The sequence below is a fragment of the Procambarus clarkii genome, chromosome 38, assembly GCF_040958095.1.
Source record: "Procambarus clarkii isolate CNS0578487 chromosome 38, FALCON_Pclarkii_2.0, whole genome shotgun sequence".
Classification (NCBI taxonomy): domain Eukaryota; kingdom Metazoa; phylum Arthropoda; class Malacostraca; order Decapoda; family Cambaridae; genus Procambarus; species Procambarus clarkii.
In genome coordinates, this window is record NC_091187.1 from 32,869,011 (window position 1) to 33,013,189 (window position 144,179).

At 43.2% G+C, this 144,179-nt stretch overlaps 1 protein-coding gene and 1 pseudogene across 1 annotated transcript; both read left to right on the top strand.

The window, feature by feature from the left end:
* The first annotated feature begins 19,938 nt into the window (after window positions 1–19,938).
* On the top strand, window positions 19,939–92,013 carry LOC138372319 (pleckstrin homology domain-containing family A member 3-like; annotated as a pseudogene).
* A 36,763-nt stretch (window positions 92,014–128,776) lies between these two features.
* Window positions 128,777–129,379, top strand: LOC138372320 (putative protein FAM47C). The gene has a single exon (XM_069337602.1). It carries the CDS (start codon window positions 128,777–128,779, stop codon window positions 129,377–129,379), a length of 603 nt encoding a protein of 200 aa, XP_069193703.1.
* Window positions 129,380–144,179: the final 14,800 nt, after the last annotated feature.

A 144,179-nucleotide genomic window follows, 5' to 3' on the forward strand; every position in this document is an offset into this window, starting at 1 on the left:
AACTCCTCCATGGAGGAGGCTATTGATCGGGACCAAACCTTCCAGCACAATGCCATAGCGATCCACGGTTCCTCAGGTTCCAAAGGATACGACTCCCATCACCGAGTGCCCCAAGGTCCAGCAGTGCGAGTGAATGCAGTAGGAAGGTACTCCCAGTATGAGCGGCCACCCAGGAGTAATGACGCTCCTCGGCGCTCGACACTCGCCCTTCCCAGCTCCCCAGGCACGTCACCGGCTACCAGCTCTTCAGGTTTTGGAATCAACACTTGCCGACCATCGAGTGCGGGCTCGCATCCTTTATCATCCATGGGCGTGGAGGCGAAGTTGGACACCTTGGTAGCAGGTATCTCAGAGACCAACGGGAGATTGGACCAGGTGTGTGAGAGATTGAGGCACCTTACAGTTGCTCTTATGTCACCACAGCATCGCCGTAGCCCATCCCCTAGGCGACCTGTTCAGTGCTACAGGTGTGGGAAAGAGGGTCATTTTGCTCGGGACTGTGAGGAATCCGAAAGGGATGAGGAAGCAGTCTGCCAGCACGGGGACACCTCGGGCAACAGGCCACGTGTTTCATTTAAGGACCAGAATTCGTCTTTAAACGCTGCCGGGTCGGCTCATTCGGCCTAAATCCGACCCAGTGCATAACAGGCCAAGGAGGGGCATCGGAGCAAGATGCTGACCAGATATTGTCTAGAGGCGTGGAAGACATCTCGGCTCACACTGACAGGGGGGACATGGACATTACCACATCAGACACTGACAACCAGCAGAGTTTGGTTATGCTAAGTGAGAATTCGTCAAGTGAGGCCCCTCCCAGAATCCAATGCAGGACAAAAGTGGCAATTCGGGACCATGCCACTACTGAACAGACAGGTCTGGATCAGGAAGCGAAGCAAAATTCTCACAGGAAATGGGGCCCGTTAAGACACAATGTGGAAAGGAGGGCTCAGAAGAAAATAAAAAATGAACTAGCATTTGGTCAGTTCTTGGAAGGCATAGATCCAATTGCTTTCCCTTGGGATCCTGGGGTGAGATGTGGGAAGAGGGTTGCTCTGTCAAAGGACTCACATTCAAGGAGCAGCGCTTCGGTGCGTGGAATATTGTTAGGACAGAGTAAATTCCTAAGAGTGATGCTGAAAAAAAAAGGAAAAAAAAAAAGAAAAAGGAAAGGGAATAGTGTAGTGTATGCAATGTTGAAACAGTTCGTGTATAGTGCAAAGATAATACGGGTAATAATTGTAATGTTCGTGTACAGTGCAAAGATAATACGGGTAATAATTGTAATAGGACCCATTCATGAAACCAGAAATGTTCTCCTCTGCGGCTTTGCTTGCAACTCCATCCCATGGTGTGGAGCTGGCGAAGACTTTTTACAAAAAGACATGTTATATATAGTGAAACATTTCCCCTCTAGTATACCCATTGTTCTATAGGGACGGGAGGAGTGTGGAGGGAACCACATTCAAAGTGCCCGCCAAAGGAGACATTTCATAGTGTAAGCAGGACTGTGCCCTGATTGGTGGACGGCGACCGCGCACAGCCTACCCGCGCAGGCCGAGTGGGCCAGATTTGAACTACATGTGACCCAGCGCGGACGACGCCTACCCGGCACCACTGGCACTTAGGATATGTGCCCATAGCACCCCTAAAATGGCATTGACTCCCTCTGTCCTATCCTTCCTGAGGAGCCTAGACTTGCTCCACCTGCCCTACCAGCCCTACCTCTCCCTACAACGACAGTTCAAGGTGAAATATTACTGTACTATTGTAACGCGTGGGGTCACCTCCACAGACTGAACGACAGAGCAACTCTCTCTCAGATCAATGTTTATTTCACGTAAATTCGTTAATAAACACAAATGTTTTATATGTCTTAAGCAAGATAGAAATATGAGCTTCATTTTAAATCCATTACAATAGACATATTTATAGTTCAAGTGAAGATACATATGTTTTGATAGTGGCGTTCAGTAGCTTTTCGGTCATGGAGTGCAGACGCCTACGCACTTGCCGATATATTGTATAATTAACAAAGATACGCTAATAAAACCTAAAATCTTATATGCCTCCAGAAAGACCCAGATATGAACATTATTATGATTGCACCAAATGAAATATATCATGTTGGAGGACAAAGATATATCAATTTTAAATTAAGTTTCGACTCCCGCCCGGGCGAGAGAGATGAGGCGACTCTCGTCCCATCTATTGGAGATTCTGTCCACTTCGTTGGACAAGACCCAAAGCTACTCAAACCCTCCTAGTATTATTTAAGTAATGAAGTAATATGGTATGTTTACTCACTATAATGTGGGTGCTGAATGCAGAACATGAGAAAACATATATTTACTCCAAACTAATATAATTTCATTATGAAATAAGTAAATAAGTGGCATCAAAGGAAGTCGACGGTCCAAGCGTCAATGTTGTGGAGCGACTTATCCAAGATATATCGTTGTTTGGAAAGTGTTTGTTGGCATATCCAGTTGTCGCACTTCTCTGCACAAATTATCACAAATTTAAATAATAATGTTAACAAGTATAATACGTATTTTTAATAAAATCTAACATAACTAGCCAGAAAACATTTTACATTTATTAAAAAATATATGTTTGGAAGTTAAATCGACTTCATAGGACAATAGTTTTGTTATATATACTTGTTATTCGTTGACATGCGTTCGCTACTTAAGCTACCATGTACTGTACTTATGTAAAATCTCCCATGTCTCTTCGCTCGGCTTAGACTTGGTTACAAATATCTCTGGAAATTCTCATTATCTGCTGATGTAGACTTGACCAAATGTAAATTGTGTCAACCAAATTTTTCGCACACCCTCCGTCACTATGTGATGGAGTGCGAAAAGATACATGAATTTAGAGACAATTCTATAACCAATGTTCCAGCGATGTGTAAATATTTCATTCAAAATGATATTCTACCAGAAATTTTAGCCAAATATCCCCAGTTTGCTAACTGTAGGTAGTAACTGAGTAATTGTAACCTATCCACCGCTGCCCACTGGATGGGGGGCGGTGTGCAGGACAACATATAAATTGTGACACTAGCTCTCCACATATGTCAGTTACTTAATTTAGAACCTGTACTTGAGGTCGATCTCGAACCCATTGTTGATGTGACGACTTATATTGAATTTTGTAACTAGCTCATCAAGATTGTAACTTGCTTAGCTAAATGAATTGTGGGGTTCAGTCCCTGAGCCCATTATGTGCTTCTGTAACCCTTTCCACTACCGCCCACAAGATGGGTATGGGGTGCATAATAAATGAACTAAACTAACTCTCTTCGCTCATCTCACCGAACCCTACAGGCTCTGTGATATATTGTTTAATTAATTGAGATTCACAAATAAAGCTTATAATTGTATATGTTATAAAAAGGCAGAGTTTAGTTTAGTTCATTTATTATGCACCCCATACCCATCTTGTGGGCGATAGTGGAGTGTTAGAGAGACATATAATGGAGACATATATATATAGAGACCATATAATGGAGACATATGTAGAGAGACCACAATTCATATAGCCAAGCAAGTTATAATCTTGATGAGCTAGTTACAAAAGTCAATGCACATCGTCACATCAACAGTGGGCTCGAGACCGACCACAAGTACAGTTTATAATTTAAGCAACTGACATGTATGGAGGGCTAGTGTCACAATTGATATGTTTATCCTACACATAACTCCCAACCCTCCATCCAATGGGCAGCGGTGGATAGATTACAATCAAGTCGTTTTTTGCGTTTTATTCAGAGATTAGATCTTATTGGGTGAGGAAAGATATTCATATTTTAAAGAAGGCTTCTTGGCTGATGCTCTCCATTGATGGAAAATATACAACCTTTTGAAAATCAATGTTAGTTTGATCTAGATATTATAATTAACAAAAGTATTTGTCATCAGAAAGGTAGAAATATAGGCTACATTTAAAATCCCTTGTCATAAATATAACTGAAGTGAAAACGAAGATATATGTGTTTTGATAGTTACTTGATGGCTAGCTCTGAGAGTGTGAAGCCCTGCACACCTGCCAATAAATTGTATAATTAGTTTCCATATATTTTAATTAACCTTAAAAATCTATATATCAGAAGAAAGGAAGATGTAGCCGTTAATGTGACAACATTTAAAAATATATATCTCTTAAGTTAAATAAATAATACCACCTTATCGCCGGTGTCCGGACACATGAAAACTACCTAGGTATCAGTATCCAGCCAGGCGGGGATCACAGGCTGCACAATACTGATAAATTATGTAATGCACTACTTGTGGTCGATCTCGAACCCATTTATGATGTGACGACTTATAGTGAATTTTGTAACTTGCTTAGCTAAATGAATTGTGGGGTTCGGTCCATTTATTTTCTTTCTTTATTATGCACCCCATACCCATCCCGTGGGTGGTGTTGTAAAGGATTACAGAGGCACATAATCGGTTCAGGAACTGAACTCTCTAGTTCGTTTAGCTAAGCAAATAACAATCTTTTGACGCTAGTTACAAAATTATTAATGTTATATATACATGTACACATAGATATGCATACATGTTCATATACATACGTATACATATATACATACACATACATATTTAATCACCCACACAAATACACACATCAGTAATCGTTTGTCACAAGTGATTCAACAAGAGGCTCACAACAGTCACTATACAAGGCACTTTACATCTATGGTGAGTCGCACAGTTACTAGTCTTGCTGCACACCCACCCAACTGGGCGGCAGCTTTACAGTCATGTGCTCCACACCCACCCAACTGGGCGGCAGCTTTACAGTCATGTGCTCCACACCCACCCAACTGGGCAGCAGCTTTACAGTCATGTGCTGCACACCCACCCAACTGGGCGGCAGCTTTACAGTCATGTGCTCCACACCCACCCAACTGGGTGGCAGCTTTACAGTCATGTGCTCCACACCCACCCAACTGGGCGGCAGCTTTACAGTCATGTGCATGCATTACCTACAGTAAGCAAATTTTGGATACTTCGCTAAGATTTCGGGCAGCACATCATTATGAATGAAGTACTTACACATTTCTGGGACACTATTGATAGTGTTATCTCTAAATTCCGCGATTTTTTTCACATTCCATTATATAATGACGCAAAGTATGCGAATAGTTCTGCTGACAGAGTTTACAGTTAGTCAAATCTACATCAGCAGATGTTACAAACTGCCAGAGGTACTTGTAGCCGAGCCTAAGCCTAGCAGTGGTAACATCTAGAAGTCTGCTAACCTTATTGGATGACACATAGACGCGCGGTACTTCCTGCATAATAGAATGATGATAAAGGGAGTAACTGGTGTGAATTTTACTTTGCCTCAAGTCTCCGAAATTTAGTTGATGTTCCTGGGATATTGCTGCCCTTATGCTGCTCAAAGGCAGTCCAAGTTGGTAATCAATTCCCTCTTTACGAGCAAAAGTCTTGGCCAACGCATCAGTTCTATCATGCATTCGGAAACCAATATGGGAAGGAATCCACAGGAGACAAACTCTGACTCCATCATTGATTATTTCATTATATCTGTGTCTAGCTTCAGAGATAAGCACGTCAGTACCTCAGCCCATTATGTGCCTCTGTAACCCTTTCCACTACCGCCCACAAGATGGGTATGGGGTGCATAATAAATGAGCTAAACTAACTAACAGAGATGAGTTGATAAACATTAATGTTTTTTTATATTTTATTAAAAATACAGATATAAACTTTGTTTTCAAACGTTGAATGTAACAATATTTCAAATATAAGAACCAAGATATATTTATGATTTAACGATTTCCTATAAAGTTGAAATATTACCGTAATTGCACTCTATCATCATATGACGCAGGATCGATGTCTAGGTGAATTATGGCAGACACAGTCAGATTATATGTCAGCCACAAGCAAGTAATTTTCAAAAGAAGGTGCCAAGCCGGGGAATGTCATCTACAAGTACAGCTCTTAACTTAAGTATAAGCCTTATATCACACACAAAAGCCTTAAATATTATATATCATGAGAAATTCAGAAACATAAAATATACTTTAAAATTTTTGTCATATATTGTATATATATATTTTGTATATATTTTGAACCACATACTCATCCTGTGAGTCTTAGTTTACTCTGTCCCCCATATTCATCACGTCACACAAGGGGTCCGTGTAATTACCCAAAGCTAATTACCCCCGAGGACCAGGCCTCCTCCGGTTTGTAGTTTGGTCCACCAGGCTGTTTGACGCAGCTGTCATTTACACATATTACATTTATATGTGGATAACTAATCAATCATTGACTTTAACATTAGTAGCCCAACGTCTATAAGGATGATGAGTTGATTTATGAGAGCAGTCAAAACTAACTAGCCAAATTTGCTTCTTTTTTATTTACTTATTTTATTTATATATACAAGAGTTCTTACATTCTTGTAAAGTCATTACCACGCATAGAGCTTCGGGCATGTCCTTAAACCTAATTTTGACCCTGGAATACGACCCTCCAAACCGTGTACCCATTCACTGCTGGGTGAACAGAGCTAGGCTACTGTTAAGGATTGGTACCTGGTCAATTCTCCCCGGTAGATACAAACGAGTGCTTTACCACGATGTTACGGGGACTGCTTTTTTAACCCAATCTGGCAGCAGGACTCGAGAGAGAGAGACCATCCAGATGTGCTGCTTCTAAACAGCACATACATAATCACTAAAAAGCTTCTCTAAATATCTTTCCGACAGAACAATTCAAATAAAAATCGTTCAACAACTTGAATTTTTTTATTAAGCTCTTGGTGGTAAAGCGTTTGAACCTAAGAATTGTCTCAGCCATTCTCTGTTTTATTGTTATTAAACATATATTAAACTCAAGCCAAACAAATCACCGGACGAAGTATTTGCCAGTTGTGCTTAAGAATGTTAGTAATAAAACACCTGGTGTTATTCTTCACCTATATCTTTTTCTGGTTAGTCCCCTATTTACATTATGCAGTTCAGGTTTCGTCGCCATACTATATGTTTAGTTTAGTTAATTTATCACATAATGGGTTCAGGGACTGAACACACAATTTATTTATCTAAGCAAGTTACCATCTTGAGGAGCTAGCCACAAAATTCATAACACATCGTCACATCAAACACATGGGTTCGAGATCGACCACAAGTACAGTTTCTAAATTAAGCAAATGACATATGTGGAGAGCTATTGTCACAATTGATATGTTTGTCCTGCACATTTCCACAGTGGTTTGCTTGGGTTCTAATTATCTTAGATATCATTGAAGAGAACCTCCTAGGTGCTATATTGTATATATGCTTGTAAGAAGTATAATAATCCTGAGAAATCGTGTAAATTATGTTTTACGAGTGCTTCCAGTTAAGTAACATAGTTCATTTGTGTGCGGGCTTGAAGAGGAAATGTTATCCACCCCCCCCCCCCCTCCCCTTCATTGTAAATATTTGTGGCTTTCAGACCATACGGCAGCGGCTTACCCTCGCCGCGGTCGAGGGTAAGAACACCGGATGTATACCCAGTATTACAAGTAAACATTAGCAATAACATTTATGGAAAGTTCCTTGACCTATACATAGACAAGAGACTGAACTTCAGCACCCACATACAACACATAAGGGGATGCTGAGAGAGAGGGGGAGAGAGAGAGAGAGAGAGAGAGAGAGAGAGAGAGAGAGAGAGAGAGAGAGAGAGAGAGAGAGAGAGAGAGAGAGAGAGAGAGAGAGAGAGAGAGAGAGAGAGAGAGAGAGTGAGAGAGTGAGTGAGTGAGTAAAAATATCCACTGATGTCTGATTAAGTCCTTTTGGGGACCTTAATCATTAGGACGTCCAATGATGAACGCAAAGTGAGGCGTATTCAGATGGTATATTGACAACATTCAGCATATCTCATAATGACCTAGTAGTACTTGGTGCACAAATACCTTTTCCAAAGGAATCGCAAAACATAATTAAACACAACTGTACCGTACAGTGTTATATATTTATTTCATTTTGAACACTTTTTAACATTAAATTATACATCCTTTAATTGATTGAAATTTGTTTTAACATTCGAAATATAATTTGTTGATGTTAAATAATATAAGGTTCAAATTTATTAAGATAGTTACTTTAAAAACTATTTCTATTTGAAATTTAAATAACATAAAAGGAGTACAGAATATAACAAATACCGACTATATAAAAGACCTGACACTTGCAGCACTTAATTATGCTATTGTAACACATTGAAAGTAATAACATTATTTGATTCAGCAAAGCATTTGGTAAGGTTATAATAATAGTAATAATAATAATAATGTATTAATTAAATATTTTAAATTATAATTCATAGCTTGCTAGCGCACAAGAAACAAATCCACGAATCGTCATTACATTCTGTAACACCTACATATGATCCATGGTGCCAAATATTGCAACGGTCACAGCATACCATCAGCTTCAAATCATTTGGCTTTCTGCAAATGCAGTACACTTCCATCGAGCATGACCGGATGATTCGTTTTCTTCTCAGTGTCAGAGCTGCAGGGAATGAGATGAGATACTTTCCTTTGAAGTTCTCTTGTAGATGTTGTCTCATATTCTGCACATCATATACAAGGTTCACCTGATCTTCACCATTTGCAAGTGATGCAGCAAACGCCACAGCATACACCCCGCTCATACTTGAGTCCCATCCTGACAATTAGCAAGAGCACACAAGAAAACATCAGTAGATTTGGATGGTAATTTATGCCTGGTGTCGTATATGTTAATTTGTACAGTTTCTCCAGTGTTGGAAACGGTGACCCAGTGACAACCATCAACTTGAATTATTTGAATAAATTCACCTAATACAGCTGGCCAGGAGAGGTCCCGCTGCAACATTGGGTCATGAAGGCCTTCTACGCTTATTATTATTATTAACATCTTTATTGACAAAATTAATTACAATTTTGCCTAATCTGAGGATTTGGCATATTTTGTTTGATGAGGTCACATGCAGCCTTTATATGAAGGTCAGAGAGCTGTTCATTTATTCCAATGTTTATGATCTCGTCATCTGTTAAATAATTTAACATTGTCGAATGTGAAGCACTGCTATCAATCTCCGTATTATTGCATTGGTGTGAGGAGTGGCAGTGATTGGTGCAGTTTATTCATCACCACCTGCCTCTAGCACATCATCACTAGCGACCTCTAGCACATCATCACTAGCGACCTCTAGCACATCATCACCAGCGACCTCTAGCACATCATCACCAGCGACCTCTAGCACATCATCACCAGCTGCCTCTAGCACATCATCACCAGCTGCCTCTAGCACATCATCACCAGCTGCCTCTAGCACATCATCACCACCTGCCTCTAGCACATCATCACTAGCGACCTCTAGCACATCATCACTAGCGACCTCTAGCACATCATCACTAGCGACCTCTAGCACATCATCACTAGCGACCTCTAGCACATCATCACCAGCTGCCTCTAGCACATCATCACCAGCGACCTCTAGCACATCATCACCAGCTGCCTATAGCACATCATCACTAGCGACCTCTAGCACATCATCACTAGCGACCTCTAGCATATCATCACTAGCGACCTCTAGCACATCATCACCAGCTGCCTCTAGCACATCATCACTAGCGACCTCTAGCACATCATCACCAGCTGCCTCTAGCACATCATCACCAGCTGCCTCTAGCACATCATCACCAGCGACCTCTAGCACATCATCACTAGCGACCTCTAGCACATCATCACTAGCGACCTCTAGCACATCATCACCAGCGACCTCTAGCACATCATCACTAGCGACCTCTAGCACATCATCACTAGCGACCTCTAGCACATCATCACCAGCGACCTCTAGCACATCATCACTAGCGACCTCTAGCACATCATCACTAGCGACCTCTAGCACATCATCACCAGCTGCCTCTAGCACATCATCACTAGCGACCTCTAGCACATCATCACCAGCTGCCTCTAGCACATCATCACCAGCTGCCTCTAGCACATCATCACTAGCGACCTCTAGCACATCATCACTAGCGACCTCTAGCACATCATCACTAGCGACCTCTAGCACATCATCACCAGCTGCCTCTAGCACATCATCACTAGCGACCTCTAGCACATCATCACCAGCTGCCTCTAGCACATCATCACCAGCTGCCTCTAGCACATCATCACCAGCGACCTCTAGCACATCATCACCAGCGACCTCTAGCACATCATCACTAGCGACCTATAGCACATCATCACTATCGACCTCTAGCACATGATCACCACCTGCCTCTAGCACATCATCACCAGCGACCTCTAGCACATCATCACCAGCTGCCTCTAGCACATCATCACTAGCGACCTCTAGCACATCATCACTAGCGACCTCTAACACATCATCACCAGCGACCTCTAGCACATCATCACCAGCGACCTCTAGCACATCATCACCAGCGACCTCTAGCACATCATCACCAGCTGCCTCTAGCACATCATCACTAGCTGCCTCTAGCACATCATCACCAGCTGCCTCTAGCACATCATCACCAGCGACCTCTAGCACATCATCACCAGCTGCCTCTAGCACATCATCACTAGCGACCTCTAGCACATCATCACCAGCGACCTCTAGCACATCATCACCAGCTGCCTCTAGCACATCATCACTAGCGACCTCTAGCACATCATCACCAGCGACCTCTAGCACATCATCACCAGCGACCTCTAGCACATCATCACCAGCGACCTCTAGCACATCATCACCAGCTGCCTCGAGCACATCATCACCAGCTGCGTCTAACACATCATCACCAGCGACCTTTAGCACATCATCACTAGCGACCTCTAGCACATCATCACCAGCTGCCTCTAGCACATCATCACCAGCTGCCTCTAGCACATCATCACCAGCTGCCTCTAACACATCATCACCAGCGACCTCTAGCACATCATCACCAGCTGCCTCTAGCACATCATCACCACCTGCCTCTAGCACATCATCACTAGCGACCTTTAGCACATCATCACCAGCGACCTCTAGCAGATCATCACCAGCTCTAGCACATCATCACCAGCGACCTCTGGCACATCATCACCAGCGACCTCTAGCACATCATCACCAGCTGCCTCTAGCACATCATCACTAGCGACCTCTAGCACATCATCACCAGTGACCTCTAGCACATCATCACTAGCGACCTCTAGCACATCATCACTAGCGACCTCTAGCACATCATCACTAGCGACCTCTAGCACATCATCACCAGCTGCCTCTAGCACATCATCACCAGCGACCTCTAGCACATCATCACTAGCGACCTCTAGCACATCATCACTAGCGACCTCTAGCACATCATCACTAGCGACCTCTAGCACATCATCACCAGCTGCCTCTAGCACATCATCACCAGCTGCCTCTAGCACATCATCACTAGCGACCTCTAGCACATCATCACCAGCGACCTCTAGCACATCATCACCAGCTCTAGCACATCATCACCAGCGACCTCTAGCACATCATCACCAGCGACCTCTAGCACATCATCACCAGCTGCCTCTAGCACATCATCACTAGCGACCTCTAGCCCACCATCACTAGCTGCCTCTAGCACATCATCACCAGCGACCTCTAGCACATAATCACTAGCGACCTCTAGCACATCATCACCAGCTGCCTCTAGCACATCATCATTAGCGACCTCTAGCACATCATCACTAGCGACCTCTAGCACGTCATCACCAGCGACCTCTAGCACATCATCACCAGCGACCTCTAGCACATCATCACCAGCGACCTCTAGCACGTCATCACCAGCTGCCTCTAGCACATCATCACAATCTGGATTGGAAGTGACAGCGTCTTCCAGTCAAATAAAAATGTATCCCCCCCCCACTGATCAAAAAGACATTTTTGACACTGATCAAAAACTGTTGGCATTCTTTCTAAGATCAGATATTATGTACCCCGCCCTGCCCTGGTGACTCTCTATTACTCCCTCATCTATCCATATCTCAACTATGGTATTTGTGCTTGGGGTTCTACTACCCAAAATCATTTACGTCCTCTAATTACTTAACACAAAGCTGCTATTAGGACAATATCCAACTTTAGCCCCAGACATCACTCGGTACCCCTACTCAAATCTCTGAATATGTTAGATATTAAGTCACAGCACATTCTCTCATGTGTATTATACATATATAAAACGCTGAACTGTAATGCCTATCCTGACCTCAAAAGATTCATTGAAGGTTGTAACAGAACCCATGAGCACCACACCAGAAATAAATACAGTTTTGATATTCCTAGAGTACGACTTAATCAAACTAGAAATGCTCTTCAAATCAAGGGACCCAGAATGTGGAATGACCTTCCCAACCATGTTAAAGACTGTACCTCTCTCAACCAGTTTAAGATAAAAACGAAGCACTACCTAATAAATTCCCTGTAACCTACCTTACCCCTCTGTTGTCAACCCATGTCTGTTTTTTTTTCAAAACAAATCTGTTTGAATGTAATTGTCTGTAATAATTTGTAATTGTATTTGTGCTGCTTTTTCAGCCATGTTCTCCCCTCTTTTACCTCTATTTTTATTTGTTCTCAACACATTTTATTCTTTATACCCATTAGTATTAAGCTTTAGTCATTATTGTTTTTCCTGCCCGAAACGCTTTGCGTAATAGTGGCTTTAGGCATTGTATGTACTAGCTCTATCTATTAATCCAAGAAACTTTGTAAAATCTCTTGTATGTATGTACCTTATCTAAATAAACATTTATTTATTTATTTATTTATTTATTTATTTATTTATTTATTATTATTTATATATTTATTTCAGCATTAGGTTTACAAACTCTTTGCCATTGTCTGAATGGAAAATTCTCGAGAGTCCTAAATATGCTAAAACGCGCTCCTCCAGCATTAAAGCAACTTGGCAGTTTTAGATTTTAAATGAAACACAATATGATATTTGCTGAAATGATCTACCACATGGCAAATATAGTTATAGACACCGACTGGAGAATTTATCATGTCTATCAGCTAGGTCTACTTGTATGCGATGCATAAACTCCGTTTCGACGATCGGTTTCAGAAAGGGGGGGGGCAGCATGTCTGGGGCTGTGTCTTTTCACAAGTTGGGCAAGATTTGCAAATTTCTTGCACAAATTGCCTAGGAATACCATAAAATTACCATTTCAAAATTGTTACCCAAAGGGTAACGAAGGACACTACAGCCGAATTAAAAGCAAAGGTCAACAAACTGATCGAAACTGTGAACGCCAAGAAATCCGGACTCCACCTGCCAAAGATCATTGGGGAATATAAACCTGGATATGCGTATGGAAATGTCAAGACGCACAAGCCTGGAAACCCACTTCGGCCAATCATTAGCCAGATACCCACACCCACGTACAGACTGGCGAAGCGACTCAACGGCCTGCTGACTCCTTATGTTCCTTGCGCCTTCAGCCTGAAGTCTCCAAAGGAATTTGTGGACTTACTGCGGGGCACACGGGCCACAGGGATAAGAGCCTCGTTGGACGTAGAATCGCTGTTTACCAACGTACCTGTGGACGAGACAATCGGAATGATAGCCGACAGAGTGTATCGTGATCCAGCCTGTACTCCTCTTGACATGCCAGAAAGTATTCTGAGGAAACTACTCCAAGCTTGTACTAAAGAGGCACCCTTCTTGAGCCCGGATGGGCACATGTATAAGCAAGTAGATGGGGTCGCCATGGGTTCTCCCCTAGGTGTCCTGTTTGCAAACTTCTACATGGGTACCATCGAGCAAAAAGTCTTAGTCGACATGAACTTGAAACCGGCCATATACTGCAGGTATGTTGACGACATTTTTACACAGGTACCTGATGTCAGACATCTGCAGGAGCTGAAGGAGGCATTTGAGCAGAGTTCCGTGCTGCGTTTCACTTACGAGACGGAAAAGGATGGGAAGCTGCCTTTTCTAGATGTAACAGTCATGGAAAAGGGCGGAGGTTTCCACACTGCAGTCTACACTAAGGAAACAAACATAGGAATGTGCCTAAATGCCAACAGCGACTGCCCCGACAGGTACAAGAGGAGTGTTGTTAACGCATACGTCGACCGTGCTCTCAGCCACAGCTCAGAATGGAAGCAAGTCGACGAAGAACTCTGTAGGGTAAGGCAGGTTCTAGTCAATAACGGCTTCTCCAATGGTTTCATCGAAGACATCATAAGAAGGAAAGTGAAAAGCCATGCAACCTCTGAAGAGACAACTAACACAACACCTATACCCCCTATTAGACTATTTTACAGGAACTTCTTTTCCACAGCTCATAAAACGGAGGAAAGGGTCCTGAAAGATATTGTTAATAGAAACGTTATCCCTACAGACAAAAATCAGAGGATACAACTGACGATTTACTATAAAACCAGAAAAACGGCCAGCCTACTCATGAGAAACTCTCCAGCCACAAAACAGAACGCTTTAAAAGAGACTAACGTCGTCTATGCCTTCAAATGCCCGCTTGGGGACTGTAAGCTCCAAAAAACCCAGTATATAGGCAAGACAACAACATCTCTTTCTAGGCGTTTAACGATGCATAAGCAACAGGGCTCCATTAAGGAACATATAATCTCTTCCCATAACCAAACCATCGCCAGAGAAATCCTAGTAAACAACACAGAAATCATCGATAGATACAGCGATAGCAGGCGGCTTGACGTTTGCGAGGCACTACACATCAAGAAGTCAACACCAGCAATCAACAGCCAATTATTGCACAACTATATTCTACCCACCTCAAGACTCCGCTCCAATATAGAAGCATCAAGAAATATGGACCAATAGGCTTTCTACAAACACTTCTATTCAATACCCATTGTTTTCTGTTCTGTCTTGTGTTGATACTTTTAATACCCTATTAATATCCCCTGTTCTGTCTTGTGTTAATGCCACATCATCCTTCCCACCTCACTCAAATGTAGATATAATATCAGAGAGACGTAAGTTCTAATCAGTTGTGTATTTGTGAAGTCTTTGAAAATGTAATAAGTTTTACGAAACGCGCCCGTGTCGCGTCAGACTAGAAATAAAAATGAATTTTGGAGAAGTGATTTTTGATTTACCTCCAACAGTGAAGCGTAATGTACGAAAGATTGAGAAAATTCGTGTTAGAATTATTAATCTTACTTTTTCGGTCATATTTAATAATATATATATATATATATATATATATATATATATATATATATATATATATATATATATATATATATATATATATATATATATATATATATATATAATATTATATAATATATATATATATATATATATCCACATATAATGTAATGTGTGTAAACGACAGCCGCGTCAAACAGCCTGGCAGACCAAACAACCAACCGGAAGAGGCCTGTGGTCCTCGGGGGTAATTAGCTTTGGGAAATTACACGGACCCCTTGGGAGACATGATGACTAAGGGGTGTACAGTAACCTAAGCCTCAGGATGAGTATAGGGTGCACAATAAACTAAGACTCACAGTATGAGTATGAGTATGTGGTTCAAAACACACTGAGACTCACAGGATAAGTATGGAGTGCAGAACAAACTTCAACTCGCACGATGAGTCTGTGGTATTCATGCTCTATATTAGGTAAACTAGAATACATCTCTGTTTTCAAAATATATAATTTAATAAAACATAATTGGAAACATATTGTATGTTTTCGAATTTATGATGATATAGAATATATATTAAAGTTTATAATAAAGATAAAAGTGGCTGTACATCAAGCTGAGGATGACAATCCTCAGCTTTGCGCCTTCTTTTGATAATTACTTGCTTGTGGTTGACATATATCATCTGACTGTTTCCACCATAATTCAACTAGACATCGATCATGCGTCATAATTAATATACAAACAGTATATATCTTTACTTCTATTTTGTGTAATAAGGTGACTTAAATTTTATAAGTTAAGCAGACGAGGAGTCACAATAACGTGGCTGAAATATGTTAACCAAACCACACTAGAAAGTGAAGGGATGACAATGTTTCGGTCCGTCCTGGACCAATCTTAAGTCGATTGTGTCGATTAAGTTCACAATCGACTTTAGAATGGCCCAGGACGGACCGAAACGTCGTCGTCCCTTCACTTTCTAGTGTATGGTTTGGTCAACTTTATAATTAATTTCTTTCTGTATATGATGATAGTGTGCAATTAGGGTATCATTGCAACTTTATGGGAAATCGTTAAATCATAAATATATCTTGGGTCTTATACTTATATTGTTAAATATACAATATTTTATTATATATTTTGTGTGTAAATAACGAAAATTAAAACACGTAATGAAAAATGTGACAGTGTCAGACCACGGAGGAAGAATTGAAACAGGAATTTCCTTAAGTACTTTCGTATATTAATACATCTTCAGAAGGAATGGTTCGTTCTGAAGATGTATTAGTATAAGAAAGTACTAAAGGAAATTCCTGTTTCAATTCTTCCTCTGTGGTCTGACACTGTCTTATTATATATTGTATATACTGAATTATATATACTATGCTTATATAATATATACTGAAATATTGTTACATTTAACGTATGAAACAAAGTTTATATCTGTATTTTTAATAAAATATAAAACAATAATATTTATCAACGTATCTCTGTGAATTACATAATTTATCAGTATTGTACAGCCTGTGATCTCCACCTGGCTGGCCACTGATACCTAAGTAGCTTTCATTATTTAACTTTAGAGAGAGAGATTTTTCTTGAAATGTTGTCACATTAACGTCTACATCTTCCTTCCTTCTGACATATAGATTTTAAGGTTAATTAGCATATATGGAAATAAATTACCTAATTTATAGGCTGGTGTGAAGGGCTTCACACTCTTAGAGCAAGCCATCAAGAAACTGTACAGTATCAAGTAGCTATACAAATGTATATATCTTCGCTTTCACTTCAGTTATATTTATGACAAGTATTTAAAGTGTAGCTTATATTTCTGCCTTTCTGTTGACATAGAAAACTTTCGTTTATTACATTATCTAGATAAAATTAGCATTGATCTTCAAAAGGTTGTACAGTAGTTGTAACATCCATTATAAACAACATTATTATTGCAAACAGTAGGAGTTTCAAAGTCTCATTTGTATGGATACCTTCTCATATAGGTGTAGTCCAGCATGATGACACAAACAAGGCAGCTAAAACTGAATGTGATAAGCCTGAATTTGAGTGGGATATGGGCATTCCAATCTCTTCTGTCAAACCCGCAATATTTTAGGAAATTAGGGAAGACAGAAGAGCAGTCACTGACACACAAAAACCAGAAAGCAAGAGTATAAAGAGCAATGACATGTTTATGTGCCTCTGTAACCTTTTCCACTACCGCCCACAAGATGATATATGGGGTGCATAATTAATGAACTAAACTTAGTAAACATGTTTAGAATCGAGAATTATATGAACGGACAGCATAAAACTTCCACTAGTGTCACAATGACAGTGTGACATTGTAATTGCCAGAATTAGTCTAGGATATCGATATGTATCGCAGGTGGCTGCAGGTAATGAATAGCCCCCAATGGTGAATATTCCAATTGTAAACTATGTGAACAAGAGCTGGGACATACTCACCAACACTATATCTGTGATTGCCCTGTTATAAGTGACTTCAGACCAAATGGTATAAGGTTCTTTGAACTCTGTAATTACTTCATACACTTAGGAATATTGGAAGATATTCTTATGCTGTACCCGGATTTTGCTAACGGAGGCTAATAGATCAGCCTTATGTTCTCACCTGATTGTTAGTCACAGTTGATTTTTTTTTATTGAGGCTGGTATTTTATCCCCTGATTCCATGTATAACTAACCATCCTGTGAGATGGGAATATTTGATGAACTTATAGCTAGTTTTTGATATACACTGTGTAATCTTTCATATAGAATAGGGTAGCAGCACATTGCTGTGTATACCTAAGCTTGTTAATAATAACAAAAAAAAAGTTAGTTTCTATCGATAGGGAGAGCGATGGTTCAAAACTCCTTCTTTAAAATATGAATATCTTTCCTATCTCACTAAGATCTAATCTCTGTGATTAAAACGCAAAAATGACTTTGTCACTGCCTTTTTGATAACGTATACAATCATAAACTTTATTTGTGAATCTCTATTAAACAGTAAATCAGAGAGCGTGTAAGGTTCCATGTTCCATGTGCGAAGAAACAGGGAGATTTTACATAAATACAGTACATATTTGCTCTGGTAGCGAACGCATACCAACAAATAACGATTAGTATCTATAACAAAAATATAGTTCTATGGAGTTGATTTAACTTCCAGCCATGTATTTTTAAATAATCTTTAACGTTTTCTGGGTAGTTATGTTAGATTTGATTAAAAATACGCATTCTACTTGTTAATATCGTTAGATTTGATTAAAAATACGCATGCTACGTGTTAACATCATAAATTAAATTTGCGATAATTAGAGCAGAGAAGTTCGACGACTGGATCACTGTGTACACAAGGTTGATATGCCAGCAAACACTTTCCAGAGAGCAATATATCTTGGATAAGTCGCTCCACGATATTGTTGCATGGACCATCGACTTCCTTTGATATTACATATTTACATCATATTTTGTTATGAAATGATATTTTTTCAGAGTAAAATTATGTTTTCTCATGTTCTGCATCCAGCATCCACATTATAGTGAGTAAATATACCATATTACTTCATTGCTTACGTAATGCTAGGAGGGTTTGAGTAGCTTTGGGTCTTTAGTGGACAGAATCTCCAATAGATGGGGCGAGAGTCGCCTCATCTCTCTCGCCCGGGCGGGAGTCGAAACTTAAATTAAAATGAATATATCATTGGTCTCCAACATGGTATATTTCCTTTGATACACTCACAATAACGATTATAGCTCAGTCTTTCTGGAGGCATGTAATATTTTAGGCTTTATTAGCGTATCTTTGTTAATTACACAACATATTGGCAAGTGCGTAGGCGTCTGCACTCCATGACCGAAAAGCTACTGAACGAAACTATAAAAATATATATATCTTCACTTGAGCTTTAAATATGTCTACTGTAATGTATTTAAAATAAAGCTTATATTTCTATCTTTCCTTAGACGTATAAAGCATTTGTGTTTATTTACGAATTTACGTAAAATAAACATTGTTCTGAGAGAGTTGCTCTGTCGCTCAGTCTATGCGGGGGTCGGAGCTCGGCGATTATTAAAATACATGAATCTTCATTAGAACTTTAATTATGTCTATAATAAAGTGCTTAAAATGAGCCTTATATTCCTATCTTTCTTGAGGCATATAAAAAATTTACGATTATTTACAAATTTACGTGAAATAAGCATTGTTCTGAGAGAGAGTTGCTCCGTCGATCGATCTGTCCGGAGTCGGAGCTCGGCTATTATAAAAGTACACGTATCTTCGCTTTAAATTTAAATATGCCCATAGTAAGGTATTTAGAAGGAAGCTTTTATATCTGTCTTTCTTGTGACATATAAAACTCTTACGTTTATTAAGGAATCTGCGTGAAATAGGCATGGTTCTGAGATGAATGCTGCGGTTTTCGAGCTCGACGAGCGATGAAAACTGCCACTTTTATACAACTACAAATACCTTCGGTTTTACTTAAAATATTTGTCTGGTAGAGGTTTTACAGATAGATCGCGTTTGTCTTTCTTCTGACTAATAAATAATTTTGGTTTAATCAGTTATCAAGATGTTTTCAACAATATTCTTTCAGCGTTCGTCTTTTCCAACTTGGGCGACCCTTTTGGAAGCGCGATACTTGGGCTAACCCATCCTATACTTGGGTCTGTTTCCAACTGGGGTTCGAATATAAACAGTGGCGTCCAGGTGGCAGAGAGGGCCGCCGCTGTCCACCATGGAGGGCATACTGTATAAATGGACCAATTACTGGAATGGTATGTGTTAATGGTTGAGGACTGTGGTGGTGTGGTGCAGCAACCTTGTGGGAGTGTCTTCGGGGGCGTGTAGTACATCTTAACACAGCATTTATGTGTCAGGAGTTTTTGTTACTTGACAGACGAGGTGATGTGACAAGTCGTCTTAGTTATGTTCTCATATTAAGCGGATCTGAAGTAACGTATTTGGGGTATATATATCCATAATTATATATTTTTTCTAAGTGCAAAAGCAAAATGAATTTTCTAAGTAGCATCATTTAACACGCAAACGGGTTTACTGAGGTATCATTAAACTTGTGTTCTCCTAGATGTGTAGACATGTTGTACAAAGTGACCTTCTCCAGTCTATTACACTTCGTTAACAATTTTTAAAACCAAACTCAGCCCAACCCAGCCCAGCCCAGCCCAGCCCAGCCCAGCCCAGCCCAGCCCAGCCCAGCCCAGGCCCAAAACCCAAAATCAACCCAATCAAATCTAATTGATTGGGTTGAACCAACCCAACCAAACATTGTTTGGCCAATTTCAACTTGAGATATATATCAGTCTTAATATAGAATATAATTAATATATACAGGGGCCTATATACATATATACATATATGTATATATATGTATATGCGGAAAATCCACAGAGAAATATGAAATGAGGTGAACGTTTCGACTTTGTTAAAGCCTTTGTCAACACCAGACAGCAGTCTGGTGTTGATTTTCCGCATAAAATGATCAGTGTTTTGTGATCGTCAATTGCATATATGTATATATATTTGTAATCCTAAGGTTCCAGGTTCGATTCCTGGTGGAGGCAGAAACAAATGGCCAGTTTCTTTCACCCTGAAAGAAACCTAGCAGTAAATAGGTACCTGGGAGTTAGCTACTACGGGCTGCTTCCTGGGGGTGTGTAACAAAAAAGGAGGTCCGGTCGAGGACTGGGTCACTGGAACGCTTAGCCCTGAAATCATCTCAAGATAACCTCAAAATGAGAAGATAGAAAGTGAGCCAAATGCAAAATACCTGTGCATGATTACTATACCTGAATTTACCTGAGGGCCACTAATACTAGTGACCTTGATGATGACAAGAAGCTGGCAGCTTGTCAAAGGTCCCCCCCATTAGATCTCTTTAGACCAGATTAGACTGTATCCTGCTAGGTATATTGGATTATTATAAGGCTTGGTTAGGTTTAGATAGTAAACGCTTGCCCGAAACGCTATGCGTACTAGTAGCTTTGGGTATTGTATGTACTACCTCTATCTTTAAATCTAACAGAATGTTTGTACTGTAACGCTGCAACTATGTATGTACTGTTCCTAAATAAATTATTATTATTATTATAGTATATGGTTATATGGGGTTAAAAGTGAGTTGGAAAATGTACAACTCGACTAGAAACCTTTTATCCTGCTGTCTTGTTGCTCAGTTTTCAGTGTGTCAAAACAACATTAATTCACATGCCTAAGTAGCTACAATAGTTTGTTAAGGTTTTTACAGTATTCTTTGCTGGCTGTTAAGCAATAAAGGTGTATACTTATATAATTTACATTTATAATTTTATGTACTGCATATATTCAGTCTATTGCTAGAAAAAGTCTTGTAGGAATTGCAGAACTCCTTAGTTTTTTGCTGAGATAGTCATTAGCACTTGTCTGTTGAAAATGAAGATTAAATTCAAAATAGTCTCCATGGCGCAATGGTAAAACACTTGCCCGGCGCTTCGCGAGCACTTTGGCCTGGGTTCGTATCCTATCCGTGGAGGATTGGCTAGGTTCCAATTCTTAACTGTTGTCTCTGTTCACCCAGCAATGAATGGGTACCTGGTTGTTAGACGATTTGGCGCGTCGTATTCCGTGGAAAAATTAGGACCGAAATGCTATGCATGCTAGTGGCTTTACAAGAATGTAACAATTCTTGTATACATAAATAAATAAATAGTGTTACACCATAATGAAGCTGCAAGTGTTAAGTGATACACATTCAAGAAACAAATACTGCCATCAACGATATGAATAAAATAAGACACTGAAATAATTCAGAGCAGTTGGGCAAAACTTGCCAGGAACGCTATGCATGTTAGTGGCTTTGCAAGAATGTGAAAACATCAATGCCATGTACTCTTATAAACCCAATGTACCTTCTTTCATATAAATAAATAAAAGATGTCAGTTACTTAGGTATAGTATTGGAGATGATGGAGGCCTGGTCTGAGACCGGGCCATGAGGACGTTGATTTCTGAAATCAACGCAAGGTAACTGCAAGCTATTCTGTAACATCAAACAATAATCACAAATACTGTCATAAATAGTATCTTAATCATAGATTAATAGATTAATCTGGAAGCACAAAAATTCAACAACTACAGCATCTAACTAAGATACAAGGCATCAAGTAGTTAATGACATTAAACAATATAAGTTATTATATCCAGACAATTATTGTTTAGCAACCTTCTAGACCTCATTTCCTATTGAGTAATTAATCCCAGTTTCCTTGAATGGAAATGCTCTTTCTAACATCTGTAGGCTGAGAGATTATTTTATTTATATGCAGTATGATTTTGTGGATAAAGCATTTCAGTGAATAATTACAATGAAGAAAATATGAATTCTTGAAATTTAATACACAATCATCTGATTAAAAGCAAACAGTATAATGTAAGAATGATGGAAGGCACTTGAGAGATACGTTTACTAAATTGTGTGTAGCTTATGAATGCAGTATTCAGTTGTAATGAGTGCATGCTTGCCAATAGAGAACTGCTTGCCATCTACGTAGTCATCCAACATTTCCGGCACTTCCTCAAAGGGGTGAGAATTCTACATCCTCACAGACCACAAACCCCTCACGTATGCACTGACGGCCAAGGATGATTCTCACTTCTCGAGTAGCCTGCCACCTGGGATTTGTCTCCCAATTTACCTCGGATATCCGCCATGTCAAAGGAACTAACAACATCATAGCCGATGCACTGTCTTGAAAAACCATAAACCAGGTCGTGCAAAACCTAGCCCAGGTGGACTATTTGCAATCAGCAAGGCCCTACGGGAAGACTGATCTGCAGCGATTACGAACTTCTGACGCAGTTCTCCGGTTAATAGAGATTCTCATGGAAGGTGGTGGTAGAGAAAGGCCTGTGACACCTCCAGGGCAGGAACTCTTAGGCTCTAAATTCCTGCCCAATTTCTCTGGAAAATATTTTCAGCATTTCACTGCCTAGCACACCCAGGAATACATGCTTCCCAGAAACTACTAACTGAGCATGTCGTATGGCCAGGAATCAATGCCGATGTTCGACGATGAACTCGCTCATGTCTCCAGTGCCAGCTAGTGAAAACACATCGACACAAAGAGCCCTCTTCAACAGTTCCCGTTACCTTCTGACCGTTTTGAGGTGGTGCATATAGACATCGTTGGACTGTTACCGTTGGCAAGGGGGATACTCTTATCTACTCGGCTGCATCTATCAATTCTCCAGATGGCTGGAAGCAATCCCATTGGTCAACATCTAAGCTGAGTCCATGGTCCAGGCTTTTCTCTCTGGATGGGTCACCCATTTTTGCCATCCCCTCTGCCAAAAGGACGCCCCTATGAAAAAGCCCGTCTGCATCACTGACCATGGATGGCAATTCAAATCATATCTATGGAAGGAACTTGTGGAATTCCTCAGCACCACACACAACCAAACCACAGCATACCACCCCGAGTCGAACGGAATGGTAGAACGCTCTTGGTGAATTTGACACTTTTTGACATCATTTCTTATTTTTGTTCTTGTATTGTCATCCTGAATGATGTCTAGAAATTTTGGACTGGTCTGTTCTGCAGATGGTGATAGTGTTCCAGGCTTTGTGACTTCTCTTGATGACTACGTACCTTGACATTGATCAACTGATGTCGTTTTGCTTCTGTATTGGCATCCTGTGATATCTATGAAGTCTGGATTTTGATGCAACATTTATAGTACCATATTGCTATACTGGTTTAGCACTTACTAAGTACTGTGATTATGAACAGTATCATATGATACTGAAGAAAACTTAATCAACCTTGGCTGTACTGACTAGGTACCTATTATATATATGTATATTGATATAAACTGATGAAACAGTCATTTTGGGTGTTCCCCTTATGCTTTAAGACCATTCCTTTAATGGACTTCTATTCAATAGTGAAATCAAAATTTTTAAATGCTGGAGAGCAAAATGGGTATCTCACTCCAATAGTAATCTGGGCCACCACACATGATGTTTCCTCCTAGTTGCTTTTTCCATGTCATTAGAGCAAGAAATTAAAACCTTCCTTAGTCTGCTTGCATGTTGCCTACATTGTACTAGGTTGATAATTCTTTATTGAAAGAAAACTTGCCCATAATGCCTATATTAGGGTTTTCCACACTGTTACAGACCTCATTGAATGACCTCATTGAAATTAGCAGTAAAATAGGTACCTGGGTGTTAGTCAGCTGTCATGGGCTGCTTCCTGGGGGTGGAGGCCTGGTCCAGGACCGGGCCGCGGGGTTACTAAAAAGCCCCGAAATCATCTCAAGATAACCTCAAGATAGACAACTAAAGGGTGTCCTAATAGCTCAAGCATGCCCCGATGATTGGACTGACAATCTTCCATAAGTCCCTCTTGGCATCCGTTTGGCCACGAAGGAGGGCGTGGATCAGCAAGTCTCGGCAGCAGACTTGGCATACGGATCTATCCTTTGGCTTCCGGGCGAATTCATAACTCTGACACCACTCATAATGCCCCCAGACCCCACTTTAGTCCAGAAATTATCAGCGGCCATGACAAGCATTTGCCCAACACCACCACGCCAACCAAAAAACACGTGCTACATGTGTCTCGTGAGGTCCACACAGCTGAACATGTGTTTGTAAGAATCGATGCTGTCCGACGCCCTCTACAGTCACCTTACGAGGGGCCATTTAAAGTGGTTTCTTGAACACCAAAGTTCTTCACCATTGAACGCCGAGGCAATCGGGAAAAATATTTCCATCGATCGCCTAAAACCAGCACACTGTAACGCTCCCCCAGACATTCCTCCAGACATTCCTCCAGAAGCACTTCGCACTTTTCGACCGCAGTTACCAGCAGCACCACCACCTGATCCTACGATGACCGACGATCCTGTGCAACCTCCCACCCTAAAACCCCAGTTAGATGACATTAGCAAAGAGGAGGAAGTTAACTTCAAAGGTTATACTATGTGTACAATTCACTAACCAACCAGGTTCCAGGATCAAGTATTTTTCCCTTCATCCCCTGGGAGGGAAAGTTATGTAGTGAGTATATTATGTCACTGATATACATGCTCCAAAACTCTCATTAGCTTAATGAGATGGGTTTGTTAAGTCTACGTAATCCATTAATTACAATTAATACTTCTTCCTGAAAAGTACAGTTACTACTTTTTCCCTAACCTGACAAAAAAAAAATAACTTTTTAGGGACCTGACAGCTGAGGGGACAGCACTTCGGATTTGTAGTCTTGAGGTTCCGGGTTCGATCCCCAGTGGAGTCAGAAACAAATGGGCAGAGTTAATTTCACCCTGAGGTACCTGTTCACCAATCTTGAGATCTTGAGTTATCTTGAGATAATTTCGGGGCTTTTTAGTGTCCCCGCGGCCCGGTCCTCGACCAGGCCTCCACCCCCAGGAAGCAGCCCGTGACAGCTGACTAACACCCAGGTACCTATTTTACTGCTAGGTAACAGGGGCATAGGGTGAAAGAAACTCTGCCCATTGTTTCTCGCCGGCCCCTGGGATCGAACCCAGGACCACAGGATCACGAGTCCAACGTGCTGTCCGCTCGGTCGACCGGCTCCTAAATAGGAGCCGGTCCTATTAATAATACCAAATAAATTCTAAAAAAAAATACCAAGTCCTAAAAAATAATACCAAGCAGTAAATAGGTACCTGGGACTTAGACAGCTGCTACAGGCTGCTTCCTGGGGATGTGTAACAAAAAGTAGGCCTGGTCGAGGACCGGGACGCAGGGACGCTACGCCCCGAAATCATCTCAAGATAACCTCACGAAGATAAGATAACCTGCTAGAGAATGGTGAGGTGAGGTGTGGACCGATTATACAAGCTGCCGATGGCAAATAATCAACCACCCCTTATGGGCTATTCATGCCCATGCCACCTTTTGGGGGCGCTTAATCTTTATCAATCAATTAATCGGTAATCAGCAGTCTACTTTCAAGGCCGGGCTTGGGGAGTAGTAGAACTCCCAGAACCCCATCAAGCAGCTATCAAGCAGGAGTGGTTTAGTACAGGCTGCACACCTTTAACACTAACTCGCCGTACACTCGACTCGCCGTCACACCATTGTTCACCAAATTTCACCTGCAAACTTCTGTATACTACATTTATCCAAATATATATACTGTATATATACAGTATTCTCTTAATGTTTGTGTTTGTCACCATAATTGATGTAACAGAAACGTTACACAGTGGTCAACAAAACACCACTTTGTCTGCATTCAAAAATAGTGCTTAAAATAAGAGTGGGTAAATTTTTGTTAAATGTAAATCACTAAGTTTTCTTTTGCTTTTTTTTTTTGTACTTGCAGGATGGCAGCCAAGATGGTTTATTTTAGATCAAGGCGTTTTGGCATATTACAAATCACAGGAGGAAGTAAACCAGGGATGTAAGGATCAGTGAAACTCTCAGCATGTGAGATTTTAGGTAAGAGGATGCTGCATTTTATCTGGGTGCTACTGACAGTTATGATGTATTGTACTCCTGCACTATGACAAAAGTGGCGTACTAGAGCATACCGACATATGTTTTTCAGACTAGGTTTGTTATTATACAGCACAGTATGGTCTTGGAGAAGCATCATGCCCATTAGCTTAAAATTCATTATCCTGTTCAGTGTATCTGCAGAACAACTCCTAGGGTCCCATGGGTTGTCTTTGGCTTAAAACCTATAGGATAACACTGCATGATACCAGTGTTTAGGTAATATTTGTTAGACTAAATAAAGCAAGAGTAAAGTTATTGGTAGTTGCTATCATGTAGTTCAATGTCACGTAATTCTGTATTAAGTGTAACTACAACAAGTATAACTACACAAGTGTCATGACATGTTTGATGTCATATCAGGTCTAGAGCTAATTAATTTTTTTTCAGTACACGCAACTGACACAATGAGGATAGATATTGTGATTCCTTACGAGCAGCACTTTTATCTCAAGGCCCCTTCCCCACATGAACGTCATGCTTGGCTAGTAGCCCTTGGCAGTGTCAAAGCTGGCATTCCTCCATCGATACCCCAACCAAAAATTGAGAAAGGTATTATAATTCTGTTCTGGCATCAAAAGTGCTTATAAATCGAGTACATATAAAGATTGTATTTATACCACCTGATGCAATATATTATATATTTTCTTTTACAATAAGCCAATATTCATTTAGCATTTTCATTAAGTACAGTGAACTGTCCAAATCTGGATTTTATAACTAATTTTTATATGTCCCAATCCATATTCATGAATACTCTGATATTTATTACCCTTATTTGAACTATTTATAAAAAAAAAATTGAGGGATTTTTTTGGTTCGATTCAAAATGAACTATTGAATTTGTTTTAACTTTGCTTAATAGGTTTTCGATGGTTCCAGGTACTGTACTGTTTTGTTTTCGTCTATGGCAATTTTTAACGCTTAAAGCTAAAGCATCTGATAAGGTACTACATGAAAGACTAGCAAGGAAATTACAAGCACCTGGAATAAATGGCATAATGTTAGAATGGATAATATAATGGTTAAAACAAAGAAAGCAATGGGTTGTCCTAAATGGAAATAAATCTCACAGGAGCAATGTGGTGAGTGGGGTACTGCACGATTCCATTTTGGGGCAATCCTTTTTGTCGCATACATTAATGACGTAGATGAGAATATTCCAAACCACATCATCAAATTTACAGATGACACTAAGATTAATGGTAAAGTAGGAAGTGAAAATTATACCGAGGCCTTACAAAGAAATCTGCATGAATGCCACAAATGGTCGGGAGACTGGCAAATGCTTTTAAATATAAAAAATGCAAGACCTTGCATTTGGGGCTTACCAATGCACATCACAACTACCAAATCAACAACATTACTTTCCAGCAGATTGATGAAGAAAAGGATCTTGGATCTTCATGGATCAGAATCCAACAATCGCTGAAAGTTGGACAATAAGTGGGAGTTGCAGCGAAAAAAGCCGACCAAACCCTAGGAATAATCAAATGAACCTTTGACTTCAAGGAAAAGAAGGTAGTTATTTAATTGTATAAATATTTGGACTTGATTCAATGTGTCTTTGGGCCAATCGGATTGGTTCTTCTGGAAGTTTCTCTCCTGTCGGGTTCTCTTTGTGTAAGCTTAGGATGCCCTTTTTGGGTACCTCCTGCGTGACCGGGTTTATGCCTCATTGATGGACCCGGCCTCTTTTGAGTTTGAATCTTCTTTTCCATTTTGGATGTAAGTATAACGAGAATCCGGAGTTATCCTGGCTAGCGGACAATCTTTTATTTTCGCCTGGGGCTTGGCCTTGAGCTGCATTCTGAGAAATTCAAGGATGATGATGTGGTGCTCGGTGGTGTTCCTCTTGTGGGCCTCATGGCCTCAGATGGTGCAGTGTTTTCTGTGCTCTCTAAACTGTGCGTAAACTCAGGGAGGCAGTGGCCACTTTCTATGCCACCTGTTTCACATGTTAATGCTGGGCCCCCATCTTTAGACGGGGCCCAACATTGACATTGTGGCCCTTTGCTCTACTTTCCACTTTTTTTTCTCTGCTCACGTTCCTGGAGGAAGTTTTGCCATTTTTCACCAGCAGCTACTGCTTGTAGAGCTGTCTCGGGCCTACTGGTTGTTCATGGAGGGGGGGGGGGGGGGCGTAATTCTTGGACTTCTAGGCAGTTTGGAAGTGCCTATTGTTGGTTTTGGTAGGTCATCTGTGGAACCAGAAGTTGGGTCACTAAGCACCCCCCCCCCCTCTGCTGGTCCTACTTCATCTGGTTGGTGCTGTGCTCGCTCTGTTCAGAAGGACAGCTCAATGGGTTTGCTCTGGCCCTTTCACAGTTCATCCCTTTGATGGGGGCAGTGAGGGGGAGGCTAGATTAGTTTGCCAACACCTGATCCCACAAGTCATGGGCTTTTCAAGTATGGTAGTTTTGTTTGGCCTGCAGTAGCATTGGTCAGTCCCTCCGCCTCTGGTGGGTTTGCGCTTTTCAGGGCAAGTATCTTCTCGCCTACATTGGGTCATCTTGGAGTGAGTGACTTCAGGCGTGGTTGAAATGACTGTCATTTCTGTGGGTTTCCCACATTTTTCCAATCCTGAAATGAGGTTTGCCTGATCTACAGTTCATTCTCACTCTTTCAAGGCTGAACCGGTTCATTCCTTGCCCTTCCTCTAGGATGATAACCCAGGTCAGGCTTGTATTCAAGGCAGGTGCTTGAATGATGCCTTCGGACCTCGGAATGCATATTGCATGTCTTTATACATATGAGGTTCAGGGATTGGTCAGTCATTTTCCTGGGGTGGCAGGCTTGTCACTTTTGGGTTGTCCCGTTCGGCTCAATCTGTGTTCCTCGCATGTTTACACATTTGGCTCGGATTATGTTGGTCTGCCTTCATTTGCTTGGTGTTCAGGTTCTGGCCTACCTTTACAACTGGCTGGTGTGGGCTCCCAGCTGACCCGCATGTCTGCTAGCCAGGGATCTGGCTAGCAGCTCGCTTTCCCAGCTCGCCCAGTTCGGATTCCTGGTGAACTCGCTGAAGTTCAAGTTGGTTTCGTCCCAAGTTCGGACTGGTTGATCCTTCTTTTGGGACTTTCAGTTGGCATTGCTTTACCTGCCTTTTGCTGCCGTGCCCTGTCTACAGTGCCACCATCTGTTAGTGTTGAGCTGGCCCTGGGTGATTTAGCAGTTACTCGAGCACTTGGGCAGGAGCTTCAGTTTTGCCATTCTGGTGTATTCTCTGGGCAAGGTTGTTGGTCCCTTCAGAGGTTGTTCTGGTTTCTCCCTGGCAGCCTCTTTCACCACTTGCAATCGCTGAGTGTGGACTCTGTTGGCCCTTGAGCAGTTGATCTACCCTCGTCTGCTTTGCTCAACATCTTCACAGATGTCTCGGCTCTTGGTTGAGGCTATGTGACCAGCTGTCACGAAGCTGGTCAGGGTCATTGGTCTTCACTCCTTTGTTGGGCGCACAGTATGGTTCGGGAGCTTGCAGCTGTGTGGCATGTACTACTGAGAATTTGAATTCCTCAGGGCTCCATAGTTAGATCCATTCATACTGCTCCTCCCATGCCCCCCTCCCCCATTCCCCCCCATTCCCCCTCCCCCATGGATTATTGTCTCAAATGGAGGGGGAGGGGCATTCGATCTGTCCCATTTCCTTCCTGTCGCCACAGAGTGGACCGTTGATGCTTCCTCCTTCATTTGGCTTTGTAGGACATTCGGGCACCCAGACGTGTACCTTTTCGTGTCGGCATCGTCTTGGTCAGCATTCGTCTATATGCTTTTTCCCGATAGTGAGGCCCTTGTTGTAGGTGCCTTTCAACTGGACTGGTTGAGGTAGGGGTTCATATACCTCTTCCCCCAGGTCTGGCAGTTGCTCCGGGTTGTGACATGATTGGAGTCTTACAGGGGAAGAGTGATACTTCTGGCTCCTTGGTGACCTTTTTAATCATGGCTTCGGGCAAAGCTTGCTCGTGTGAATCTGGGCACGTTTCTGCAGCTCTGCCTCTAGTACAAGGTGGACCTAGTGACATTATTTGCCGGTAAGCCCTTCTCATCCAATCTTCGTGTCTGAAGATTTTGACATGTATTTATTGCCATCTCTGTGGTGATCAGTTGGTTGAGTTGGTGTCCCACCTGTGATCCTCTTTGAGGCAATAGTATGAGGTGTTGTGGCGTTCATTTCGCCACTTTATCCATTTGTTGTTGTTCTTCGGTTTCTGGGTAGGTGGTTATCTTTTCTGTACAGACTTTTTCTTAACCTTCATTTTATGCTGAATACTTTGAACGTGCCTGGAGCGGGTTCTTGGAGTTCTTTTACACCCCGAGCCCAGCTGGGGCCAGGCCCACATATTTACTACAACCTGGATGGTCCGGCACTTCTTGCAAGAACGTATCTAAGTGCATCTTGAAGACATCCAACTTTGTTCCGGCAATATTTCTAATGCTTGCTAGGAGTACTGTCGCCTTACACCATGTGGCAATGGTGGAGCCACTGGGGGTCAATACTACCTCGGTTAGATTTTGCAAGCTGTCTTGTGCACGTTTTTACCTCCAGCCTGCACATGCGCTTCCTGAGCTTGCTTGGTCTCTTGACCATGATCTTTCTTTCTTTTGTCTGCTCATTTTAGTGTCCCATTCAGTTCAATCGTCCATACGAACATTCTTCTAGGTCCCCGTGTACCCCCTTCATGCATAAAATCATTGTACTAACTCGGTGGAGCATCCCTTTGAATTTTGCAGCAGCACGAACATGCGTGCAGCAGCTACAGTACAGTATTGGATGGGCAAGGGGTGGGGGACGTGCATGGGGGTAGGTGGCTGGGTGTGTGTGATACCCAATGACCGCAAGTCCTCAGTGACCCCACATTATTGCTTTTAATTATATGGATGGTGGAATACTAAAGAAACTGTTCATGACTTTTATGAGACCAAAATTGGAATATGCAGCTGTTGTATGGTGCCCATATCTCAAGAAGCACATCAATAAACTGAAAAAGGTGCAATGGCATGCTACAAAATTGCTTCTGGTATTGAAAAACGAGTTACAAGGAGAGACTAGAGGCGTTAAACATGCCAAAACTAGAAGATAGAAGAAAAGAGGTGACATGACCACCACTTACAAAATACTAATAGAAATTGACTCCAAATTGACAAAGATAAATTCCTGAAACCAGCAACTTCAAGAACAAGAGGACACAGATTCTAGCTAAGGAAACAAAGGTGCCAAAAAATATTAGAAACTTTTCTTTTGTTAACAGTGATAAACAGTTGGAACAAGTTAAATGAGAATGTGGTAGAGACAAAATCTTTCAGTAGTTTCAAAGTGTTATATGACAGAGTACTGGGGTTGGGGACTGTGGCAAGTCAGCCTGGGAAGTGACTTGGGTAAGGCACGTCAAGGAGTTAGTGAGGTTTTCTAGCATCAGTTCAAATGTTTTGTATACAGCAAGGGTAGATATGGAGGGAAGATATCACTCAAAGGCGATGCAGGGGGAGGGATACGGTGGGTCAGCCTCAGGAATGGGCTGGCTGGATTGCAAAAAGAATGTTAAGAGTCAGTCCAGCTTCTTTTCGTGTGCATCTGCAATGCAAGTGACTAGTGTTTCAACAAGATCGGGACTCAAGTGAACAGTTTGTAGGAGAGGATCAGACACCGGGGTTACAGGAATGTCAGTGACAGAAATATCAGGCACAAGTAGAGATGGCAATGGAGTGGGAGGTAGTGGTTGAAGGCGGACCGAGTTAGGTTGTTTCATGACTGTATTGCAGGGTGATGGTGAGCGCTATGTATGAAGGACATTGTTTGAAGGTAGTGTCATGATTGCCACTACAATTTGAGCAGCAGAGTATACCGGACGCACAGTTTCGTGTGTAATGGGAACCAGAGCATTTACCATATTTGATGTTGTGTGTGTAGCTTTTTGAAGTACAGTACAGTATGGTGAAAATCTTTACAACGAAAGCACTGAGTGGGACGTGAAACATACACCTCTAGTTTATGGAAGAAGCCGTTAATCCAAACCCGATCAGGGGAAAAGTAGTCCAGAAAAGTAAGTATGCCAGCGCCGGTCTCACTCGATTCTCCATTTGTTCTACTCAGAAATTTCTCGCAATTGACTGTATTTACAGAGTAGAACATTCATATTGTTCCAAGGAACTATGATATACACAATGCTAATGTGTCCACTACAAATGATTGTCATAATATTACTTGTTCAATATTTAAGTTATAAACACTGTTTACACTAGCATACTATTTAGTCACATACTCTATTATAGAGTATGACAATCACTGAAGCAGTCCATATAGCACAAGGCAACTTTACATTTCAGTGTACTAGGTACACACAGATTTATATTTTAATTGTATGTTTGAATGTGTTGAAATATATATTACTGTATACCATTTGTTAAAAGAAAAATCCAGAAAATTAGGTGATAGCTGAAACTGAAACACTTACAGTACAGTACTGTACAGTATTTGTAAATCTGTATTTATTTATACTGTATTTATTCAGAAATCGGGATTGTACCTAGAATGATATGATCTTGATTTTTTGGAGACTGCAGTGTGTAGTTGGAGCCTTGTATTATATCTTTAATAAACTTCATTTATTTTACAGAGCAGGAACCAGATAATGTAAAAGCAAAAAAAGTCAGAATTACGATTGACTTGTGACCTTCTGATGAAGCAGGTCTACAGTGTCAAAACAGCAGCCAATAACCCTGATGGACCCGATCTTGAGGTTTGATATATTTATCACTTACTTATTCTGTTCCTATTCAGCATGTGATTGAATTTCTTTTTAAATTTAGAGTACAGTATTTATGTACAATGTTTTTGTATAAACACGGCTTTATTAACACTTGGGCATCATGACGACTTAAGCGCAGTCATTAATTAATACAATACATGCAGTTCAGGCACGATGTCAAAGCAAACAATTAATTTTTGCTTATTCTTGTTAGCAAGTATAAACATTGAGTGAGAGAGTTTAACATTGGGTTGTGAGCTCACGGGCAATGCCCGACCTACCTTGCAGTGTGCTGTGGGTGGCCCTCCGAGCCAGGCAAAGTGTTAAGAGCTAACCTTATAATATTTGTAAATAGTTACATCACTGTCACCCACTTTGTCACTCAAACCACTCGCACACTCGCCTGCTAAAAAATTAACAAAACCCTATGTATTTTTTTGTTGTCCTCATCACCCCCACACACAGCACTCCCCGACACCCCCTCCCTCCCCCCCACACACACAGCACTCCCTAACACCCTCCCCCCACACACATCACTCCCTAACACCCCCTCCCCCCACACACATCACTCCCTAACACCCCCTCCCCCCACACACATCACTCCCTAACACCCCCTCCCCCCCCCCCACACACAGCACTCCCTGACACCCCCTCCCTCCCCCCCCCACACACACAGCACTCCCTAACACCCTCCCCCCACACACATCACTCCCTCCCCCCCCCTCCCCCCACACACATCACTCCCTAACACCCCCCTCCCCCCCCACACACAGCACTCCCTGACACCCCCTCCCCCCACACACAGCACTCCCTGACACCCCCTCCCCCCCCACACACACACACATCACTCCCTAACACCCCCTCCCCCCACACACATCACTCCCTAACACCCCCTCCCCCACACACATCACTCCCTAACACCCCCTCCCCCCACACACGGCACTCCCTAACACACCCTCCCCCCCACACACAGCACTCCCTAACACCCCCACCCTACAGCACTCCCTAACACCCCCCCCCACAGCACTCCCTAACACCCCCCCCCCACAGCACAGCACTCCCTAACACCCCTCCCCCTACAGCACTCCCTAACACCCCCTCCCCCCACACACATCACTCCCTAACACCCCCTCCCCCACACACATCACTCCCTAATACCCCCTCCCCCCACACACGGCACTCCCTAACACACCCTCCCCCCCACACACAGCACTCCCTAACACCCCCCCCCCCCACAGCACTCCCTAACACCCCCCCCCACAGCACTCCCTAGCACCCCCCCCCCACAGCACTCCCTAACACCCCCCCCCCCACAGCACAGCACTCCCTAACACCCCTCCCCCTACAGCACTCCCTAACACCCCCTCCCCCACACACACACTCAGCACTCCCTAACACCCCCCCCCCCACACACACTCAGCACTCCCTAACACCCCCTCCCCCCACTCCCCCCACACACAGCACCAGTATCACTTCCAAAACTGGACAAACCATTGCCACAACAACACACCCTGGGTCAGGGTAGAGAGGAGGGAGAACTACCAAAACCGTCCAGAAGTGACACACAATATGGACAATCATTCATATTTGCAAACATTCAAGGTTTAAAGCCAAAGTCAAGGAATAAAGTTAAGTTCATAAATGGCCTCCTATTAGAGTCAAACTCAATATTTGGGGCATTCACGGAAACTCATACAAAAGATTACATGGATGGTGAAATCTGGATTCCAAATTATAATTTATATGGATGCGATAGAAAAACTAGGTCAAATAGAGGAGTAGGTCTGTATATTAAAGAGGACCTGGTATGCACAGAACTACTAAACTCAACTAATGAGGTGGTAGAGGTACAGTACTTGGAATTAAGGTAGAGAAACTAAACCTAATTATTATTCTAATATATAAACCGCCAGATACGATACAACAGTTGAGGAATTCACAGAGCAGGTGCACAAAATAGAGAACATACTTGATAACCTAGCAAACCCAGCTCCAAATATTATCTTCCTTGTAGATTTCAATTTACGGAGTCTAAGATGGAGAATGGCAAACACAAATATCATAGCAGGGAATGACCTGGGAAATAACCAACCACAGGTCAGAGAACTTTTGAGATTCTGTGACAAATTCTCGCTCAATCAACAGATTACAGAACCAGCTAGGAACGAAAACACACTAGACTTGTTATTCACAAACAATGATGAACTAATCAGAGACATAACAATCTCAGATACTTCATACTCAGACCATAAGCTCATTGAAATGCGAACTAGCATAAATAACGGTAGTAGGTCTAAGAGACCCAACAAGCGAGAAGAAATATTCAATCAATTCAATTTCAACAATAAGAGGATTGACTGGGAAAAAATAAATGTAGACCTTGCAACCATTCAATGGGAGACGGTCTTAAGCGACAAAACTCCCACACAGGGAATAGCTCAACTGACAGCTGAAGCTTACAAGGTCTGCTTGAAGCACGTGCTTGTGAGGAGGGGCAGAAAGAGGACCACTCTAGAAAGAGAACGCAAACGACTGTACAGGAGAAGGAAAAAAATAACGGAAATGCTTCGGCAGACACAACTATCACAAGCAAGGAAAATAAGCCTAAGCAGGGAGATCGAAGAAATAGAACAAACGTTGAAGCGATCATATGAGTCTGAGGAAATGGAATTGGAACAGAGAGCTATACAAGAGATAAGGAAAAATCCGAAATATTTTTTCACATACGCAAAATCAAAATCCAAAACCTCGTCCAGTATTGGACCGTTAATTACAAATGAAGGTACGTACACAGAGGACAACAAAGAGATTAGTGAAATTCTAAGAAGCCAGTATGAGGCTATGTTTAGCACACCAATAAACAACATGAAAGTTGATGACCCAGACAGCTTATTTATGAATGGCATTCAAGCTTCAGATAATATAACGGATATTACCACAAACTCGGAATACTTTGAAAGAGAAAGTGACAATATGCCTATGCACTCAGCTCCTGGGCCTGACTCATGAAATTCAATATTCATAAAGAAATGTAAAGTACCAGTAGCGAGAGCACTCGGCGTAATATGGAGAAAGAGCCTGGATACAGGGGAGATACCAGCAGCACTTAAATCTGCAGATATAGCTCCGTTGCACAAGGGGGGGAGTAAAGCCTTAGCAAAAAATTATAGGCCAGTTGCACTAACATCACACATAATAAAAGTGTTTGAAAGAGTGATTAGGAATCAAATTTCTAGTTTTATGGAAAACAATGAATTGCACAATCCAGGACAACATGGATTTAGAGCGGGAAGATCCTGTCTGTCACAGTTACTCAACCATTATGACAAAATCACAGAAGCCCTAGAAGAAAAGCAAAATGCAGATGTTTTATACACAGACTTTGCAAAGGCGTTCGACAAATGTAACCATGGGGTGATAGCTCACCAAATGAGGTCAATGGGAATAACTGGAAAAGTAGAACGCTGGATACTCAATTTCCTGTCGAACACAACACAGAGTAACAGTCAATCAGATAAAATCGAGTCCAAGCGATGTTAAAAGCTCTGTACCTCAAGGTACAGTCCTTGCACCGCTACTGTTCCTTATTCTCATATCTGATATAGACAAAAATACACGTCACAGCTTTGTGTCGTCCTTTGCAGATGACACAAAAATCAGCATGAAAATTACCTCTGCTGAAGACATTGAAAAACTACAAGCAGATGTCAACAAAGTTTTCGATTGGGCAGCAGAAAATAACAGTATGTTTAACAGTGATAAATTTCAGGTACTCAGGTACGGCAAAAATGAGGATCTGAAACATAATACAGGGTACAAAACACAATCGAATCTTCCCATAGTAGAAAAACAGCATGTCAAGGATTTGGGAATAATGATGGCCGACGATCTAACGTTTAGGGAGCATAACCAAGCAAATATCGCGTCAGCCAGAGAAATGATCGGATGAATTACGAGAACTTTCAAATCCAGGGATCCCATCACAATGGTTGTACTCTTCAAGTCACTTGTGTTGTCCCGTCTCGAGTACTGCTCAGTACTCACTTTCCCCTTCAGAGCAGGAGAGATTGCTGAAATAGAGGGAATACAAAGAACATATACGGCACGCATAGACGAGATAAAACGTCTAAATTATTGGGATCGTCTCAGAGCTCTCCAAATGTACTCTCTAGAAAGGAGACGAGAGTGATACCAAATAATATGCACATGGAAAATACTGGAGGGCCAGGTCCCAAATCTACACAGTAAAATAACAACGTACTGGAGTGAACGATATGGAAGAAAATGCAAGATTGAACCAGTGAAGAGCAGAGGAGCCATAGGCACAATCAGAGAGCACTGTATAAATATCAGAGGTCCACGGTTGTTCAACGTCTTCCCAGCGACTAAAAGAAATATTGCCGGAACAACCGTGGACATCTTCAAAAGAAAACTGGACTGTTTTCTAAGAGAAGTCCCGGATCAGCCGGGCTGTGGTGGGTATGTGGCCCTGGGGCCGCTCCAAGCAACAGCCTGGTGGACCAAACTCTCACAAGTCGAGCCTGGCCTCAGGCCGAGCTTGGGGAGTAGAAGAACTCCCAGAACCCCATCAAGCAGGTATCAAGCAGGTAACCTCCCCGGCCCACAGCACTCCATAACACCCCCCCCCCCCACACACACACAGTTCTCTCTAACAACCCCCCTACACAGCACGCCCTAACACCACTCTTACACAGCACTCCCTAACAACCTCCCCCTTAACAGCATTCCCAAACACTCCCCCCTTACACAGCACTCCCTAACACCCCCCCTACACAGCACTCCCTAACACCCCCCCCTACCCAGCACTCCCTAACACCCCCCTACCCAGCACTTCCTAACACCCCCCTACCCAGCACTCCCTAACACCCCCCTACCCAGCACTCCCTAACACCCCCCTAGCCAGCACTCCCTAACACCCCCCCCCTACCCAGCACTCCCTAACACCCCCCTACCCAGCACTCCCTAACACCCCCCTACACAGCACTCCCTAACAACCCCCCTACACAGCACTCCCTAACACCCCCCTACACAGCACTCCCTAACACCCTCCCCCCTTACATAGCACTCCCTAACACCCCCCTACACAGCACTCCCTAACAACCCCCCTACACAGCACTCCCTAAAACCCCCCTACACAGCACTCCCTAACAACCCCCCTACACAGCACTCCCTAACACCCCCCTACACAGCACTCCCTAACACCCCCCCTACACAGCACTCCCTAACACCCCCTACACAGCACTCCCTAACACCCCCCTACACAGCACTCCCAAACACCCCCCTACACAGCACTCCCTAACACCCATCCCCCCCCTACACAGCACTCCCTAACACCCTCCCTACACAGCACTCTCTAACAACCCCCCTACACAGCACTCCCTTACACCCCCCTACACAGCACTCCCTAACAACCCCCCTACACAGCACTCCCTAACACCCCCCCTACACAGCACTCCCTAACACCCCCCCCTACACAACACTCCCTAACAACCCCCCTACACAGCACTCCCTAACACCCCCCTACACAGCACTCCCTAACAACCCCCCTACACAGCACTCCCTAACACCCCCCCTACACAGCACTCCCTAACACCCCCCTACACAGCACTCCCTAACAACCCCCCTACACAGCACTCCCTAACATCCCCCTACACAGCACTCCCTAACACCCCCCTACACAGCACTCCCTAACACCCCCCCTACACAGCACTCCCTAACACCCCCCCCCCCTACAGAGCACTCCCTAACACCCCCCCTACACAACACTCCGTAACACCCCCCCTACACAGCACTCCCTAACACCCATCCCACCCCTACACAGCACTCCCTAACACCCCCCCCCCTACACAGCACTCCCTAACACCCCCCCTACACAGCACTCCCTAACACCCCCCTACACAGCACTCCCTAACACCCCCCCCCTACACAGCACTCCCTAACACCCCCACTACACAGCACTCCCTAACACCCCCCCCCCTACACAGCACTCCCTAACACCCCCTACACAGCACTCCCTAACACCCCCCCCTACACAGCACTCCCTAACACCCCCCCTACACAGCACTCCCTAACACCCCCCTGCACAGCACTCCCTAACACCCCCCCTACACAGCACTCCCTAACACCCCCCCCTACACAGCACTCCCTAACACCCCCCTTCACAGCACTCCCTAACACCCATCCCCCCCTACACAGCATTCCCTAACACCCCCCCCTACAAAGCACTCCCTAACACCCCCCTACACAGCACTCCCTAACACCCCCCTACACAGCACTCCCTAACACCCATCCCCCCCTACACAGCACTCCCTAACACCCCCCCCTAAACAGCACTCCCTAATACCCCCCCTACACAGCACTCCCTAACACCCCCCCTACACAGCACTCCCTGACACCCCCCCTACACAGCACTCCCTAACACCCCCCCTACACAGCACTCCCTAACACCCCCCTACACAGCACTCCCTAACACCCCCCCTACACAGCACTCCCTAACACCCCCCCTACACAGCACTCCCTAAAACCCCCCCTACACAGCACTCCCTAACACCCATCCCCCCCTTACACAGCACTCCCTAACACCCCCCCCTACACAGCACTCCCTAACACCCCCCTACACAGCACTCCCTAACACCCCCCCCTACACAGCACTCCCTAACACCCCCCTACACAGCACTCCCTAACACCCATCCCCCCCCTAAAACAGCACTCCCTAACACCCCCCCTACACAGCACTCCCTAACAACCCCCCTACACAGCACTCCCTAACACCCCCTACACAGCACTCCCTAACACCCCCCTACACAGCACTCCCTAACAACCCCCCCCCCCTTACACAGCACTCCCTAACACCCTCCCTACACAGCACTCCCTAACACCCCCCCTACACAGCACTCCCTAACACCCCCCTACACATCACTCCCTAACACCCCCCCCTACACAGCACTCCCTAACACCCCCCCTACACAGCACTCCCTAACACCCCCCCCCACACAGCACTCCCTAACACCCCCCAGTACACAGCACTCCCTAACACTCATCCCCCCCTAACACCCCCCCCTACACAACACACCCTAACACCCCCCTACACAGCACTCCCTAACACCCCCCCTACACAGCACTCCCTAACACCCCCCTACACAGCACTCCCTAACACCCATCCCCCCCTACACAGCACTCCCTAACACCCCCCCCCCCTACACAGCACTCCCTAACACCAGTAGTAGGGATGACATCTCACAGACGATATTTTTTTTTTGGCCAGAGAACCCGGGTGAGTCGTATGACTCACAGACGATATTTTGTTTCTGGGAAATATCGTCTGTGAGTCTTGGGGGTTTTCAGGCAAATTTGGGGAGTCACAGATTTGGAAGTAAGGAATTCTTTGAGAAAAATAATTTCCGAGATCTTAGAAGTTTGTTAAGCATTCTTATGATGAAAATAAGTAGGAAAATCTTAAGAAAAGTTTTAGAAAAAATCGTGTTTGTGTCACAGCATTTCCAGGTAAACTCTATGGACAACCTTTGCCCGTTTTCAATCACACATTTGTAAAAGGACCATTTTCAGAGAATATTGTCTTAGATGTTTTGTTAAGGAAAACAGACAACTTAGCCATAACATTTAGTTTTATATCCATTTACGGCTATTTCACCTGTAAAGACCAAATTGAACAGAGCCCAGTTATAGCCAGAATTTCGTCAGAGACTATTTTATACCTAAAAATGAACAGAGTCAACTTTGTGAGCAAAATTAGTCAGAGACAGTTTTAAGCTCATATTTCATCAGAGTCCAATTATCAACAGAAATTCGCTAGAGTCTACTTTGAGAGCAAAATTCGTCAGAGACAGTTTTAAGCTCATATTTCATCAGAGTCCAATTATCAACAGAAATTCGCTAGAGTCTACTTTGAGAGCAAAATTCGTCAGAGACAGTTTTAAGCTCATATTTCATCAGAGTCCAATTATCAACAGAAATTTGCCAGAGTCTACTTTGAGAGCAAAATTAGTCAGAGACAGTTTTAAGCTCATATTTCATCAGAGTCCAATTATCAACAGAAATTCGCCAGAGTCTACTTTGAGAGCAAAATTCGTCAGAGACAGTTTTAAGCTCACATTTCATCAGAGTCCAATTATCAACAGAAATTCGCCAGAGTCTACTTTGAGAGCAAAATTAGTCAGAGACAGTATTTAGCTCATATTTCATCAGAGTCCAATTATCAACAGAAATTCGCCAGAGTCTACTTTGAGAGCAAAATTAGCCAGAGACAGTTTTAAGCTCATATTTCATCAGAGTCCAATTATCAACAGAATTTTGCGAGAGTCTACTTTGAGAGCAAAATTAGTCAGAGACAGTTTTAAGCTCATATTTCATCAGAGTCCAATTATCAACAGAAATTCGCCAGAGTCTACTTTGAGAGCAAAATTAGTCAGAGACAGTTTTAAGCTCATATTTCATCAGAGTCCAATTATCAACAGAAATTCGCCAGAGTCTACTTTGAGAGCAAATTTCATCAGTGTCCTGTAATCTGTGAAAATTTGACAGAGTCCATTTTATACCCAATTTTCGTCAGAGTCCAGTTTATGCTCAAATTCGCCAGAGTCTACTTTAATAGCAAAATTCATCGGAGTCCAGTTCTTGATCAATATTAATCAGAGTCCAATTAAAGACCCAAATTTGACAGAGACCACATTTTCGCTACTAGCAGTCCAATCCCCCTGAAATTTTAAACAGTCATATTTCAGACGTAGTAAATAAGATCAAGTCAGTTACTGAGCTCCAGCTCTTGTCCCCCTGTATTTGCATATTTTCTCTATATTCAGCTGTGTTCTTCACATTTTTTCCATGTTTTCTGTGTTCATTCCATGTTCTACAAATGTTCACAGCATGCTCAGTTCAAATTTTTTCTGCCGTTTTCCCCGTATGTTCACTATGTTCTTTGTCATATTTTCATGTGCATCATATGTTCTCTGTATAACTTTTATACTCAATATTCATGTTCTCAATGTTCTTAGCTTGTTCTTCACATGTTCAGTGTTCATTCTTTGTATTCCCTATGTTCCTTATCATGTCTTCATATTCTCTATAAGTTCATATTCCCTGCATGTTCACTCTATTCATCAACTTTTTCTTACATGTTTTCTGTGTTCACCGTATGTTCACTTTGTTCATTCCCTTACTTAACCTCAATTTTTTTTTATGTTCTTTGTTTCTTCCATTCACTAACTAGTTCTTTGTCAATTAATATTATACTGCATTACAGTTCCCTCAACAATTTTAGTCACCAAGTTTTATTTTCAAAACTATGTCAAAGTAATTCTCGTTGTCAACTGAATAGTTCTACCAACCCCGTTCTTAAACAAATCTACACTTTATTCAGTTCCAAATTTACAAAAGACAAACCTTTCTTGTAACTTCTTAACTAAAAATCTTTCGCCAATCAACTGAAACATAGTCACTTTCCTCATTTCTCAACTAACTTATTATCCAATCAACCAAAAATTGTCAAAGGAATCTTTCCAACACTGTTCATAACTAAACTTATTCCCTAGTCATCAGAAAATAACCGTGTTCTTCATGTTTCATTGTCATTTCATAACTAAAATTATCCGCCAATCATCAGAAAAGTCATGTTCATCATGTTTTGTCTTTTGCTCAACTAAAAGTATTCATCGGTCAACTAAAAATAGTTACTTCATCATGTTTCCTTGTCATTTCTTAACTGAAATATCACTTCTCTCATCTGAAAATATTCAGGATTAATCTCATTCAACACCGTTCTTAACTAAAACAATTTTTCGCTTAGCTAAAAATTGTCAAAGGAATCTTTTCAGCACTGTTCATAACTAACTTTATCCATCGTCAAGTAAGAAAATATAGTCAAAGATATCTATCATCGTCGTTCTTAACTGACATTTATACTTTGTAGAGCACTAAAAATAGTCAAATGTAACTTTTTCAACACTTTCGTAACTAAAATTATATGTCGCTAAGTAAGAAAAAATAGTCAAATGTAACTTTTTCAGCACTTTCGTAAAATTATATGTCGTTAAGTAAGGAAAATAGTCAAAGGTGCTCTCCGTAACACCAAAGTTACTCTTCGAGAAATCAAAGACACTCTTCAATACATCAAGGACTTACTCAAAGACACCAAAGTTACACTCTAAGACATCCTTCGAGACATCAAAGACATCCTTTAAGACTTCAAAGGCACTCTTCGAGATATCAAAAGACACTCTCAAACATTCAAAAATTTACTCGCATCCTCAAAGTTATTCTCAGAGTCATCAAAAAGTTAATCTCAGTCATCAAAATGCTATTCTCTAAGTAGCCTTTCATTCATCAGAGAAACTTTCTAAGACATCTTCGTTCATCAAAGTTAATCTCAGAGTTAACAAAGGTAATCTCTAACTCACTTTCGTTCAACATATTAATTCGCTAAGTCTTCAAAGTTATTCTCTAAGACAACAAAGTCTTTCTCAGAGCTATCAAACTTGTTCTCAAAGTCATCAAAGTTATTCACAGAGTCATCAAAGTTAATCTAAGACATCATTTTTCATCAAAGATATTCTCTCTATTGATGGTTATCAATGTTCTTCTCTAAGACATAAAAGTTATTCTCAGAGTCACCTTCGTTCTTCAGAGAAACTTTCCAAAACATCTTTGTTCATCAAGTTATTCTCGGAGTCATCAAAAGGTATTCTCTAACTCACTTTTGGTCATTAAAGTTAATTTCTATGTTATAAAAGTTTGTCTCAGAGACATCTAAAGTTAATCTTAGAGTTATCAAATGTAATCTCTAACTCACTTTTGTTCATCAAAGTTGATCTCAGAGTTAACAAAGGTAATCTCTAACTCACTCTCGTTCATCAAAGTTGTTTCAAAGACATCAAAGTTAATCTCAGAGTTATCCAAAGATATTCTCATGTCCACAAAAGTTATTCCAAGAGACGTCAAAGTTAATCTCAGACATCTTCGTTCATAAAAGTTATTCTCAGAGACATCTAAAGTTATTCTCTAAGACATCAAAGTTATTCTAAGAGCTATCAAAAGTTATTCTCAGTCATGATATGTTATTCTCTAAGTAACCTTCCATTCATCAAAGACATTCTCTAAGTCCTGAAAGTTATTCTCTAAGACAGCAAAGTTATTCTCAGAGTCATCAAAGTTATTCTCTATGTCATCAAAAGTTATTCTCTGAGCTAACAAAATACTACTCATGTTCTCAGAAGTCATTCTCAAACTCATCAAAGTTATTCTCAGAGTCATCAAAAGTTGTTCTCTAAGACATCAATGTTGTTATCTACGACATCAAAGATGTTCTGTAAATCATAAAAGTTAAACTTTAAGTCACCTTCGTTTATTAGAGAAACTTTCCAATCCATATTCGTTGACCAGAGTTATTCTCAGAGTCATCAAAGCGATCTCTAATTCATCTTCGTTCTCCAAAATGTTGTTCTCTAAGACACCTTCATTCATCAAAGAAACTCTCCTTCTTCCATCATGTTATTCTTTAAGACATCTCCAGTCATAAAATTTTCTCCAAAATGTAACTAGCTCAGCTTTTCATACCAAACCTGCACATCTGTTAAAACATATTTTCTTAGTCACTTTACCCTAAAACTGTTCTCAGAACTACACTGCCCAAATCCTACGTAACCTATCCTCTCCACCCAATGTTACTTAGTAAACTTAACCTGCATAACCTAACTTTACCTATCTTATCTTACCTAACCTAACCTAACTTTACCTATCTTACCTAACCTAACCTAACTTATCCTGCTTAACCTAACTTACCTATCTTACCTATCGTACCTAACTTTTCCTATCTTACCTAACTTAACCTGCATAACCTAACTTTACCTATCCTAACATAACTTACCTTACCTTACCTATCTTACCTAACTTTACCTATTTTACCTAACTTACCTACATTACCTAACTTAACCTGCTTAACCTAACTTACCTACATTACCTAACTTAACCTGCTTAACTTAACTTACCTTACCTTACCTATCTTACCTAACTTACCTACATTACCTAACTTAACTTAACCTGCTTAACCTAACTTACATACATTACCTAACTTAACCTGCATAACCTAACCTGCTTAACTTAACTTACCTTACTTTACCTTACCTATCTTACCTAACTTACCTGACTTAACCTAACTTATCCTGCTTAACCTAACTTACCTACATTTACCTAACTTAACCTGCCTAACCTAACTTTACCTACCCTAACTTAACTTACCTACATTACCTAACTTAACCTGCATAACCTAACCTGCTTAACTTAACTTACCTTACCTATCTTACCTAACTTACCTTACCTTACCTAACTAAACCTAACTTATTTAACTTATCTTACCTATCCTAACGTAACCTAACTTGCTTTACCTAACTTAATCTTACATTCCCAAACTGATGTATCCTAACTTATCTAGTCAAACCAGACATGATTTAACTTACATAATTATTCCTTCTTGTCTTTTGTGTTTCGTCAATCATTGTCTCATATTCATTTACTCATTTCATTAGTTAATTTCTCAAATGGTCACTTTTGCATTTCAAGTGCTATTTGTTAGAGATTGGATATTTAAGCATTTCAAAGAATTTTTGTTATATATGGGCATTTACTCATTTCATTAGTTAATTTCTCAAATGGTCACTTATGCATTTCAAGTGCTATTTGTTAGAGATTGGATATTTAAGCATTTCAAAGAATTTTTGTTATATATGGGCATTTACTCATTTCAAGGGATAATTTCTCAAATGGACGTTTTTGCATTTCAAGGGTTATTTGTTAAAGTTCATCAAGTTGCCCATAAGTTGTATTTATTATGTTTGTTATCATTTATTCTTATTCCGGTCGGTCGGAGGGAGCCGGTCGGCCGAGCGGACAGCACGCTGGACTTGTGATCCTGTGGTCCTGGGTTCGATCCCAGGCGCCGGCGAGAAACAATGTGCAGAGTTTCTTTCACCCTATGCCCCTGTTACCTAGCAGTAAAATAGGTACCTGGGTGTTAGTCAGCTGTCACGGGCTGCTTCCTGGGGGTGGAGGCCTGGTCGAGGACCGGGCCGCAGGGACACTAAAGCCCCGAAATCATCTCAAGATAACCTTCCCCAACCCCTTAACCTAACCTCTTGTAATCGTAGTGTATTTAGTAGGTTCTATCATATGTTCTTATTCCCCAACCCTTTAACCTAACCTTGCAGATGTAGTTTTGTTTCTCCTTTTTGTATATTTTTACCCAAACCCACCATCCCACTTAACCTTCTTTCCTTCTTTTACTTTAATTCTCCTACTCCTTCTAACCCTCCTTTTCTATCTCTCTCCCTTATTCTCTCTCTTCCTCCCCCTCTCTCTCCCTCATTTGCTCAAATGCTCTCTTGTTTCTCAAATTCAAGTCTTAATGCTCCCATTCTCACACCCTCACTCTCATTCACTTAGTTTTTCTTTTTCTCAAATTCAAGTCTTAGTGCTCCCATGCCCACACTCTCTCTCATTCTCTCTTCTTTGGTCCCATTTTCTTCCGCCCCCTCTCTCTTACTCCTTGCTCTTCTTTCATGCTCTCACTCCCTTGAGCTCTTGTTTCTCAATTTCAAGTCTTAATAGATCTGATTCTTTACTATTGTAATTTTTATTATTACTATGATAAAGAATGAACTTATATGTGAAAACAAAGTAAAAGAAGGAAAGAAGGTTTGGGCAAAAATATACAAAAAGGAGAAACAAAACTACATCTGAAAGGTTAGGTTAAAGGGTTGGGGAATAAGAACATATGATAGAACCTACTAAATACACTACGATTACAAGAGGTTAGGTTAAGGGGTTGGGGAATAAGAATAAATGATAACAAACATAATAAATACAACTTATGGGCAACTTGATGAACTTTAACAAATAACCCTTGAAATGCAAAAACGTCCATTTGAGAAATTATCCCTTGAAATGAGTAAATGCCCATATATAACAAAAATTCTTTGAAATGCTTAAATATCCAATCTCTAACAAATAGCACTTGAAATGCATAAGTGACCATTTGAGAAATTAACTAATGAAATGAGTAAATGCCCATATATAACAAAAATTCTTTGAAATGCTTAAATATCCAATCTCTAACAAATAGCACTTGAAATGCAAAAGTGACCATTTGAGAAATTAACTAATGAAATGAGTAAATGAATATGAGACAATGATTGACGAAACACAAAAGACAAGAAGGAATAATTATGTAAGTTAAATCATGTCTGGTTTGACTAGATAAGTTAGGATACATCAGTTTGGGAATGTAAGATTAAGTTAGGTAAAGCAAGTTAGGTTACGTTAGGATAGGTAAGATAAGTTAAATAAGTTAGGTAAGGTAAGGTAAGTTAGGTAAGATAGGTAAGGTAAGTTAAGTTAAGCAGGTTAGGTTATGCAGGTTAAGTTAGGTAATGTAGGTAAGTTAAGTTAGGGTAGGTAAAGTTAGGTTAGGCAGGTTAAGTTAGGTAAATGTAGGTAAGTTAGGTTAAGCAGGATAAGTTAGGTTAAGTCAGGTAAGTTAGGTAAGATAGGTAAGGTAAAGTAAGGTAAGTTAAGTTAAGCAGGTTAGGTTATGCAGGTTAAGTTAGGTAATGTAGGTAAGTTAGGTTAAGCAGGTTAAGTTAAGTTAGGTAATGTATGTAAGTTAGGTTAAGCAGGTTAAGTTAAGTTAGGTAATGTAGGTAAGATAGGTAAGGTAAGTTAAGTTAAGCAGGTTAGGTTATGCAGGTTAAGTTAGGTAATGTAGGTAAGTTAGGTTAAGCAGGTTAAGTTAAGTTAGGTAATGTAGGTAAGTTAGGTAAAATAGGTAAAGTTAGGTAAAATAGGTAAGGTAAGGTAAGTTATGTTAGGATAGGTAAAGTTAGGTTATGCAGGTTAAGTTAGGTAAGATAGGTAAAGTTAGGTACGATAGGTAAGTTAGGTTAAGCAGGATAAGTTAGGTTAGGTTAAGTAAGATAGGTAAAGTTAGGTTAGGTTAGGTAAGATAGGTAAGGTAAGGTAAGATAGGTAAAGTTAGGTTATGCAGGTTAAGTTTACTAAGTAACATTGGGTGGAGAGGATAGGTTACGTAGGATTTGGGCAGTGTAGTTCTGAGAACAGTTTTAGGGTAAAGTGACTAAGAAAATATGTTTTAACAGATGTGCAGGTTTGGTATGAAAAGCTGAGCTAGTTACATTTTGGAGAAAATTTTATGACTGGAGATGTCTTAAAGAATAACATGATGGAAGAAGGAGAGTTTCTTTGATGAATGAAGGTGTCTTAGAGAACAACTTTTTGGAGAACGAAGATGAATTAGAGATCGCTTTGATGACTCTGAGAATAACTCTGGTCAACGAATATGGATTGGAAAGTTTCTCTAATGAACGAAGGTGACTTAAAGATTAACTTTTATGATTTACAGAACATCTTTGATGTCGTAGATAACAACATTGATGTCTTAGAGAACAACTTTTGATGACTCTGAGAATAACTTTGATGAGTTTGAGAATGACTTCTGAGAACATAAGTAGTATTTTGTTAGCTCAGAGAATAACTTTTGATGACATAGAGAATAACTTTGATGACTCTGAGAATAACTTTGCTGTCTTAGAGAATAACTTTCAGGACTTAGAGAATGTCTTTGATGAATGGAAGGTTACTTAGAGAATAACATATCATGACTGAGAATAACTTTTGATAGCTCTTAGAATAACTTTGATGTCTTAGAGAATAACTTTAGATGTCTCTGAGAATAACTTTTATGAACGAAGATGTCTGAGATTAACTTTGACGTCTCTTGGAATAACTTTTGTGGACATGAGAATATCTTTGGATAACTCTGAGATTAACTTTGATGTCTTTGAAACAACTTTGATGAACGAGAGTGAGTTAGAGATTACCTTTGTTAACTCTGAGATCAACTTTGATGAACAAAAGTGAGTTAGAGATTACATTTGATAACTCTAAGATTAACTTTAGATGTCTCTGAGACAAACTTTTATAACATAGAAATTAACTTTAATGACCAAAAGTGAGTTAGAGAATACCTTTTGATGACTCCGAGAATAACTTGATGAACAAAGATGTTTTGGAAAGTTTCTCTGAAGAACGAAGGTGACTCTGAGAATAACTTTTATGTCTTAGAGAAGAACATTGATAGTTTAGAGAGAATATCTTTGATGAAAAATGATGTCTTAGATTAACTTTGATGACTCTGTGAATAACTTTGATGACTTTGAGAACAAGTTTGATAGCTCTGAGAAAGACTTTGTTGTCTTAGATATTAACTTTGATGTCTCGAAGGATGTCTTAGAGTGTAACTTTGGTGTCTTTGAGTAAGTCCTTGATGTATTGAAGAGTGTCTTTGACTTCTCGAAGAGTAACTTTGGTGTTACGGAGAGCACCTTTGACTATTTTCCTTACTTAACGACATATAATTTTACGAAAGTGCTGAAAAAGTTACATTTGACTATTTTTTCTTACTTAGCGACATATAATTTTAGTTACGAAAGTGTTGAAAAAGTTACATTTGACTATTTTTAGTGCTCCACAAAGTATAAATGTCAGTTAAGAACGATGATGATAGATATCTTTGACTATATTTTCTTACTTGACGATGGATAAAGTTAGTTATGAACAGTGCTGAAAAGATTCCTTTGACAATTTTTAGCTAAGCGAAAGGTTGTTTTAGTTAAGAACGGTGTTGAATGAGATTAATCCTGACTATTTTCAGATGAGAGAAGTGATATTTCAGTTAAGAAATGACAAGGAAACATGATGAAGTAACTATTTTTAGTTGACCGATGAATACTTTTAGTTGAGCAAAAGACAAAACATGATGAACATGACTTTTCTGATGATTGGCGGATAATTTTAGTTATGAAATGACAATGAAACATGAAGAACACGGTTATTTTCTGATGACTAGGGAATAAGTTTAGTTATGAACAGTGTTGGAAAGATTCCTTTGACAATTTTTGGTTGATTGGATAATAAGTTAGTTGAGAAATGAGGAAAGTGACTATGTTTCAGTTGATTGGCGAAAGATTTTTAGTTAAGAAGTTACAAGAAAGGTTTGTCTTTTGTAAATTTGGAACTGAATAAAGTGTAGATTTGTTTTAGAACGGGGTTGGTAGAACTATTAAGTTGACAACGAGAATTACTTTGACATAGTTTTGAAAATAAAACTTGGTGACTAAAATTGTTGAGGGAACTGTAATGCAGTATAATATTATTTGACAAAGAACTAGTTAGTGAATGGAAGAAACAAAGAACATAAAAAAAAATTGAGGTTAAGTAAGAGAATGAACACAGTGAACATACGGTGAACACAGAAAACATGTAAGAAAAAGTTGATGAATAGAGTGAACATGCAGGGAATATGAACTTATAGAGAATATGAAGACATGATAAGGAACATAGGGAATACAAAGAATGAACACTGAACATGTGAAGAACAAGCTAAGAACATTGAGAACATGAATATTGAGTATAAAAGTTATACAGAGAACATATGATGCACATGAAAATATGACAAAGAACATAGTGAACATACGGGGAAAACGGCAGAAAAAATTTGAACTGAGCATGCTGTGAACATTTGTAGAACATGGAATGAACACAGAAAACATGGAAAAAATGTGAAGAACACAGCTGAATATAGAGAAAATATGCAAATACAGGGGGACAAGAGCTGGAGCTCAGTAACTGACTTGATCTTATGTAGTACGTCTGAAATATGACTGTTTAAAATTTCAGGGGGATTGGACTGCTAGTAGCGAAAATGTGGTCTCTGTCAAATTTGGGTCTTTAATTGGACTCTGATTAATTTCGATCATGAACTGGACTCTGATGAATTTCGATCAAGAACTGGACTCTGATGAATTTTGCTATTAAAGTAGACTCTGGCGAATTTGAGCATAAACTGGACTCTGACGAAAATTGGGTATAAAATGGACTCTGTCAAATTTTCACAGATTACAGGACACTGATGAAATTTGCTCTCAAAGTAGACTCTGGCGAATTTCTGTTGATAATTAAACTCTGATGAAATATGAGCTTAAAACTGTCTCTGACTAATTTTGCTCTCAAAGTAGACTCTGGCGAATTTCTGTTGATAATTGGACTCTGATGAAATATGAGCTTAAAACTGTCTCTGGCTAATTTTGCTCTCAAAGTAGACTCTGGCGAATTTCTGTTGATAATTGGACTCTGATGAAATATGAGCTTAAAACTGTCTCTGACGAATTTTGCTCTCAAAGTAGACTCTGGCGAATTTCTGTTGATAATTGGACTCTGATGAAATATGAGCTTAAAACTGTCTCTGACTAATTTTGCTCACAAAGTGGACTCTGTTCATTTTTAGGTAAAAATAGTCTCTGACGAAATTCTGGCTATAACTGGGCTCTGTTCAATTTGGTCTTTACAGGTGAAATAGCCGTAAATGGATATAAAACTAAATGTTATGGCTAAGTTGTCTGTTTTCCTTAACAAAACATCTAAGACAATATTCTCTGAAAATGGTCCTTTTACAAATGTGTGATTGAAAACGGGCAAAGGTTGTCCATAGAGTTTACCTGGAAATGCTCTGACACAAACACGATTTTTTCTAAAACTTTTCTTTAAGATTTTCCTACTTATTTTCATCATAAGAATGCTTAACAAACTTCTAAGATCTCGGAAATTATTTTTCTCATAAGAATTCCTTACTTCCAAATCTGTGACTCCCCAAATTTGCCTGAAAACCCCCAAGACTCACAGACGATATTTCCCAGAAACAAAATATCGTCTGTGAGTCGTACGACTCACAGGGGTCCTCTGGCCAAAAAAAAATATCGTCTGTGAGATGTCATCCCTACTACTAACACCCCCCCTACACAGCACTCCCTAACACCCCCCTACACAGCACTCCCTAACACCCCCCCCCTACACAGCACTCCCTAACACCCCCCCCTACACAGCACTCCCTAACACCCCCCCTACACAGCACTCCCTAACACCCCCTACACAGCACTCCCTAACACCCCCCCTACACAGCACTCCCTAACACCCCCCCTACACAGCACTCCCTAACACCCCCCTACGCAGCACTCCCTAACACCCCCCCCCTACACAGCACTCCCTAACACCCCCCCTACACAGCACTCCCTAACACCCCCCTACACAGCACTCCCTAACACCCATCCCCCCCTACACAGCACTCCCTAACACCCCCCTACACAGCACTCCCTAACACCCCCCCCTACACAGCACTCCCTAACACCCCCCCTACACAGCACTCCCTAACACCCCCCCTACACAGCACTCCCTAACACCCATCCCCCCCTACACAGCTCTCCCTAACACCCCCCCTACACAGCACTCCCTAACACCCCCCTACACAGCACTCCCTAACACCCCCTACACGGCACTCCCTAACACCCATCCCCCCCTACACAGCACTCCCTAACACCCCCCCTACACAGCACTCCCTAACACCCCCCCTACACAGCACTCCCTAACACCCCCCCTACACAGCACTCCCTAACACCCCCCCTACACAGCACTCCCTAACACCCATCCCCCCCTACACAGCACTCCCTAACACCCCCCCCTATACAGCACTCCCTAACACCCCCCTACACAGCACTCCCTAACACCCCCCTACACAGCACTCCCTAACACCCCCCCCTACACAGCACTCCCTAACACCCCCCCTACACAGCACTCCCTAACACCCCCCCTACACAGCACTCCCTAACACCCATCCCCCCCTACACAGCACTCCCTAACACCCCCCCCCTACACAGCACTCCCTAACACCCCCCCCCTACACAGCACTCCCTAACACCCCCCCCCTACACAGCACTCCCTAACACCCCCCCCCTACACAGCACTCCCTAACACCCATCCCCCCCTACACAGCACTCCCTAACATCCCCCCCTTACACAGCACTCCCTAACACCCCCCCTACACAGCACTCCCTAACACCTCCGCTACACAGCACTCCCTGACACCCCCCCCCCCTACACAGCACTCCCTAACACCCCCCCTGTCATGTTCACAGAAAATGGTACCATCCGTTTTCTATGTGCGGCGGCTGGGACGCCAGAGAGAGAGAAGGTAAACAATAGAGCGTACAGGACGCCCGCCAAGCTTGGTAGCTACTAGTCATGTAATCATATTAAGTATTAAAGTCAGTAACCAAGTCATGACTTTACATCAACCCTACAACCAAGACTTCCTCAGTAACACACAAACACCACATTGGCGACGAGGATGAACTGTGAACGCAGGTATTTGTTCAGTTTCAAACACAAGGGAGAAGCATGCTGCCTGGAGGAGGAAGAGAAGCTGTGAGCGCCATACCCGATGCTGTATGCTAACCGATGCTGTGTGCTAACCAATGCTGTGTGCTAAACGATGCTGTGTGCTAACCAATGCTGTGTGCTACCCAAGCTGTGTGCTACCCAAGCTGTGCTGAAGAAACTGTGTACTGAGGAATCTGCCGACGTTGTGTTCGAAACGACGCATTGATGTGTACAAAACCTGATGTTTTGGTTACGAAACGACGCTTCGTGCTACAAAATTCATCACACTGAACTGACTGCTGTACCAACTGCTGTACCAACTGCTGCACCAACTGCTGTACCAACTGCTGCTGTACCAACTGCTGCTGTACCAACTGCTGCTGTACCAACTGCTGTGCTGCTGCTGTGAGTAGGAACAACACATGTACACAAGGGCTAGGTAAGAAGTCAGTTGCTGCTATATTGTGCACTGTTGTGAACTTTTGCATTAAAATGCTTGTGTGCTTTGCAAAATTAAAGTAATTACAGTGAATTCTTGACTAACATATACAGTGCAGTAAGTGTTTAATATTCTGAGGAACATTTAAGTGATAAGTTACATTTATTCAGTAAAAATGGCAAATATACCTCAGTTTCCTGCATTTGATCCTGACTGTGACCAGACAAACCTGTCACAGAGGTGGGTCAAATGGCTTAAAAAGTTTGAAAATTTGTTGATAGTTTCTGACATCAAAAGTGCTGAAAGAAAGCGTGCCTTTCTACTTCATTATGCAGGTGATAGAGTTTGTGACATCTTTGACACACTGAAAGACACTGGTGGTGCCAAAGATTATGACACTGCCAAAGCCAAACTAACAGAGCATTTCAAACCAAGGCAAAATACTGCTATGGAAATTATGCATTTCAGGAGAGCAAAACAACTCTCTAATGAAACTGTGGATCAATACCACACACGTCTGCAGGGTTTAGCAGCCCATTGTGAGTTTGCTGATGTTGACAAAGAAATCAAACAGCAAATAATTGAAACATGCACATCTACACGTCTTCGTCGAAGAGCTCTAGAACTTGTTGATGATGACAGTTCTCTTACCAAGATACTGGATATTGCTCGTCGAATGGAAGATGCTGCACGTGATGCTCGTGTCATGGAGTGCAGTGCCAACAACGGTTCTGCCACTGTTACTAACAGTGATGAGGTATGTAAGGTTCAGGGAGGACATCGTAATCAAAGAAGATATCATGCCAAACCTAACAGTAAATTGAGCCGAGAACCACGTCACAACTGGGGTCAAGGAACAAGACTCAAGCAGTCACAACGACCCACATCAGAGGGTGTCAACAATAAATGTTACAATTGTGGAGGAGACTACCCACACCAAGATAATGTTTGTTACTCAATACTCAGTTACAAGACTTCAACCAAATTGGGGCTACTTCAGCTTTCTAATGCTGTAGCAGTGGAATCTGCAAACAATGTTGATGGTATTGTTGCTGAATTTTCGGATCGATTTAAATCCATAGGTTGTTATACTGATAGCAAAGTACATCTGCATATCAACCCAGATGTAATTCCAGTTGCCCAACCACATCGCCGACAACCATTCCATACTCGCAAGAAAGTCGATGCTGAACTGGATAGGCTGATAGAACTAGATATCATTGAACCAGTAACAGGCCCAACACCATGGGTAAGCCCAATTGTCACTCCACCAAAGCCGAAGAATCCAGATGAGATACGCATTTGTGTGGACATGCGTGTTCCCAACAAGGCAATAATGCGTGAACGCCATCCTACACCCACTGTAGATGATATGATCTACCGCTTGAATGGTGCAACTGTATTCAGCAAGTTAGATTTAAACAAGGGCTATCATCAGCTTGAACTTGATGATGAGAGTCGCTTCATCACAACGTTTACGACACATCGAGGTCTGTATAGGTACAAGCGCCTGAGTTTTGGTATTAACAGTGCTGCCGAGGTATTCCAGCACATCATCAGCCAGGTATTGCAAGATATACCTAATGCTGACAACATGTCTGATGACATCATTGTTTATGGCCGTACCCAAGCTGAACACGACAAAGCTCTTCGTGCAACATTGCAACGCTTACGAGAAAAGAATTTGACGCTAAGCCGAGCAAAGTGTGAGTTCAATCAACATAAAATTGAATTCTTTGGACATGTACTTAGTGACAAAGGTCTGTCTCCAGATCCTAAGAAAGTTGCAGATATCAAGAATGCTGCACCTCCTTCAACGTCCACTGAAGTACATAGTTTTCTGGGAATGGCAAACTACTGTTCTCGCTTCATTCCAGATTTTGCTACCATTACAAAGCCTCTACGTGAGCTCCTGAAGAAAAATGCATCATGGTACTGGAGCGATATCGAGCAAAATGCATTTGATGCTGTGAAAGATGCACTAGTAGAGAATGCGACTGCTGCATACTTTGATCCATCAATGGACACTGAGTTAACGGTGGATGCTAGTCCTGTTGGATTAGGTGCTGTTTTAGCCCAACACAAACCTGGTCAACCAGATTCCAGAGTAGTAATTGCCTACGCCAGCCGTTCTCTCACAGATGTTGAGCAACGATACAGTCAGACAGAGAAGGAAGCTCTTGCTCTTGTATGGGGCTGTGAACACTTCAATGTGTATCTGCTTGGTGCGCCCTTCACCACGATGGTCACTGACCACAAACCGTTGGAGACCATCTTCAATAATCCAAAGTCCAAACCACCAGCTCGCATTGAGAGATGGGCTCTTCGTCTGCAACCATACAACTTTACGGTGAAATACAAGCCGGGTGCAGGCAATCCCGCTGATTACATCAGTCGACATCCTGCAAACAGTTTCACCATCACCAAGCATCAGCAAGTTGCCGAGGAATATGTACACTCTGTAACCTGTGATGCAGTCCCTAAGGCTCTCACTCTTGATGAAATCCGTACTGCAACCCTGGAGGACCCAACTCTGCAAGCAACAGTGGATGCATTGACTAAGAAAAAGTTTCCACGCATCCCACCCTCAGGAGTTGACCAAGATGCATTCATAGCACTTGAACGCATCCAGACAGAATTAAGTGTTACGCAACAACGCGACACTGTGCTGCGAGGTACTCGTATCGTTATTCCAGCTGTTCTCCAGCAACGTGCTCTGAAGCTTGCACATCAAGGACACCAAGGTCTTGTTAGGACCAAACAGCTGCTACGAGAAAAGGTGTGGTTTCCTGGCATTGATCGTCAAGCAAAGGATATGCATGATGCCTGTGTCCCTTGCCAAGCTGCAGTGGATACTTCAAGACCAACACCTCTACAACCTTCACCACTACCTGCTGCACCATGGACGGAAGTATCAATGGACTTCTGCGGACCACTACCAACTGGAGAGTACTTGATGGTAGTCATTGATGATCACTCACGTTATCCAGAAGTAGAAATCATCAATTCCACATCTGCAAAGGCCGTCATCCCGAAACTTGACAAGATCTTTTCAAACTTTGGCATTCCTGAAGTTGTCAAGACGGACAATGGACCGCCATTCAATGGACATGACTTTGTCAACTTTGCTGAGCATATTGGATTCAAACACCGCCGTGTGATGCCACTACATCCTCAAGCAAATGGAGAAGTTGAGAGATTCATGCAACCTCTCATGAAAGCGGTACGCTGTGCTCATGCCGAAGGACGATCCTGGAAACAAGCTATGTATGCTTTTCTCAGGAACTACCGTGCAACACCGCATGGAACACTGGGCAAGTCACCTGGTGAACTTTTATTTGGACGTCCTATGAGAATCGCACTACCCGTCATGCCAGCCGAGGTAACGGATAAACGTCTCGCTCAGAAGGATGCACTAGCCAAGGGCAAAATGAAAATTGCTCATGATCAACGTGCAAAGGAACAGTTCATAAAGGTTGGTGACACTGTTCTCGTTAAAAAGAAAAAAGAGGGAAAGTTAGATATGCCGTATGATACAAAACCATATAAAGTGATTAGTGTAAAAGGAACTATGGTAACAGCTAGTAATAGAGATCATAGTATAACACGTAATATGGCTTATTTCAAAGTGATTCCAACTAGTGTAGAAAATGATGAAGTGCAAAGTCGTGCAAAAGAAAAAGAAAAAAATAGTTATAACCCGACAAACAATTCATCAAGGGATGTTATTGCATTTAAGGACTCTCGTCCTAAACGTCATGTTAAACGCCCTACACGATTTGATGATTAATTGTGTTCCTATGTAATGAAAAGTATTTACTTATTATGCTAAACTAAATTTAATATTGTTTGAATAATGCAGAAATCTCATTCAATTTTTTGTAACTTTGTATTACAGTTTCTTTCATGTTTGTTTAACATTGCATATGTATTTTTAACATTGAAATCCTTTGTGGTAAAGATTAAGTAGTTTAAATTCTTTGTGTGCTTAATTAATGTTAAATGTATGCAGTATCTCTTGATATTTTAATAACTTACTTTGTGTCAATAACTTTGCTTTGTGCTACAAGCATGGTAGACATCCTGTATTCATTCTTTTTAAAGAAAAGGAGGGATGTCATGTTCACAGAAAATGGTACCATCCGTTTTCTATGTGCGGCGGCTGGGACGCCAGAGAGAGAGAAGGTAAACAATAGAGCGTACAGGACGCCCGCCAAGCTTGGTAGCTACTAGTCATGTAATCATATTAAGTATTAAAGTCAGTAACCAAGTCATGACTTTACATCAACCCTACAACCAAGACTTCCTCAGTAACACACAAACACCACACCCCCCTACACAGCACTCCCTAACACCCCCCCTACACAGCACTCCCTAACACCCCCTGTTACATCGGTCGATGTTGTTGAAGAATGATTAGGTTGTGGGCAGGAATTGGAGTACCAAACGTCCGCTGCTTTCTCTTAGTTTTATTATAAATATATATATATATATCTTCTACACGGGCCACGAACTAGCTTGTAGAGTGTGTAAGGGAGCGCGTGTAGATGCTCTGATGCCCGGGGGGTGTCTGAAGGGTCTGAGGTCTGCAGGCGCAGAGTAGATTGCATTAAAATCTACTGTCACGTTGTTGATACTTATTAAGTTGTTTAGCTTAAGAGGTTATTAGGTCACCCTATGTGTATGGCGCCTAACTGGCGTCCAACACCGCTCGGCACGCTATCATCGGCGTCCTTGGTGATCTGCTTGAAAAATTTGACAACCCTTGGGCGTGTACCTAACTAACATTATATACAGTGATTTACCTATAGTGGCCGTAAACAAACAAGTTTTGAGCCGTCCAACACAGTCTCAGACATGCATGAATAATGAGTACATTTCTTAAATATAATCCTCAAACTAAGCTATCTATGGAGCATCATGACTAACTAGCTAAATGTCTGCGCATCTGGAGGCGGGAGGTCCGGCTGCAGGTAGAGGCGGTAGCAGTAGTGGCAGCGGACCAGAAGTTGTGCGTAGGCATTCATGATGCTCAGCCACATTGTTACTTGTTAAGTAGATTATAAACGGCAGACACTAACGTAGGCACAATATATTACATGGCAATACATAGAATAAGCGACATTTCCACTAAAATACGGAGAGCATGAACGTGGCAGGAACACTAGGACCTACAAAGTGTATAGAGACACGACAAGATCAATAAACTACGAATAAAGATACCTGAGATGGAAGGGTCTATATACATTGAACCGAGGGTTGCGGAACGATTGTTGTAATCACTCTTAAATCTAGTCATAAACTATGAATTCTCAGGTGCTAATCCATCACGAACGTAGTCTTCCTCTGCCATGTACGAACAGGCAGGGAGAGGGGAGCAGACAGAACGCATCCATTGTCCCTTACAGACTGGAACACCACAGTCACACAAAGATGAATCATCAGACTGTTGGTGGTGTACTGTCGAAATAACAGGTCTGGACCGAAGATTGTATGTGTGAGTATGTGGTGGGGTAGTATCGCTGGGCGTGTCTGAGACCGAAGTGGGTGTCACAGTGGTAGGGTCACACTGTACTTTGTCAGGGACAGGAGTCGGGGTGTCATCGTCAACAGTCAGACGGACTAATTTCATGTGGTTGAAATGCTCATGTACTTGTTCTCCAGTGGCTAGGTTTTCCAGCTTGTACTTATTACCTGTGATATGCTCAAGAACTCTGTAGGGACCAAAAAACTTCTCAGTCAGTTTGTACATGAGATCATCTCGTCGCTGGTTGAGGATCATTACTAAAGATCCAGGTCCTATTCTCGTAGGTTTAGCATGAGCGTTTTGTAACCGCGTAAAATCGTCAGTAGCTTTAGAGAGATGTTCCTTGACCCTTTGGAACACCAGTTGAGTGTCTCTCCATTTTACCTTAAGGGGGCATATCGATGTAAAATTAAAAGTGGTTCAATTTGCTTATAAATTTTTTTATGAAATGGTTATAGAAAGTGCTGCAGCTGGTCCAAGTTTCATCATCACACCCTAAACAGAAAAGGAGAACAAAAATAAACAACGAATTTTCAAATAGTTTCAGGGAACACATGTGTCAACTAAAATCATTTCTATAACACTCAGATATTAAAGTAAGCACATAATAAAGGATTCTAGTGATCAGTTTTATCAAAAAAGTGTTTAGTGCAAGAATATAATTTTTCAAAGTTACCCTACTAAAAAAATATGCAATATATGATATTTATAAATTTTTATAAAATCAACAAATAGACTTTGGACTAAAATGTCTAATAGAGTCTGTAGAAGCACAAACGCTACATATAAGGTGTAATTTGCATGTAAATTGATTAATAAATGAAAGCTCTGAAGTAATTTGAAGGTGTAAATTACTTTCCAGAGTAAAATAAAGATCCAAGTTCGGCCACCTGTAGCTGAGCTTGACTTCGACAGATTTCGTTCATAATTGGCACCCTTGCAGATAGGCGTCCATTGAGCAAGGTGTGCAAGTTTCATGCAAATCCCTTGATAACAAATGAGAAAAAAAAATTGGCCAAAAAAAAAAAGAAAAAACAAAAAAAATTAAATATAAATATATTGAACATACATATTACAATTATTACAAGAGTTTGTGCTTCTACAGCACATAGTAGACATTTTAGTTGACACATGTGTTCCCTGAGATTATTTGAGAATGTTGAACATTCGTTGCATAATACGTTGTGTATTTTTTTTCTCCTTTTCTGTTTAGGGTGTGATGGTGAAACTTGGACCAGTTGCAGCTCTTTCTATAACCATTTCATAAAAAAATTTATAAGCAAATTGAACAATTTTAATTTATAACGATATTTTTTGATATGCCCCCTTAACATAGTCGTCATAGCTGTAGAGTGGCACGGGCGGCGAGGAGATGATGGCATTAGGAAATCTCATGTCCGTCCCAAATAGCACAAAGTGAGGTGTGTCTCCTATGAAGGAGTTGACAGAGGAGTTTATCGAACATTGGACGATTGGCATAAGTTCATCCCATTTGTGACTGTCCCGATTGACTGTCACTCTGAGTGCGTCAAGGACCTTCTTGTTAGTTCTTTCAGCAAGGCCATTGCTAGCCGGTTGATAAGGCATTATATTACACTTTTTGTACAATGTAGCCAGTTGTTCCAGAACAGAATTGTTGAATTCCGGGCCGTTGTCAGAGAGTATAACTCTGGGTGGACCATACCTGCAAATTATATGATCATGAAAGGCACTAGCTATAGTTTCTGCAGTTTTGTTTGGAATTGGAACCAGTTCACAGTATCTAGAGAAGTTATCTACCATAACTAGGAGATGTTTATTTCCTCTGGAAGTTTCAGCAAAATTTGTTAACAAATCCATAGAAACACGATCCCAAGGTGCATTAGTCGTAGGGTAAGTCTGAATCGGGTTCGGGCCAGCAACATGGCCTCTGTGAGCTAGGGAGGTTAGGCATTGATCCACGTGACGTTCAATCTGTTTGGCCATTTTGGGCCAGTAGTCCGTAAGACGAGCCTGCTTGATGGTGTGGTCCTAGCCAGGATGCGCACTGTGTGGGGCGTCATGAACAAGTTTTAACACGGTAGGAACTATCGATGCAGGAATAACAAGTTGATGTACCAGTCTGGCAGGAGATCCAAGCATAACTTTGCGATGGAGCACATGATCTAAGAGTACTAATTCCTTGAGTGGTACGGGTGGCTTGACCGTAAGAGTCGCGTGCGGGTCCATGAGAAAGCTTGTGATCAGTGCCCAAATTGGGTCTTGACGTTGTGCGAGTTCTACATCTCGCAAGTCTATTGAAGGGTATTCAACGTGAACGGGAGCGACGTAACGGGAGAGAGTATCGGCAACTACATTGTGTTTGCCAGGTAAGTATCCAAACGTGGGTAGGAACTCTTGTATGGTGAGCGACCAACGGGCAAACTTGCCTATGGGGTTCTTGTCTCTGAACAAGGGAATGATAGCTTGGTGGTCCGTCAGTACATGGACAGGGAAGTTATAGATGATATCTCTGAAATGTTTGAGTGCCCACACGACAGCCAACGCTTCGCGCTCGGTTGTCGAATAATTTTTTCAGCTTTAGAGAGGACTCTGCTCGCATATGCAATGGCATGTTCTTTTCGGTCGCTAGTTTGAGCGAGTACGGCACCTAACCCAATGTTACTGGCGTCAGTAACTAAAATGAACGGTTTGGTGATGTCTGGGAACTTGAGAACGGGAGAAGATATCAGGGCTTCTTTGAACGTTTGAAATGCTTTCTCTTGATCAGTTGTCCAAATGAACGGAACGTCCTTCTTAAGGAGGTAAGTGAGAGGAGATGCAATCACTGAATAACCGGCAATGAAATGGCGGTAGAATCCAGCTAGGCCTACGAACTTTTGTACAGCTTCAGCATTATGAGGGACTGGAAAGTTCTTGATAGCTTCTGTCTTTGAATCTAGAGTGGTGATGCCTTGTGAGGTGACGTTATGGCCGAGAAACTGTATTTTTTTTTCTCATGAATGCGCACTTGCTAAGTTTGATTTTCAGATTGGCTTCAGCTAGTTTCTGAAGGACTCGGTCCAAACTTTGGAGATGTGACGGTACATCCTTGGACATGATAATGAGGTCATCGAGGTAGACCATGAGGGTATTTCCTATCATTCGTCAGAACAGGTCTGTCATAAGCCTCGAAAAGGTAATAGGGGCTGCTGCATAAGCCAAAAGGCATGCGGGTGTACTGGTAATGACCAATAGGGACGGAAAACGCCGTCAGTTCTCGACTTTCTGGATCGAGCGGTATTTGCCAAAATCCTTGCAATAAATCAAGTGTGGAAAAAAACCTTATTCTGATCTATGTTCTGCAATAAGTCAGTAAGCACGGGAAGTGGAAATCGATCAGGAATCGTAACTTGATTAAGTTTCCTGAAATCAACAACGGGACGCCAAGAGCCATCCTTCTTGGGTACTAAGATTAACGGAGCATTCCATGGTGAAGTACTTTCTTCAATAACGCCATCGTGTAACATCTCGTCAACGAGTCGGTCCGCAACAGCTCGTTGAGAATGAGGCAATCTGTATGCGGGTACAAAAATTGGGCGAGTACCTGGTTCCAGTGGAATTTTGTGAGTAATGAGGTGTGTCAGCCCAAGTTGTTCACCTGTCAGCGCAACAAAGTTGCAATGCTTGTTGAGGATGGTCAATAACTGAGATTGGGCGTCAGGGAAGTCAGTGGCGCTAAGATGCACAGGTGAGATAGCGATCTGATCTCGATTTGTTGTGTGAGTGAGTGCATGTACTATTTGGTCAGTAGAGACCTCATCCACTACTCGCACCAGTAACGAATAATGGGCAAAGTCAACAATGTGTGTGCCTGATGCAAGGTGAATGTTGGCATTGGTGACGTTGGCAACATAAACAGCAGTAGTGTTATTCTGCACCTGATGTAAGGACGGTTCTATGTAGGTACCATTGATTTGACATGTCACTGTCAGCTATTACGTGTTCTAGTTCAGATACACCAGGTATTTCGACAATAACCTTTGTTAGTGCATGAGAATGTAGTACCGTGTCTTGGTGTAAGATGCCTCTGACCTGACTGATATTAGATTCCAGGCAAGTAAGGTAATGAACAATCGCTGGGGCCCCTTGCAAAGATTCATTGACCTCACCGACCTGCGAGACTGTGGAAACGTGCGTTGGTCTGGTGTCAGTAAGTGACTGAGTGACGGGTTTGTTTGGGCGTGACTGGTTAAGTGTACCCTGGTCTTCCCTGGTTTGTATGTACCTGACATAGTCCCAATGGTTGGTGAACTCATGTCCCATGGTGTACACACTGCAAAGAGGTACCACTGTATCACCAATTGTTGCTTCCCAACGGTAAGCATCGATAGAAACTCGGTAGTCTCTCATGGTGTTTAATCCGAGTAGGATGTCTCCAGAGAATCGTACTGCACCGGCTATTACACATGGCACGGTGAGTGATCTGTCATTAACTATTAACTCTATGTCTGCTTCACCTAACACTGGAGTCATTCCTCCAGTAAGTCCACCAAGGTTGGAAACAGACGACTGTCGTATATCGAGTCGGTCGCGTAGGCAATGAAGGGCGTCTTCTTTAATGATATTGATTCTAGCTCCTGTGTCTAGGAAAATCTTAACATGTCGACCCATCAGAGTGGCTGAAATCAGAGGACCTTCTGTGTCCTTGATAGGCATCCTGTTAAACATGTTTTTACGAGACTGACACGGTCGATGTGGTGTCTGGAGTACATGTACACGAGTACCGTCAGTGTGTAGTTCGTCCATGTTATCCTCCTCTGCTAAGGTACCGTACCTGTTACAGGTAAGTAGTGTGGTTGAGGACTACGGCGACGCGCGCGGCACCTGCCAGGTGTCAGTCACCTTCAGGTGAGTGCCACCCGACAGGTGCCGCGCGCGTCGTCGTAGTCCTCAGGGGTTTTGGGGAATTTCCCGGAAGTTTTGGCGTGTTTCGGACGCGTGTCAGGGTCCGGTGTTTGGGTATGTGGACAGGAAAGAGTGGAGGTCATGTTGATGAGTGCCAGGTGGTGCGCGTCGCTCCCGTCCTCAAGTTTTTTTCGGGGAATTTCCCGGAAGTTATGGCGCGTGTCGGAGGTAATTGGAGCGCGTCGCTCCAGTCCTCATGGGTTAAGGTAAGTGGTCAGGAAAGATGGGAGTTCATGTTGTAGGAGAGTATGTGTGCTATGTGGTAGAGTAGGAAAAATACAAGGATAAGAGTGGAATATGAGGAAGGAGTAAATGAATATGTATGTGTGTTTGTCATAGACTTAATCCTGAGTGAGGTTAATATTAGTTTGATGATCGTGATTAGAGGATGAGAGGGGAACCAGCATATTGGATATGTTGTTTGGGGAGGGGTGAGGGGGGGAGGGAGAGGAGAACCCACATACCTGAGAGGAAGGCCGGGGAGGTCCATTAGCTTCCCCCCTACAGGAAGTCGCACGTGTTGAGGGGTGAGAGAGCGAGAGGGCACTCTCCTGCGGAAGTGGAGGCCATTTTGTCTAAAAGGTTTTCGTTGTCTTCAGAGTGTTGATGTTCGTCCCACGACGACTCCCCATACACTGTGGATTCCGGTAAGGAGGCGCGAGGTACTTACTCCTGCCGACAGACACACCTGTCAGCCATCAATCAATCACTCCCACCCCTCATCCCCACCCGCTCCCATACCGGGCAACCATTACCAGTGCGTTTCGCTACGGTTCGCTCTCTCTATCTCTCTCTCTGTCTCTGTCTCTGTCCCTGTCCCTGTCTCTGTCTCTGTCTCTGTCTCTCTCTATCTCTCTCTCTGTCTCTCTCTCTCTCTCTCTCTCTGTCTCTCTCTCTCTCTCTATCTCTCACTCTGTCTCTGTCTCTCTCTCTATCTCTCTCTCTCTGTCTCTCTCTCTCTCTGTCTCTCTCTCTCTCTCTCTCTCTCTCTCTATCTCTCACTCTGTCTCTGTCTCTGTCTCTGTCTCTCTCCCTCTCTAAAGTCCACCACACGACCCTTCACTTAGTAAACTCAGTCAAAGTCAGTAGTTAGCATTTACTAAAAGAGAGAAACATTTCACATCGTCACGGAGACGCGATCTCTACCTACAAATTGTTCTTGTTAACTGTGATCACAACATCTGCTGGCCAAATAAATATCATTGAAATGTATGCATGTTTACTCAATCTCCATCACCTCTCCGTCCTACATCCATAGCAAGACTCCTGAATGAATGAACCGGCAGCCCCTCTCGCTGCAGTCTCACCTTCGTGATGGTTTGAGGTGTATTGAGATGGAGGATGTAATGGCTCGACCTTACCCTCTCCCCGTCCACCCCCACCTACCCTTACCCCTACCACCCCCCTCCATGGCCAAACCATCACTGCCCCCATTCCCAGTCCGGATGTTATGTTCTAAGCTTTAGTATCACCATTCTTTGCTCAAATAGTATTTTTTTAAGAATATCCAGTCATAAGCAGGTCTTCAATCTTATTATTATAACAAATCATAATTTGCTGTTCTCTCTCTCTGTCTCTCTGTCTCTCAGTCTCTCAGTCTCTCTCTCTCTCTCTCTCTCTCTCTCTCTCTCTCTCTCTCTCTCTCTCTCTCTCTCTCTCTCTCTCTCTCTCTCTCTCTCTCTCTCTCTCTCTCTCTCTCTCTCTCTCTCTCTGTCTCTCTATCTCTCTGTCTCTCTATCTCTCTGTCTCTCTGTCTCTCTGTCTCTCTGTCTCTCTGTCTCTCTGTCTCTGTCTCTCTGTCTCTCTGTCTCTCAGTCTCTCAGTCTCTCAGTCTCTCAGTCTCTCAGTCTCTCAGTCTCTCTCTCTCTCCAGATCATTTAGTAGTTGGGGAAAGTAACATCATTTCCTTTCTCCTGCTGCCGCTGTTCACGTATCTTTCTCCATCAAGGCTGTCTCTCTTAAGACCTACGTCATCCAATGTAAACACCAATCGATGAGAATAAGACCGGTGAGTCGATAGTGAAATAGGTCTGGGTTAAGTTTGTTTTTCAGTTCTTGTATCACAGTCAATGTAGCGTAAAGGGAAACCAGTCTTTCTACTGCCTACATAAATAGCGTTTGAAAATGTATGCAAGTCTAGACAAACTCCTATAGCCCTTACATTCTAACACAAATAAAATATTAGCACACGATTGCATCGCATTATATCATCATTAAGTAACGTAGAGATCAACTTTCTGGCTGTTGTCCGAATATCATTATTGAAATGTGAACTCATTTAGCCAAACACAATATCTCCATTACATCTCTTAGCATATGAATATTACGGTATACCAGTTTTAACCCTCTATAACACAATGTAACGTAACGTAACGTAACGCAAATCAACTTTCTACAGACCGAATATCGTTTTTAAATGACAGTATGACTTAGTCCATCTTCGTTACATCTCTCACCATATAGACATATGGTGTTAGCATAATATGTGAAAAAATAATTGATTTCAATTCTTAGCTTGTTCTTCACATGTTCAGTGTTCATTCTTGTATTCCCTATGTTCCTTATCATGTCTTCATATTCTCTATAAGTTCATATTCCCTGCATGTTCACTCTATTCATCAACTTTTTCTTACATGTTTTCTGTGTTCATTCCATGTTCTACAAATGTTCACAGCATGCTCAGTTCAATTCTTTTCACCTGTTTTTCTCATTTTTTTCTGTTTTCTACCATTTTCCCCGTATGTTCACTATGTTCTTTGTCAGGTTTTCATGTACATCATATGTTCTCTGTATAACTTTTATACTCATTATTCATGTTCTCAATGTTCTTAGCTTGTTCTTCACATGTTCAGTGTTCATTCTTGTATTCCCTATGTTCCTTATCATGTTTTCATATTCTCTATAAGTTCATATTCCCTGCATGTTCACTCTATTCATAAACTTTTTCTTACATGTTTCTGTGTTCATTCCATGTTCTACAAATGTTCACAGCATGCTCAGTTCAATTCTTTTTACCTGTTTTTCTCATTTTTTTCTGTTTTCTACCATTTTCCCCCGTAGGTTCACTATGTTCTTTGTCAGGTTTTCATGTACATCATATGTTCTCTGTATAACTTTTATACTCATTATTCATGTTCTCAATGTTCTTAGCTTGTTCTTCACATGTTCAGTGTTCATTCTTGTATTCTCTATGTTCCTTATCATGTTTTCATATTCTCTATAAGTTCATATTCCCTGCATGTTCACTCTATTCATAAACTTTTTCTTACATGTTTCTGTGTTCATTCCATGTTCTACAAATGTTCACAGCATGCTCAGTTCAATTCTTTTCACCTGTTTTTCTCATTTTTTTCTGTTTTCTACCATTTTCCCCGTATGTTCACTATGTTCTTTGTCAGGTTTTCATGTACATCATATGTTCTCTGTATAACTTTTATACTCATTATTCATGTTCTCAATGTTCTTAGCTTGTTCTTCACATGTTCAGTGTTCATTCTTGTATTCCCTATGTTCCTTATCATGTTTTCATATTCTCTATAAGTTCATACTCCCTGCATGCTCACTCTATTCATCAACTTTTTCTTACATGTTTTCTGTGTTCACCGTATGTTCACTGTGTTCATTCCCCTACTTAACCTCAATTTTTTTTATGTTCTTTGTTTCTTTAAACCAATTTGTTTCTTCCATTCACTAACTAGTTTTTTGTCAAATAATATTATACGGCAATACAGTCCCCTCAACAATTTTAGTCACTCAGTTTTTATTTACAAAACTGTGTCAAAGTAATTCTCATCGTCGTCAGCTTAATAGTTCTACCAACCCATTCTTAAACAAATCTACACTTTATTCAGTTCCAAATTTACAAAGACAAACCTTTTCTTGTGACTTCTTAACTAAAAATCTTTCGCCAATCAACTAAAACATAGTCACTTTCCTCATTTCTCAACAAAACTTATTATCCAATCAACCAAAAATAGTCAAAGGAATCTTTCCAACCCTGTTCATAACTAAACTTATTCCCTAGTCATCAGAAAAATATCCATGTTCTTCATGTTTCATTGTCATTTCATAACTAAAATTATCCATCAATCAACAGAAAAAGTCATATTCATCATCATTGTTCCTAACTAAAATTATGTTTTGGCAAGTAAGAAAAATAACCAAAGATATCTTTCATCGCTGTTCTTAACGGACATTATACTTTGGGGAGCACAAAATAGTCTCCCTCGTCATGTTTGTCTTTTCCTTAACTACAAGTATTCATCAGTCAAATAAAAATAGCTACTTCATCATGTTTCCCTGTCATTTCTTAACTGAAATGTCACTTCTCTCATCTGAAATAGACATGTATAACCTCTTTCCATCACTGTTCTTAACTAAAGTAGCCTTTCACTTTGCTAAAATAGTCATATTCATCATTGTTCCTAACTAAATTATATGTCGTTAAGTAAGAAATATAGTCAAAGACACTCTTCGAGACATCAAGGACTTACTCAAAGACATCAAAGTTACTCTTGTTGTTCTCAGAAGTCATTCTCAAAGTCATCACCGATTTTCTCAGAAACAGCAAAGTTATGCTCGGAGTCACCTTCGTTCTTCAGAGAAACTTTCCAAAACATCTTTGTTCATCAAAGTTATTCTCGGAGTCATCAAAGGTATTCTCTAACTCACTTTTGGTCATTAAAGTTAATTTCTATGTTATAAAAGTTTGTCTCAGAGACATCTAAGTTCATCTTAGAGTCATCAAATGTAATCTCTAACTCACTTTTGTTCATCAAAGTTGATCTCAGAGTTAACAAAGGTAATCTCTAACTCACTCTCGTTCATCAAAGTTGTTTCAAAGACATCGAAGTTAATCTCAGAGTTATCCAAAGATATTCTCATGTCCACAAAGTTATTCCAAGAGACGTCAAAGTCAATCTCAGACATCTTCGTTCATAAAAGTTATTCTCAGAGACAACTAAAGTTATTCTCTAAGAGCTATCAAAAGTTATTCTCAGTCAAGATATGTTATTCTCTAAGTACCCTTCCGTTCATCAAAGACATTCTCTAAGCTCTCAAAGTTATTCTCTAAGACAACAAAGTCATTCTCAGTCATCAAAAGTTATTCTCAGACTCACCTTCGTTATTCAAAGAAGCCTTCCGAGACATCCTCGTTCAACAAAACCAACCTCGGAGCCATCAAAAAGTTAAATACAGTCATCAAAGTTATTCTCTAAGTAACTTTTCGTTCATCAGAGAAGCTTTCTAAGACATCTTTGTTCATCAAAGTTGATCTCTAAGACATCAATGTTGTTCTCTAAGACATCAATGTTGTTCTCTAAATCATAAAGTTAATCTCTAAGACATCAATGTTGTTCTCTAAATCATAAAAGTTAATCTCTAAGGCACCTTCGTCTACTAGAGAAACTTTCCAATCCATCTTCGTTGATCAAAGTTATTCTCAGAATCATCAAAGAGATCTCTATTTCACTTTCGTTCACCAAAAGTTGTTCTCTAAGACACATTCGTTCATCAAAGAAACTCTCCGTCCATCATGTTATTCTTCAAGTCATCTTCAGTCATAAAATTTCTCTCCAAAATGTAACTAGTTCAGCTTTTCATACCAAACCCGCGCTTCTGTTAAATATATTTTCTTAGTCACTTTACCCTAAAACTGTTCTCAGAACTACTCTTTTCTCCTCGTTTCATGCTCTCACTCACTTGCTCTCTTGTTTTTCTTAGTAGATCTGATTCTTTACTATTGTAATTTTTATTATTACTAAGATAAAGAATGAACTTATATGTGAAAACAAAGTAAAGAAGGAAAGATGCAAGTGAGTGAGAGCATGAAACGAGGAGAAAAGAGTAAGAGAGAGGGGGGAGGAAGAGCATGGGAGCACTAGACTTGAATTTGAGAAAGAAGGTTAAGTGGGATGGTGGGTTTGGGTAAAAATATACAAAGGAGAAACAAGACTACATCTGAAAGGTTAGGAAAAGGATAATATATTCAACAAATCTGTCAAAAACACCATAAACTACATCTGAAAGGTTAGGTTAAAAGGTTGGGGAATACGAATAAATAAATAATAACAAACATAATAAATACAACTTATGAGCAACTTGATGAACTATAACAAATAACCCTTGATCTGCAAAAATGACCATTTGAGAAATTTGCCCTGAGAAATTTGCCCTTGAAACGAGTAAATTCCCATATATACCAAAAATCCTTTGAAATGGTTAAACACTCAATCTTGAACAAATAACACTTGAAATGCAAAAATGTCCATTTGAGAAATTAACCCTTGAAATGAGTAAATGAATATGAGACAATGATTGACGAAACACAAAGACAAGCAGGAATAATTATGTAAGTTAGATCATGGCTGGTTTGGACTAGATAAGTTAGGATACAGCAGTTTGGGAATGTAGATTAAGTTAGGTAAAGCAAGTTAGGTTACTTTAGGATATGTAAGATAAGTTATGTAAGTTAGGTTGTGTAGGTTAAGTTAAGTAAGATAAGTAATGTAAGGTAAGTCCTGTTAGGATAGGTAAAGTTATGTTATGCAGGTTAAGTTAGGTACGATAGGTAAAGGTAAGGTAAGTTAAGTTAGGATAGGTAAAGTCAGGTTTAGGAACGTTGCGCTAACTAAGTAACATTGGGTGGAGAGGATAGGTTACGTAGGATTTGGACAGTGTAGTTCTGAGAACAGTTTTAGGGTAAAGTGACTAAGAAAATATATTTAACAGAAGCGCGGGTTTGGTATGAAAAGCTGAACTAGTTACATTTTGGAGAGAAATTTTATGACTGAAGATGACTTGAAGAATAACATGATGGACGGAGAGTTTCTTTGATGAACGAATGTGTCTTAGAGAACAACTTTTGGTGAACGAAAGTGAATTAGAGATCTCTTTGATGATTCTGAGAATAACTTTGATCAACGAAGATGGATTGGAAAGTTTCTCTAGTAGACGAAGGTGCCTTAGAGATTAACTTTTATGATTTAGAGAACAACATTGATGTCTTAGAGATTAACTTTATGATTTAGAGAACAACATTGATGTCTTAGAGAACAACATTGATGTCTTAGAGATCAACTTTGATGAACAAAGATGTCTTAGAAAGCTTCTCTGATGAACGAAAAGTTACTTAGAGAATAACTTTGATGACTGTATTTAACTTTTTGATGGCTCCGAGGTTGGTTTTGTTGAACGAGGATGTCTCGGAAGGCTTCTTTGAATAACGAAGGTGAGTCTGAGAATAACTTTTGATGACTGAGAATGACTTTGTTGTCTTAGAGAATAACTTTGAGAGCTTAGAGAATGTCTTTGATGAACGGAAGGGTACTTAGAGAATAACATATCTTGACTGAGAATAACTTTTGATAGCTCTTAGAGAATAACTTTAGTTGTCTCTGAGAATAACTTTTATGAACGAAGATGTCTGAGATTGACTTTGACGTCTCTTGGAATAACTTTGTGGACATGAGAATATCTTTGGATAACTCTGAGATTAACTTCGATGTCTTTGAAACAACTTTGATGAACGAGAGTGAGTTAGAGATTACCTTTGTTAACTCTGAGATCAACTTTGATGAACAAAAGTGAGTTAGAGATTACATTTGATGACTCTAAGATGAACTTAGATGTCTCTGAGACAAACTTTTATAACATAGAAATTAACTTTAATGGCCAAAAGTGAGTTAGAGAATACCTTTGATGACTCCGAGAATAACTTTGATGAACAAAGATGTTTTGGAAAGTTTCTCTGAAGAACGAAGGTGACTCCGAGCATAACTTTGCTGTTTCTGAGAAAATCGGTGATGACTTTGAGAATGACTTCTGAGAACAACAAGAGTAACTTTGATGTCTTTGAGTAAGTCCTTGATGTCTCGAAGAGTGTCTTTGACTATATTTCTTACTTAACGACATATAATTTAGTTAGGAACAATGATGAATATGACTATTTTAGCAAAGTGAAAGGCTACTTTAGTTAAGAACAGTGATGGAAAGAGGTTATACATGTCTATTTCAGATGAGAGAAGTGACATTTCAGTTAAGAAATGACAGGGAAACATGATGAAGTAGCTATTTTTATTTGACTGATGAATACTTGTAGTTAAGGAAAAGACAAACATGACGAGGGAGACTATTTTGTGCTCCCCAAAGTATAATGTCCGTTAAGAACAGCGATGAAAGATATCTTTGGTTATTTTTCTTACTTGCCAAAACATAATTTTAGTTAGGAACAATGATGATGAATATGACTTTTTCTGTTGATTGATGGATAATTTTAGTTATGAAATGACAATGAAACATGAAGAACATGGATATTTTTCTGATGACTAGGGAATAAGTTTAGTTATGAACAGGGTTGGAAAGATTCCTTTGACTATTTTTGGTTGATTGGATAATAAGTTTAGTTGAGAAATGAGGAAAGTGACTATGTTTTAGTTGATTGGCGAAAGATTTTTAGTTAAGAAGTCACAAGAAAAGGTTTGTCTTTGTAAATTTGGAACTGAATAAAGTGTAGATTTGTTTAAGAATGGGTTGGTAGAACTATTAAGCTGACGACGATGAGAATTACTTTGACACAGTTTTGTAAATAAAAACTGAGTGACTAAAATTGTTGAGGGGACTGTATTGCCGTATAATATTATTTGACAAAAAACTAGTTAGTGAATGGAAGAAACAAATTGGTTTAAAGAAACAAAGAACATAAAAAAAATTGAGGTTAAGTAGGGGAATGAACACAGTGAACATACGGTGAACACAGAAAACATGTAAGAAAAAGTTGATGAATAGAGTGAGCATGCAGGGAGTATGAACTTATAGAGAATATGAAAACATGATAAGGAACATAGGGAATACAAGAATGAACACTGAACATGTGAAGAACAAGCTAAGAACATTGAGAACATGAATAATGAGTATAAAAGTTATACAGAGAACATATGATGTACATGAAAACCTGACAAAGAACATAGTGAACATACGGGGAAAATGGTAGAAAACAGAAAAAAATGAGAAAAACAGGTGAAAAGAATTGAACTGAGCATGCTGTGAACATTTGTAGAACATGGAATGAACACAGAAACATGTAAGAAAAAGTTTATGAATAGAGTGAACATGCAGGGAATATGAACTTATAGAGAATATGAAAACATGATAAGGAACATAGGGAATACAAGAATGAACACTGAACATGTGAAGAACAAGCTAAGAACATTGAGAACATGAATATTGAGTATAAAAGTTATACAGAGAACATATGATGTACATGAAAACCTGACAAAGAACATAGTGAACATACGGGGAAAATGGTAGAAAACAGAAAAAAATGAGAAAAACAGGTGAAAAGAATTGAACTGAGCATGCTGTGAATATTTGTAGAACATGGAATGAACACAGAAACATGTAAGAAAAAGTTGATGAATAGAGTGAGCATGCAGGGAATATGAACTTATAGAGAATATGAAGACATGATAAGGAACATAGGGAATACAAGAATGAACACTGAACATGTGAAGAACAAGCTAAGAATTGAAATCAATTATTTTTTCACATATTATGCTAACACCATATGTCTATATGGTGAGAGATGTAACGAAGATGGACTAAGTCATACTTTCATTTAAAAACGATATTCGGTCTGTAGAAAGTTGATTTGCGTTACGTTACGTTACGTTACATTGTGTTATAGAGGGTTAAAACTGGTATACCGTAATATTCATATGCTAAGAGATGTAATGGAGATATTGTGTTTGGCTAAATGAGTTCACATTTCAATAATGATATTCGGACAACAGCCAGAAAGTTGATCTCTACGTTACTTAATGATGATATAATGCGATGCAATCGTGTGCTAATATTTTTTTTTGTGTTAGAATGTAAGGGCTATAGGAGTTTGTCTAGACTTGCATACATTTTCAAACGCTATTTATGTAGGCAGTAGAAAGACTGGTTTCCCATTACGCTACATTGACTGTGATACAAGAACTGAAAAACAGACTTAACCCAGACCTATTTCACTATCGACTCACCGGTCTTATTCTCATCGATTGGTGTTTACATTGGATGACGTAGGTCTTAAGAGAGACAGCCTTGATGGAGAAAGATACGTGAACAGCGGCAGCAGGAGAAAGGAAATGATGTTACTTTCCCCAACTACTAAATGATCTGGAGAGAGAGAGAGACTGAGAGACTGAGAGACTGAGAGACTGAGAGACTGAGAGACAGAGAGACAGAGAGACAGAGAGACAGAGAGACAGAGAGACAGAGAGACAGAGAGACTGAGAGACAGAGAGACAGAGAGACAGAGAGACAGAGAGACAGAGAGATAGAGAGACAGAGAGATAGAGAGACAGAGAGAGAGAGAGAGAGAGAGAGAGAGAGAGAGAGAGAGAGAGAGAGAGAGAGAGAGAGAGAGAGAGAGAGAGAGAGAGAGAGAAAGAGAGAGAGAGAGAGAGAGAGAGAGAGAGAGAGAGAGAGACTGAGAGACTGAGAGACAGAGAGACAGAGAGAGAGAACAGCAAATTATGATTTGTTATAATAATAAGATTGAAGACCTGCTTATGACTGGATATTCTTAAAAAAATACAATTTGAGCAAAGAATGGTGATACTAAAGCTTAGAACTTAACATCCGGACTGGGAATGGGGGCAGTGATGGTTTGGCCATGGAGGGGGGTGGTAGGGGTAAGGGTAGGTGGGGGTGGACGGGGAGAGGGTAAGGTCGAGCCATTACATCCTCCATCTCAATACACCTCAAACCATCACGAAGGTGAGACTGCAGCGAGAGGGGCTGCCGGTTCATTCATTCAGGAGTCTTGCTATGGATGTAGGACGGAGAGGTGATGGAGATTGAGTAAACATGCATACATTTCAATGATATTTATTTGGCCAGCAGATGTTGTGATCACAGTTAACAAGAACAATTTGTAGGTAGAGATCGCGTCTCCGTGACGATGTGAAATGTTTCTCTCTTTTAGTAAATGCTAACTACTGACTTTGACTGAGTTTACTAAGTGAAGGGTCGTGTGGTGGACTTTAGAGAGGGAGAGAGACAGAGACAGAGACAGAGACAGAGTGAGAGATAGAGAGAGAGAGAGAGAGAGACAGAGAGAGAGAGAGACAGAGAGAGAGAGATAGAGAGAGAGACAGAGACAGAGTGAGAGATAGAGAGAGAGAGAGAGACAGAGAGAGAGAGAGAGAGAGAGAGAGACAGAGAGAGAGATAGAGAGAGACAGAGACAGAGACAGAGACAGGGACAGGGACAGAGACAGAAACAGAGAGAGAGATAGAGAGAGAGATAGAGAGAGAGACAGAGACAGAGAGATAGAGAGTCGCGAACCGTAGCGAAACGCACTGGTAATGGTTGCCCGGTATGGGAGCGGGTGGGGATGAGGGGTGGGAGTGATTGATTGATGGCTGACAGGTGTGCCTGTCGGCAGGAGTAAGTACCTCGCGCCTCCTTACCGGAATCCACAGTGTATGGGGAGTCGTCGTGGGACGAACATCAACACTCTGAAGACAACAAAAACCTTTTAGACAAAATGGCCTCCACTTCCGCAGGAGAGTGCCCTCTCGCTCTCTCACCCCTCAACACGTGCGACTTCCTGTAGGGGGGAAGCTAATGGACCTCCCCGGCCTTCCTCTCAGGTATGTGGGTTCTCCTTTCCCTCCCCCCCTCACCCCTCCCCAAACAACATATCCAATATGCTGGTTCCCCTCTCATCCTCTAATCACGATCATCAAACTAATATTAACCTCACTCAGGATTAAGTCTATGACAAACACACATACATATTCATTTACTCCTTCCTCATATTCCCCTCTTATCCTTGTATTTTTCCTACTCTACCACATAGCACACATACTCTCCTACAACATGAACTCCCATCTTTCCTGACCACTTACCTTAACCCATGAGGACTGGAGCGACGCGCTCCAATTACCTCCGACACGCGCCATAACTTCCGGGAAATTCCCCGAAAAAAACTTGAGGACGGGAGCGACGCGCACCACCTGGCACTCATCAACATGACCTCCACTCTTTCCTGTCCACATACCCAAACACCGGACGCTCACACGCGTCCGAAACACGCCAAAACTTCCGGGAAATTCCCCAAAACCCCTGAGGACTACGACGACGCGCGCGGCACCTGTCGGGTGGCACTCACCTGAAGGTGACTGACACCTGGCAGGTGCCGCGCGCGTCGCCGTAGTCCTCAACCACACTACTCAGGTAGGCACTGAGTATACAGGGAGGTCGTCTCGCTTCCCTTCGTCATACCGTTTACCCAGGCTGTTATACCTTCCCCCGACTGAGAGTCATAGGGCTGATCTGTGTGTTCGTAGGTCGAGTCTGCATTAACCTTGACGGCCGTGGCGCCGTTTGTCACGCGCGAGTTACGGTATCCATCTGTGTCGCGACTGTCAGTTGTTGCACACCTATCATGGGCAGTCGGTCAGATTGCAGGGCTACATGTAGGGCTCGATCGGCGCTGGTTAGTTGTTGCAGCCTGCAGTTGCTTACGGGAAGGGGGAGTAGGACTAGAACGGTTAGCCTGGTTAGTACCGTGGCGGGCTCTACAGTCAGCAGTGTCATGTCCAGGTCGGCGGTGATACGTGCAATAAGAACGGGTGTGATCACGTGATCGGCCTGTGTAGTTATGTCTAGCATGCTGTTGGTAACGAGTGTTAGTTGATGTACACTTTGCCTTACAGTGGCCTTGTTTGCCACAATTAAAACATTCTGGCGTTCGAGGTCGCTGCTGAGGGTATTGAGGGGAGCCTGTCCTAGAGTATGACCTGGGGCCATACGAAGGCGGAGGAGACCTAGCATGAGTCTGAACTTGTCTAAGGGTAGAACGCGTGACAACGTTCACAGTGGTAAGGGAACTGTTTGCACGAAAAACGGCAGAAAGCTGGGCAGAATCCCGGGACTTTAGCCTGTCTGTGGACTCTACCATGACGTCCATTAAGTCCCAAAGTGTGTGGGTAGGACCAAAATTCTTAGCCTCGATGTCTTTTAGTATGGCCTCGGGGGCATGACTCTGCATGGCACCGAACGCCAATAGTTTACCCACATTCTGTATAGTGAGGCTTCCACTAGCGTCCCATCTAGAACCCATCAAGGCTTTCTCCAGTGAGTCCTGTAGCGTAGCTAGACGCGTGGCAAAAGCGTTGCGTGTTTCATCAGGACGCATTACCGCAGTAGCTAATTGGCGAGCAATGCCAAAGGGATCATGATCAACTACCAATATATATCTCCTACGAAAGAATTTCTTAAATTCTTCCCAGATTACAATTTTCTTTAAGTCAGGTGTTCCTGCTACGAGATACGCGTATCCAGATTTATAGTCAAGTGTGGGCGTCGCATGCTGATATAGTCTGGGTCTGTGATAGCAGTACCCTTGCTCTTCGCTCTAGCCTCTACACTAACGAACCATGTCTCCAAGAGGGTTGGATCCTTTCCACAAAATGGGCGAATGTCAACAGACTGTGTAAGCACTGTAACGGTGTTTGAGTTAGAACCCGCAGTATTCGGGGTGTGAGTCATGATTACTGAGTCGCTGCTGGTTGTAGATGTTAATGAGGATAAGCTACTGAGAGCTGAGGTTGGGAGTACCTCACTGCACCCCACCCTCTCACAGCACCCCACCCTCCCACAGCACCCCACCCTCCCACAGCACCCCACCCTCCCACACAGCACCCCACCCCCACACAGCACCCCACCCTCCCACAGCACCCCACCCTCCCACACAGCACCCCACCCCCACACAGCACCCCACCTCCCACACAGCACCCCACCCTCCCACAGCACCCCACCCTCCCACAGCACCCCACCCTCCCACACAGCTCACCCCACCCTCCCACACAGCACCCCACCCCCACACAGCACAACACCCCCACACTGCACCCCACCCTCTCACAGCACCCCACCCTCCCACAGCACCCCACCCTCCCACAGCACCCCACCCTCCCACACAGCACCCCACCCCCACACAGCACCCCACCCTCCCACAGCACCCCACCCTCCCACACAGCACCCCACCCCCCCACAGCACCCCACCCCCACACAGCACTCCACCCTCCCACAGCATCCCACCCTCCCACAGCACCCCACCCTCCCACACAGCACCCCACCCCCCCACAGCGCACCACCCCCACACAGCACCCCACCCCCATACAGCACCCCCCCCCACAGCACCCCACCCCCACACAGCACCCCACCCCCACACAGCACCCCACCCCCACACAGCACCCCACCCTCCCACAGCACCCCACCCTCCCACAGCACCCCACCCTCCCACAGCACCCCACCCTCCCACAGCACCCCACCCCCACACAGCACCCCACCCCCCCACAGCACCCCACCCCCACACAGCACCCCACCCCCACACAGCACCCCACCCTCCCACAGCACCCCACCCTCCCACAGCACCCCACCCTCCCACACAGCACCCCACCCCCACACAGCACCCCACCCCCACACAGCACACCACCCCCACACAGCACCCCACCCTCCCACAGCACCCCACCCCCACACAGCACCCCACCCCCATACAGCACCCCACCCCCATACAGCACCCCACCCCCACACAGCACCCCACCCCCACACAGCACCCCACCCCCATACAGCACCCCACCCCCATACAGCACCCCACCCCCACACAGCACCCCACCCCCATACAGCACCCCACCCCCACACAGCACACCACCCCCACACAGCACCCCACCCCCACCCAGCACCCCACCCTCCCACAGCACCACACCCTCCCACACAGCACCCACCCCCACACAGCACCCCACCCTCCCACACAGCACCCCACCCTCCCACACAGCACCCCACCCTCCCAAACAGCACCCCACCCCCACACAGCACCCCACCCTCCCACAGCACACCACCCCCACACAGCACCCCACCCTCCCGCAGAACCCCACCCTCCCACAGCACCCCACCCTCCCACAGCACTCCACCCTCCCACACAGCACCCCACCCCCACACAGCACACCACCCCCACACAGCACCCCACCCCCACCCAGCACCCAACCCTCCCACAGCACCCCACCCTCCCACAAAGCACCCCACCCCCACACAGCACCCCACCCTCCCACACAGCACCCCACCCTCCCACACAGCACCCCACCCTCCCACACAGCACCCCACCCCCACACAGCTCCCCACCCTCCCACAGCACACCACCCCCACACAGCACCCCACCCTCCCACAGCACCCCACCCTCCCACAGCACCCCACCCTCCCACAGCACCCCACCCTCCCACACAGCACCCCACCCCCACACAGCACACCACCCCCACACAGCACCCCACCCTCCCACAGCACCCCATCCCCACACAGCACCCCACCCCCACACAGCACCCCACCCCCATACAGCACCCCACCCCCACACAGCACCCCACCCCACACAGCACCCCACCCCCACACAGCACCCCACCCCCATACAGCACCCCACCCCCACACAGCACACCACCCCCACACAGCACCCCACCCCCACACAGCACCCCACCCTCCCACAGCACCCCACCCTCCCACACAGCACCCCACCCCCCACAGCACCCCACTCCCACACAGCACACCACCCCCACACAGCACCCCACCCCCACACAGCTCCCCACCCTCCCACAGCACCCCACCCTCCCACACAGCACCCCACCCCCACACAGCACCCCACCCTCCCACAGCACCCCACCCCCCCCACAGCACCCCACCCCCACACAGCACCCCACCCTCCCACAGCACCCCACCCTTTCACAGCACCCCACCTTCCCACAGCACCCCACCCTCCCACAGCACCCCACCCTCCCACACAGCTCACCCCACCCTCCCACACAGCACCCCACCCTCCCACACAGCACCCCACCCTCCCACAGCACCCCACCCACCCACAGCACCCCACCCTCCCACAGCACCCCACCCTCCCACAGCACCCCACCCTCCCACACAGCACCCCACCCTCCCACAGCACCCCACCCTCCCACAGCACCCCACCCTCCCACACAGCTCACACCACCCTCCCACACAGCACCCCACCCTCCCACACAGCATCCCACCCCCCCACACAGCACCCCACCCTCCCACAGCACCCCACCCTCCCACACAGCTCACCCTCCTACAGCACCCCACCCTCCCACAGCACCCCACCCTCCCACAGCACCCCACCCTCCCACACAGCTCACCCCACCCTCCCACACAGCACCCCACCCTCCCAGACAGCACCCCACCCTCCCACAGCACCCCACCCTCCCACACAGCTCACCCCACCATCCCACACAGCACCCCACCCTCCCACAGCACCCCACCCTCCCACACAGCACCCCACCCTCCCACAGCACCCCACCCTCCCACACAGCACCCCACCCTCCCACACAGCACCCCACTCTCCCACACAACACCCCACCCTCCCACACAGCACCCCACCCTCCCACACAGCACCCCACCCTCCCACACAGCACCCCACCCCCCACAGCACCCTACCCCCCCACAGCACCCCACCCTCCCACAGCACCCCACCCTCCCACAGCACCCCACCCTCCCACACAGCACCCCACCCTCCCACAGCACCCCACCCTCCCACACAGCTCACCCCACCCTCCCACAGCACCCCACCCTCCCACACAGCTCACCCCACCCTCCCACACAGCACCCCACCCTCCCACACAGCACCCCACCACCCCCACACAGCACCCCACCCTCCCACAGCACCCCACCCTCCCACACAGCTCACCCTCCCACAGCACCCCACCCTCCCACAGCACCCCACCCTCCCACACAGCTCACCCACCCTCCCACAGCACCCCCACCCTCCCACACAGCTCACCCCACCCTCCCACAGCACCCCACCCTCCCATACAGCTCACCCCACCCTCCCACACAGCACCCCACCCTCCCACAGCACCCCACCATCCCACAGCACCCCACCCTCCCACACAGCTCACCCCACCCTCCCACACAGCACCCCACCCTCCCACACAGCACCCCACCCTCCCACAGCACCCCATCCTCCCACACAGCTCACCCCACCCTCCCACACAGCACCCCACCCTCCCACACAGCACCCCACCCCCACACAGCACACCACCCCCACACAGCACCCCACCCTCCCACAGCACCCCACCCCCACACAGCACCCCACCCCCACACAGCACCCCACCCCCATACAGCACCCCACCCCCACACAGCACCCCACCCCCACACAGCACCCCACCCCCACACAGCACCCCACCCCCATACAGCACCCCACCCCCACACAGCACCCCACCCCCACACAGCACCCCACCCCCACACAGCACCCCACCCCCATACAGCACCCCACCCAGCACCCCACCCCCACACAGCACCCCACCCCCACCCAGCACCCCACCCTCCCACTGCACCCCACCCTCCCACACAGCACCCCACCCCCACACAGCACCCCACCCTCCCACACAGCACCCCACCCGCCCACACAGCACCCCACCCTCCCACACAGCACCCCACCCCCACACAGCACCCCACCCTCCCACAGCACACCACCCCCACACAGCACCCCACCCTCCCACAGCACCCCACCCTCCCACAGCACCCCACCCTCCCACAGCACCCCACCCTCCCACAGCACTCCACCCTCCCACACAGCACCCCACCCCCACACAGCACACCACCCCCACACAGCACCCCACCCCCACCCAGCACCCCACCCTCCCACAGCACCCCACCCTCCCACACAGCACCCCACCCCCACACAGCACCCCACCCTCCCACACAGCACCCCACCCTCCCACACAGCACCCCACCCTCCCACACAGCACCCCACCCCCACACAGCACCCCACCCTCCCACAGCACACCACCCCCACACAGCACCCCACCCTCCCACAGCACCCCACCCTCCCACAGCACCCCACCCTCCCACAGCACCCCACCCTCCCACACAGCACCCCACCCCCACACAGCACACCACCCCCACACAGCACCCCACCCTCCCACAGCACCCCACCTCTACACAGCACCCCACCCCCACACAGCACCCCACCCCCATACAGCACCCCACCCCCACACAGCACACCACCCCCACACAGCACCCCACCCCCACACAGCACCCCACCCTCCCACAGCACCCCACCCTCCCACACAGCACCCCACCCCCCCACAGCACCCCACTCCCACACAGCACACCACCCCCACACAGCACCCCACCCCCACACAGCTCCCCACCCTCCCACAGCACCCCACCCTCCCACACAGCACCCCACCCCCACACAGCACCCCACCCTCCCACAGCACCCCACCCCCCCACAGCACCCTACCCCCACACAGCACCCCACCCTCCCACAGCACCCCACCCTCCCACAGCACCCCACCCTCCCACACAACTCACCCCACCCTCCCACACAGCACCCCACCCTCCCACACAGCACCCCACCCTCCCACAGCACCCCACCCACCCACAGCACCCCACCCTCCCACAGCACCCCACCCTGCCACAGCACCCCACCCTCCCACAGTACCCCACCCTCCCACACAGCACCCCACCCTCCCACACAGCTCACCCCACCCTCCCAAACAGCACCCCACCCTCCCACACAGCTCACCCCACCCTCCCAAACAGCACCCCACCCTCCCACACAGCATCCCACCCCCCCCACACAGCACCCCACCCTCCCACAGCACCCCACCCTCCCACACAGCTCACCCTCCCACAGCACCCCACCCTCCCACAGCACCCCACCCTCCCACAGCACCCCACCCTCCCACAGCACCCCACCCTCCCACACAGCTCACCCCACCCTCCCACACAGCACCCCACCCTCCCACAGCACCCCACACTCCCACACAGCTCACCCCACCCTCCCACACAGCACCCCACCCTCCCACAGCACCCCACCCTCCCACACAGCACCCCACCCTCCCACAGCACCCCACCCTCCCACACAGCTCACTCCACCATCCCACACAGCTTCCCACCCTCCCACAGCACCCCACCCTCCCACACAGCACCCCACCCTTCCACAGCACCCCACCCTCCCACACAGCACCCCACCCTCCCACACAGCACCCCACCCTCCCACACAGCACCCCACCCTCCCACACAGCACCCCACCCTCCCACACAGCACCCCACCCCCCCACAGCACCCTACCCCCCGACAGCACCCCACCCTCCCACAGCACCCCACCCTCCCACACAGCACCCCACCCTCCCACACAGCACCCCACCCTCCCACAGCACCCCACCCTCCCACAGCACCCCACCCTCCCACACAGCACCCCACCCTCCCACAGCACCCCACCCTCACACAGCACCCCACCCTCCCACACAGCTCACCCCACCCTCCCACAGCACCCCACCCTCCCACACAGCTCACCCCACCCTCCCACACAGCACCCCACCCTCCCACACAGCACCCCACCCCCCACACAGCACCCCACTCTCCCACAGCACCCCACCCTCCCATACAGCTCACCCTCCCACAGCACCCCACCCTCCCACAGCACCCCACCCTCCCACACAGCTCACCCACCCTCCCACAGCACCCCACCCTCCCACACAGCTCACCCCACCCTCCCACAGCACCCCACCCTCCCACACAGCTCACCCCACCCTCCCACACAGCACCCCACCCTCCCACACAGCACCCCACCCTCCCACAGCACCCCACCCTCCCACACAGCTCACCCCACCCTCCCACACAGCACCCCACCCTCCCACACAGCACCCCACCCTCCCACAGCACCCCACCCTCCCACACAGCTCACCCCACCCTCCCACACAGCACCCCACCCTCCCACAGCACCCCACCCTCCCACAGCACCCCACCCTCCCACACAGCTCACCCCACCCTCCCACACAGCACCCCACCCTCCCACATAGCACCCCACCCTCCCACAGCACCCCACCCTCCCACACAGCACCCCACCCCCCCACAGCACCCCACCCTCCCACACAGCACCCCACCCTCCCACATAGCACCCCACCCTCCCACACAGCACCCCACCCTCCCACACAGCACCTCACCCTCCCACAGCACCCCACCCTCCCACACAGCACCCCACCCTCCCACAGCACCCCACCCTCCCACACAGCTCACCCCACCATCCCCACCTAACAGGAAATAAAAGAAAAATATGCACGAGTTGTAAATGAGAAAGAAATTAACAAAGTATGTTTGGAAGTCAAAAACAGATAAGAGCAACAAGAAAAAATACATCAGACAAGCAATTAGAGAAGAACTGGCTACCAGCAGTAAATTAGTATAAAACACTGTAGAAAGAAGTAAGACATAATTTTTGGGTGTTTCAAAAAATTAATACCATCTAGGATAGAGCAGAAGAGGAAAAAATAAAAAAAGTAATAGGTTTAGGAGAAGGTTTCACAACAATGGAAAATGTCATTGGTTTTAAGCGGACAGGCATTTAATGGAGTGAAACAAATGACAAGTGCTTAGGAATGTCAGAAATTGCAAAATGATGAGGATGGGGAAACTTGGGTCATTAAGAAGAGACCTTTCAAAGAAAAACTGAAGCTAAAACCAAACCTTTATGAAGCAAACGTCTAAATTTGAGTAGAAACGAAGAAAAAATAAATTACATTTTATACACTCTGATGTATAAATCAGGAAGCCTTTGAAATGGTACAATGAAATAAACCAATAAAATCATTAGTTTAAGTGATACTGTAGTAAAGGAGAAAGGGAGAGGGAACATGTTCCTGAAAATCATGTACTCACCTAGTTGTGCTTGTGGGGGTTGAGCTTTGGCTCTTTGGTCCCGTCTCTCAACTGTCAATCAACTGGTGTACAGATTCCTGCGCCTACTGGGCTCTATCGTATATACATTTGAAACTGTGTATGGAGTCAGCCCCCACCACATCATTGCCTAATGCATTCCATTTACTAACTATTCTGACACTGAAAAAAATGTTCCAATGTCTCTGTCACTCATTTGGGTACTAGGTTTCCACCTGTGTCCCCTTGTTCGTGTTCCGCCCGTGCTAAAGAGTTTGTCTTCGTCTACCCTGTCAATTCCCCTGAGAATTTTGTAGGTGGTTATCTTGTCTCCCCTTACTCTTCTGTCTTCCAGGGACGTGAGTTTCAGCTCCTTTAGCTCAAGGAGGAGCTCAAGGAGTGCAGCTTCATCTATACTAGTAATATATACTAGTATAGATGGAGTCATATAAAAAATACTGGAGCTAAATGATATAACTCTGATTTAGATGCCAGATATTGTCGCACTAACAGAAACGAAGCTTGAAGATATTTCAAATCGGGTCGTATTCCTGAGAGGCTACTCAATTTGGAGATGACGGAAAAATTAGAAAAAGTGTTGATGCCGTCATGCTGTGTGAGAACATGTGAAGGTAAAAGAATTAATAATCGACACCATATGGAAAGCTGACCTAATTGCACTGGAGATCTGTAATTAGGACAATAAACTGATAATAAAATTTCTACAGTCCACCAGCAAGCAACGCAAGGAAGCAACACATGGACAAAGGAGGAGCTGGATGAGGGGCCTCACAATAATCATGAGGGGAATTATAGTAAGAGCACATAAAGATAAATCATGATTATTGCTACTTGGTGACTTTACCTTGAAATCAATAGACTGGAAGCAAAAATAGAAGACATTTGGGCTGGCAGATTCGTGAACCTCCTCCTGGACCAATTCATATATCAGTATTTTAAGCAGGCCGTGAGAATGAGGGAAGGGGATGTTCCCTCTATGCTGGATTTGATATTCACCAGGAAAAAAAGAGGAGATATTTGACATTCAGCCCAGCCCCTTTCCCCTTTGGGTAAAAGTGACTGTCCTTTTTTAAAGAATACCAGGTAAATCAATCATCAATTTAAACATTATCACGTAGTCACCTAGTTATGCTTGAGCTTTGGCTCTTTGGTCCTGCCTCTCAACCATCAATCAACTGGTGTACAGATTCTTGAGCCTATTTGGCTGTATCATATCTACATTTATAAACTGTGTATGGAGTCTGCCACTACCACATCACTTAATGCATTCCATTTACTAACTACTCCCCCCCCCCATTCCCTGTCTGGCCTGTTGTCGCCGTGAGGGGGGTGCTTAGTAGGCGGCTGCCGGAGTGTGATGCTCCATGGGTCAGTCCTCTGTCCTTATGCTCCTGCTGCTGTCTTTACCAATTGTGCCAGACATCTTTTCCTTTTCCTTGTGTTTAATTCCCCCCCCCCCTCTTCTCCTTTCAAATTGTAATTTCCCGCCGACCTTTTTGCCTGTTTTGATCATTCTTTCGGCCTTGTTTTGTTTTGACGCCCGGGTGTTTGAGGAGGCATACTCTTGCACCCCATACAACTGTAGTACCCAATGTCTCAAACGAGGGGACCCTTTTATTGTCAATACTCCTTTCATCACTGAACCCAATCTCGACAGACTGACATTTCTTAAGGTGGCGTTTGTGAGGCGTATCCTCATGACACCCCCCCGGGGGGGCCCTGGCAAGATCGGCAATAAGTCTCTTGTTGGGTGTCCTGCCTCTAATTGTGGCTCCGTGGTGGGTGTGGGGGAACATTCGTGAATAAAAGTCTTTCCTCGTTTGAATGTCGATTAACGTTCCTCTTATACCTTCTCGGGTTCGTGGGGTGGGCGATCAAACCCCCGAGTCGGCCTGTATTGGAAGTCCGGGCTCTGTAGCCCCCGCTGCATTGGGCCCCGACTTTGCTCCTCCTTTGACCCTCCTGAATACACCCCTCGGTTCCCCTCCCTCCCTCTGTAATTGGGTCGAGCCCCAAGCCCTTAGATGTAACCACCTCATCCCCTGGCACGGTTCAGTCTCTAGTTGTGACTACTGCGCCTTTTAACCTCTCTCTCTCTTCTTCTTCTCTCTTCTTCTTCTTCTTCTTCTCTCTTCTCTCTTCTTCTTCTTCTTCTCTTCTTCTTCTTCTTCTTCTTCTTCTTCTTCTTCTTCTTCTTCTTCTTCTTCTTCTTCTTCTTCTTCTTCTTCTTCTTCTTCTTCTTCTTCTTCTTCTTCTTCTTCTTCTTCTTCTTCTTCTTCTTCTTCTTCTTCTTCTTCTTCTTTTTCTTCTTCTTCTTCTTTTTCTTCTTCTTCTTCTTTTTCTTCTCTCTTCTTCTTTTTCTTCTTCTTCTTCTTCTTCTCTCTTCTTCTTTTTCTTCTCTTCTTCTTCTTCTCTCTTCTTCTTCTTCTTCTTCTCTCTTCTTCTTCTTCTTCTTCTTCTCTCTTCTTCTTCTTCTTCTTCTTCTTCTTCTTCTTCTTCTTCTTCTTCTTCTTCTTCTTCTTCTTCTTCTTCTTCTTCTTCTTCTCTCTTCTTCTTCTTTTTCTTCTCTCTTCTTCTTCTTCTTCTTCTTCTCTCTTCTTCTTCTTCTCTCTTCTTCTTCTTCTCTCTTCTTCTTCTTCTCTTCCTCCCACCCCATGTTGCAACCGGTGTTCGGAATCTACTGGACTGCCTTGAAGATATTCAGCATATCCTCGAAGGCCAGGGCCATTCTGTCCTCCAGGTAGACTCGTTTACTCGTCCCCCTCGTGGTCGTCGCCGTCAACCCCTTCCAGTTGTGAAGATCACCTTTGCTGGTAGGACCCTTCTGCCCTCTGTCATTCTTGCTGGTGCCAGGTGCTCTGTCCAGGAGTACATTCCCTCTCCTCGGCTCTGTAATAAGTGCTGGAGGTTTGGGCATGGAGCTCTCCACTGCTCTGGTACTCTCTCTGTCCTGTGTGGGGACAGAGGTCACTCTTAAGTCGGAGTGCACTTCTTCCCAGGCTCGCTGTCTCAATTGTGGTGAGGCCCACTCTACCTTCTCCTGCGCGTTACAAGCTTGAGGCAATCGTCCTCAACTTGAAGCACCGGGAACGTTTGTCTTTTCCTGAGGCGAGGCACCAAGTTCGCCGTCTCCCACCTTATGCTCGCGTATTGTGCTCTTCCTCTCCTCGTCCTTCCCGCCTTCCTCAGTCTCATAACCGTTTCCAGGCCTTAGACCTTGACACGCCCACCGCCGCCTCCTCTGTTCCTTTGAGTTCTGTCCCGAAGGGTCCCCCCTCATGGCTCTCTGTCTGGGGTTCCCCTTCTTTCTACCCGGTCTGTCATGTCTTCTGTGTCTAGTTCCTTGTCTTTCTCCGATCCTCCTTCCCATCCTTCTCCTCTGTCTCTTAGCTCTCCACACCGCCTGTCAGTGCGTGCTGATGTCCATCGCTCTCCCAACGGCCATCGTGTTTGCTCTCGTTTTGCTTCTCCTGTTGAGTCGCTTGAATCTGTTGCACAGTACAGTGTTGCTGGGATGCCTGTCTCTTTGAGTCAGAAGTGAAAGCCTGACTCCTCTCCTTCCTCCACCCCGGCAGGTAAGAAGGCTTCGCTTTCTTCCTTGCCCCCTACCTCTGACTCTCTCACTACATTCCCTCCTGTTTCGGTGGTTACGCCCCCATGTTCCTGCTTTGGAGGTTTCTTTGGCCCCCGCTTTTCCCTCGGTTGCTGCCCTTGCTGAGGTGCACTCCACGGTTTCTGCCTCTCCTGCTGCTGTCCTTGACCCTCGGTTGTCCCTCCCCCCTCCTCTTCCTCCTCCTCCTCCTCCTGTCCCTGCACGTCTGCCTCTGGTCTGTTCTCCCGCTCCCTTCCCTCCATCTTTACTCAGTTTACCCATGTTCCCTAACCCTGATCCTGCGCTTCTTTAACGTGCTGTGTTCCCTTTTCACCTTTGTTTCTTCGTTGTTCTCTGTTGCTGTCCTTTCTCTTCTTGTCGATGTCTATTCTTCAGTGGAATGCTCGTGGTTATCATACCAATTTCCTTGAACTCCAACTTCTGATTCCACGATTTTCACCCCTTTGTGTCTGTCTCCAGGAGTCGATGCTTGGTGTTCGTCCTGGTCACTTCCATGGCTATTCCTTTCCCTAAGGCTGTTGCTGGGGCTCCTAACTCTTCTGCTCTCTAGATTCGCTCTGATGTTCCCTTTGTCCCCTTACTTTTTCCATCGTCTCTCCATTGTTCTAGCTGCCCGTATCTTTGTGAGGAAATGGTACACGGTTTGTTCCATTTATCTCCCCCCGAGTGTCCCACTTTCTCTTCCCGATCTTAAACACCTCCTGGACTCGTTGCCAGAGCCTGTGCTCCTGCTAGGTGATTTCAATTGTCATCATTCCCTTTGGGGTGATGTTCTGACAAACACCTGGGGTCGCCTTCTTGAACCGTTCATCCTCTCTCCTTTCCTGTCTCTTCTGAATTCTGATGAGACAACGCATTTGGACTCTCGGACTCGCACCCTTTCCTGTATTTTTCTCTGCTCATCGTCTCTTTACTTGGATTTCATGTGGCGAGTTCTTGATGACCTCCATGGCAGTGACCATTTTCCCATCCTTGTTACCTTTTTCTCTTTGGCTCATTTGGGTACTAGGCTTCCTCCTATGTCCCCTTGTTTGTGTTCCACCCATGCTATGTGAATGTGTTACGTGAATTAAGTGATTTATCAAGTTATTCAACACACACACACACGCACACACACACACACACACGCACACACACACACACACACACACACACACACACACACACACACACACACACACACACACACACACACACACACACACACACACACACACACACACACACACACACACACACACACACACACACACACACACACACACACACACACACACACACACACACACACACACACACACACACACGCACACACACACACACACACACACACACACACACACACACACACACACACACACGCACGCACGCACGCACGCACTGCACACGCACGCACACGCATGCACGCACGCACGCACGCACGCACGCACGCACGCAAGCAAGCAAGCCAGCAAACAAGCAAGCAAGTAAGTAAAGAGAAACAAGTTGTGAAACATCAGAGGATAACACGGAAAGTGTCAACAAAGTCAAGCACGAGGCGTTGACAGGTGCCAGACAGCAACCTTCCAGAGTGCCTCCACCCAATGAAACTGTAAATTTCACTTACTTTCATGTTTTTCTTATATTTTGCAAACAAATTAATAATTCTATAATGAAAGATTAATTTTTGGAATTTTTTTTTTTTTTGCATATAGCCACTGGCTATTTGAGTTTTGACCTTTTTTTTTATTTTTATGGCAATTTTTACCATTTTTATGACCATTTTTCCATAGTCGCTGCCCAAGGGTTAAGACCTTTTTCTTGCTTCTGTTCATTCCATTATATAAATGGTCTCTGTACATAAGAGATTTTCTATAATGTGTTTTAGTGTTATAAATTGTGCCTTTGTAGGATTTTTTTTAATTTGTGTTAGTTATGAATTTATTACTTGGCATTACAAAATTTATACCAATTGATCTCTTTACAGAAACTAGATGAATCGACAATTCTACTGTCAGCTACATGTGATACTTTCATACACACACTAGAGGAATGTATGAAGTTGTCCAACACTTCACCCACACCACAACTCACTGGAGACACACACCCTCCCCCCATCACCCTCCTCAAGGTTTGCCACTCTTATTTAAGTGTACAGTAGTTTAATAAGGACGATGCTTGAAAAATGTCTGAGTAAAAGACATTGAAAATGCCTTTATTATTATTTTATAGGTTGAGTGTCCTTTACAGTCTTGTTCATGCCTGTCAACTACTCACAGTTTTGTATTATGTTTTAGGAGAGGAAAATCTGCAGTACTTCCACACCAATATCCACAAGACAGAACTCCATGGAAAGGTAAGATTTGTTGCATGTACAAACTTCTTGATTTAATATTTTTACATGGTCAAATTATCAGAAGTTATCCTGTATGCTAAATTACAAGAGTGGAGGGTAACGAATATTTGGTAGTACTGTACAGTGTATCTGGCCTTTATATTCATGAACAGTTGACTACAGTATTTTTAAAATAAACCATATGTGATTTATTTCACATATGATTTATTTGTGATTTATTTCACAAACCATATGTGATATGTTTAATTTCTAACATTTCTATCCCCAGAAGAACAGAATGATGGAGATATAATATATGAAGAAATTAAGTTTTCTATATAGAATTGTGTTAATGCCAAGAAATGGGGGAACATTACTGCTGTACTGTACTTGTAAACACAACACTGTTTTGTGTCTGGAAGTTTCCATACAGATGTCAGTCAGAATTTTATGTTTTAAACATGATCATTTGTATAATTAATTCCTAAACTTTGTCTAGTCTGCATAACTGCATATCAGAACAGTAATTAAATCTTTGCATTAGAATATAAATTAATTTGGATTATGGCAAACCATAACAAGATAAAAGTATTTTGTCATTTAAACTTCATCATCATCATGGGTCCCCAAAAGCCTTCATATATAAATGATAAATGATGGAACAAAATTTTTGGCTATGGGTTTTGTATTGAGATGCAGAATATTCCACTATTTACAAATTTATCTAAGATTGTCTACCCATCAACATGAACAGCATGCGTGTGTGAAGCCATGGTCAGCTTTATTCTCCCATATTGCTCCAGTTTTAAAGTCTCCAAGATATTTTCCATGTTACCTGCTTTTCTTTGTACAGTAAATAATTAAACCAAAGCTACACTAATTGAGGAGAATATTATTATTTTGTAATCATTTTATTGCAGAAATTAAACTTGTACAGTTATTGAACATTGAAATTAGATTAATTCATGAACATACTAATTATTTATTTTAATTAATGCAGTGCAGTATTGTTTTCATGTAAAAAAAAAGAATAACAAATCAGATTTAATTCTGTTTATAAATATTTTTGTTGATCAGTGGTACTTTCTCAACGTACTGTATTGTACCTATAAATTATCCCAAATATCCTGATTGAAACAATCAGGAAAATCAAAATGTGTTTTTAATATTATACCACAGTACAGTACATATATAACTCTTAAGCTGCAGCATTTCTGAGTAACCTATCCACACATGCAGCAAAACAAATGTTTATTTTTATTTAAAGCAATAGATTGTTATTTAAATGAACCAAGACTTTGCATCTCTGGCTGTATGCTGCAAAGACAGTGTTTTTATCTACAATGACAATCTACAATGTTATTTACATTAACCAAGAAATTTTGTTACATAAATCATTATTTTTTAGAAATCACTTGAATATTGAGTGTAGTTTCTAGTTATTTATGTTGGTTATATTTGTTTAAGCAAGAGTTTGTTTTCAATAGGGTAAGTTATGTCTTGAAGACCTCAATTTTCTTCTGAGGTAACCGTTTATTAGTTTAATTGTAACCAGTCTTTCATGAGTGAAATTACTAAAGAACAGGATTGCTGGATTGTGCGTTCCAGCCAGACTCGTTTGTTTACATGCAACACAGCTTAAGGGTTATAGAATCTTATAGCACCACTTTTAATACTTTTTTTGTACACATTGTATTATTTTTGTTCACTAACATCTTTTTAATGATGTGGGTTTGTAAAAAAAAAAATCTATACATTATAGATGTATATACAGAAACACATAAAAAAGTCAAATATTTGTACAGTAGTTAGTAGTATAATAGTGTACTGAGTACAATTTATTCAGTATGTAAGAATTTTTCTGCATTGAATATTTCAGATGTCCATTAGAAAATAGGTGATTGTTGATGCATTACTGTAATATATAAAAAATTGCATTATAATATTTTTTAGAATATTGGTGTGCATGTAAAAAAAAATTGAACTGGTATTGTGTATTAAAGTGTATACCGTGTAGCTACTCCAAGGTGAAGTGGATAAATTAGTTTTATTGACTCGTGGTCTTCATTTTAGCCGGCATTCATGTGTGTGCTGGCAAGTTATTGTTGGTTAATACATAACTTGCTGCTCTGTATGTGGCTGAAGGAGCTTTAAAAACTTTTTTTTGTGTGTGTAACTGTAATTGATTTATGAGCTTGAAAATAAATCTGAACAAATAATCAAACACTATATATATACAGTATATGAAATCTGTGAAGTAAAGTTTGGGATATATTTATGTATGATTAAAAAAAAAATAGCCATGCAGCGTAATGGATGTACAGTACATATATGTATATATTGCCATATTGTCTAGTACAATATTTGAGCTTTATTATTTTGCTATAAAATGGCACACCATGTTATATTTGGGTGCTGGAGTATTATCATGTATTTGGGATTTACAGAGAATTATCAGCACATTTTCTGTTTTATAGTGTTACTAATTGTGTATATATAACAGATATATAAATACAACTGATGCCAAAGGAAAATCTCTATGGAACAGTTACTTGAAGTATTTTCTTTAATATGGTATTTATTATATTTGGGTACATAAGTTTAAACGGCCTTTTTTTTTAAGGTTTATCTGTGCATACTGTTAATCAGAATTTACCAGCTGTGCAGGTCTTGGTTTTTTTTATTAGTTCTGTGTAATGTGTTTTTGTTGGCTCTCTTAAGCAAAGGCTTTTGGAGTTTTATAGAAGGAAGTAAAGTACAGTAGGTGTACCACAGAGCTACAGGAGTGTGTACGGAGTCCACACGGGTTGATGTGGCCATAATGTAATTACTGTATGTTGTACATCTTTTCTTTAAAGGTTTATTAAATTCATTTTGACCAAATTTGCATATGTTCTATTTTTTAAATTGTATTTGAGAGTTATGAAATATGTAATTTGGTTAGTATTTAATCCATGGTCCATTTAATTTTCTAATTCTTTTTGTAAAGGATAGTGTGTATGAAGGTAGTGAATTATAGGTATATGAACATATAAATATGTTTTATCAAGATGATATATTATTTTTAAAGCATGTGCAAGCTTGCTCTCTGTCTCTCTCTGTATGGTCTGTCTGTCTCTTTCTTTTTTGTATCTTTCTCTCACACAGTGAATCTGCAATCTTGTTTGCTTGTGTGTGTATTTACTATTTGTGCCTGCAGAATCGATCTATTAGCTCCTGGACCCCACCTTTCTAATCAATTTATTTTCCCTCTATTATGGCTACTACATATATTTCTCTTTAGCACACACACACACACACACCCCTAGTTACCAGCCCGTAGCAGCTGTCTAACTTCCGGGTACCCTACTTACGTCAGGTGAACAGATGCATCAGGGTGAAAGAAACTGCCCATTTATTTCTGCCTCGGCCGGGAATCGAACCCGGGCCATAGGGACTAAGACCCTTCAAGCGCTGTCCACTCAGCCATAAGGCCTCCTATCCCCTCCCCCTGTGAAGTGGGTAGGGGTGTGTGTAGTTTATATATATATATGATGATGATCCAGCCTTTGTTGAAATTTATCCATGTATAGTTTGTCCTTACAGTATAATGCATAATGCTCTATAGGAAATTCAGCAATACCCATTTATATTGAAATATTAGATGATAACTTGGTTTGTCAGTGCTGGAATTGTCTGAGTAATGAAATCTTTTACTTAAGGAGTGTGGATACAACTGGTGCACTTGTTTAAAATCATGTTAATCGAGCTTTATTATTACTGTATTGTATCACTTTTGTTAAAATATTATAGCTGCTTGGGATATGCTCTAAGCCAGCCTGTGGGCCTATTGGGTGCTGAACTATTTCAATACAAGACCATGAGATGTGTAAATTGGATACAGATTCATGGGATGCTGTACCATTTTATATTGGGTTAAAATTATCACGGCATCTTGTCAGACAATTCTGATTATCATGTATCCAAATAAATTTTCCTGTGTTGTGCCAGTTTACAACTTATCCAGAATATATTATGTAGAGGGTTTATTGTTCTCTTAAATTTGTTTTGAATGAACTGTATTTTCATTCTTCATTTTGAAATGTGCATGTCGAACGTTTTATAAAACTACTCTTTGTACAAACCCTACAAAAAGAATATTTCCCCAGTGCATTGACCAATATGATCATTTTGTATAATTAAAAGGCAATGTTTTCGTTTAACACATGATTATTTAAAAAACTATCGGTTTTATTTGTATTTAATCCTTTAATTGGTATTGCAGGACACAACAGTGATTGTATACTATATAAAACTTGTGCAGCTCAACATGTTGTTTGCTTTAAAATTGAGGTATAACTATACCTGCTGGCAAAGAAGGTACTGTACAATATTTCCATTCCATTAAAAAGTAATATACTTTCTTATTTGTTTAGTATTATTTACAAGGTAATTTTGTCATGGTTAAATTATTTTCCCAGAGCAACTATTGTGCTAGAGAGATGCAAGTGATGTAGAAATGTAAGTGATGTATTTTGCAAGTGGTGATATGATCACCACTTACAAAATAACAACAGGAATCTACCAAATTGACAAAGAAGAATTCCTGAAACAAGCAACTTCAAGAATAAGAGATCACAAATTCATGCTAAGGAAACACAGGTGCCCAAAAAATTATTGGAAAGTTTTCTTTTGCAAACAAGAGTGGTAGACGGTTGGAAAAGGTTAAATATTCATCTAGTTAAATATTCACCTTGCGGGAGTTGAGCTCTGCTCTTTCTGCCCGCCTCTTGACTATCAATCAACTGTTACTAATTACTTTTTTTTCCACACACCACACACCCCAGGAAGCAGCCTGTGACAGCTGACTAACTCCCAGGTACCTATTTACTGCTAGGTAACAGGGGGCATCAGGGTGAAAGAAACTGTCCATTGTTTCTCGGCGGCGCCGGGAATCAAACCGCGACCACAGGATCACGCGTCCAGCGTGCTGTCCAGTCAGCCACCGGCTCCTAAAAGTGAGGTGGTGGTGGAGGCCAAAACCGTCAGTAGTTTCAAAGCATTATTGCATCATACTGGGTTGCCTCTCAGCTCTGGTGCCTTTTGTTCAACTCCTACCCGCAGCTTGTATGCTGACACTGGTTTCCTGTCTCTCTAGGTTCACCGAGATCGCTACTGTCTTCGCTACCTTCTTGAGGTTATCTTGAGATGATTTCAGGGCTTTTTAGTGTCCCCGCGGCATTGTCCTCGACCAGGCCTCCACCCCCCAGGAAGCAACCCTTGACAGCTGACTAACACCCAGGTACCTATTTTACTGCTAGGTAACAGGGGCATAGGGTGAAAGAAACTCTGCCCATTGTTTCTCGCCGGCGCCTGGGATCGAACCTAGGACCACAGGATCACAAGTCCAGCGTGCTGTCCGCTCGGCCGACCGGCTCCCAAATGTGACCATGGTCACATCTGTCAAAATGCGTCAAAATGTGTCAGTTGTCAAAAACTTTTACAAAGTGTATTTTGCGTCTCTGAGTTATTCGTCAGTGACAAATGTCACACTGTCGACTTATGTGACAATGGTGTTATTGCGCACACTGTAACAGTCTAAAGGTCGTAACATATGGAATGTATTACATGAAGATCATGTCGATACTAATTCTGTACATTGGTTGAACGGGTAAAAATCAGTGTATTGAAGCAGCGAGAGTGGAGAAGGGTATGACTGGATAGGAGGGGGTGGAGCGTGCAAGCACATGTAGGTGAGTACAGTGGCACACAGGTGAGCAGGTGGTGAGGTTGGACGCCAGGTGTCAAGTGATCAGTGGCAGGCACAGGTGACACATGCTACACCAACTGCCCTCTCCTCACACACACCCTTACCTCCCCATCCAATATCTCTAGTACTATACTGCCCTATACACCAAACATGCACGCTCACCTACACAAACACTTGATTGTCAGTTGAGAGGCGACACCAAAGAGCCAGAGCTCAACCCCCGCAAGCACAACTAGGTGAGTACGCCGCCAGTTGAGAGGCGGGACCAAAGAGCCAGAGCTCAACCCCCGCAAGCACAACTAGGCGAGTACACGGCCAGTTGAGAGGCGGGACCAAAGAGCCAGAGCTCAACCCCCGCAAGCACAACTAGGCGAGTACACGGCCAGTTGAGAGGCGGGACCAAAGAGCCAGAGCCCAACTCCCGCAAGCACAACTAAGTGACTAGACACACACACACAGCAGGCAGGCACACAGTGGACAGCGCTCTAGGGTGGTAGCCCCAAGGACCCAATCACAGCATGTCCATAACTGCGGGCAACACGGGTTCAGACCAGGGCGCTGCTCCTGCCATTCACAGTTGCTGGACCAATATGACATGACCTTAGATGCCTTGCAAAGTCAAGCAAAACGCTGACGTTATTTACACAGATTTCGCAAAAGCCTTCGACAATTTGATCATGGTGGTATTGCGTACAAAATACATTCAAAGGGAATTACAGGAAAAACAAGCAGATAGATCTACAATTTCCTACCAAAACCCAGATGTATAATAGTCAACTAGGTAAAATCTGGAGCATCAAACTGTGAAGAGCTCAGTCCCCCCAGGGTACTGTGCTTGTCCAGTACTCTCTCTCAGCCTCATATCGGTCATAGACAAGGACACAAACTATAGTACTGTATCATCCTTTGCAGATGACACTAGGACCTTTATGAGAGTAGACAACATAGAGGACACCGTAAACTGATGTAGATCACATCTTTCAATGGGCCACATCAAACAAAATGTCTAATGAAGACAAGTTCCAGCTCTTGCTATGGTAAAGATGAAATTATAAAAACGAAAACCACATAATGCAGTCAAACCACAAAATAGAAAGAAAAATGCAGTCAAACCACAAAATAGAAAGAAAAAGCAATATAAAAGATTTGGGAGTAATCGCGTCAAAAGAACTTACTTTAAAGAAGACAACTTAATTGTCACAATTGACAAGACAAATGACAGACTGCATAAGAAAAACCTTCCAACAAGAGATGCCAAATCATTGATGACAGTTTTTAAGACACTAGGGTGGAATATAATGGCACCCTAACATCCCACTCAAAACTGAAGAATGTGCAGAGATCTTTTATTGTGTATGAAATGAACTTCTTACAAGACAAGGAGGCATGGCAGGAAGTGCAAAATAGCTCTGAAGAAAAGCGAGGAGGAATATGTACGCTGGGAGACAATTGTATCAATACGTGCCCAAGACTATTCAACTCTTTCCCCCATAAACATAAGGGAAGATAACTAGCCGACTTCTCACGGTGTTGATCAACCCCATGAACCGGGCTGTGATACGTCACATACTGCGAGCAGTGGCGTCTAACAGCCTGATTAACCAGACCAGGAGGCCTGGTCACAGACCGGGCCGCAGTGACATTGATTCCCAGAACCAATAAAATTTCAACATGTAAATAAAATAAATCATATGTCACGCCCCCTCACCTGGCGTCAACATGCTGGAGGCCGGTGAGGGGGGGTGAAGGGAGGGAAGAAGAGGGGGGAAGGGAGGGAAGAAAGTGCAGATGTGGGGGTGGTGGTGAGAGGTGTTGGGTGTGAGGGTGGGGGGGACTAAGGGTAGTGTCCCTGGTGACAAGAGAGAGAGAGACAGTAGACACACTTACCTTGCGCGGTCCTCACAACACCCTCATTTTCGCCTGTGTTGTGCTTTGACTTTTCTCCCTCCTGTAGTTCCTGTTCCACTTCATCACCTCCCTCTTTCTGTCCGGTTGTCTCACGTGTAACACTCACTCTCGGTTAGTACTACTAATATTTCTCCTCGTGTTGTTCCGTCCTTACCCCCAAGGAGAGTCCCCCTTCCTCAATATTGCAAATCCCTGACCCACATTACTAAAGCTTTTACCCCTCCTACAGTTCTGAAACCCCTTTTCCTTGAACACTTTTCTTCACATTCCCGCTTCGTTTCCATCTTCATCAATGGGTCTAAGTCTGCAGACGGTGTAGACTACTGTTGTTTTCCCTGACCACACCTATGTGTCGCCTGCCTCCGGAGACTAGCATCTTCACGGCAGAACGTTTTGCTATTCTCTGTTCCTCGTCTCCTGCTTTCTCGCAGTCAATCCTCCTTTGTGGTTGTAGTTGACTCTCAAAGTGCCCTCATGGCTCTGGAGTCCTTTAATCCAGTCCATCCGGTGGTAGTAGAGATTCAATATTAGCTGTTTCTTATCTCCAGTAGATTAAGAATAGTGTGCCCCTGTGGCCTTCCTCTTACCACCGTAACCGGCGGTGGAAAACGGCGCTGGCAAGGTTGCATATTGGCCATATGCGCTTAACTTACGGTCACTTAATGGAGCGCCGCCATTAAGTGACGTTCTCATATTGGCATCCTCAGTAATATTTAGTGCCCTCTGATTATTCCTCACATTTGATGGCGCTACATAGCATTCCTGGCTTGGTGCATTCTTTGATAATTACTTCAAAGCATTATATGACGAAGAGTGCTGGTAAGACTGAACACCACAAGCGTAGCTCTTTCTGTAATTACACTTAGGTAATTACAGACACACACACAGAGACTGTATCTGTGTCTCTGCTTGTCTGAGAGACAGACAGACAGACAGAGATAGGCGACAAAAATTAGGCAACAGAGAGAAAGGTGGGCAAACTGCATTTTATTACTGCCATAAAGCCTTTGACACGGTACCACATAAGAGGTTGGTACAAAAGTTGGAGAAACAGACAGAAGTAAAAGGTAAGGTGCTCCAGTGGATAAGGGCGTATCTAAGCAACAGAAAACGGCAAGTAACTGTGAGGAGGGAGACATCAGAGTGGCGAGATGTCACCAGCGGAGTCCCTCTGGGCTCTGTTGTTGGACCCATCCTGTTTCTAATACAGGTATATGTAAAAGATCCTCCAGAGGGGTATAGACTCATTCCTCTCAATGTTTGCTGATGATGCAAAGATTATGAGAAGAATCTAGATAGTGACTACAGGATGATCTAGAGGAATGGTCTAGAAAATGGCTACTAAAGTTTAAATCGGGAAAGTGTAAAGTTATGAAATTAGGTGAAGGACCAGGAGGATGAACACAAGGTACCATCTGTGAGGTGAAATCCTGTACAGAATTTAATCAAAAGATCTGGGGATCGATATCACACCAAACCTGTACTCAGACGCCCACATCGAAAGGATATCATCACTGGTGATACCGTCCTCACCAGAACCAGTGCTAATGTCCCTAGTGCTACCGTCCTCACCAGTACCATTGCTACTGTCCCTGGTGCTACTGTTCTCACCAGGAGCAGTGATACTGTCCTCACCAGTAGTAGTGCTACTGTCCTCACCAGTACTAGTGCTACTGTCCTCACCAGTACCAGTGCTACTGTCCTCACCAGTACCAGTGCTACTGTCCTCACCAGTACCAGTGCTACCGTTCTCACCAGTACCAGTGCTAATGTCCCTAGTGCTACCGTCCTCACCAGTACCATTGCTACTGTCCCTGGTGCTCCTGTCCTCACCAGTACCAGTGCTACTGCCCTCACCAGTACCAGTGCTACCGTCCTCACCAGTACCATTGCTACTGTCCCTGGTGCTACTGTCCTCACCAGTACCAGTGCTACTGTCCTCACCAGTACCAGTGCTACTGTCCTCACCAGTACCAGTGCTACTGTCTTCACCAGTACCAGTGCTACTGTCCTCACCAGTACTAGTGCTACTGTCCCTGGTGATAATGTCCTCACCAGGAGCAGTGCTACTGCCTCACCAGGAGCAGTGCTACTGTCCTCACCAGTACCAGTGCTACCGTCCTCACCAGTACCATTGCTACTGTCCCTGGTGATAATGTCCTCACCAGGAGCAGTGCTACTGCCTCACCAGTACCAGTGCTACTGTCCTCACCAGTACTAGTGCTACTGTCCCTAGTGATAATGTCCTCACCAGGAGCAGTGCTACTGCCTCACCAGGAGCAGTGCTACTGTCCCTGGTGATACTGTTATCACCAGTAACAATGCTACTGTCCCTAGTGATACTGTCCTCACCAGTAACAATGCTGCCTCCATTTCATAATCAGTATATTTGGAGACTTTCGGCGCCGTGGAGATGGGGGGAACCTGCTGCATGGGTAACAGCTTCTCTGTATCAACCTACCCTGGCTTTGCGACTTAAAGAGGCCACTCCCGACCGAGAACCCGAACACAAATCCATAGTGTCCTTAGACTGATAGATGCCTACTACTATGGGTCATCCCACCAATCATGTTGCTTGTTCATCAATATTTATGCGAACATTTCCACTAGTGGTGCTGGCAACATTATATAGCGAGAGTCAATGTTCTTCTTAAATCGTTGGCTTGTTGCCAGTTTGCATGAGAAATTTTACTTTTTTTTTTTACCAATAATTTTCGTTTTCGCTTTTCCAGGGTTCACTCAAGGGAATGTGCTGGCTATCTTATCTTGAGTTATCTTGAGATGATTTCGGGGCTTTTTAGTGTCCCCGCCGCCCGGTCCTCGACCAGGCCTCCACCCCCAGGAAGCAGCCCGTGACAGCTGACTAACACCCAGGTACCTATTTTACTGCTAGGTAACAGGGGCATAGGGTGAAAGAAACTCGGCCCAATGTTTCTTGCCGGCGCCTGGGATCGAACACAGGACCACAGGATCACAAGTCCAGCGTGCTGTCCACTTGGCCGACCGGCTCCTAATTGGTTAAGTCAATTAATCCAATTTTCCCAACCTTTTTATTTTCTAAATACTGTACGATCATTTTCTCTCTTGCTGCAGTATGCGAAACTAGAAATAGTTTATAGACATTTAGGGTGTTGCAAAATTTGTATAGCATTTCCTAGTTTGTTTTAAATTCTTTCAGTGTAAGATCATCATCAGCTAGTTCTGTGTAACTGACCGGTATTATTCTTTTATCTTGACACGTTTATATACTAGTTGCTGGATGTAGTAAATAAAGATAAATTCTTGTTCTTTCCTCACTGTTAACCTTTTCTCGGGTCAGCCTAATGCCATTTATGTACGTTGGCCGTAATTGGTGAGTAGTAAGACACTCAATCATCCTCAGGATGAGACTTTAGAGTTGCGTGTGGGTGTGTGCAGGCCGGCCTCTCCACCCTTCATAACCTCACTAGGAAGTCATTGCAGCTGCTGCAAACAAAGCTATTCCAATCATTATCCCAGGAAACACAAAACGAAAGAACTATTGGTTCTATAGTAATGATGTTAAAGAACAAAACTACAGAGTCAACAAATTCAGAAAACATCTGAAGAGAAACCCCCCACCAGAAGGAAGAACTCTGCTAAGAGCGGTGATATCTGAAGCAAGACGAGTTTCTAGAGAGGTAAAGGAGGCAAGATGGTTTGGGTGGTGTCAAACTCTAAATGAACATAGTAGTCTTGGCAAGATATGGGGTCAGATTTAAACCCTATTAGGTCGACCAGCCCGACCACAGGCATGTATTCAACCATTGCAAGAGGTTGAGAGACTTGATTTCCAATTTGCAGGAAGAGCGGCTTCATGTCAGCTTCCTGTAATGGTCAGAAGGAAGCAAGAACAATTAAAACAAGAGAGGTTGACAGCCATTCATGAGAGCATAGCTATAAATGACAAATGTGACTGTGCCTTCACCAAACCAGAACTAATCAGTCAAAAAAGGTGGTAAGAACACTGCACCTTGGTGCTGATAACATTACATTCTCATTGATCGCACATGCCGGTCCTGCTGGAGAACAAGGAATATTGGACGTTATCAATGCATCTTGGCAGCAAGGCAAACTACCGACCTCTTGGAAGAAAGCAGACATCATTCCAATTCCTAAGCCGAAAGAACCTGACAATTAAAAACCCATTTCTTTAACATCATGCATTAGTAAAACTGCAGAACGGATGGTCTTAAATAGACTACTGTGGGTATGTGATGGAGTGCGAAAAGATACGTGAATTTAGAGACAATTATATAACCAATGTTCCAACGATGTGTAAATATTTCTTTCAAAATGACCTGCTACCAGAAATTTTAGCCAAATATCAGCAGTTTGCTAACTGTAGGTAGTAACTAAATTATTGTAACCTATCCACCGCTGCCCACTGGATGTGGGGCGGTGTGCAGGACAAACATATCAATTGTGACACTAGCTCTTTACATGTCAGTTCCTTAATTTTGAAACTGTACTTGTGGTCGATCTCGATCCCTTTGTTGATGTGACGACTTGTATTGAATTTTGTAACTAGCTCATCAAGATTGTAACTTGCTTAGCTAAATGAATTGTGGGGTTCAGTCCCTGAGCCCATTATGTGCCTCTGTAACCCTTTCCACTACCGCCCACAAGATGGGTATGGGGTGCATAATAAATGAACTAAACTAACTAACTGGGGAAGACTGAAGACCTGCATAAACACATATTTGGCTTCACTAGAGGAGTAGGTACTGCCAACTGCATAGCAACATTACTAGGAACAGTTAACTCATGTCCAGCAATAGTGATCTTCCATAATTTTATTTATTTATTTATTTATTTATATACAAGAAGGTACATTGGGTTTGTGAGAATACATAGCGTAGTTAGTTTAGTTCATTTATTATGCACCCCATACCCATCTTGTGGGCGGTAGTGGAAAGGGTTACTGAGGCACATAATGGGCTCAGGGACTGAACCCCATAATTCATTTAGCTAAGCAAGTTACAATCTTGATGAACCAGTTACAAAATTCAATATAAGTCGTCACATCATCAATGGGTTCGAGATCGACCACAAGTACAGGTTCTAAATTAAGCAACTGACATATGTGGAGAGCTAGTGTCACAATTTATATGTTTGTCCTGCACACCGCCCCCCATCCAGTGGGCAGCGGTGGATAGGTTACAATCACTCAGTTACTACCTACAGTTAGCAAACTGGGGATATTTGGCTAAAATTTCTGGTAGCAGATCATTTTGAATGAAATATTTACACATCGCTGGAACATTGGTTATAGAATTGTCTCTAAATTCACGTATCTTTTCGCACTCCATCACATAGTGACGGAGGGTGTGCGAATAATTTTGTTGACACAGTTGACATTTGATCAGGTCTACATCAGCAGATAATGAGAATTCCCAGAGATACTTGTAACCGAGTCTAAGCCGAGCAGTAGTAACATCTAGAAGTCTGCTGGTTTTATTGGATTATCCATAGATGTGTGGCTACTCTTGCATGATAGTATGATGATAGATGAAATTACTGGTGTTAATTTCACTTTGCCTCAGATCTACAAGATCTTGTTGAAGTTCTCAGTGTACTGCTGCTCTCAGATTGCTCATTGACAATCCAAGGTTACACTCAACGGCTCCTTTAAAGGCAGATTCTTTGGCTAACTTATCAGCTCTATCATGCATTCGGAGGCTAACATGAGATGGAGACCATATGAAATGGACTCTGTTACCATCCTTAATAATTTTGTTGTATTTGTGTCTAGCTTCGGACACGAGCATGTTACAGTTATGTCTTAAATAGTTGAGAGCATTTATGGATGATAAGGAGTCACGTACAATTAATGTATCAAGTTTGGAGACTTGTACACATTTCAGTGCAAGGATCAAGGCAAACAATTCGGTCTAAAGGGTAGAGGCCCAGTTGTTTATACGGACTCCCCACTCAAAGTACAAGCCATCGCCCATTGTCAGGACAACTGCACTTCCAGCTGCACCCGTGGTGCGGTGTAGGGAACCATCAGTGTATATGACTTGAGAGAGAGAATGCTCTGTGGACAGAGCATCAATATGGCTTAAGGCGTTAAGCTTTGCCTCAAGACGAAGCTTGGGCTGATCTCTAATTTGCTTCTTGGGTGGAAAGGGAGGGATTAAAACTGGAAAGGGTGTAACCTCCCACGGTGCAGGAAAGTGCCGTTGTTGTTTCTCTTGGTACAAATCATGAACCTGATACATTCTGAGTTGAGTTCCAGTTTTTGTTATCAATTTGGAACAATGCTGATCTTCAATAAAGAAATTCTGGAGGGCTTCTGTGCAAGGATTAGGATGAGTTAGCCTAAGCATTTTTATACCAATTTGACAGTTAATTTCAGTAACACGATCAACAACGCTCAGAATATTAAGTTCCTTTCTCATATTAAGTACCTTTGTGGTACGAGGGCACCCAAGGATTATCCTCAAGGTTTCGTTCTGCAATTTTTCAAGCCCTCCAAGCTTTCTTTCAGGTATCAAAACAAGCAGAGGTGCAGCATAATCCACTAAAGATCTGATGTATGCAAGGTACATCATTTTGACAATTCTGACATTGGCACAATAGCCTGAGTGATAACCTGCAACAGCCTTGAGAGCTCGGAGCCTCTCTTTATACTGACGACAGAGTCTGAATACACCAGGACCATACAGTGGCACCTCAAGGCCAAAGTATTTGAATCTGTTTACATAGTCAAGCTGGGAGCCATCAGACAGTTGCATCTTGCGAACAGCTCCTCCCTGCCTGGGTGGGCGCCGATTTAGTATCTTTGTTTTCTCTGCTGAGATAATTAAACCTAGGTCCTGACATGGGTCTAATACAGAGTTAAGAGTGTTCTGCGTGTTAGCATACCCAGTGGTGTGTATCATTATATCATCTGCATAGCTAATGATGTGGACGTTGGGTTTGCTCGGTATTGAGTTTAACAGCGTATTTATTAAGATATTAAATAAGGTAGGACTGAGGACACCTCCCTGTGGGGTACCTAGTTCAAAGTCTCTTGTTACACTCCTATGCCCCTGGAAAAATACAGATGACTTCCTGTTGGATAAGTAACCCCTGATCCAACAAAGAAGCCGACCACCAATATTCATTCTTGCAAGCTCACTCAAGATAACATGTCTATTTGCAATATCAAAGGCAGACTTAAGATCTAGGAAGGTGGTATATGACTTTTCAGTGTGCAGGGTAAGAAAGGTGGTGATGCAATGATGCACACTCCTTCCATGCATGAAGCCATATATCTGGGGGATAGCATGGTTCTTATTCTATGGAGGAGACGGTTTAGGACCATTCTCTCGAATGTTTTGCAAATGCAGCTAGCAAGGGAAATTGGGGGGAAAGCATTCTCTTGATTTGGCTTGGGAATTGGAATGATTATACTGTTGGTCCAAGAGATAGGAAGCTCCCCAGTAACATAGCTCATATTGTACAGCTCAAGCAGGGGATTCCCTGGTACTAAAGGGAGCAGACGCAATATGTCATAAGTGATACCATCTTCACCGGGGGATGTGGCTTTGCCTTTGTTTAGGGCCGCGAGTAATTCAAACTCAGTAAATGGTACGTTGCATTCATCTTCCTTGTGGAGCATGAAGTCAACGAGCCTTTCTCGATCTCCGTAACCAGCATTTAATCTGAACTGTATGTCTGGGGGAAGATTATTGAAGCTAGAGGTGGTTGCCCAAGCATCGACTAACTCGTTTGCTCTGTGTAGAGGGTGAGGGAGTGCTACTTGGCCGATCTTATCGCCTTTAATTCTTTTAATATCCTTCCATACCTGGCTGAGGGGGGTGTGAGAGCTAAGAGTGTTAACAAAAGTTTCCCAATTTTCTTGCCTGAGCTCTGTCATGCGCTCTCTCGCCTTGGCTAGGGCTTTCTGAAAGAGCTTGAGCATTGCTGGCGTACGTGTTTCCCTATATGCAAGCCCAACTCGTCTGGCAGTGCGTTTCAAAGTACGCAGTTTGGGGTCATTGTAATAGGCATGGCGTTTATTACCTTTCATATCGTTCCGGCTATTGGATGGTGCAGGGGGCCGACCTAAAGGGTCAGCAAACATCTGAATGCTCTGTACTAGACCGTCGTTAAATCTCTGGACTGTGGAGGGATCATAAGTGCTGTACCACTCTGACACATGAGCAACAAAGTCTTCACGTCGAGCAGGAGGAACACCGAGCCGTTTGCGTTTGAAAGTCCCACCAGGCAGGATGGTAATTCCTATACATAGAGTAGTCAATTTAGGGTGATGATCTAACAACAAATCTGTTACAATAGATGATGTGCACCAGACGTGAGAGATGTTGAAACCAACACAGAGGTCTAGAATGCCTCCACAAGTTTGTGGAGGCATAGCATAGTATTTACAATCTTGTAAAGCCACTAGTACGCGCAGCGTTTCAGGCAGGTCCTTAATCTAACAGATAATTTTAAGTAGGTAAATTCTAGCAGAATTAATAAAATGATAATAGATACATTGCAAGAAAAAAAGAGATGAGAGAGATTAGTAAGTATATTAAAGCACATTGGTATATTAAAGCTCTGATTGATTACATTGACAACTTGATTGGTAATTTAAACAAGATTAATATAGACACCATACAGCAGATTGATAGCACATATAAGAAGACAGCAATGATCACAATGGTAATGATGTTCGGATTGGGTACATAAAGATTGGGTAACACTAGATACAGAGAAAATTTAAAGCTCAGTGTAGGAAACTACGAAGATGAAATTAGGTACTTTTTTTAAGTGAGGCAAAAGTTTGACAGCTTTTCAATTCACTAGGGAGTGAGTTCCATAGACTAGGCCCCTTAATTTGCATAGAGTGTTTACACAGATTAAGTTTGACTCTAAGAATATCAAAGATATATTTATTTCTGGTGTGGTGATAATGGGTCCTATTACATCTGTCCAGGGAGAGTTTCAGAGCAGGATTTGCATTTAAGAACAAGGTTTTGTAAATGTAGTTGACACAAGAGAATGTGTGGAGGGAGTTAATATTTAGCAAGTTAAATGATTTAAACAAGGGAGCTGAGTGTTGTCTGTAAGCAGAGTTTGTTTTAATTCTGATAGCAGATTTTTGCTGGGTGATGATTGGCATAAGGTGGTTTGCAGTGGTAGACCCCCCATGCACAGATACCATAATTAAGATAGGGATAGATTAGTGCATAATATAGTGAGAGGAGAGCAGAGTTAGGAACATAATATCTTATTTTAGAGAGTATACCAACTGTTTTAGAGACTTTTAGTTATGTGTTGAATGTGGGTGCTGAAGTTGAGTCTCTTGTCTAGGAATAGGCCAAGAAACTTTCCATCATTTTTATTACTGATGTTAATGCTGTCAATCTGTAGCTGAATTGCATTCGATGATTTGCTTCCAAATAAGATATAGTAGGTCTTTTCTATGTTTAGTGTTAGTTTGTTAATTGACATCCATAAGTGGACTTTTTTTAATTCATTATTCACAACATTATTTGGGGTCTAAATAGTTGAGGGTAGTATCATCAGCAAACAATATAGGTTTAAGAATATTAGAGACATTAGGCAGATCATTGGTATATATAAGAAATAGAAGAGGGCCTAAGATGCTGCCCTGTGGCACTCCAACGGTTATTGGTAGAGTGGAAGAGGTTATATCATTGATGGTTACACATTGGTGTCTGTCACTAAGATAGGATCGGATATAGTCCAGGGCAAGGCCTCGGATTCCATAATGCTGGAGTTGAAGTAAGAGGTAGTTGTGATTAACACTATCAAAGGCTTTTCTTAGGTCAATGAAGAGTTCAATCGGAAACTCATTTTTGTCAAGGGCTGAGTAGGTTACGTCAAGGAGACTAATGATTGCATCATTGGTGCTCTTTTGGGACCGGAAGCCAAACTGGCAGGGGCTGAGTATGTCGAATTTTACGAGGTAGGAATAGAGCTGTTTGTAGATAATTTTTTCAAATATTTTTGATAGAATGGGTAGATTTGATATTGGTCTATAATTGTTTATGTCCGCCAACCAACATCTTAGTACACGAAATAAGTCACCTTTCATGTTCAACTCACCGAGGACTGAGCCTAAGTTGAATAAAGAGGGGGGGGGGGGGATGGTCTCTAGTTGACAGGCAGAGTCACCCTCCGTCCGGCCGAGAGCCTATTTCGGCTGCTGTCTTCTGCCCTGCTCTGCTGTGCTGTCTCTGTTATCCTATTACCTATCCCTCTCGAATCTACAACTCCCCGAGTATTTATTTGGGGACCAACTAGCTAACTCAGCCCACAAATACATAGCCCCAGGCCCTCTACCAAGCCACTCCTTAAACGTCGGCTTGTTTGACGGAACTACTTTGCTATCAGGCTACAATTATCAGATTAGCAGAAGCAAGGTGAAATTCGCACGAGCCGACCTCAGGTCGACTTGAGGTCATTAACACTTAGAGGTGTGAGTTTCTTAATTCCTAGGGGCCGCCAACCTGGTGCCTCTCAAAACTTGTCTGTGACTCATGTACTCTATGTATATATTATATACAAACTAAACAAAGCACCTTTACGGTGTTACATGATCACAAATGTCATATCATTAATGCAAACACTCAAACGACAAGGCCGACGGGTACTTATCAATTGGGTGGCAAGTCATGTGGGAATAATAGGAAATGAAATTGCAGACGAAGCTGCAAAACTTGCAACTAAGAGAAGACATGTAGACATTTACATACCACAGAATCTATCACAGATTAAGAAAGTAATTAGAAACAGTAACGCAAACGATGTACAGTGACCACAAAACAGCAGTTGCAACATCAGGATCTGCGGGTTGGTACAAGAATTCAACCAACTACGAACCACTTAGTTTGATAAAAGGGAGCAGTAGAACAGGAGAAGTATACTTAATCGCATCAGGCTTGGATACCCATGTGCATGGAAATAGGTTTACAGGTTCCGGAAGGTGAGAGGAAATGTCAACACTGTGGAGAAATGCCCGACAGACCACTGGAACATTATTTAACACAGTGCACAGTTGCAAACCCATTTAGATGTCAACTTAGATTCAACAGAGCAGAAGTTGTTAAACACGTGGGACAAAATCTTACTGAAGCGACCATACCTTACCTAGTAAATATCTTTTTGATATCCCCAGAGTTAAACTTAATCTGTGTAAACACACTATGCAAATAAAGGGACCCAGTTTATGGAACTCACTCCCTATTGATTTGAAAAGCTGTCCAACTTTTACATCATTCAAAATCAATACTAAAAAGTACCTAATTTCATCTTCATAGTTTTTCACCTTTTGCCTTAAAATTGCACAGTATCTATTGCTACCCAATCTCCCAACCTTTATGTTCCCAATTTGAACATCTTTACCATTGTGATCATTGCTGTCTTATATGTGCTGCCAATCTGCTGTATGGTGTTTATTAATCTTCTTTTATCTGTATCTATTGCTACCCAGTCTCCCAATCTTTATGTACCCAATCTGAGCATCTTTAGCAATTGTGATCATTGCTGTCTTATATGAGCTGTCACTCTGCTGTATGGTGTCTATTAATCTTGTTTAAATTACCAATCAAGCTGTCAATGTAATCAATCAGAGCTTTAATATAACAATGTGCTTTAATACACTTACTAAGCTCTCTCATCTCATTTTTCTCTTGCAATGTATTTGTTATCATTTATCAATTCTGATAGAAATTACCTACTTAATATTATCTGTTAGATTAAGGACCTGCCCGAAACGCTGCGCGTACTAGTGGCTTTACAAGATTGGGTTTGTGAGAATACATTGAATAGTACACTATTTACAATGTACCTTCTTGTATATAAATAAATAAAATAAATAAGTACGAGTCATAAACACCCATACTCCGCCCAAGTAAAACAAACACGCAACGCTCAGTGGGCCAGCCAGAGGCTAAGGGCCCGCGCAGGAATATCCTTGCAAAAATAAACTCATGTGCTAAAGTGCCCCAAACTAACCTAGCCCAGGACCTACGAATAGAAAAAGGAACATGTCAATTTTGTGAGCCGCTGCAGGAGTAGGAACAGTAGGAGCAGGAACAGTGGGAACAGGAATAGCAGTAACAACGGGATCAGGAGCAGGAACAGCTGGAGCAGCAACAGCGGGAGCAGGAACAGAAACAACATAAAACTATTGGGTATAACTTACGTAATATCAAAAGATATATATATACAGTATATATATAAATATGAAAGATATGTCCTAGCGTGATCATATATCATATACAAATCTAATGTCCTGTCCAATATATCTATGTAATAGACGATAAATCGCCACTAATCTATTCAGTTTCCAGTTTAAAATATATTTCTACATATTTTTGTGACTAATTTTACGCAATTTCCGAATTCAAATATGTTACGGCCCTACTGGGACGCAACCGCGTTCTTCTCTGATGGTAGTAGAGTTTTGGGTATCCGGCCCAAAGTTAGTAGAGGCTTTCAAGGGGTGAGCTCCGTAATACAAATGAAAACAATAGGGGAGGTATACAAGCACACTAAATTATAAGAATTTTCCTTCGTTATTATATTTGCCACCACCATATATATATATAAAACAAGTGCCACACGGGGATTATAACTACACTTATATACAGTTCCGTCTTCTTCCGAAGACACTGGATATTCGGCAATGCTCAATCTGGGAAGCCTGGTTCCTTCTTCCGTGGCCCATGATGAATTCACGCTGGCTATCCCGAATCTACCCAGGCCACAGGTCAGCCAAATCACAGTCCCACTGGGAGCTTCGTCGTGGAGGCCTTCAACCACAATCCAGCCTGTAGCTGGCAGGTACCGATCAGCTCCGCTGTGTAGGCCACTCCACGACCGATATTTAGGGTTGTGTGCCCTAGCCAGGAGCCTCGTGTGACTCACTGGTCACTCTCCTCATACAGCACCCCAGTGGGTGGTCTGTTCCACCAGCCAACCCCGGATAAGGCGATTCCCGACACTGCCACGCCTCAGGCAGGCTATTACTCCCAACAGAGTTCGTCCGGGGGTGACTCACAGCTCCTTCAGCAGACTGGTGAAGAGACCTTGGCTGCCTTGGGTAGACTGGTCCATCGTCCAATACAGCAGTCCCAGGTCGACTCTGCAATCAGATACGTCATTAGTACTGGGGATACTACCTGGGGCCACTAGGAAACATCACTTAGTAGCTTAGACAGAAACGTCCACCTATTTGCTCCATAGATGGCGTTCACTGTCTACGCGCCACCTCACCAGAGGTCAGCAGCGGCTACGTCATGAGCCGGCTAAGACAGGCATCCAGCACCTGTGGCTGGTATATCCCGTCCTCACTAGATGGCGTTGTCCATGTTGTGGGGTTTTCGGCTGGCGACTCACAGATGGCGCTAACTTCATGGCTTCATGCTCGGACGAAGATTTTGGTTCGTAACAAAATATTGCAACTATTCATAGCTTGAAAAGTTCGTCAAATACCATAAAACGTTATTCTGTTATTTCAAAAAATATACCTATTAATCAAACTACAGTGTAGGGATCTATAATGTAAGAACTCTTGTATATATGAAAAAAAATGTATGGTGCATTACGAGAATTTCTTAAAATACCCAACTAACATAGATCCTTGTTACAGACGGAAAGATCAGAGTTAAATTGTAGTTTAGTCCATTTATCATGCATTCCATACCCATCCTGTGGGCAGTAGTGGACACCATACCCATAATGTGGGCAGTAGTGGACTCCATACCCATAATGTGGGCAGTAGTGGACTCCATACCCATAATGTGGGCAGTAGTGGACTCCATACCCATAATGTGGGCAGTAGTGGACTCCATACCCATCCTGTGGGCAGTAGTGGACACCATACCCATAATGTGGGCAGTAGTGGACTCCATACCCATAATGTGGGCAGTAGTGGACTCCATACCCATAATGTGGGCAGTAGTGGACTCCATACCCATAATGTGGGCAGTAGTGGACTCCATACCCATAATGTGGGCAGTAGTGGACTCCATACCCATAATGTGGGCAGTAGTGGACTCCATACCCATAATGTGGGCAGTAGTGGACTCCATACCCATCCTGTGGGCAGTAGTGGACACCATACCCATAATGTGGGCAGTAGTGGACTCCATACCCATAATGTGGGCAGTAGTGGACTCCATACCCATAATGTGGGCAGTAGTGGAGTCCATACCCATAATGTGGGCAGTAGTGGACTCCATACCCATAATGTGGGCAGTAGTGGACTCCATACCCATAATGTGGGAAGTAGTGGACTCCATACCCATAATGTGGGCAGTAGTGGACTCCATACCCATAATGTGGGCAGTAGTGGACTCCATACCCATAATGTGGGCACTAGTGAACTCCATACCCATAATGTGGGCGGTAGTGGACTCCATAAAATCCTATGGGCGGTAGTGGACCCCATACCCATCCTATGGGTGGTAGTGGACCCCATACCCATTCTATGGGCGGTAGTGGGCCCCCATACCCATTATATGGGCGGTAGTGGACCATATACCCATCCTATGGGCGGTAGTGAACCCCATACCCATTCTATGGACGGTAGTGGACCCCATACCCATCCTATGGGCGGTAGTGAACCCCATACCCATTCTATGGACGGTAGTGGACCCCATACCTATTCTATGGGCGGTAGTGAACCCCATATCCATCCTATGGGCGGTAGTGGATCCCATACCTATCCTATGGGCAGTAGTGAGCCCCATACCATTCTATGGGCGATAGTGGACCCCATACCCATTCTATGGGCGATAGTGTACCCCATACCCATTCTATGGGCGGTATTGGACCCCATACCCATCCTATGGGCAGCAGTGGGCCCCCATACCCATTCTTTGGGCGGTAGTGGGCCCCATACCCATTCTATGGGTGGTAGTGGACCCCATACCCATTCTATGGGCGGTAGTGGACCCCATACCCATCCTATGGGCAGTAGTGGGACCCATACTCATTCTATGGGCAGTAGTGGGCCCCATACCCATTCTATGGGCGGTAGTGGACCCCATACCCATTCTATGGGTGGTAGTGGACCCCATACCCATTCTATGGATGGTAGTGGACTGCATACCATAACAGTTCCCATGGAGTAGTGGTTAAGACAATCGCCTGGCATTTCGCGATCGCTTTGTCCTGGGTTCGTATCCTGGCCGGGGAGGTGTCAATTCTTAACTGTAGCCTCTGTTTACCCAACAGTAAAAAGGGTTGCTTTCGGCAGGCTCGAATTCCGGGAATATAGGATTAAGGACCTGCCCGGGACGCTACGCGTGCTAGCGGCTGTACACGAAAGTAAGAACTCTTGTATAAATAAATAAGCAAATAAATAAAAAATACCCATCCTGTGGGCAGTAGACCTTTGAGCTTGGGTACCTGTGAGCCTGTGTACCTGTGAACCTGTGAGACTTTGTAACTGTGGGACTGTGTACTTGTGAGTCTGTGTAACTGTGAGTCTGTGTACCTGTGAGTCTGTGTACCTATGTACCTGTGAGTCTTTGTAACTGAGTCTATACAACTGTCTGTCTGTGTACGTGTGAGTCTGTGTACCTATGAGTCTGCGAACCTGTGAGTCTGTGTACCTGTGGGTCTGTACTCACCTCACCTAATTGTACTCACCTAATTGTGCTTGCGGGGTTGAGCTCTGGCTCTTTGGTCCCGTCTCTCAACTGTCAATCAACTGGTGTACAGATTCCTGAGCCTACTGGGCTCTATCATATCTACATTTGAAACTGTGTATGGAGTCAGCCTCCACCACATCACTTCCTAGTGCATTCCATTTATTAACTACTCAGACACTGAAATTTTTCTTTCTAACGTCTCTGTGGCTTATCTGGGTACTAAGTTTCCACCTGTGTCCCCTTGTTCGTGTCCCACCCGTGCTGAAGAGTTTGTCTTTGTCCACCCTGTCAATTCCCCTGAGAATTTTGTAGGTGGTTATCATGTCTCCCCTTACTCTTCTGTTTTCCAGGGATTTGAGGTTCAGCTCCTTTAGCCTTTCCTCGTACCCCATACCTCTCAGTTCCGGGACGAGCCTGGTGGCATACCGCTGAATCTTCTCTAACTTTGTCTTGTGTTTAACTAAGTATGGACTCCAAGCTGGCGCTGCATATTCCAGGATTGGTCTGACATAAGTGGTATACATGGTCCGGAACGATTCCTTACACAAGTTTCTAAAAGCTGTTCTTATGTTGGCCAGTCTTGCATATGCCCCTGATGATATCCTTTTGATGTGGGCCTCTGGGGATAGGTAGGGTGTGATATCAACCCTCAGATCTTTCTCTTATTTGACTTTTGCAGGATTTCACCTCCCAGATAGTACCTTGTGTTCAGCCTCTTGCTCCCTTCATCTAATTTCATTACCTTAAACTTTCCTGAGTTGAACTTTAGCAGCCATTTTCTAGACCATTCCTCCATTTTGTCCAGGTCATCTTGTAGTCTTTGTCTATCTTCATCCGTCTTCATTCTTCTCATAAATTTTGTATCATCAGCAAACATTGAGAGGAACGAATCTATACCCTCCGGAAGATCGTTTACATATATTAGAAACAGGATGGGTAAAAGTACTGAGCCCTGTGGACTCCGCTGGTGACATCTCGCCACTCTGATGTCTCCCCCCTCACCGTTACTCGCTGTTTCCTGTTGCTTAAGTACTCCCTTATCCACTGGAGCACCTTCCCTTTTACTCCTGCCTGTTGCTCCAACTTTTTAACAGCCTTTTATGGGGTACTGTGTCAAAGGCTTTCTGGCAATCCAGGAAAATGCAGTCGGCCCACCCTTCTCTTTCCTGCCTAATTTTTGTTGCCTGGTCATAGAATTCTATTAAACCTGTGAGGCACAATTTACCATCTCTGAACCCATGTTGGTGGTGTGTTACAAAGTAATTTCCCTCCAGATGCTCTACGAGCCTTTTCCTCACGATCTTCTCTATCAACATGCATGGTATACAAGTTAGGGAAACTGCCCTGTAGTTCAGTGCCTCTTGCCTATCACCCTTCTTGTATATTGGGACTACGTTAGTTGTCTTCCAACTTTCTGGTAAGTCTCCTGTTTCCAGTGACCTGTTATACACCATAGGGAGTGGCACACTTAGTGCTTCTGCACCTTCCTTTAGTATCCATGGTGAGATTCTGTCAGGCCCAACAGCCTTTGTCACATCCAGCTCCAGCAGACACCTTTTGACCTCATCACTGATGAGGTCAAATTCCTTCAAGGTTGCTTGGTTTGCCTCCTCCTCATTTAGTGCAGGGGCTTCTCCTTGTTCTATTGTGAAGACCTCCTGGAATCTCTTGTTGAGTTCTTCACACACCTTGTCATTCTCTGTGTATCTGTTCTCCCCTTTTTTCAATTTCATCACTTGTTCCTTCACTGCTGTTTTCCTCCTAATGTGGCTGTGGAGCAGCTTTGGTTGGGTCTTGGCTGTACTCGCTATGTCATTTTCAAACTGTCTCTCTGCTTCCCTCCTCACTCTCTCTAGGTAACTTAATGACCTTATCATAATGTGCACCAGAAGCTTCACAAAACCACTTCACTTTTCTCTCTACTGTGGTTCCCAGAGGAAAATCTAACCGCACATGTCTGGCAGCAGCCGAATTTGGTGGGTTTGATCGTGCCCTTCTCAACTGCTTACGGCGCTGACTTTTACTCATTTGCACCGTGAATCCCTCATCATCTGCACCGCCTTCTGATGTGTCGTGGGGGACCACTGAGGAGGTGGCACCATCATTAGAAAACAATTGACGAGCGTGATAGTGCTTTTGTAAATGTGTTGCTAAACAAAGAGTATGCAGGCATTAAGATGAAAAATGCAGCACCTAGGCGTCCAAAAGTAAGCATTGTCATATTCAATGTTAATAAACTCATTAAGCCTGAATATCTTTATGATGAAATTATTGTAAACTCTAAACGTCAGAGAAATGGACTCATAGCTGCCACATGGAAAGGTGCCACGCCTATACCGGACAGAATTTACTCTAGAGCAGCTTTAGGTCGGCACTATAACATTGCCCTCTACAACCCTCCCCCTCGTAGGTGTTATAAGTGTCAACGATGGGGACGTCACGTAGCCAGGTACTGCACAAGCAAAAACTTTTTTTGTGCCGTGTGTGGTGAACCTCATAAATCTGAGGTGTGTTTTAAACTCATAAAGGAACTGCAGTCAGTAAGTGAAAAATGCATAAACTGTGGCAGGAGCGGTGTTCAAGCCTGGCACCTTGACTGTGTCAAGCGACCAGCTGCTTACGGCCAGGTGCCCGGCCCCGCCCACCCGGGAGGACGGTTGCCAAGTACAGCTGCCGGCTCTAATTCCTGTGCAGAGCCACCAGGACGTAGTGTTCGTAGCAGCTGGATACCAAATACTTCACCATCTGCCAAGCACCAAGTGCATCACGGGGCCAGACGACAGGTGTCTGTTCAACCTGCGCCTGCCCGTCAGGTGCCAGGAACCTGCTGCCTCCCGGAGGTGTTGACACAACACTCGCCATACCCTTTACACCACCATGAAGAGCAGTTGCCAAATGCTGCCATCAGTCCCACTCGCTGCTCAGAGCCATCTGGAGGTGATGTTCGCTCATGCTGGCTGCCAAACTCACCACCTTTAAATTACGAAGTGCACAAGGGGACCGGTGCCAGACCGAAGACTCCTGCCATCATCCCAGCTCCCCCACAAGAACCAGGTGCTGCATCTTCTGCCAGTGGTGGGCCTTCCCCTGATGTAGAGTGGCCCCTTCCTGGTTCTGGGATAATGTCACCTACTGTGAGACCACCATCCACAGCTGGACCCCACAGTCAACTGGAAGTGGGGGATAAAGAACTGGATCAAAATGAGACAGATCGCAACCTCAGCCTCCCTACCACCTCGCCCTTGGGTCACTCCACTGTTCAAGCAGTGGTTGCCCTTCGTGACCGGTTGCAGGAACACCAGCAGCAGTCACAGCAGCAAACGGAGCGGCTGCAAGAGCAACAACAACATGAGAAAAAATCCACCAGCGATATTTCGATGATGCTCACGCGTTTGAGGGGACTTGTAAGCAATGACTGCCAAACTCCCCCTTCCACCCCTGAACCCTCCAAACATGTGTTCGCTTGCCTATCAGGGGAAACTTCTAGTGATCTGGAAACCTTGTGTAGTGGAACCCTTCCACGCAAGTTAACTGCCAAAGTTGTGCTAAAGTATGTTCAAAACGACTCTATAGCTGGAAATGACAGACAAATTGTACTAGATCATTGGATGCAAATGTGTAACATTGGTAATAAACTAAGAAATGTTTCTGGACTTATACTTTAGTGCAATAGATAATATGTATATAGATAATGAATATTAAGTGAACTAATAATATCAATATATAATGCTGACTTTAAATGCACAATTAACTAAGTTATCCGTCCTTAGCTGGAACATTGCGTCCCTCAAAAAAAGGTTCTCAGATTTACATCACAAAGTAACAACTGAACACATCGATATTGTATGTCTCCAGGAGTGCAGAGTTCCCGCAAGATCCTCACCCCCGAAATTGCCCTCATTTGTTTCTTACAACCTCAGATCCAGTAACTCTTACATTCTATACATCAAACAATCCCTACCCCATCAACTTCTGCCAGAAAAACAAACTGCCGGTCAACAATATCATGGAGTGAGGATCTATGTGGCCAACTCTGTCCTCAATGTATTTAATCTATATGCTCCAGCAGGTAAGTTAAATTATATTGATCTTCCTGCCTGCGCTCAAGCAGAGCCAACCATCATTCTTGGTGACTACAATGCTAGACACAAGGAGATTGGTGGCTCTCGCTTCAGTAACGGTAACCAACTGCTGTCGCTACTAAATAGTCACCAAGATGTGCATATTGTGTTTACTAGTTGTGTTTTTACGGGGGTTGAGCTTTGCTCTTTCGGCCCGCCTCTCAACTGTCAATCAACTGTTTACTAACTACTTTTTTTTTTCCACACCACACACACACACCCCCCAGGAAGCAGCCCGTGACAGCTGACTAACTCCCAGGTACCTATTTACTGCTAGGTAACAGGGGCATTCAGGGTGAAAGAAACTTTGCCCATTTGTTTCTGCCTCGTGCGGGAATCGAACCCGCGCCACAGAATTACGAATCCTGCGCGCTATCCACCAGGCTACGAGGCCCCCTTCCCCCCCCCCCCTTCCTTCACCCCCCCTTGTGGGTGACCTTGAACCCACGCATATTTGTACAGGCATTCTAGACCTCTGTGTTGGTTTCAACGTCTCTCACGTCTTGTGCACATCATCTATTGTAACAGATTTGTTGTCAGATCATCACCCTAGATTGACTACTCTATGTATAGGAAATACCATCCTGCCCGGTGGGACTTTCAAACGCAAACGGCTCAGTGTTCCTCCTGCTCGACGTGAAGACTTTGTTGCTCATGTGTCAGAGTGGTACAGCACTTATCATCCCTCCACAGTCCAGACATTTAACGACGGTCTAGTACAGAGCATTCAGATGTTTGCTGACCCTTTAGGTCGGCCCCCTGCACCATCCAATAGTCGGAACGATATGAAAGGTAATAAACGCCATGCCTATTACAATGACCCCAAACTGCGTACTTTGAAACGCACTGCCAGACGAGTTGGGCTTGCATATAGGGAAACACGTACGCCAGCAATGCTCAAGCTCTTTCAGAAAGCCCTAGCCAAGGCGAGAGAGCGCATGACAGAGCTCAGGCAAGATAACTGGGAAACTTTTGTTAACAGTCTCAACTCTCACACCCCCCTCAGCCAGGCATGGAAGGATATTAAAAGAATTAAAGGCGATAAGATCGGCCAAGTAGCACTCCCTCACCCTCTACACAGAGCAAACGAGTTAGTCGATGCTTGGGCAACCACCTCTAGCTTCAATAATCTTCCCCCAGACATACAGTTCAGATTAAATGCTGGTTACGGAGATCGAGAAAGGCTCGTTGACTTCATGCTCCACAAGGAAGATGAATGCAACGTACCATTTACTGAGTTTGAATTACTCGCGGCCCTAAACAAAGGCAAAGCCACATCCCCCGGTGAAGATGGTATCACTTATGACATATTGCGTCTGCTCCCTTTAGTACCAGGGAATCCCCTGCTTGAGCTGTATAATATGAGCTTCTTTACTGTTACTGGGGAGCTTCCTAACTCTTGGACCAACAGTATAATCATTCCAATTCCCAAGCCAAATCAAGAGAATGCTTTCCACCCAATTTCCCTTACTAGCTGCATTTGCAAAACATTCGAGAGAATGGTCCTAAACCGTCTCCTCCATAGAATAAGAACCATGCTATCCCCCCAGATATATGGCTTCATGCATGAAAGGAGTGTGCATCATTGCATCACCACCTTTCTTACCCTGCACACTGAAAAGTCATATACCACCTTCCTAGATCTTAAGTCTGCCTTTGATATTGCAAATAGACATGTTATCTTGAGTGAGCTTGCAAGAATGAATATTGGTGGTCGGCTTCTTTGTTGGATCAGGGGTTACTTATCCAACAGGAAGTCATCTGTATTTTTCCAGGGGCATAGAAGTGTAACAAGAAACTTTGAACTAGGCACCCCGCAGGGTGGTGTCCTCAGTCCTACCTTATTTAATATCTTAATAAATACGCTGTTAAACTCAATACCGAGCAAACCCAACGTCCACATCATTAGCTATGCAGATGATATAATGATACACACCACTGGGTATGATAACACGCAGAACACTCTTAACTCTGTATTAGACTCATGTCAGGTCCTAGGTTTAATTATCTCAGCAGAGAAAACAAAGATACTAAATCGGCGCCCACCCAGGCAGGGAGGAGCTGTTCGCAAGATGCAACTGTCTGATGGCTCCCAGCTTGACTATGTAAACAGATTCAAATACCTTGGCCTTGAGGTGCCACTGTATGGTCTTGTTGTATTCAGACTCTGTCGTCAGTTTCAAGAGAGGCTCCGAGCTCTCAAGGCTGTTGCAGGTTATCACTCAGGCTATGGTGCCAATGTCAGAATTGTCAAAATGATGTAGTTTGCATACATGAGATCTTTAGTGGATTATGCTGCACCTCTGCTTGTTTTGATGCCTGAAAGAAAGCTTGGAGGGCTTGAAAAATTGCAGAACGAAGCCTTGAGGATAATCCTTGGGTGCCCTCGTACCGCAAAGATACTTAATATGAGAAAGGAACTTAATATTCTGAGCGTTGTTCATCGTGTTACTGAAATTAACTGTCAAATTGGTATAAAAATGCTTAGGCTAACTCATCCTAATCCTTGCACAGAAGCCCTCCAGAATTTCTTTATTGAAGATCAGCATTGTTCCAAATGGATAACAAAAACTGGAACTCAACTCAGAATGTATGGGGTTCATGATTTGTACCAAGAGAAACAACAACGGCACTTTCCTGCACCGTGGGAGGTTACACCCTTTCCAGTTTTAATCCCTCCCTTTCCACCCAAGAAGCAAATTAGAGATCAGCCCAAGCTTCGTCTTGAGGCAAAGCTCAACGCCTTAAGCCATATTGATGCTCTGTCCACAGAGCATTCTCTCTCTCTCAAAGTATATACACTGATGATTCCCTACACCGCACCACGGGTGCAGCTGGAAGTGCAGTTGTCCTGACAATGGGCGATGGCCTGTACTTTGAGTGGGGAGTCCGTATAAACAACTGGGCCTCTACCCTTCAGACTGAACTATTTGCCTTGATCCTTGCACTGAAATGTGTACAAGTCTCCAAACTTGATACATTAATTGTAAGTGACTCCTTATCATCCTTAAATGCTCTCAACTCTTTAAGACATAACTGTAACATGCTCGTGTCCGAAGCTAGACACAAATACAACAAAATTATTAAGGATGGTAACAGAGTCCATTTCATGTGGTCTCCATCTCATGTTGGCCTCCGAATACATGATAGAGCTGATAAGTTAGCCAAAGAATCTGCCTTTAAAGGAGCCGTTGAGTGTAACCTTGGATTGTCAATGAGCAATCTGAGAGCACCATTTCACCGAGAACTTCAACAAGATCTTGTAGATCTGAGGCAAAGTGAAATTGACACCAGTAATTCCATCTGTCATCATACTATCATGCAAGAGGAGCCACACATCTATGGATCATCCGATAAAATCAGCAGACTTCTAGATGTTACTACTGCTCGGCTTAGACTCGGTTACAAGTATCTCTGGGAATTCTCATTATCTGCTGATGTAGACCTGACCAAATGTCAACTGTGTCAACAAAATTATTCGCACACCCTCCGTCACTATGTGATGGAGTGCGAAAAGATACATGAATTTAGAGACAATTCTATAACCAATGTTCCAGCGATGTGTCAATATTTCATTCAAAATGATCTGCTACCAGAAATTTTAGCTAAATATCCCCAGTTTGCTAACTGTAGGTAGTAACTAAGTGATTGTAACCTATCCACCGCTGCCCACTGGATGGGGGGCGGTGTGCCGGACAAACATAGAAATTGTGACACTAGCTCTCCACATATGTCAGTTGCTTAATTTAGAACCTGTACTTGAGGTTGATCTCGAACCCATTGTTGATGTAATGACTTATATTGAATTTTGTAACTAGCTCGTCAAGATTGTAACTTGCTTAGCTAAACGAATTGTGGGGTTCAGTCCCTGAGCCCATTATGTGCCTCTGTAACCCTTTCCACTACCGCCCACAAGATGGGTATGGGGTGCATAATATATGAACTAAACTAAACTCCTCACTCTGATGTACTCATTTCTGGCCCTCTGGTATCTCACCCTATTTTCCGGTGTTTTGCTATTTCTGTAGTTTCTCCGTGTTCTTTTACTCAGTTGCTTCGCTACCTTACATTCCTGGTGGAACCATGGGTTTTTCTGTTGTTTTTCGTTTTTCTCCTTTTGGACGGGGATAAACCTGTCTGAAGCTTCCTGGCACTTCTGAGTGACAAAATCTATCATGCCCTGCACGTTCTTGTCTCTAAGTTCTGTTTCCCATGGTATTTCCCTGAGGAAATTCCTCATCTCGTCTTATTTTCCTCTTCGGTAATTAAGTCTTTTCCCCTCCGTTCCCATCCTTGGATAGGTTATCCCTACCTCCACTAAGTACTAAGTCAGTACACTGTGGTCACTCATTCCGATATGGGGCTTCAACTTTGACTTCCCTTATTTCTGACTCATTCAGGGTGAATATCAAGTCGAGTCTAGCTGGTTCATCATTGCCTCTCACTCTTGTGGGTTCCTTGACATGCTGGCTCAGAAAATTCCTTGTTGCCACTTGTTGCCGTACACAGACTCTGTGTACCTGTGAGTCTGTGTAACTGTGAGTCTGTGTACCTGTGAGTCTGTGTACCTGTGAGTTTGTGTAGTTGTGAGTCTGTGCACCTGTGAGTCTGTGTACCTGTGCACCTGTGAGTCTGTGCACCTGTGAGTCTGTGCACCTGTGAGTCTTTGCACCTGTGAGTCTGTGCACCTGTGAGTGTGTACCTGTGAGTCTGTGCACCTGTGAGTCTGTGCACCTGTGAGTCTGTGCACCTGTCAGTCTGTGCATCTGTGCATGTGATCACGATTGCCAGAATTAATGACCTTCTTCATATCCATATATCTTTATGCAAAACAGGTATTTACATTTTTCTTTTTAATAAACTTTTCGGTATGTGAATAATAGTTGTTATAAGTATAAATTAATCACTGAGAGAGAGATATATTGACACCAATATATACCAAAATATTAGCTATTTATCTTAAGGGGGCATCTGGTTGGTTATAGAAAAGTTGTTCAATGTCAACCAATATTTTTTGACAAGTTGTATATGAAAAGAGCTGGAATTATCCCAAAGTTCAGTACTGCAGCGTAAATAGAAGGGGCCATTTTTTTCCGACGATTTTTATACATTTTCAAGTCCGAATTAATAAACACACGTTTCAGATATAATTATTCTATGACACTTTTCTGGCACATTAGCATTTAATAAAGGATTGCAAGATAGATAATTTCCAAAACATCTTTAGTTTTCCTAATACAAATTTTCAAAGTTCCCCCCAAAAATTATGCAAATATGTCATGTTTATGGCTATTATAAAACCAATAAATAAACTTAGAGAAAAAATAAATTTTCCATTCTTAGAGACATGCACTCTACATTTCATGTAAATTGTGAATAAAAAAAATTTTGAATAAAAAATGAAAATGTTATTTGAATGTTTATGTTACTTGAAAATAAATACGAAAATAATAAAGTCTAAGGCTCTAAAATCTGTGGCTGAGGTTGACATCAACCAATTTTCTCCAAAATTGGCACCCTTACAGATAGGCTTATGTGCAGTCAGGTGTGTAAGTTTAATGTAAATCGTCTGATAAAAAAAAAAAAAAAAATTGGAAAAAAAAATAAAATTAACTTAATTTTTTTTTCCAATAAAACTATTTATAATATTTTTTTAATATATGCTATTGTGATAGCAAAGAGTCATAGCTATGATTTCAGTTGACACTGTTTGATAAACGTTTTTGACCATTTTGGTATTATTTTGACACCTACTTCAATATTTTTTTGTCCCTTCCTATTTATGCTACAATGCTGAGACTTGGGCCAGATGAAACTCTTTTCATGTACAACTCGTCAAAAAAGTTTGATTGAAATCGAACGAGTTTTCATTTATTGCATATTTGGGGCAAATTGGAACAAGATGCCTCCTTAATGTATGCATCACGAACCCACTCAAAACCTGGAATATTATTCAAGTGGAAAAGATATAAAAAAAAATTTCAGAGAGACATCTTCAGTTGTACATCATTAACATCTGAAGAAACGCTGCGCGTACTAGTGGCTTTACAACATTGTAAATACTATGCTGTTTATTCTTACAAACCCAATGTATCTTCTTGTATATAAATAAATAAATAAATAAATAAGAACAGCCTGAGAGAAAGGCCCTCTGAGCTCACGCCTCATGTTATAGGAGCCTAACTTTCTGGAGGATTGAAATTGCTTGCCCAAAAGCGATTTCTTTGTGTGAAAGATTCCTAATATCAAGTATCCAGCTCGGGACTCCCAAGTTTTCCGCTGCTATGTGTTTTATTTTATCTTGTACATTTGTCAGACTATTATGTGAAGGGCCTGTGTACCCAGGCCGGCATGTCAACAGTTTTTTTCTACCACAGACGTGGCCACACATTTACAATGCTAACCAGCATATATACATTTTCTTCTGTCCTCCATGGACAGGGTTAGAGATGTGTTAAACATATAGTTCAGGGGTTTATTGAACAATCAACTACAGAAGGTGATTCGGTGCTTTTAAAATGCTAAGCTAACCTACATACGTAAATGCATAGATACATGTCAGCAGTGCTAGAGTGACCGCTGGTAAGCGAATGCCTGAAAAATGAGCTAATGCTGTTAACTGGATGATTATTTATTTTATGACAAGAAATCATTCGTCTGGGAATTATTTCTTCTGGTATGGGTGAGGGCACCAGGCAAGGCGGCAATTTAAAATAAGTGCGAGAATGGTCAAGTCCTAATATACGCGTTGAACAGAATAATAATAATAATGATAATAGTAATAATAATAATAATAATTATTATTTTTATCGGGGATAGGGAAGCTTGTGTATATATAATTTAGGCTTCTCTCGGGGTCTCCAGCGAGGTGGAACTGTATAGACCCCCTCCCCCCATCCCATCTAGGAAGCAACCCCATAGCAGTTTACTGCCTCTCTGGTACCTATTTACTGCTAGGTGAACAGAGCATTAGGCGAAATGAAACATGTCCAACCAGTTCTGTCACGCCCAAGGGATCGATCCCAGGATCCTCAGCTGTGAGTCGAGAACGTAACCTTTGCACATTTTAGCTCACCTAGGTCACCACCTTATTGGTCAACTATACAAACTAAGACATTAATTCCCAATAACAACTTGAAAACAACCAAAAATGATATAAGCGGGCTCATTGAGGATATAATATCACCCAGATGCTTCTTACTAACCTTTACTGGGATTTCTCACTCCAGTTGATACTCTAGTTATGTTACCACATATAAAAGACGCTGTCAATCAATTTATGTAAATATGTGAAACACTTTTATTTTGGCTTTTAATTATTTTAGACAGCATGGATGAGTAAATCTTTGCCTCCAGATTTCTAGCTCCTGCCATTGCTAGGCAGGAGCTAGAAATTGTTCAAGTTCAAATCACTTGAACTCAAAATCTTTCCGGATATTCTAAAAAAAAAAAGCGAGAAACCCCAGTCCACAAATGTGGTGAGCTCACTGATGTCAACAATTACAGACCTATCTCAATTCTGCCAAACTTGTCAAAAATATTTGAAAGCTAATCTACACGCAGCTTTACTCATATCTAGCCAAACTCAATATACTTAGCTCTTGCCAATATATTGTTTCAGACCCAATAAAAGCACTAACGATGCACTTATTAATATGATTAACTTGATACATGCAGCTCTTGATAAAAATGAGTTCCCTGTTGGGTTATTTGTGGACCTACGTAAGGCTTTTGACACTGTCAACCACCAAAACCTTCTTCTTAAATTATATCATTATGGAGTTAGAGGTCACTCCCTGCAATACCTTCAGTCTTACCTTACTGAAAGGCTCCAGTATGTTTCTGTGAATAATTTCATTTCTCCTACACTATCCGTAAACATTGGTGTTCCACACGGCAGCATACTTGGCCCTCTCCTCTTTCTCATCTACATTAATGACCTTCCAAACGCCTCCCAACACCTCAAACCAATCTTATTTGTTGATGACACAACTTTCATTTTCTCCAGTCCTGACCCTCCTGCTCTAAATGTCACTGAATACTGAACTAAATAAAGTCCATCTTTGGCTAACTGCTAACAAACTAACCCTTAACATTGACAAAACTTTCTATAATTTGTTTGGTAATAAATACTCAAATGAAATTAATCTAAGAATAAACAATATACAAATCAGTAGTAAAGTTGAAGGTAAATTCCTTGATATCCTCATCGATAATAAGCTGAATTTCCAGAGACATTCTAAATATAGCAAAAAAAGTTTCGAAAACTGTTGGCATTCTTTCTAAGATCAGATACTATGTACCTCGCCCTGCCCTGGTGACGCTCTATTAGATATTCACATCTAAGTGTCTCACATATTTACATAAATTGATTCACAGCGTCCTTGATGTATGGTAACATTACTGTAGTATCACCAAAGTATAAATCACTAACCTGAGCACTTAGTCTACACGACACTGGATAATGATATACATCAAATAATAAGCAACGAACCATAGCTCTTTCTTTCACTCAGTTTCTACTACAGAACTCAAATATGGTTTTAGGAAGAGTTACAAATGGAATAATAATTTAATAGGTTCTGCAACACTTATAATTACTCTCACTCGAAGACTAAGACATCTGTCTCCAGTCATCGTTCCTGCTCTAATAAATATGATTTTGTAGAGAAAAATATGAAAAGTTAAGATCATGAAAATGTGAAAACCAAAATTTGCATAGATTTGATACAATTATTTGCTTTTACTCGTAAGAAGTGTAAAATTTTGCATTAAAAGTGTGTGTAGTGTCCAGTCCCGTGTTAAACATTACAAAACACAACCAAACGTAGCTAATAAAGCAAAAGTGTGAGACACTTTATGTTTGTTCCAAAATGTTCTTCAACAAGTAACATAACTTTTGGAACTATGCTTTTTTTTATTCTAGTATTGTGTTTTATTATATTTGCGGCATTTTGCCTGAGAACATTAACGGTGGAGCACGAGCCAAAGTTGTGTATTGGTATATTACATCATCCACAGATTACCTGTCAGGTAGTATGGCTAGATAATTACCGCCCCGCCACGGACCACCTGCTGACGTCAGCTCACATGCAACACCAGAGAGTGTGTATATATATATGGGTCTAGCCCTGCCCAGGACTACAGTTCTCTCTTGACGCCTCCACCGCAGTACTGCAAGACGAACTGAAAGCACCAACGCCAGAGTCGAGACATCGAGGGGAGACTTCGCCAACAGCGTGATGATGCAGCGGGTCGTACAAGCGTGGGTGTTGGTGATGCTAGTGGTCGTCGCTGTTACCAGCCACCACAAGTCCTCGACCAAGGTATTTAAAATACAGTTTTTAGTCTCGTCTGTAAATGCGCTCGTACTCAAAAAAAATTTGGCCATAAATATAATTAATTTAGTATAAACTTTCTTTGTTGACATTTAAACACGAGCCTATGTTGTCACTATTGTTGTTTTCTTTGTCAGTCATTCAAAGTCTGATTCCTGCCACCCAGCTCACCAGAGTCTGGTCCCTGCCACCCAGCTCAGCAGAGTCTGGTCCCTGCCACCCAGCTCACCAGAGTCTGGTCTCTGCCACCCAGCTCGCAAGAGTCTGGTCCTGCCACCCAGCTCACCAGAGTCTGGTCCCTGCCACCCAGCTCACCAGAGTCTGGTCCCTGCCACCCAGCTCACAAGTGTCTGATCCCTTTGCCACCCAGCTCACAAGAGTCTGGTCCTGCCACCCAGCTCACCAGAGTCTGGTCCCTGCCACCCAGCTCACCAGAGTCTGGTCCTGCCACCCAGCTCACCAGAGTCTGGTCCCTGCCACCCAGCTCACCAGAGTCTGGTCCCTGCCACCCAGCTCACCAGAGTCTGGTCCCTGCCACCCAGCTCACCAGAGTCTGGTCCCTGCCACCCAGCTCACAAGAGTCTGATCCCTATGCCACCCAGCTCACAAGAGTCTGGTCCTGCCACCCAGCTCACCAGAGTCTGGTCCCTGCCACCCAGCTCACAAGAGTCTGATCCCTATGCCACCCAGCTCACAAGAGTCTGGTCCTGCCACCCAGCTCACCAGAGTCTGGTCCCTGCCACCCAGCTCACCAGAGTCTGGTCCTGCCACCCAGCTCACCAGAGTCTGGTCCCTGCCACCCAGCTCACCAGAGTCTGGTCCCTGCCACCCAGCTCACCAGAGTCTGGTCCCTGCCACCCAGCTCACCAGAGTCTGGTCCCTGCCACCCAGCTCACAAGAGTCTGATCCCTATGCCACCCAGCTCACAAGAGTCTGGTCCCTGCCACCCAGCTCACAAGAGTCTGGTCCTGCCTCCCAGCTCACCAGAGTCTGGTCCCTGCCACCCAGCTCACAAGAGTCTGGTTCCTGCCACCCAGCTCACAAGAGTCTGGTCCCTGCCACCCAGCTCACAAGAGTCTGGTCCCTGCCACCCAGCTCACAAGAGTCTGGTCCCTGCCACTCAGCTCACAAGAGTCTGGTTCCTGCCACCCAACTTAATGAAATATTTCAGGATGTCTTTACATTAGAACCAGCATGGAGACCAAGGTTGCAGGATGAAAGGCCACAGGAAATCCTGGATGGCATTGTAGACACGGCGGAAGAGGAGAAACACAACCTCTAGGTTATTCAAATGCACTTGGTGTGACAATATCAATGGAGCTAGAGCACATCTCGCCATGGCTGCCGAGGGAGGCTGCAAAAGGACTCTCTCACCCGTTGTTTAATATTCAGACCGTTTAATATTATGACCGTTGAGATAGGAAGTCTCCCAGATGCCTGGAAAAAGGTAAACATAGTCCCAGTAATAAAAAAAGGGGGATAGAAATAAGACACTAAACTACAGACCAGTGTTATTGACAAGTATTTCTTGTAAAGTGATTGAGAAAGTAATCAGGTCGAAAATGGTCGAGTATCTTGCGAGAATCGACTTTGTGGCAAAGAAATGCAACCCGTTCTCGCAAATTTAATAAGTCAATATTGACTTATTAAATATGTGCATAGGTGACATACTTAACATAATAGTTTCCCTTGAAAAGCTTCATAGAAAACACCGACCTTACCTAACCTACTTAGTATGTTAAGATAAGCATCTTATTGCTTCGTAATTACAATTATTACCTAACCTATACCTATAATAAGTTAAGTAACAATTGTAATTACGAAGCAATAAGATGCTTATTTTAACATACTAAGTAGGTTAGGTAAGGTCGGTGTTTTCTATGAAGCTTTTCAAGGGAAACTATTATGTTTAGTATGTCACCTATGCACGCAACTAATAAGTCAATATTGACTTATTAAATTTGCGAGAACGGGTTGAAGAAATCAGCATGGATTCAGAAATGGAAAGTCATGCTTGACAAAATTGATTCAGTTTTATGACAAGGTTACTAAAATAAGACAGGAAAGGGAAGGCTGGGTAGACAGTACCTTTTTCTAGACTGTCAAAAGGCATTTGACACTGTTCCTCACGAAAGACTGTTGTACAAGATGGAGAACCAAGCTAGGATAACTAACGAAAAGATGCCTGAATTTAGAGACAACACTATTACAAATGTTCACGAAATGTGTAAATATTTCAGTCAAAATTACCTACTACCAGAAATTTTAGCCAAATATTCTCAGTTTGCCAACCGTAGGTAGTGAATGTGGGCGATTGTAACCTTTCCTCCCCGCTGCCTACTGGATAGGGCGAGGTGTGGGGTGTGAGGGATAGGTAACTCAGTTATGAAACCAGCTCATCGCATATGTAAACTATTTAACTTTAGAGTCTATACTTGTGCGTCATTCTCGAACCCATTGTTGATATAATACAAATATACATTAAACCATGTATCTACCTGTAAACTTGGCCAATTAGGTTAATTGGCCAAGTTACCTAACACGTCGAGATTTCCTGAAATTATATATATTTCAAAAAAAATTATGAAATGATAGAACTTTCCATTATATTATATAAGATTTTATTTTTATATTTTGTTTTTATTTGTGCCCAGAGTCCCTTGCTTTACCCAGGTCTATGTGTCTGTCTCCCATCTATACATCCATCTATTCATCTATTTCTTCATCTATCCAACTGTCTATTTCCATTCACCTATTTATCCATCGATCTCTACATCTATCCATCAATCTATGCACCTATCCATCCATATATTCATCCATTTATCAATCTATCTGTCCATCCGTCTATCCATCCATTATATATCTATCCATCTATCAGTCTGTTCAAGCTTCTATCCCTGTCTGTGCATCTATCCATATACCTATCCATCAATCTCTATTCATCTAACTTTCTATACACCCATATATCTGTCCGTTTATACATCCATTCATCTATCTATCTATCCATCCACTTACTTAACTATCTATCCATCCATCTCTATCCGTCTATCCATCCATCTATTCATCCAGCTACTCTTCTATCTTATCATCCATCTGTCTATCCGTTTATTCATCCAGATATTGACTGTCTTTATCTCTGTTTTATATATATATATATATATATATATATATATACATATATATATATATATATATATATATATATATATATATATATATATATATATATATAATATATATATATATATATATATATATATATATATATATATATATATATATATATGTGTCATTTAAGTATTCTTATTATTTTGATTCATTGATTTTATTATACATATTTGTTTGTCCATATTTTCATGTTTTGATTTATTTAACGTAATTAAAATTTCATTGTTAAAGTTTACTTGTGTTTTGTGTGTCTTCTCCTTACCTTACCACAGACGAAGTTCCAGTTTTTCTATTTTTTTTTATAACTATGTGACGAGGCCATACCCCTAGCCTTAAACAGCCGAACACCAACGCGTTACCGTCACAAGTTATATGGGCGCATATAACAAATATGCGTGAACATTTCTTTGATTTAATTTAATATCTTTCACTTAACGTTAATTGTTAAAGATCACACAGGATAGGTACCAGTTGCCACGTTGTCCTGTTTCTGACATTTCATTATTGAACATTCGTGTACCTTTATTTGCTAATTTCACCATGTTTCGTCTCCAAACTTTCCGTGCAAATCCAGCAGGTGAAATAGGGACTTTGAGTCGTGCCAAGAGGACTGAACTACAAACTCTTGCACATGAGTATCAACTAGAAGTTCCCTACCAAGCCAACAAAAATGACCTACACAACCTGTTGCTGGATTACTATTTAGAGCAAGGTAAGATAGACTCTGAAACTCATGAAACTTACTATATTGCAGAGAAAACTGACTTGGCTACGATGAAACTTAAACTAGAGCTGGCTAAGATTGAACGTGAGCAGCAAAGAGAAGCAGCTGCCATACGAAGAGAAGAACAAGAACGAGAAATCACCCTCCGAGAACGTGAAGCTGCCTTGAGGAGAGAAGAACACGAACGTGGACTCGCCCTCCAGGAACGTGAGGTTGCACTTCTCCAGGAGCGGGAACGAGTACAGCTTGAAACACTCCAGGAGCGGGAACGAGTACAGCTTGAAACCAAACGACGCGAGTTGGAGATGCAACGCGAACATGACAAGCAACAAGCAACTCTGGCTCTAGAGTGTCGTCAACGTGAAATCGCCTTGGAAACTTCCCACTTCACTCAACGCCAACAAGCTACTGCCAATCTTCCCGTCAGTTTTAATATATCACATGCAAGTAAGTTAATGCCATCCTTTGTAGAAGCAGAAGTTGATGTTTTTTTCACCACCTTTGAAACCCTTGCTAATCAACTCAGTTGGCCTGTCAACCAATGGGCCACACTTCTCAGAGTCCATCTTACAGGTAGAGCTGCAGTCACACTCAGTACTTTGGCGTCTGAGAATGACTACTACACTCTGAAACAAGCAGTGTTGGACGCCTACCTCCTCTCTACTGAAAGTTATAGAAGGAAATTCCGTGACCACCTGAAGGCAAGTACCACTACCTTCCTCGAGTTTGCTAACACGAAACGGAGGTATTTCATGAAATGGCTGGAAGCAGCACATGTCTCTACTTTTACAGAACTCGTCAACCTGATGCTTGTTGAAGAATTCTTGAGACGTGTGCCGCCTCCTGTCCGCCTCTATTTAGCAGATAAAGAAGAAACCGACTACCTGAAGTGTGCTAAGTCGGCTGACACTTACAGCCTCATCCACCGGCTGACACCTGAACCATCCTCCAGTAAGAAGTCGTGGTACAGTTACGAGAAGGTGAGCCCCGATCAAGCTGGTTCACAACTGTACTGCAAGTATTGTAGACTCTATGGACATACCATAGACAAGTGTGGTAAGTCTCAATACAAGGGAACCACTGACCAACAACGACCCAAACCAACTCCTCCTAAGTCCGGTAAGCCTGTGATGAATGTTGGTGTTGATGTTAATGATCTTTCTCTTTTCAGTAACCACCTGTATACTGGAACTGTCTCTGCCAACGGTTCAAATCCGGAGGGACGTTTCAAATTGAAGATCTTGAGGGACACAGCGGCTATACAATCGATCATCTTGAAGTCGGCTGTGCCCAACATAGTCTACACCGGGGAAACAGTCTTCATCACTGACCTCACTGCTACCACTCCATACCCTCTCGCCAGAGTCCACCTGAATTGTCCCTACGTGAACGGGGAAGTCCAAGTCGCCGTCAGGGAAAAGCCTTTTCCCATGCCTGGAGTGCAACTTCTCCTAGGCAACGACTTGGCAGAAGACCTGCAACCGACCAACCTGATCGTCATGGACAAACCCCAGGTGTGTAACTCTGTGCCCATAAATCCTATTCTCGAGTATGTTCCAGCAGAGGTTCAAGAGAGTGATGAAGTTTCTCCTCCGGTTCTCGTGACCACCCGTGCACAAGCCGCACGTCCACAGCCAGCTGACTCTACTGCTACCGCTGTCCCTCAAGACCCTCAGAAACTACCCCCGCATCTGACCAAGTTGGAGTTCCGTAAGTTGCAGAGGGAAGATCTTACTTTAACACCATTGTTTTTCCAGGCTGAGACTCAACCCGACAGTATTCCTGGGTTCTTCCTAGAGAACGACTTGCTCTACCGCAGATATAGACCCAGTAAACTGAAGGAGGAGGACGATTGGGCCAACACCGAACAACTTGTGATTCCCACCAGCCTGCGGCCCACTATTCTACACCTGGCCCACGGAGCATTCTCCCACTACGGCTTCAACAAGACTTACCATGGGATTCGTCAAGACTACTACTGGCCAGGTATGGTAAACAACGTCAAACAGTACGTAAAACAGTGTCATACATGTCAGATGGCAGGCAAACCGAACGTCTCCATTCCCAGAGCACCACTGATTCCCATACAGGTGCCTGCGGAACCTTTCCACAGACTCATAATAGACTGTGTCGGTCCTTTACCTCGGACCAGTTCAGGTAACGCCTACATCCTAACCATCCTGTGTCCTACCACCAGATTTCCCATAGCAGTTCCAGTGAAGAACATCACGGCTGCTACGGTTATCAAACATCTATTGAAGATCTTCACTCAATACGGATTTCCCAGGGAGATTCAAAGTGACTGTGGCACCAACTTCACCAGTGATCTCTTCAAAAGGACACTGGAGGAGTTCAACATCAAACAGGTATTGTCCAGCCCCTATCATCCTGCTTCACAGGGTTCTCTTGAACGTAGTCATCAGACCATCAAAGCACTCTTGAAAAAGTTTTGTAGTGAAACCTCAAAGGATTGGGATAAGCAGATTGACCTAATAATGTGTATTTTCAGAAGTCTCCCCAATGAGTCCCTAGGAGTATCTCCTTATGAGATGCTCTACGGCCGTAAGTGCCGTACTCCCCTTAAGGCTTTCAAAGACTCTCTCAGAGATGCCACCTTCAGTGAGCATCAGAATGTGCCCCAGTTTCTTCAAAACCTTCAACACATTCTAGAGAGAGTCCACCGCTTTGCTCATGATAATCTATTGAAAGCCCAGGTGAGAATGAAGACTCATTACGACCAGACCAGCAAAGTAAGAAAATTCAAGCCGGGAGACTTCGTCCTTGCTTATTTCCCTATCCCAGGTTCACCTTTACAAAACAGATTTTCAGGACCCTACTGCGTCAAAGAGTGCAGGAATAATAATAATTATGTGATAGAGACTCCAGATAGGCGGCGGAAGACCCAGCTGTGCCACGTCAACCTCCTGAAGCAATATAATGGTACTCCTCCCACTGTCTTGATTAATTGTTCCACATTCACAGAACCCTACATCCACAGTGAGACCTTCCCAGCTTCTTCTCCCGAAAGCACTGACAAGGAGTCGGCGCTTTCTAATTCCAAAATCCTTAATGATCTTCCCAAATGCTTTCAGGATAATACTCGTGCTCCTATGCCCTCTTCTAATTCCACTCTCACCTCGTCAGATAAGCCCTACATCCTCCATGTCGACGCCAATGGTACCGACGATGGTGGTGTCGTGATGCAGCAACGAGGCGAGAAGAATTCACCTGTCAGCGACTACTGCTACAAGGAACGACGGAACAATTGGCAAGGAGCTACTCTTCCTCATCCTGAAGCTTCAGCACTTCACTCCACACCTGAAAAGTGCTCGGTCCACCATCAACACGGACCACACCACCCTACACCTCCTGCAGCACGCCCACTTCTCATCTCAACGTCTTCTACTATGGGCTTGCTACCTGCAGAAATTCAACCTGGAGACACGCTATACCAAGAGTCTGACAACATCTTAGCCCATGATCTCTCCAGAGTTTATGAAGTAGAAGCGACTCCATCCATTACTCCACCACATAACGACGTACTTCTTCCAGAACCGCAGGCTTCGGGGGAGAGTTGTGACAATAATCTCCTTCAAGAGATTGAGCCTGCTCTTCCCTTCATAATTACGTCGTCACAATTATATAAAAGACTATGGAAGAAATGTCCAACAACGACAACAACACCAGCACCAGCAAGGCTTGCCAGGGTGAGCAGAAACGTATGCATCCAGCCACCTGTTCGAACTCCAACCACCAAACTACCCGTTGATCGCTACGGCTCCGCTGATTGGTCGCCGGTCTGGCTGCACCTGCACTCGCCCCCCAATACTACCTGATGTCTGGGGTCGCCCCAACATCAGTCCTCAGAATGTTCCGTGCTTTCGTAGCCAGCACTCCTCCCAGCTAGACGTTAGCGTGTACTGAGAGAGGTGGTGGCTTTAAGCCAATATTCCAGCACCTCCCACTTACCTTTGTGTTGCACTTCTTGTTATTTTGCCTTAACGTAACTTTCATTGTGTCATTTAAGTATTCTTATTATTTTGATTCATTGATTTTATTATACATATTTGTTTGTCCATATTTTCATGTTTTGATTTATTTAACGTAATTAAAATTTCATTGTTAAAGTTTACTTGTGTTTTGTGTGTCTTCTCCTTACCTTACCACAGACGAAGTTCCAGTTTTTCTATTTTTTTTTATAACTATGTGACGAGGCCATACCCCTAGCCTTAAACAGCCGAACACCAACGCGTTACCGTCACAAGTTATATGGGGGCCTGTCCTAGGAGCCTCACTCAGGTACTGGTGCCAAGTGGTAATTTATGGTAAGCGTATTTAACTCTGTTAACGTAGCTTTACTATTTTTCATTCAATTTCATTTTTTATAAGGTGCGGTGTATTGTGCATTACGAGAGTAACATATAGTGAAGGTGAGACAACTTTGGATTACGTGGTGACTGTAGGCCTCAGTCATACTCTTAATTGGTCATCTCTCCCTCCATGTTATTACTCGTATTTACCATCTATGTCCCTTGAATATTTCTCATTCTGACAGATCATCATATTGGTACCCTGGTACTGTGGTCTGCCCCGGGTCAAGAGTACCCAATCTTCTGCAATCTGACTGTAGGAGGACAAAGAGGGCCATAGTTCCTCTAGCTCGAACTTTAGTTGCTGAATTGGGACCTCAGCAGCAGTTCTCGTCACCAGTTGACACCTCGCACCCCTACACGTCAGTCAGAGATGATGATACATACAACGGTAGGGAATTAGCTTATTTTTTCAGAGCACAAAAGTTCGCTAATTCTGTAAGTATCATATTAAATTCAGTGGGAAAAACTTGCTTTATGTCCTATAGAGACTTGGCAAGGTATGCCTACATCCTTGGACTACCAATTTTACTTTTGAAGCATTTAACTGTTTCATTTGTTTTCGAAACTCTGTTTCATTTGTTAGTAGGATTTTCTTGCCCTTATTCTCTTACATGAGTACCGGGTACAAGATTTCCTGCGCCCTTGATTTAATTTAATCATTTAATATCTTTCACTTAACGTTAATTGTTAAAGATCACACAGGATAGGTGCCAGTTGCCACGTTGTCCTGTTTCTGACATTTCATTATTGAACATTCGTGTACCTTTATTTGCTAATTTCACCATGTTTCGTCTCCAAACTTTCCGTGCAAATCCAGCAGGTGAAATAGGAACTTTAAGTCGTGCCAAGAGGACTGAATTACAAACTCTTGCACATGAGTATCAACTAGAAGTTCCCTACCAAGCCAACAAAAATGACCTACACAACCTGTTGCTGGATTACTATTTAGAGCAAGGTAAGATAGACTCTGAAACTCATGAAACTTACTATATTGCAGATAAAACTGATTTGGCAACGCTGAAACTCAAACTAGAGCTGGCCAAGATTGAAGAACGAACAGCTGCCATACGGAGGGAAGAACAAGAACGCGAAGCTGCTATGAGGAGAGACGAACGAGAACGCGAAGCTGCTTTGAGGAGAGAAGAACACGAACGCGAGGTCGCATTACTCCGTGAACGTGAAAGAGTACAGCTTGAAACACTCCAGGAGCGGGAACGCTTACAGCTTGAAACCAAACAACGCGAGTTGGAAATACAACGCGAACATGACAAGCAACAAGCGACTCTGGCTCTAGAGTGTCGTCAACGCGAAATCGCCTTGGAAACTTCACACTTCACTCAACGCCAGCAAGCTACTGCCAATCTTCCCGTCAGTTTTAATATATCACATGCAAGTAAGTTAATGCCATCCTTTGTAGAAGCAGAAGTTGATGTGTTCTTTACCACCTTTGAAACCCTTGCTAATCAACTCAGTTGGCCTGTCGACCAATGGGCCACACTTCTCAGAGTCCATCTTACAGGTAGAGCTGCAGTCACACTCAGTACTTTGGCGTCTGAGAATGACTACTACACTCTGAAACAAGCAGTGTTGGACGCCTACCTCCTCTCTACTGAAAGTTATAGAAGGAAATTCCGTGACCACCTGAAGGCAAGTACCACTACCTTCCTCGAGTTTGCTAACACGAAACGGAGGTATTTCATGAAATGGCTGGAAGCAGCACATGTCTCTACTTTTACAGAACTCGTCAACCTGATGCTTGTTGAAGAATTCTTGAGACGTGTGCCGCCTCCTGTCCGCCTCTACTTAGCAGATAAAGAAGAAACCGACTACCTGAAGTGTGCTAAGTCGGCTGACACTTACAGCCTCATCCACCGGCTGACACCTGAACCATCCTCCAGTAAGAAGTCGTGGTACAGTTACGAGAAGGTGAGCCCCGATCAAGCTGGTTCACAACTGTACTGCAAGTATTGTAGACTCTATGGACATACCATAGACAAGTGTGGTAAGTCTCAATACAAGGGAACCACTGACCAACAACGACCCAAACCAACTCCTCCTAAGTCCGGTAAGCCTGTGATGAATGTTGGTGTTGATGTTAATGATCTTTCTCTTTTCAGTAACCACCTGTATACTGGAACTGTCTCTGCCAACGGTTCAAATCCGGAGGGACGTTTCAAATTGAAGATCTTGAGGGACACAGCGGCTCTACAATCGATCATCTTGAAGTCGGCTGTGCCCAACATAGTCTACACCGGGGAAACAGTCTTCATCACTGACCTCACTGCTACCACTCCATACCCTCTCGCCAGAGTCCACCTGGATTGTCCCTACGTGAACGGGGAAGTCCAAGTCGCCGTCAGGGAAAAGCCTTTTCCCATGCCTGGAGTGCAACTTCTCCTAGGCAACGACTTGGCAGAAGACCTGCAACCGACCAACCTGATCGTCATGGACAAACCCCAGGTGTGTAACTCTGTGCCAAGTAACCCTATTCTTGAGTATGTTCCAGCAGAGGTTCAAGAGAGTGATGATGTTTCTCCTCCGGTTCTCGTGACCACCCGTGCACAAGCCGCACGTCCACAGCCAGCTGACTCTACTGCTACCGCTGTCCCTCAAGACCCTCAGAAACTACCCCCGCATCTGACCAAGTTGGAGTTCCGTAAGTTGCAGAGGGAAGATCTTACTTTAACACCATTGTTTTTCCAGGCTGAGACTCAACCTGACAGTATTCCTGGGTTCTTCCTAGAGAACGACTTGCTCTACCGCAGATATAGACCCAGTAAACTGAAGGAGGAGGACGATTGGGCCAACACCGAACAACTTGTGATTCCCACCAGCCTGCGGCCCACTATTCTACACCTGGCCCATGGAGCATTCTCCCACTACGGCTTCAACAAGACTTACCATGGGATTCGTCAAGACTACTACTGGCCAGGTATGGTAAACAACGTCAAACAGTACGTAAAACAGTGTCATACATGTCAGATGGCAGGCAAACCGAACGTCTCCATTCCCAGAGCACCACTGATTCCCATACAGGTGCCTGCGGAACCTTTCCACAGACTCATAATAGACTGTGTTGGTCCTTTACCTCGGACCAGTTCAGGTAACGCCTACATCCTAACCATCCTGTGTCCTACCACCAGATTTCCCATAGCAGTTCCAGTGAAGAACATCACGGCTGCTACGGTTATCAAACATCTATTGAAGATCTTCACTCAATACGGATTTCCCAGGGAGATTCAAAGTGACTGTGGCACCAACTTCACCAGTGATCTCTTCAAAAGGACACTGGAGGAGTTCAACATCAAACAGGTATTGTCCAGCCCCTATCATCCTGCTTCACAGGGTTCTCTTGAACGTAGTCATCAGACCATCAAAGCACTCTTGAAAAAGTTTTGTAGTGAAACCTCAAAGGATTGGGATAAGCAGATTGACCTAATAATGTGTATTTTCAGAAGTCTCCCCAATGAGTCCCTAGGAGTATCTCCTTATGAGATGCTCTACGGCCGTAAGTGCCGTACTCCCCTTAAGGCTTTCAAAGACTCTCTCAGAGATGCCACCTTCAGTGAGCATCAGAATGTGCCCCAGTTTCTTCAAAACCTTCAACACATTCTAGAGAGAGTCCACCGCTTTGCCCATGATAATCTATTGAAAGCCCAGGTGAGAATGAAGACTCATTACGACCAGACCAGCAAAGTAAGAAAATTCAAGCCGGGAGACTTCGTCCTTGCTTATTTCCCTATCCCAGGTTCACCTTTACAAAACAGATTTTCAGGACCCTACTGCGTCAAAGAGTGCAGGAATAATAATAATTATGTGATAGAGACTCCAGATAGGCGGCGGAAGACCCAGCTGTGCCACGTCAACCTCCTGAAGCAATATAATGGTACTCCTCCCACTGTCTTGATTAATTGTTCTACCTTCACAGAACCCTACATCCACAGTGAGACCATCCCGGCTTCTTCTCCCGAAAGCACTGACAAGGAGTCGGCGCTTTCTAATTCCAAAATCCTTCATGATCTTCCCAAATGCTTTCAGGATAATAATCGTGCTCCTATGCCCTCTTCTAATTCCACTCTCACCTCGTCAGATAAGCCCTTCATCCTCCATGTCGACGCCAATGGTACCGACGTGGGTGGTGTCGTGATGCAGCAACGAGGCGAGAAGAATACACCTGTCAGCGACTACTGCTACAAGGATCTACGGAACAATTGGCAAGGAGCTACTCTTCCTCATCCTGAAGCTTCAGCACTTCACTCCACACCTGAAAAGTGCTCGGTCCACCATCAATACGGACCACACCACCCTACACCTCCTGCAGCACGCCCACTTCTCATTTCAACGTCTTCTACTATGGGCTTGCTATCTGCAGAAATTCAACCTGGAGACACGCTATACCAAGAGTCTGACAACATCTTAGCCCATGATCTCTCCAGAGTTTATGAAGTAGAAGCGACTCCATCCATTACTCCACCACATAACGACGTACTTCTTCCAGAACCGCAGGCTTCGGGGGAGAGTTGTGACAATAATCTCCTTCAAGAGATTGAGCCTGCTCTTCCCTTCATAATTACGTCGTCACAATTATATAAAAGACTATGGAAGAAATGTCAAACAACGACAACAACACCAGCACCAGCAAGGCTTGCCAGGGTGAGCAGAAACGTATGCATCCAGCCACCTGTTCGAACTCCAACCACCAAACTACCCGTTGATCGCTACGGCTCCGCTGATTGGTCGCCGGTCTGGCTGCACCTGCACTCGCCCCCCAATACTACCTGATGTCTGGGGTCACCCCAACATCAGTCCTCAGAATGTTCCGTGCTTTCGTAGCCAGCACTCCTCCCAGCTAGACGTTAGCGTGTACTGAGAGAGGTGGTGGCTTTAAGCCAATATTCCAGCACCTCCCACTTAACTTTTGTGTTGCACTTCTTATTATTTTGCCTTAACGTAACTTTCATTGTGTCATTTAAGTATTCTTATTATTTTGATTCATTGATTTTATTATACATATTTGTTTGTCCATATTTTCATGTTTTGATTTATTTAACGTAATTAAAATTTCATTGTTAAAGTTTACTTGTGTTTTGTGTGTCTTCTCCTTACCTTACCACAGACGAAGTTCCAGTTTTTCTATTTTTTTTTATAACTATGTGACGAGGCCATACCCCTAGCCTTAAACAGCCGAACACCAACGCGTTACCGTCACAAGTTATATATATATATATATATATATATATATATATATATATATATATATATATATATATATATATATATATTGGTAGCAGTCTTTCCTGTAGACATATATTATTAAATATGACAGAAAAAGTAAGATTAATAATTCTAACACGAATTTCTCAATCTTTCGTACATTTCTTTTCACTGTTGGAGGTAATTCAAAAATCAATTCTCCAAAATTCATTTTTATTTCTAGTCTGACGCGACACTTGAGCGCGTTTCGTAAAACTTATTACATTTTCAAAGACTTTACACATACACAACTGACTAGAACTTACATATCTCCGATTTGTTTATATCTACATTTGAGTGAGGTGGATGGGGTGAGGTGGTATTTAATAGGGTATGAATTTCATCAACACAAGACAGAACACGAAACAATGGGTATTTGAAATGGAAGTGATTGTAGAAAGCCTATTGGTCCATATTTCTTGATGCTTCTATATTGGAGCGAAGTCTTGAGGTGGGTAGAATATAGTTGTGCATTAATTGGCTGTTGATTGCTGGTGTTGACTTCTTAATGTGCAGTGCCTCGCAAACGTCAAGCCGTCTGCTATCGCTGTATTCAAAAAGCTTCAAAAAGGTTTCAAAAAGCAAAAATCGAGCAAAAAGTCTTAGTCGACATGAACTTGAAACCGGCCATATACTGCAGGTATGTTGACGACATTTTTACACAGGTACCTGATGTCAGACATCTGCAGGAGCTGAAGGAGGCGTTTGAGCAGAGTTCCGTGCTGCGTTTCACTTATGAGATGGAAAAGGATGGGAAGCTGCCCTTTCTAGATGTAACAGTCATGGAAAAGAGCGGAGGTTTCCACACTGCAGTCTACACTAAGGAAACGAACATAGGAATGTGCCTAAATGCCAACAGCGACTGCCCAGACAGGTACAAGAGGAGTGTTGTTAACGCATATGTCGACCGTGCTCTCAGCCACAGCTCAGAATGGAAGCAAGTCGACGAAGAACTCTGTAGGGTAAGCAGGTCTAGTCAACAACGGCTTCTCCAATGGTTTCGTCGAAGACATCATAAGAAGGAAAGTGAAACGCCATGCAACCTCTGAAGAGACAACTAACACAACACCGATACCCCCTATTAGACTATTTTACAGGAACTTCTTTTCCACAGCTCATAAAACGGAGGAAAGGGTCCTGAAAGATATTGTTAATAGAAACGTTATCCCTACAGACAAAAATCAGAGGATACAACTGACGATTTACTATAAAACCAGAAAAACGGCCAGCCTACTCATGAGAAACTCTCCAGACACAAAGCAGAACGCTTTAAAAGAGACCAACGTCGTCTATGCTTTCAAATGCCCACTTGGGGACTGTAAGCTCCAAAAAACCCAGTATATAGGCAAGACAACAACATCTCTTTCTAGGCGTTTAACGATGCATAAGCAACAGGGCTCCATTAAGGAACATATAATCTCTTCCCACAACCAAACCATCGCCAGAGAAATCCTAGTAAACAACGCAGAAATCATTGATAGATACAGCGATAGCAGACGGCTTGACGTTTGCGAGGCACTGCACATTAAGAAGTCTACACCAGCAATCAACAGCCAATTAATGCACAACTATATTCTACCCACCTCAAGACTCCGCTCCAATATAGAAGCATCAAGAAATAAGGACCAATAGGCTTTCTACAATCACTTCCATTTCAAATACCCATTGTTTCGTGTTCTGTCTTGTGTTGATGAAATTAATACCCTATTAAATACCACCTCACCCCATCCACCTCACTCAAATGTAGATATAAACAAATCGGAGATATGTAAGTTCTATTCAGTTGTGTATGTGTAAAGTCTTTGAAAATGTAATAAGTTTTACGAAACGCGCTCAAGTGTCGCGTCAGACTAGAAATAAAAATGAATTTTGGAGAATTGATTTTTGAATTACCTCCAACAGTGAAAGAAATGTACGAAAGATTGAGAAAATTCGTGTTAGAATTATTAATCTTACTTTTTCGGTCATATTTAGTAATATATATATATATATATATATATATATATATATATATATATATATATATATATATATATATATATATATATATATATATAAATATATATATATAAATATATATATAAATATATATATATATATATATATATATATATATATATATATATATATATATATGTCGTACCTAGTAGCCAGAATGCACTTCTCAGGCTACTATACAAGGCCTGATTTGCCTAATAAGCCAAGTTTTACTGAATTAATATATTTTCTCTATTTTTTTTTCACATGAAATGATAAAGCAACCCATTTAATTATGTATGAGGTCAATTTTTTTTTATTGGAGTTAAAATTAACGTAGATATATGACCGAACCTAACCAACCCTACCTAACCTAACCTAACCTATCTTTATGGGTTAGGTTAGGTTAGGTAGCCGAAAAAGTTAGGTTAGGTTAGGTTAGGTAGGTTAGGTAGTCGAAAACCAATTAATTCATTAAAACTTGGCTTATTAGGCAAATCGGGCCTTGCATAGTAGGCTGAGAAGTGCGTTCTGGCTACTAGGTACGACATATATATATATATATATATATATATATATAAATATAT

Excerpts from the sequence above, each read along its gene's own strand:
- LOC138372320 (XM_069337602.1), top strand. The coding sequence starts at position 128,777 with ATGCCACCCAGCTCACAAGAGTCTGGTCCTGCCACCCAGCTCACCAGA.